General features: G+C 39.8%; 1 protein-coding gene across 1 annotated transcript; it reads right to left on the reverse strand.

Annotated features, from left to right (window-relative positions):
- Nucleotides 1–26,477: 26,477 nt before the first annotated feature.
- On the reverse strand, nucleotides 26,478–101,666 carry ARMC3 (armadillo repeat containing 3). The gene is made up of 19 exons (XM_063303527.1): nucleotides 101,553–101,666; nucleotides 84,929–84,977; nucleotides 71,981–72,098; nucleotides 71,155–71,280; nucleotides 69,802–69,870; nucleotides 68,816–68,991; nucleotides 67,036–67,230; nucleotides 64,236–64,419; nucleotides 57,488–57,640; nucleotides 57,272–57,377; nucleotides 43,013–43,262; nucleotides 40,947–41,083; nucleotides 39,625–39,793; nucleotides 36,878–36,978; nucleotides 35,297–35,401; nucleotides 33,112–33,189; nucleotides 30,820–31,017; nucleotides 28,296–28,458; nucleotides 26,478–26,954 (listed from the first exon to the last, which is right to left on the reverse strand). Exons 2-19 carry the CDS (start codon nucleotides 84,974–84,976, stop codon nucleotides 26,745–26,747), a joined length of 2,586 nt encoding a protein of 861 aa, XP_063159597.1. The 5' UTR covers nucleotide 84,977; nucleotides 101,553–101,666; the 3' UTR covers nucleotides 26,478–26,744.
- Nucleotides 101,667–102,431: the final 765 nt, after the last annotated feature.

The following is a 102,431-nucleotide window of genomic DNA, read 5'->3' on the forward strand; positions in this document are numbered from 1 at the left end:
GGGGGAGGCGACACTTTTTACAGTGCCTCCTTGTAAATTGGACCAAGAGTTGGCTTCGCAAACCCGTAGGCACCTGCTCCCCAAGACCAAAGGGCTCGCCTGGATTTCCATAAAGAGGGATGGTGCTAAATTTGAGCGCACAATGAGCAGCAGAAAAAGAGGCCGTTTGAAAGGGACCCAGAAAGGCGTCGAAGATCAATGGCGAGTAAACAAAACCAAACAAAACCTGTGTGAGTGTATTTTGGGGGGTGGGGGAGGTGCCGACTGTGGAGAGAGCGAGACAGCCCAGCGCCGGCCCCGGCGGGGCCTTGTTGGGAAACAACCTGCGCTCGGAGAAGCGCGCCAAAGCTCCCGGCGCAGCAGAGCGAGGGGGCACGGACGCCCACCGGTGGGAAAGCGGCGCGGGCTGCTCTCCGTTAGTGTCGGCTTCGGATTTCAGTTCATGTTTTCTTTCCGCTATGCAGCAGCAGCAGCAGCTCTGATACGCACGGAAAGGAGTCCAAATCCACAAGCGAGTGCAAAAACAACCCGGGACAATGAAAAAGAAACGGCAGCGTGTGAGACCTCGAACGCCAGGACAGCAGGGGAGAATCCCCATCGGCGAGGAAGGAAGGCGTGCCCGTTTCGAGAATTAGGGGTGGCTGTCCTTCCAAGTACAACGGTGGTGGCCTTAAACTTGAATCAGGCCATTGCCTAGGAAACCAGTCTCCGGAACTCACTGCTACAGGGTGCTGTGGTAGATGGTAGAAATAGATACTTATGTGTCGAATATTATATATGCTTGAATAAAGTTTAAGTCTATAATACTGCAGCCATATGCACACTTGTAACAGGACGGTCTCAGTGAGCTTCTGAATGGCTTGATTTTAAGCAGATGAAACTCGGTCATTATTCTTGAACAATATAGACTTTTGCACAACCTTATGCACACCTAATTAGAAATAACGCCATTTAAGCCAATGTGCCTCCCCACCCCTGAAGTCCTGCTGCGCTGCCTCCTTCTGGGAGGGTTGAGCGAAGAATATGAAGAACCAACATCGGAAGTGCATGCCCAGAGGATGTATTCCCAGCATGGCCACCCAAGGCGAGGCGTGAAGGTCATCCCGGCTGCCCAGCTGAAGCACACAGGCAATTATATTGGGCAGCAGTGATATACAGTATGCTGGAGGCAGATGATCACTCTACTGGCAAAGGCATCATTTTGTACTGCGCAGGAGAAGGCAGTAGTAAACCATTCCTGTATTTACCAAGAAAACCACATGAATAGATAATAAATCTGTCTATGTGGTCACTTAGAATTGATAGCAACTTGATAGCAACTATCAATCAAATCAGTGAGGCTGCTGAAAAAGGAGAAGGCCATGAATTATCTAGCAGGTCTATACAGGTAAGGGTATCACTTGGCTTTGATGACCAACATACCAATTGGCAAAAGGGACACAGTGGCTGAGGGCACATATTGCATTACAATAATCACACTGATGGTTTGCTGAACAAGCCACAATTGCCTGGATCCATAAATTAGGCTAGGCCGGGAATCATTGCTTGCAACCACAATGGCTGAGTTTACACATATATACTGCTAAACCTTAAACTACAGTTTACGAAACACAGAGATGGAGTTCACCTATTGTATTAAGCAACTATATATGTAACATGATGAATTAGCCAGATCTGTGAATCAAACCACCCTTTTTGACTGCTGGAACTGGAAGATCAGTCATAGGAGATGAAGCAAAATTTGCAGCAACAGCACCAGTTATTTAGTACACTACTTCATGGACGTAAACCTGGTCTGTGAGAAATGCAATTAATTAAAATGCCACACAAGAAATATGAGAGAGATTGGTTAGCACGTATCACTTATCTGGAGTTCTTCCATCAGTCATTTGAATATCCGGAGTATAGTTCTGGTAGCAAAATATTTTCACTCTAGGACAATACATGTCTAGTATTGGATATAGAAAATCCTACATTGCCCTCCAATGCATAAATTTGCCTCTGGTGAGCAAATGCAAACTGTGTTTCTACCTTGCACATTTAAAAGAGCTCCATAGTTCAGAATCACCATGCACAGTGATGCTGAAGTTTGGCTCCTATCTTTTCTGCAATGACACTTAGAGCAGAGCACAAATGTGCAGTTTGCCTGTCACTCCCTACTGACTGTCTAGACTAACCTAGGGAGATACTGAATTAATGGAATGAATGTGTCTCCAAAGTCAGCTGCACCGCACATAACACAGCCCTTCCTTTTTGTAAACAGTATATCCCAGGGTTTGTCAATCTTAGCAACTCTAAGATGTGTGGACTTCAGCTCTCAGAATTCCCCAGCCAGTTGAAGTCCACACAGCCTGAGGTTGCCAAGGTTGAGAAAAACAGGGTTAAGGCCTCAGGCTAGAAACTGAGAGACCATGAGTTCTAATTCTGCCTTTGATCAAAAGCCAGCTGGGTAACCTTCAGCTCTGGGAGTTGAAGTCCACACATCTTAAAGCTGCTAAGCTTGAGAAGCCCTGGGATCCCCAGTTAGAATGCCATGACAGCTGGAATTTCCCCAGGTCCAATCTGCAATGCAGCATATGGGTGAGTATGTGGGAGCAGGGAATGGAGGTTATGTTACGGGTGGATGGATTTATAAGCTGCTTTCCAAGGGAGGTAGGAGGCTACAGGCAGGTCTGATGTGCAGGGTCACCATCAATGGAATTAAGAGGGAAAGCTGACCTAATGGAAGTACGTCCGTAAGTAATTTACAGCAAGGCTGGCTGGGGAATTCTGGGAGTTGAAGTCCACACATCTTAAAGCTGCCAAGGTTGAGAAACACTGGTGTACTGTACAGGGCTGCAGCCTAAACCAATTTATATTCTATCAATTTAGTTTAAGTGAATTATAGACTGGGCTCATGCTGATCTGTCTCATGCCTGCAACCCTTTTCCCGGGCCACAGGTATGCGATTTGCTATTCTATATACCCCATCTTGCTGCATCATACTGACAGTCATCTCACAGGCTCTATCAATATGCTCGCCAAGGGTCTTGAGGATAGCAGAAATTACTCCCTGCCACCTGTCTCTGATTGCTAGGATGGGTAGCACTACAGTGGATTTACTGCTGATTGGTTCTCCTTTGTCCTCTCATGCTGTTGTTTGGGTGGGGCTGCACCTGCTCATGTAGCAACAGGCCTCCGGTACTAGGGCAAGCCCTCTGAGCTGGCATATGAAGCTGCAGGGAAGGGGTGTGAATCCAGTGCCCTCTTTGTATGCTGCCAGTGCGCTCTGGATGCTGCACAGGACTGTACAGCTTGTGCCCTAATTTATTATCCCTCTGCTGTGTATTTCTCACACTGAGCTTCCCTGCCCTCTTGGAATGCTGCCATGGTAGTTTGGCATCATTTGATCAGATGGTTGCCATGTTTCTTTTTACTTAAGAGTAAGCAGTTCCCACAGGAAAGGTTATAAGCTACATCCATCCAAGGTTGATGAGCCTGGAGTGCAACCTTCACCTCTTTTCAAACTGATATTTAATATTTCATACTTTATAGTGAAATGTTTAAAAGACTGAATATGCTTAGGATTAAATATAAATATTCAAAGGAGTAGCAGACAGGTTTTTCAAACTATTTGATATGGGGCTGAAGACAGGTGACTTGATTCAGATTGGGACTGCTGCCAGGACTAACAGAGATTCAAATTTATAAGCAAGAATCAGGACAAGTCAATTAAATTTCTGCAGTGCTAACTGTGCTTTAGCCCAGATGCTGTACTTATAGCCACAGAGCATATGATTGGCTATTAGACTCAGTTTTAACGTAAGATGTATAGTGGCTGAGTGTTGGGTTGGGAGTCCTCAGTAGATGATGGAGCTTACAGAGTGACTTTGGACATGCAACTATTTATCAGCTCCATTTAATGCCATGCATTGTGAGGATAAAATGAGAACAGGTAGTCCTCATGTAGTGACCCCAAATGGGACAGGCAACTCAGTCGTTAAGTGAAGTGGTTGCTAAGTGAAACTGCAACTGTGCTTATGATTTTTCTTCAGCTTTCCTTTGCTTTACAGACCTGTGAAGGTTGTAAATGTGAGGACTAGTTGCACAGTTACTTTTCATCACTGTTGTAACTGCAGTCATTGTCCAAAGTAAAGGTAAAGGTTTCCCTTGACGTAAAGTCCAGTCGTATCCTACTCTAGGGGGCGGTGCTCATCTCCGTTTCAAAGCCTTAGAGCCGGCGTTGTCCGTAGACACTTCCGGGTCATGTGGCCAGCATGATGACACGGAACGCCGTTACCTTCCCGCCGAAGCGGTACCTATTGATCTACTCACATTTGCATGTTTTCGAACTGCTAGGTGAGCAGGAGCTGGGACGAGCAATGGGAGCTCACCCTGCCGTGCGGTTTCGAACCACCGACCTTCCGATCAGCAGCTCAGCGGTTTAACCCGCAGCGCCACCGCGTCCCTCAAAGTCATTGTCCAAGGCAGTCATTAAATGAGGACTACCTGTAGAGACTTCCCATCTGAGTCACCTGATTTCCCAGCAGAAAGTGAAATATAAATTACTTGCATCAATCAGTGGCAACTGTCTTCTATTTTAGAGTAGAAGTACAAGAACTTTTTAAGTGCAGAGAAGAATCTGTTTGGCTCTGTTGAAACCCTGCAAAGTTCCTAAGAGTGATCAATCACAGAAATCTACAACTGTCAACAAATAATAATAAACAAAGCCTTCTGAAGCAGGTTATCAGAACGGCATCCCACTGAGCAGTTGCACAACTGGATTGTTAAATGTTTACAATTATTAGGGTCATTTGACCAGCTGTGAGTGCTAAATGCGGTTCTTTTTTATATTCTTTAAGCAGTTGGTATTATGAGCAACTTGCCTTTGTACCACAGACAATTATATCTTTGTTAGTTTACTATGATACACTGAAACAGTTCTAACACAGAGCATCTTTATCATTATTAGGGTGCAAGATTTCTGTTATTGTTTGCAATCCCTGATAAGAATGCTTTTATTGAGCTTTTCTGTTTTTTCTTGCTCAGAATTGTTTACACTAGCGTGGTTCACACAGCGTGCTAGCATAAAAGGTGGTTTACTTCCTCTGGGTTAGCATGAGGTATGAATCCAGCCATTATGGCTTGTAAATTATGATTTATGGAGCAGGGTTATATGTGAGCCAATCCATAATATTTTTCTTTAACACCCCCCCTCCCCGATGTTTTAGCATGGTATGTCAACTCAATGAATGAGAACAGATCCCTAGAGCTTCAGAGGGGAATTTTTAAATGTAAGCTACTTTAAGTTCCTGGATGAAATGTGAGATAGAAATCTAACAGAGAAAACCAAATAAATCTGCTCGGTAAATTCCTGTTCCACTGTCATCAGAGTTTGACTTCATTGGTTGAAATTTGCACAGAGATATGATTTAAGAGACAAGAACTAGAATTATATAATTCTATTTTTCTTCTTTGAACTAACTGGGATAGCCTGATTCCTTTCTCCTCAGAAGATTATCTGTCAGGCAATTTGTACAATAGACATTATCTTCACAGAGTTTCTAAAATCAAAGTACCTAGGACCAATTTTACTACAGAATATCCAAATTAGGTCTGTTAAGGCAAATGTTCTATCAATTAAAAAAAATCAATCTAATTCAGATCAAATTTTTGGAATGGGCCAGATTACAGCTGCGTCAATTTGGATCATTAACATGCACATGTTCATGGTAGAAAGCATCCAAACTGCTCTGAATTAATTTGGACACATTCAATTTGATGGATCAAATTCAATCTGATGAATCAAATTGATCTGTGAATTTGATTTGTCACATTGATTTGTGATTCTAAATTTGCTCAAATCAATTTGGAGTGTGGCATATTTGCATAGTCCTGCTACGTAGATGCCCCATTACTGTACTACAAATGTTGGCCAGAACAAGAACTTGTTGAGGGCTAAACCTATTCTCTGGTGCCATCTTGTGTTAAATTCATCAACATTCTTCCTGCTGAGCCTGATGTGAAACCTCAGCTACCCTGCTGTACTTCACACTTCATATGGTAACACTGTGTACTTGCACAGAACTTGGAGAATTTCAAATACACCTGGTAGAAGTTCTTAACCGATGTCCCAGTTTTGTTCCAGCCTGCACGCGAGGGTCCCATGTTGGTGATTTTCATTTGATATATTTGACATACGTTTTGGGAAAGTTGGTTTGTACACTGGAGAATATTTAATGTACAAATATATCTCATATATATATGAGCCCATTTATGTTAAGATTGATATAGAACTTTTCAATTCTTTCAAGCCTCTTGTAATATTTTATCCTTACAGGAATCTTGTAGATAAAATCAAAGCAAACTATGTGTGTGAGAGAGTTGCCAAATACAAAATTGTGTTATTTTAAAAACATTTAACCCCACTTTTTACTTTTGATTAAGGGAATTTATACTAATGTAATAAAATCAAACTATACATTACTATCATGCCATAAGAACAGAAGGATTATAGTTTAGCCTTACACTCTATGCTATGTTTGCAGGAGTCCCAGAATTTAATCTGCTTTATGAGATGGCAGGTACCTTTGCCCGTATGAATGAACAAAAAAACAGTTTGTATTAACTGAAAAGTTTACATCAGGTGTTGAAACTTCAGGTATCAATTAGATAAGGGTAAGGGAGATTGAAAGCTGAGGTGCCACAACTAAAAAGATTCTGTTCTTCAGCAACATCCCCTCACCAACACAGGGAGCATATTCCAATCTCAGCTTCCAGCTGAAATATTGATTTTCCATAGCTGTAAATTCTCCCAAGCCACTCACAGCTTTACTAGTTAAACTTAGTATTCGTGTTCTCCCAGAGACAAATTTGCATTTAGTTCTTTCAGTATTAGGAAGTTATACTCATTTTTTAAATACACTTCCCCTCCTTTAGCTTGCTTTTAAAATACCAAGGGGGAGAAATAGCATCTCACATTAAACCTGTATGCCGCCCAGAGTCATTGGGAGTTGGATGGCATACAAGTTTAATAATCAAAATAGTAATTAAAAAAATTAGCCTCATAGCAGTGGACTAATTTCCCTACATAAATTCCTGGAAATTAGATTCTGATTTTCTTTATTCTTAACCACAATTGCTGTGAATAAAAGGCAGAAATTAGGATAAATAGTGGTTGAATACATTCAGATTGCTATGTTGTGTCTTAAGTCCCTTTTTTGCTGCCTGGCACCATCCTAGATCCCTTGGAAGACACACCATGCTTGTTGGCACTGTTTCCACTCTCCAGCCACTCTACCCAGCTCTAAGTATCAAGCTGATACCAGTTAGCTGGTCCAGGCAAAGAATGCCAAATATACAAGGCTTTCCCTGTGAATACACTGAAAAAAGCATGTACAGTACTAATTCACCTGGTATTTAGGTACCCCTAACTAGCAATACGTCACTCACACAAACCTTCCCTTCTTATTCCCGTCTTCCAAATCACACTGACCAGCGTCTTGTGCTTCTGAACTGGACACAGCCCTCCAGTCAAGGGCCTGAAGCCCACAGTGCCTTTCAACCTGTTAAGAGCCATCTATAGGCAAGGTCAGATGATCAAATAAGAGATGGAGATGCAAGCTGGATCACAATTAAATTGCCACCTGCTAGGCTGCTTTAATCTGCACCCCTAAAGTCCAATTGTTTGCAGAAGTGGCTGGCAAAGGAACAAATGAGCATCGCCTCTAAAGGCAGGAAGCACTGGGGTCATTGTGCTCAGGCCGTACTGGGCTAGCTTCTATGCAACCCATTTTAATTATTACTGGTACTTTCCACGACAATTGTTAATGTACTAGTGTCTTAATCGTGCTGTCAGGTGCATCAGTGTTGTTAGCCTATATGTGAGCAACTGAGGCTGAAATTTAATAATGTATATTATAGAGGCACTAAAGGTGGCTAAAACCATTGAAAAAAGGAATGTAAGCCTATTGTCTAGGGCAGGAGAGTGGCTGGATGCATACCTGGATGTCTGAAGAGGGGAGGCAAATAGTTAAATATGTGTAGCATGCAAATACCGCAACTTACGTATTTATACTAGACACCAGATCCAAGACTGTAATGGTGGCATTTGTCTGATGACATTACTCGCCTTTGGCATCATTGCAATTTGCTGCAGACCCAGCTGGATACACAGCTTTGGACCATAAATGTGATTTGTCAATTCCCATTTTTAGGCTACTCTCACTGAGTTGTTGAATGCCATGAAAGCTATGAGATGGCATAGAAACTTGGAAATACTAGGAAAGTGATGGGCATCATCCTTCAGAAAAAATGAAACATCATTAAGACCCACCGCTTTTGTCCAGTAGGTTTAAACAACAGCTCAATTCCCTCCAGTTAAAATCAGTGGAATCTCAGAAATATTTGATGTTGATGGAAGTGTGGCACTGCTCTTTGTATGATATTTTCTTCCTCTGAGAATACTCAGAACTTTTCAATTCAGCTCTGCATGTCACTCAAATGACAGGAACATAAGGAGAAAAGAAATAAAATACTGCATAGGGAATAATAACTAATTTTTCCAGTCTGAAAACATTTGCAGTAAACCAACCAACCAGCCAAGCCTGTTTGCTGATTTTCTGCAAGGACTCCTTACATTTTTATCCTGTCTTCTTTCCTGGGAGATCAGGCTGACTGTTGCTTCTTATCACATCAGTGGGGTTCATGGACTCCAACTGAGCCAGAAGTGGTTGTACTTTGTGGTCCAGGAGCCACCCTAGGGAGAAGTAGGGATAGAGGCATGGAAGGTGGGCTACGCTGGGCACACAGAGAGGCTGACGTTTTCAATTTGAGAGAGAGCCAGAGAGCCTTCTCCATTTTAAACAAGCATGTTTTAGGGCCTCAAGTCCAGTTTTCATGTATTTCTTGCCATCAAAATTTGACAGCACAGAGGGAGTTCTGAGGCAAAAAAAAAAAGATTGTAGGGTTTGCATTCAGCCCTGCAGTCGCCGCTTGCACAATTCTGCGCTAATCATGGCTTGCTAAATAAGCCACAGTTCCCACTTTATTCAGAAAGCTAAATTATCACCCACAGTTTAGAGACTACAATGGCTGGATTCACAAAGCAAACTAAACCAAATTGTAACATCACAGCTTAACTCCATACATGAATCCAGGCAAGGATATGAACCTTGGATTTCCCATTCCAACTTCAATGAGTGTTCCATCAGCAATGAAAGGCAACTGAAGACATACTGGAGCCTGACCCTGAAAACCCAAGTGCTGTTTTCCAAAATTTTGCACCAGGTCCATGATTTTCATAAGACTTGCAGGCAGCTCCAGATAACGTGACTCACCGCTTGTGACGGCAGCTGGAGTCTCAGGAGGGGAACTTGATGTTTTACATCTCCATGAGGCTCAGTTGTTCCTAGAACAGAAAGCATTCTGTATCCTCATGCCCCAAACACATGCACTACAAAAAGTGTTTTCTCCTAATATGGAGTTACCCTCCTAAAATTCTATTTACATGTTTTTTGAACTACCTTGAAGATGCACACAAAAGACATCTGTGTTTGAGTTTTCAATTTATGCATTTTATTTCCATGCAATGAATTACTGCATCTACTAGTGAGAGGGTAATTATCAACAAAACCAACCCTTCTGAAGAGAACATCCTTTGTGTTTCCATTGGATTCAATGGAAGCATGCCTAGGTGAAAGAGCTCTGTGTGCATATAAAGAGTGCTCCCAGCAATCCACAGGAAACCAGCTACATCAAAGGATTGTATTCCAACATGGATTAAATACAAGATAATTTGCATCAATAGCTTGGCATTGGCTGTATGCATGCTAATTCATTAGCTGCAGTATATGTGCGATAAACAGACACATTAAAAGCTGGCACCAGGTTCTCGATCTATTTTCAAGGTAGCCCTATGGAGTAAAAGAGATCTGAACATTAAAGCACTATCAATTCACAAGATGTAAGCTTCACTAGCTTGAGATTGGTTTAATGTTAATGAAACACTTTTGATGCAGAATATCTGCCCAGATGGCATGAGACCGTTGCTGAACACATGACCCAGATGGGCATCACAGTGCAAAAGAAGAAGTGATTTTACTGCAGCTTTAGCTTCTTGAACTAAAGCATATCTGCATAAATTATACAAACAGATTTCATAGCCAAAGGGGCCAATTAAGCCAGCAATTGGCATATAACTAATACCATTTCCCATTAACACTATCAACTCCATGAGAACCTCAGTATTTTTGAGCCTCTAAATATATCAGGAATGAAATGGGAGAATTCCTCACCTCCTGTGAAGCCATCTTCAATTGAAATAAGAGGTTTTCCTTTATCAAAAATTGTTTCACTTAAGGAAACCGCTTTATAATCAATTCCTAACACGAAGCCGAAGAGAAAATCATGTTCCATCAGAAGCTCATTGTTAAATTAAGCACATTTGAAAATCAGAAAGTCTACTGAGGCTTCTGGTACTGCTGATCCTAGATGAACCCATATGGAAGTTTGTTAAATTTCCCATTCATTTTTGTAAAGTTGATATTACTGTCTCTAATTTTAAGCAATTAGACTACATGCACATGTGGGTCAATCCTATTTCATATCTGAAAAAAAAGTCCTATTGCATTAACAGGAATTTAGAAATAAAATACATAGAGGACTGTAGCCTTCATTTATTATTATTATGCAGTCCAAGACTGATTCCAGACATTTGTACATAAGGGCTCATTTCAAAACCTGCTGAGACCACTTTCAAAGAATTAAAATGGTTGGAAATGAAGAGTGTGTCCAAATGACAGTTCCTAGGTGAAATGCATCAATTATATTTAAGCACCTTCCAAATTGTTTTAAGACCTGCAGGAGAACCTGTTTACAAATAACTCCTGTGCCACTTATCCTAGTAAATTATCAAGATATTAGAACTGCTTTCATCTGTTCCATGTATCCTAGACTTCTGAAAAAAACAACAACTCTGTCTTGGAATCATGCTTTGTTTCTGAGCTAATTTAGGATGGAAAGTTAAATATTAATGGTGTTAAAACAGATCAAGGAGAACCTTGACTACTTAATGTATCCTTGCCTGTTTCAGAAAAAATTAATCTAGAGAAAGCTGATTAGGATTGTAAAATGAACCACAGAAAAGAATCAGAACCTCCCCTGTCATAGTGGTTGGTATGATCTTGGACTCACTTCCATTTCTTCCCCAATCCACATGGGAACTAAAATTAAGAAACATATCACAGAACTTCCTCTAGCATGAACAGTGACCTCTATGGGCTTCTTTAGTGTCATGAGGGTTTATTATGTTGGGTTACATTCAGAGGTTTTTTTTAAAGTCTGAAGTCTAACACAATCCTAGCATACAAGAAAGTCACAATGAATCAGTAAAGATTATTCCCAATTAATAAATATTGGATTTAACTTGTTTCTAAATCCTACATTATAGCTTAGCTCAGTGTTTCTCAACCTCAGCAACTTTAAGATGTGTGGACTTCAACTCCTTGAATCCCCCAGCACTGGCTTAGCTGACTGTACTTTACAGTACCCATCAATAGGCATTTACTTAAGCACCTGTATCAGTGTTGCCTAAAAGTTATAAACGCTGGCTTACTGTTTAAAAGGAAAGATTTAATTAAACAGAACCTTCCTTTCTCATAATTTTTAGTAGCAAACTAAAGTTTTTATTTTGGAGTGTTCAAATTTATCACTGCGGAAGCATAATGAAAGAATACTTTTAATGTATCTTACGCAAGAATTTTGTGGGAATTTTGTGGGAAGCATTGTAGAACCTCTGCTCTACAGTGTCATCTAGTGGTAATTGAATTGCTGACAATTGTGATTACACTATTAAAAACTTGACCAGTTTATTCTTACACTGAAAGTTAAAAAAAAAGGCTTTTCTTTCAAGCAGATAGATGTATGCAAATGTCCTCCAATCAATTAACAAGCTATTTCTACTTCCAAATTTTAAAATAAAAAGGTTTTGGGAAGGGAGCATTCAATACCTGTAAGTCTCATTTACATTAAAGGGAGCGATTTATTCTATTCTTCAGTGTCCCACTGAGCATTATGAACTTTAGACAATCCTGTGATTATTCAGAAGAAACTGCAACAGAAATCAATTGGATTTATCCTGATGAATAAGCATTGAACCATAGCAACTCTGATTGGATTATACGCTGAACTGGTGCCCTTATGTCACAGAACAAACTACAAATAAAAATACCAGCAGCAGCAGCAGCTACATGTGTTTCTCACTTAAAAACAAAGACAGGCATACATTTTTAGTAATGGTGAGTTAGCAAAATAAAAGCGTATTATATTGTTCCATGGCTATTCTCTTCAAGCCTTTTCAGTTCTAATACTGGGATAGTGCTAAGAGAAAACTACTCAGAGCAATGAAACACAGCTAGAAGGGCGATTAAAGCAAACAACAGGGACCTGTCCCTCACCTCTTTTATTCATGAATGGGGCAGACACATAGATGGCTGCCCCATGATGTCTCATTTGCCCCAATTTCTCATCCCTTAAAGCAATTTTTCTCAGCCTTGGCAACTTGAAGATGTGTGGACTTCAACTCCCAGAATCCCCCAGCCAGTATGCTCCTCACTGCTGCTCAAAAGCATTGTTGGATTAGAAACAATATAACCAGCTTCCCTTTCTTCACTGACTCTGCCTGTCTTTGAATGAATACTTGTTTATCCACCAAGTTCTCAACTCTGCCTACTTTATACTTACAATAAAAATTCCTTGTCAATTTTCTGCCTGAAAATTCTTCTTCCACCAAGAATTATAAATCATCCACCATGATTTATTTAAAATGCTTAGATTTTCTCATAGGAAAATGTTCACTGCCACCCACTGTTGCTGTTCAGATTTCTATTTGTCCTTTGGAACAGCTCACCAGAGCATCCACAGTGCTGAACCATTCCCCAAACACATGCGTTAGGTTATCCCATAATACGCATCATCGTTTCAATATATGCTATTTGCTTTGACTTCTTTTTGTATGTTGTCTTAAATGCAGCAGGGACAATTTGAAAAAATGTGACCCTTGGTTATAATTTTATGACTGGATTTATTATGAACATTCCATTAAAAATTTAAGATTTGCTATCAGTAAAAATTGAGGGTCATATTGGACCCTCCTAATCCTAATCCTTGGTTATGATTGCAGTTGTGTGCAATAAACTATAGACCCTGGGACCATTTCAGAGTTGAAAGTGTTTCTTTGATCTGGCATTTAGTTCAATAATAAAACCATTATTTAACTGAAGTATATCAACCTTACTGTAAGGATGGAAAACCCAGAGACAATGGTTAATTGCAACTGGGTGCTCCAACCTTACACAGGGTTAATGAAAAAGGAGGGATGAAAGATAAAAGAGAGATGGGGGGGGGGGGGAGAAGCAGAAGCCCATGAAACAAAAAGCAATGAACACCTCTGAAACGTATTTCACAGGTCAAAAACATTGTCTGCACATAAATAATCCATTTGCTGGGTTTGCATAATGCAATGAATCACAAATTAACCAAATGATCCAGGTTTGTGCAACATGCTAAATCACATAAAAACTAGCCAAGATTAAAGCTAGGAAGCTTACTGTGTTATGTGAATGTAATTGCTTGGCTTTTATCTGAGTTGGTTAAATGTGTCTTGGGAATCCAGCCTGGTGTATGGGAACTCCTGAAATAGGACGAAGAAGTGCCAAAGTGATAACATAAAAACTTACAATTAGATTCCTATCTGAAGGGCAAGGTATTGCAACACACACAGTAGTACATCCCAAGGTGATTGTTGAGACTCCATTAAAAAGCTTCAAACATGTATATTAGCACACACTTCACTTTTTTGCATAGCCAAATGCCCACCAAGCTTGCATCTGAGAACCTCCACTGCTGATTGAAGGAAGATGCAACTAACATGAGCTTATGCCTTTCTCACTCCTATTCTTAACGTGGGGGGGGGGAGGGAGGGCTGAACAAAAGGGCATAATCCCATGCATAAACAGCCCTCAATGTTTATTTTTATAGCGCCCATTGCAACTTTTGCTTAAACTAACAAAAACTCAGAAATCTGTCAGTCATGTGTAGCTTCGCCTTAAAAAAATGACCTAACATCAGGGAATGATGTTCATAATGAGGTTTGCTTAGTTTGAGCTTAATAAGATGCATGACTAGCTATTGTTTCCTGTAACGTGTGTGTGTGTGTGCGCGTGTGTGTGCATGAACCATGTGCAAGACAAGTTTTTTCCTTTGTTGGGGCTGTGCAAACTATTTGCAAGGAGCACTTCCAAAGGCCTGTAGTACAAGAGAAGCATACAACAGCTACATCCTCTGATGGCCCTGGTGTAGCTGTTTTAAAAGTTTCCTTCATTGTCTCCACCTGTTTGTGCATGCACAGGCTCCTTGTTTTGCTGCAAGTCCCAGCAATACTTATGGACTGTGGGTGCACATGCATACAGTGACCAACAGAGAGAACCTGCACAACAATTGTGACAAGCCTTCCGAAGAACACAGCTGCTTTAATGCTTCAGAGAGGGGTGTTTGTTCCAGGAATAAATCTTTTCAAATGCTTTGCATGCCCTAGTCCAGTGTTTTCTCAACCTCAGTAACTATAAGATGCGTGGACTTCAAGTCCCAGAATTCCCCAGCCAGCATGCTGAATTTAAGGTCCTGAATTTAATCCTGGCTTCTCTAGCTACAGTTGGAGCAACTCTGGTCTGAAACCCAGGACAGTCACTTCCTGTTAGGGTTGGTATTTGACTGCACACTGTGGCTTGACAAAGCAGAAGGCAGCTACCTACATTCGAAAGACTGTCCACACTTGCCAATAAAAACTGCTGCATCCCTCGCACTGGATATCTTTCACATAAAAATTCCAGACATCAGATTTGGGATATTCTGTGCGTCCATCACTTGAATTCAGCCTTGCTCTAAAATACTGCCTGAAGCACAGAGCCATGCTCCCCCCACCAGACTTTGGAATTCAAAAGCACCATCACACAGGTACCTTTAAAAAAAGGTAACGTTTCCTTCAAATCACGCTGAATTCTTGGTGACTTCAGGGACACACACCCATGTACCTTTTTCTGGAACAACATGAGTGGTTTATAATTGTCTTTGTTGGGAATGTTCCTTTATTTAACTGCCCAGAGTAACCTACAGTCTTTCTCCATGGTGGCAACTTGAAGATGTGTGGACTTCAACTCCCAGAATTCCCCATGGTTGGCTGGGGAATTCTGGGAGTTGAAGTCCACACATCTTCAAGCCACCAACGTGGAGAAAGACCGGCCTAGAGCCCTGGGATTTTAAGGTGTATTAACTGTCCCCAACCAGCTCTGACCCTGCTTAACTTCGTGCTTCTACCTAGACAGCCCAGGAAATCCTGCTGTGCTCACCCCTCTGCAGCGACTTCTGTACGGGGTCAACTTGCCAGTATTTTCAGACTGAAGGGACCGAGTCCCCACAGGCAGGCGCGCGCCCAGCCACTTTGCAGCTCTCCTCAAAGAGACAGCATTGGCGACAATGTTTACTGCGTTCTGCGCAAATTTGGGATCTTGGCCGGAGGCTCAAGCAAGAGCGCTTACGAAATCCGACGAGTCTGCTGGGCCCCAGGCCGTGCAAGGCGCCACGGGTGCTTAGCTAGCTTTCCCGGTCCCTCCGTTCCGCCCCGCTTTGCTCGGGCAGCGAGTAGCTACCGGGCCGTCGGTGTGAGCCGCCCTAGATTCCGCAGCGCCTGCAGGCAGGAGCCAACGTGAAGCGGAAAGCCTGCGGAGCCTCCACGCAGAGCGGCCGGTCCCCACCAGGTGCTGAGGTCTCTGACGCGGCCAAGCGCCAGCTGAGGCGGAGAAGACCCTCCCGCTCGCCCCTAGGCTCCGCCCTGCTCGTTCTGTCCCGTCTCGCCTCCATCTCTCGTTCCCAAGCGGCGCAGAGAGATAAGAGAAGATTCAGAGTCAAGCGGCCAAACTACCGCTCAGGCGCCAAGGCTTCCGGGGTTTTCAGCGGTTGGCAGGAAGGTATTCAACAGGCCGAGCTCTCCGCTTCTCCCCGCAGTCCTTTTCCAGTTGAATGCCTGGGGGCTCCGAGGTTACGCGCGCCCTCGCCCACCGCCACGTGTTGGGTGGGCGTCTTTTTTTTACACGTTCATGAGTCTGGGAAGGGAAATCGAGTCCCTCTCCCGCTTCCCCGCTTAAATCCTGATGCTCTCTCTAGTCCAGGTTAGAATGAATAGGTAGGTTATTATTTTATATTCGCTTTGGAGAGCTGCGAAATGGAAAGACAAGTTTTTATCTGTTTTTCTTAGTGGAAAAGAACGTATGCCGGTATTTTCCGCGGGGATTGCATTGGATTTTCGAGGTTCGCCGGCCCAACTCTCTGAAAGCAAAATGGATTAATTTTTTCCAGTGTAATCTGCCCCCCCACCCCGTTTGGTAATTTATTACAGTAGTAATCTCATTGTGCGGAGGGAGGAAGATAATGATTCGAAGCTCTACCTACTCCCTGCTTTGAAAATAGAAGCTGGGAGACGATTGCAAACACTTGCATAGGAAAATGAATAAATATTTCTTCCTTTGTTAAAAGAGAACCTGTAAAACTGGGTTAAGGGGGAAAATACTCCTTTGAGAGGCTGCAGGTCATGAGGACCTGATGCTCATGTAATTCCGCCCAGAAGTTCTTAGTTCCAGGTGCAACCTGAACTATTTTGGCACACAAAGCATTTCTTGAGTACAAATATTTTGACTTAGTCATATACTATATTAATAATTAATAATAATTATTAATAATGGTGATTATTAATAATCACCATGTATTTTGAAATAAACTAGATCACCAGAGGTGGCATCTTGAAGCTTTTTTAAAAAAATTCAGAACTAGATGTTGTCTTAAGCTAGGAATTTGGTGGTTTTTTGAGCCAAGCACATGGCAGATTCATCATGGCAGATTCTTGCAGGTAAGTGCATCCGCATATCAGGGTTTTTTTCAGGCACATTTCATAATAGTACTACTATTATTAAGTATACTGGGAATCAGTGTTAATACATTTAAAAAACAAAAATATCAGTAACCATATTTTATAGGAGTACATTATATGAGTAGTGAATTATGAACATAGCTTTTATCCAGACATTTTCTCATTTAATGTTTTAACCTACTTGAAAAAAAATAAATTTAGTGTAGTTACGTCAGTTAGCATTTGACATAAATCACTTGCGCACTAAGAATAGGTGCTAAGTTCAGGGGAAGCCGAGGGCATTCAGGAGATCAAATTATAAAAGTCATTAATTGCTGTCTATTCTTGAGACACAGTTCATGAAAACTATGCAAAGGAAAAGGTTCAGTACTAAATTTGATTAATGATTAAATCTGTTGGCTTCAGCACTCAGAGGGAGCATGCTGTTAATTACGGATGGTGCACTGATTTTCATAGTATGGAGTATGGCAGAAGGTGGACTGAACTGATATTGTTTCCAACAGTTACTGAGGAGAGACACTGATTTAGCAAAACATGAAACAGGAAATGTGCATGAACTGCTAGGTGTAAAGCAAGCCAAAGAACTGTATGAATATTGTCATGTTAATATAGGTTTAAAAAAATAGAGTATTTGTTGACCGTGATATAGTGGTATTGTGTGTTTGTCATGATCTTTAGATCAGTGTAATTGCTTCAAACCATAAACAGAATAACAAAGGGACTCAAGAACAGCAATTATTGTACTGCAAACACAGATCAAAACCCAATACTCAAGTATTGTACTTCAGGATCATACCAATAAAGAAGAGGTATCGGTGGAAAGTGAGAGCTTAATGTACTGCTTCTCAATCTTCCTGCAGTTGTGGACCACTCGATAATCATTCAGAAAATGTGGAGAACCACAATTAAACAAATGCTCCCTCCTCTTAAGAGCCTCGTGTGGCTCAGAGTGGTAGGCGGCAGAAACTTTCCCCATGACCCGAGTTCGATCCCAGCAGAAGCTGGATTCTCTAGCCGGCTCAGGTCGACTCAGCCTTCCATCCTTCCGAGGTCGGTGAAATGAGCACCCAGCTTGCTGGAGAAGGTGACAAGTGGGGAAGGCCACGGTAAACCACCCTGCTAGAGTCTGCTGAGAAAACGTTGTGAAAGCGGAGTCCCCCCAAAGGGTCAGACATGACTCGGTGCTTGCACAGGGGACCTTTCACACCATCCCTCCTCTTACAATTTCATCTTTAAGAGCGTGGGAGCTCACATTTTTGGATAAAACAATGACTACAGTTGCATTTGTATATGCATTCCTTCCCACCATCTCCATTTTAAAAAGCCTTTTTAAATTTTGTACCAAAAAATTAAAATTATTTACCACCCAAATTATTTCATGTAATTTAGGCCATAATGACACTGACTCTTAGCACAAATCTGTCAGTAAAGAATGTTGTGCACGAGAAATCTTTTGAGAATTTGAGGGGCTGGAGGTGAGTGGGTGAAACTTTATTTTAAGGTACGTGTTTTTCTATTCACGATTTTCTGGGTTACTTATGCAAGAACGGTCTACCTGACTCAGCATGTACAGACTCACAGTCTATAATGGCGCTTCAGACCTGCTTGCTAATGTCAGTTTTCTGTATGTTGCTGTTTGTATTAACACTTGTAGCCTCAATGAACCAATTTAGAGCTGCGGATCCACTTTTACAAATCATCTGGCTGGCAGTGAACACAGGAAGATGGAGGCTGAGGTAGCAAATGGTTCTGGCCGGTTGACAGAACCTGTGAACATGGAGGGGCTTCGATGAATCACAGGCTTTGATTAATCATGATGGATCTACACGGACCTCAGATTCTCAGAATGACTGGCTTAGAACAAGGAGGGCTAGAGAACTTCCACTATTTAAGAAAGGACGGAATGCAGCCATATGCTCTGCCTCATGCCTTTGTAAAAATTACTACAGCAGATAAGGGCTATATTGTGCAGGCACCCCTTCCAACTATGAATTCTGAACTTCTGTGGAGGTACATATGGAACTGAGAAATTGTGTTATAGGACAAAAGTGGATTTTATGTAACAAATGAAATAAATGAATATTTATTATGCTAGATAATGGATCTATTGTCTGCAAAGGGTATTTCTTGCATAGTTTATGAGGAAGAAAAATATGTCTTGACTTGGTGGAAAGGAAAGCAGCTGAATTTCCAGGATTTTTACTTCTGGGTTGCAGCAGCAGCACTGCACGTGGGTGAATGTTTAAAAGAGTATGTGATGGATGGCAATACTTTTTTCCTGATTTAACCACAGTTTCATTGGAAGGTCTGATAGATATTTCTGTCAGCGGATGCTGAGTTTTATCGTCTACATCAGGCAGATAGGCATCACCTTTGACAAAATCCGCTTCCAGATTACAGACAAAAGAAACATTCAGTTCTGCCTGCTTCCTAATGATTTTCCTGAAATTAATATTATTTTTCTTTCCTACCTGCACTAACACCTGGCATATTTAGGCAGCTGCTTATAACTCAATAATGTACAGTATGTATTCTTATACTTGATTTCTAGGACATTCACTTCTGCATTTGTTTGTGAGGCAAACCAGACAATGATGAAGACTACCACCACCACCACCTTTCTATTTATCATCACACCAAAGAAAATATTCCCCATTTTAACAATCAACTTCTGCAGGGTGGGAACCCAACATACTTCCAGTCCCCCTAAGGTTTCCTAAAACAGCCAAGTCTTAGTGGCTTTCCTCAGTACAGGCAGGAAGTTTCTTTCTTTGTTTCTGTAATGATTATTTGCATCTTTAAGACAGGAAACAGTGCTGATCTAAGTAACAGAAAATACATCAGTATGTACTGTTCAGACATGCTGTAGCTATATGAAGGAAAACTCAGTTGGGACTGGCAGTGATGAACTGGTTTCATGCCTGATGGTTCAGGTTCAAAGAGAGAAGTGGCAGTGGCCAAAAACTGGACTGAAACGTAGGGAGCAGACATCAGAAATAAACTAGTCCAGAAGGACAAACTAGCCTAGGTCTTGTCAACTGGCTGTAGCCATCTCATTAGTCAGGGTATTTTCTGCTGAATTTGGTCCACTGGCAGTGGTATAGAACTGCTAGTCACCAGACCAAATTTAATCATTTCACTGTCCAAATAAAGCTGCCATAAGCAGAGTTGTGTATATTCTGCAGTCTCATCACACACATAATTGAGTGTTCTAAGAACCATGCCTTTTATTATTTCAAAAGAGTGTTCCCTATCCTTAAAACTTCCCTAAATCTCAAAAGTAGTTAATGGGAAAAATGGTCTTTAGCTCCCTCAAGATGCCCAGTGGAAAAGTTTGGAAATCCCTGATTTGGTCTAGTATACCTATTAAAAGGGTAAACATCTACTCTTGATGACTTCATGGATACGTTCATCTAGTTTTCTTGGCAATAGCAGGAAGTGGTTTGCCAAAGCCCTGTTCTGGGATTTTATTCATTCATTCCCAGTATAACCTATAGCCCTGGGATTTTTTGGGTCCCCCACCCAAATACTAACTAGGTCTAATCCTGTTTAGCTTTTTGAGATTAGAAGGTTGATTAGATGCTGAATTGTTCCCAAAATTAAGCAAAATTGCACTTCCACAAAAGGTGAAAACAAGCTTGATCAACAGCACATTTCCAGCAAGAGTTTTCTTCCAAACTTTTTATTCTGTGAAGAACTGTGCTATCTTAAAAACAATCTACTGAGCTGCTGTAAACTACAAGCAGCACTGCACCGGGCTGTTGCACGATTATCCTCTCCCTCGAAAACTGAGGGGCTCAAACTGTAAACCACACAGTGAATAGAGAACTATTTGTCCACAGGACCTTCTCTCTAGATTATTTGAATAGATTTATCACCCTGAACTAAGCCCGGGCCATCTGTTATGTCCTCTAATTACAAATGCAGAAAGAGGTAATTCACAACAGCATCATAAAAAAGTAAAATATAAATGATTTAAGGGCAAGCGTATGCCATGTTTCATGTACCAATCAGGGCCAAATGACTCGTCCTTGTGACAGCTTGACTTCCTTGTTAAAAGATCCAGTTTCTTGCAGACAGCGAATTGACCTGGAATATTTCCCGTAGCTAGCTCTGCTTTTATGTCATACATGGTAAATGTAGGCTGAAGTACTGCATTTTTTCTAATGTTCCTGATTTATTAGTGAAGTTCAAGCTCTTGCAATACTTCTCTCCTTTGGGCATGTCTTTCTAAAACAACTATCTGTGCAAAAGGGAGGGGAGGATTAATGGTTTAAGCCTAACATGAATTTTTAGTGCTCAATTTTCAAATTGTTTGGAAGTGACAGTATTTGATCAAATAAAGACCCCCAATATTCTAGTAATGCCTATTTGCTGTGAGTTGATTCGGGTTCATACGAAATTCATAATCCCATTGCTCTTCTTTGTTTCTCCTGAGATTCTTTATTTAAAACATTGATGAATCTAGGGAGCTCAATCTTAGAGAATAAACATTTCATGATATATTCAAACCCTCATTTTTTAGATTAGATCTTCCCATTATTTCTTTTGCACTTCTGTGTACAGCTGGGTTACCAAAGAATGTACATTAAATGCTAATCAGTCAGAAGCAAGTAAGGCAGTTTGCTGCCCATAGGAGACTCCTATACTTGGAGCGTGTTAAACAGGATGAAGTATCTCTGGCATCCAGAGGCAGTAACATTTTAATTTCCAACAGGATTGTCCCCTATACATTATGATTGATGAAAAATTATAGAAATTGAACATCATCACATAGGTTCTCCAGTTTAAAGGAAATCTAGGTGTCTCTTTTAAGATTAGATTTGGCAAGTCTAATCTTGCCTCTGGAATTCCTTTCTAGAGATTTTTGAAAGTCTAGATCTAAATGATTTCCAATTAAGTCTATTTTTATTTGAAATGGTTCTGGATGGTCAAGCATAAGGGAAGATTGGACATCAGTTAACTTTATTATATGAGTTTATGTGCATTTATGGCCCACTTCTCTGCTGGCCTTGGGATTCAAGAAATCGGATGGCCTATTGGTATAGAAAGAAGTTTGAGGAAATCAAAATACCATACGGATGATGAAGGATGCTTGCAGTAATTATAGCTGATAATCAATTTATTATCTGCACTCTTAGAGAATATCTACAGTACATGGAGTCTTCACTCCACTCTAGAATTCACTCTGTGTCTATGTGATCTCACATTAGGAACTGTTTAGCAGCTGAGCCAATTATTTCCAGCTCACCTATGTTTTATTTGTAACTGCAAGGAAAGTAATATTTTGTTTGAAATACTGCAAAATGAGTTTTCTTCATTTCTTGGAACTCTGGCTTCACCATATCTTCAAATTCCCAGGCTTTAACTGTCCTTCCAGGCCTCTCAAGGGGAGATGTGGCTTAATGGCTTTAAAGCTTTCTCTTGTAGGAAATATTTTTTTTTTTTTGCAAATAATCAGACATATCCCCATAACAGGAAGAAGGAAGGGAATGGTATGGTAGGGTGCAAGAATTTTTTCCCCCATTTGTGTGGAGTGGAAGTGATGAGATTTTTGTTATTTCAAGAGATGATAACTCAGGATGGAGCAGTGATCAAATGATCATTTGCTCTTTGCAATTTAATTATGAACATGTTTTATAATTATTGTGTATAGTGCTTCAGGGGTGTATGACTGATAGAGCAGTTTGAGAAAGTTCTGGATATAGATTATCATCAGAGCTGTGCAAAGCATCCAGAATAGGTGCATTGCAATGCAAAGGAGTGTGAATGAAGCATCCTTTTTGAATCATTAAAGCAACTGTTGTCTTTTGTAGGCTCATGTGGCTGTTTCAGAAGCTGTTTCTAGTTGCCTCTGCATGTTGGAGCCTTGTTGCTTTAACAGTGAAGAAAGGTGCTTAATTTGCATTCTCACATATTATGAAGCACTTCTTTTGAATGTTTTCCACACTCAAAATAAGCATGTTTAGGAACATGATTACTCAGATCTGTAAAGGGAAAGTTTAGATCAGAGATGCATAATCTGGAGAAGCATCAGGGTCACATGATCCTCCCCTTCTCCCCCACCCCAAAAAGAGCTGTTATCCCCAGAGAAGAAAGAATCCTTCTAACTCCCCTCTTCTTGCTATATTTGATAGTCCAGTATTAGTAGTAGTCCTTTAAGTTCTTGGGCTCCATAATTTCTCAAGACCTGAAATGGATGCTCAACATCAGAACTATCATCCAAAAGGCACAACAAAGGATGTTCTTCGCATCCTGGATCTAAACTGTTTCAACTTCTACCATCAGGACGGCACTGCAGAGTACTGTATGTCAAAACATCTAGACATTGAAACAGTTTTTTTCCTCGTGCCATTGCTCTGTTGAACTCCTAATTAATGTAGCCTGATATAATGATTGACAATGACTGCTGGGATGTGACCAGTAACGCTCTGTTGGATGTGAACACATGTCGGACAACAGATGCAGTATGCTGTCCATAAATTCTCCTTTTAAATATGAGTGTGTGTTGGTTGATAGCTGTAGTGTTACTTCCTTCCATTTTTCTTTCTTTCTTGATTGTATGGTTTTAGTAAATAACATTGTTGCTTTATTATTATTTTTGATGTCGCGTAGCTATGTTGAGAGCTCTTCCACCGAAGTCAAATTCCTTGTACGTTTGATCATACTTGGCCAATAAAGGATTGTATTTGTATTTGTATTGTACTGAAAAAAAATTCAGTACATTACTTGAAAGGGATATACTACCTATACTGAATTTTAGTTAAATACAAAATAAATAAAATCCTGGCTTCAATCGATACTTTTTGGAGTGTGTCTTCCTAAAACATTCAGAGAAAGTTGTACATCCCTGGTTTGGAAGGTTCCATCACAGAAGTGAAGCTGAGAACAGAAAATGTTTCCAGGCATGAAAACCAGCTAGAAAGATTACCAAGGCATACTAAGTAAACTTGCTGAAGCTTGAAATTACAATTCATGTTTAGTAGATTCTTAATGTACAGTATATTTTTTCGAACCTACATGATGGCAGCCAAACTTTGCAAATACTCAGGGATAAGTAACTCAATTCCCTAGCCTGGCAAGTCCACTAATTGGGTGATGTTAATTACAGCACTGCACTTCTGTCTCAGCAATATTGCATTTCATCTCCTTGCATAATCACAGTATATTGCCCATCAGGTGGAAGGTAAGTTAGAAGGTAGCACGAGAAAATATGACATGTAGTCATATTAAAATGTAACCTGGATTCCTAACAACATTAGGCAGTATCTGTTGTGATAAGCGAATGCCTTGCGCTATAGCCAACATTTTCTGCTGCAATTATTTGTTTATTTTTATATTCTGTAACCCTTACCAACACCTGGCATTTTATATCAGTTAAAAACAATATAGACATTAAAATAATAATATAAGGGCAAAAATGCAATAAGTGTAAATAAGTGCAGTAGTGCCATTCCCCAATCCTCAGATGCTGTCAGTAGTTTCTGGAAGGCCAGCATTAAGCGTGCTAGCCTAACTAAGAGGCAGGCCTTTCCCAAGTAAGGGACACGCAACTGAAGATAATTCCCTGTGGCCTCCACCACCTTCACCCTAAGGGACCTCAGGTTCATCAAAATATTTTGATACAGTGGACCTATCAGGTGGATCAGACTGGCCATTTCTATATGGAAAATGATCCTGTAGGTATCCAGCCCTCAGGCCATCCAAGCTTGTTAAGTTAAAACCAGCACCTTGAATTGCACTTGGGAACTTACTGGCAACTGATGCAGCAGTCAAAAAGTACATGTCATGTGATATGGTGACAGATTTGCCAATATGCCACCTGCTGCATTTTGAACCAGCTGGAGTTTCAGGATGGACTTCAAAGTAGCCCCATGTGGTTGGATCCGGTAATATAAGTGGATGGTGACAGTGTGTGGGTCACTGTTGCCAACTTTCCCATTCCAGAAAGTGCCACAACTACTGCAGGGCATGGCCTCCACCTGCCTACCTAGCACTCACTGTGAGTCCAAGAGGGCTTCCAAGAGCACAGTCTTGCCCCTTGTCTATTCCTTTGCCTGTTCTTTGCCTAAGAAACTGCACTTCTGAGGTCACTTCCTTCTGCCTTTCTTCCCAGGCTCACATGCACTCTGACTCTTCTGGTGGGATGTAATCAGCTCTCTGCTTTGCCAACTGTAGAGTGTATTACCCATAACTAAACCTCCTTTTTTGTTACAGTTATAAAACCTATTCCACTAGTCATTGCTCTGGTCAAATCCCCACTTTCAGGACCCCTCACACGCACACAGAACATTCAGCTCCCAACGTGTTCAGCACTTTACTTGGGTTCAGCTTCCGCCTCTTTTGTTCCATCCAAACACAAATCACGCACTCCTACACCAACACTGTAACAATACTTGCCAAAACAAAAGCATGCAAAAGCAGTGCCAGTAATTGGAAGATTTAACAAGCTAATGAATATGGAAGTACATTCAGAAAGCATTCCATTTGTTCCCTGTGCTTCTGCACTCCTTTCTACTGGATGGTTTGATGAAGCAGGCTGACATAAACAGCACGCAATTGTATCAGGAGAGCGTGGGTGCCATGGTTGTGCCTGTGTACGTGCATACCAAATGGCACTGGTGCGCTGGAAGGCTTCTGGAAGTGCAGTGCTGATCACCACCACTTGGATGGGGTGGGAAAGTTCTCTAGTTTGTTTGCATCATATCACTCATTTCCTAGTTCTGAAAAAGGAAAAATCAAAGTCTGTTAATTGCTTGCATTTTCTGAGTTCCTTTGGTTTAATTTGGGGAGAAAATCGTGTTTATTTTTAGCCTTTAGCATGGAAGTCAGGGACTCCCTGAATCCCTTATGATAAGGCACAATAAGCCACGTAGCTCCACTTCCCAATTCAAAAAGCTGTGAAATGGCATGGGGCAGTCCCATCTCTCTTTTGTTATTGCCCCCACACCCAAAGCTGATGATGGTGGCACAGCTTCCTGCCATTTTGAGGTGAAAAAACATTTAAAAGCTATACACTCTAAAATAGTATTAACATAGACAGAAGAAAAGACAAATTCCCACCAAAAAGCCCCCTACTCCTAAAAAAAAAATATTTTGCATCATCACCCCTCCCGCTATCCAGAATAGTTCAGTGTAGCCCAATGTTTCTCAACCTTGGCAACTTTCAGATGTGTGGACTTCGTCTCCCAGAATTCCCCAGCCACCATGGCTGGCTGGGGAATTCTGGGAGATGAAGTCCACACATCTGAAAGTTGCCAGGGTTGAGAAACACTGGTGTAGCCTATGGCCATCAAAATGTTGCCCGCTATAAAATGTTCAGATCCTGAGCTGGAAAACCTGGAACACTGTAGCAAGGAAAATGTAGGATGGTCTACTCTAAAGTCTAAGAAGGTTACATAACATTTGGAACCCTGTTCAGGAACAGTTCCTTTAGAAAATGAGGATACACTGCAGCATTTTGCGGTAGCTCTCACTTTAGTATGTTTGTAAATTTGAACAACTATTTGCTTCTCTGCAGTTTTTAACTTTGCAGGTATAACATTATTTTTATTTTATTCAACATGTCTTTTTAAAAATGTGGAACACAAATATAACCCGTTTTGTGTCTCTCAGAACCAATTTTCTCTCCAACTCTCAATTTCTAGGAAGAAATTCAAAAAGGCCCATCTAGACTCCCAACTTTGAAAATAAGCCCTACAAGCCCATCTGTAGGATGTTAATAAGACAAATTGAAATGCTAATAAGCACAGAAATACATACACACAGAAGTTTCAAAGAAAAATAATCAAATCCGTCGATAACGATCCGCCTCTGGACTTCCTTCTTTCATGAGATAGCCTGGCTGATACATGAGATCCACAATGTATACTTGAGGGGGAAGCAGAAGTCCAGGTATTCCCAAAGGAGAATCATCAACCAATTTCACCTCATTCCATGCTCTAGTGTACTCGCCACGGTATAGGCTGCAAGCGACAGCAATTCTGTCTGCCAGAACCTATGGAAGAAAACAATGAGAACACACTTTAGTTTTGTTCCATTTGTGAACTGGCATTCTGCCAGAGCTACAAGATATGGGCTGCAAAAATCTGAAGGACCACTAAAGGGCACTGAAAAGCAAGAGTTTTCTATATCCCTTTGCTGCCACCTAGAGGTCCTCAAGATTGTTGCAGCCCTAAATTTCATGCTGCGATCAACGAGACTCATAATTTAAAATAATGCTTTATAATTTAGTGTGCCAATGGATATAAGAGGAAGTCTAGGGAAGGAAGAGGAAAACAAGCCAACTGATTACTATTTAATGAAGAAATATTGGGATCAATAAGGAGCCAAACAGCGGTTGGTTTCAGCCAGTCCACAGAAAGGTCTTGTATTCTCATCCCACCTAAGAATTCATTGGAAGGATGGCTACAGATGGAAAGATTGTTCATTTTATTTTCCCTGCCAGACACAACTGCCTTGGTCCTTGACACATTACTTTTCAGATCATACTCCTCACTGCATCACATAGTGATTCATACAATGAAAAGCATCTGATTTCTTGGCCAACATGGCATCATCTGCATACAAGAGTACATGTATGTTCAAGTCTCCAAAACATCTCTAATGCAGTAAGTATTCCTTATATATTTATCCATAAATACAAGGGTTGAATCAAAAGTAATGCCTCCAATGTTACAAGTTGCCAACAGATGGCAGTACTGATGCAATAGAAGTTCTGACAGGTTCTTTACCATCTGTTCTTTTACTTCAGCTGGAAGTTGCTATGAGAAAAGGTTGTGTTGCTATTGCCTTACTGGTTTTCAGGATTCTCACAGCATTTATTACTTCCTTTTCATCAAACATATATAGCATTTATTCAGTTCCATTGTTTGACATATCAATATCATTATCAATGTACTGTAACTATCAAGTCTTACTCAGTATTGTTATCTCCGCATTAGAGAAAAGGAAATGAGACTATGAAAGTATGTCTGGTCTTTCCATGGATTTTAAAATGTGCTCTTTGTTTTAAGTCACAGCAGTGCTTGACTTTTCACTCCTAGTAATTTTTCCAATTATTTTCAGTGTTGCATTGTATTTGCTTTGCCTGCATCTCTCTGCTAAAGATTTGAAATGGAGCTTATAAAGCAGAGTACAGAACTAAAATGCGTATCTTTAGTTGGAAATCAATACTAAATATGCACAAAAATATTGCACACAAGGAAAAATTGACTACTACAAAGGCAAGTTTACACTGAATCCAATGGAACATTAGCATATGCTGCATATTCATTAAAATTAAAAGTATGCAGTTACAACAGCACATTTGATTAGCTACATAGCTAATTTGTTTTACCTTGAAAAGCAAAGCCCTGTGGAAGAAGGTCCCTTTGCTGATCTTCCCAACAGGCACCACATTGCATTTAAGCTCAAATTCAATTTCACTTATATGAAGCTCCCAGCTGAATTCATGTAGATTGTCTCTTTCAATGGGACCACCCAACCTATCTGCAACAAAGCTGTTTTCAAACCAAACAATGTAAATTAAACTCACTCTTGTCATACTATTTACCTGGGCTAAGCAATAATTCTGCTTCTTCCCAAATATTTGCACAGAGTTTATGGTGGATCCTTTCATTAGGTCATGATTTATTTGTGGGTTCCTGGGGGCAACTATTTGATGGCAAGAGATTCTAGGATTACATAAATCTTGATGTGATCTAGCAAGACAATTTGATGTTCTAAGGGATTCCATCCTTTGGGAATGTGGGTTTGGTATCCATACTGTCAAGTTTAAATGACGGGTAAAAAATATTTGTTAACTGGGCTATAGCCCTGGGATCTTACAATTGTAACTGAGATCTGTATGGTGTATTTTGTTTTAGTTTACAGCTTGGTATTTTAACTATAAAATAGCAATACTATACCCAGTTTAATTTTATTATGTACACTGCTCTGGGCTACAGAGGAAAGGTGGCATATAAATAACCTAGATAAATATATAACCCCGTAATGCAGCAAACTTTCTCACCATTCTAATCTTGATTGTCTAAGAAGGAAGCAAGAGGACTAGAAAATTTAAACATGTACTTTTTCCAGTAGCATTTTCCTACACTCTTATTGCATATGTGTGTGTATGCATATATGTTTGTGCATGGATGTGTATATAACACACAGAGACATACACATATTCATGCATGCAAATAGAGGGCTTATCTCAGCATGTTCCAACCCACTTCTGAGATCTTCAAACTATGTATCACCGCATCCCGGGGTTGAGGGAGAAGACTGCCACCGTGCCCTCCCCCACCCCGCCGGCTCCCTGCCGCCACAGGGGAGTCACGCAGAAGCAGCTTCCATGCTATTCTTGATTCTTGGTACACAAGGTCACAGTATCCTGTCTGGCAAATAAAAATACATTACATTCATCATAGCCTATTATTGTTATTGTTCTAGGAGCATGCTGAAGATTTGGTGACAGATGAAAATACTAATTGTCTGTGTGATACTCTAGGCCAGGTAGACCAAACAGTACAGGTTATTTTTGGAAATAATTCCAATGTTTAATATCAAAAGATTCAGTTTATTAGGTTGGTTGGCAAGTAGCCCACTTTGTTCAAATATTCCTTATCAAGCCACCTGTGAGAAAAAAGCTGTTTTTGTTGCCTTTATTTCTATTAAATAGCAGGGTCACGTTTAGAAGAAAAATCTAGCAATTTGATCCAAGGTGCAGTTATGCTGCCGTGAGACATGCAGCTCTTGGCTCAGAGTGGACATCAGACACTAATCAAAGCTGTCACACCGGTACTCCAAGATAGGTTGGCAGCGAGCATCTTAATGATCAGCAAGCCCAGTTTGGCATACCTGTCCTAACAGGCAGGAATCACGCTGAGACGAGGAATAGGTCTCTAGTGTTTATTACTGCTACATAAGACCGAAAATCCTAACAAACTGAAGAAGCGTGGGAAAACCCAGACAGATAAATCCCAAAAGTTAAGGCAGGTCTGATCTGTGTCTCTTTGAATGGCTGCTTAATTCCTCAGTACTACGCATGCGTTTTCCCCCCTGGATAGGGGCCACCTCCTGCTCGCCATCAGTACTCATGACAATACCAGCCTGTTCCACAAGTGAGTAGATGGCAGGAGCAGGATGGAATTTAATGAGGAAAATGATGCAAAACTGGAATCTAGAAGCTCCATGTGGTCTTGTCAGCATCCCTTCTGCAGACCCCCCAGGCTGTCCTCTGAATATTCAGGGCCAAACATTTTGGACCTCCCTTTTTTGCATTTTTGGAATTGGAAAGGGTTAAGGGATAAAAAGAATGCTTTAAGTCTTGTCTTAAACTGCACATGGACTCCAAGATGGCAGCCATAGCTACATGACTGAAAGCCTGCCCATTCTGTTTACGTGTTTCCTGTGTAAAAAGGGGGCAAAACTTCAATCACCTGGTCACAAATGAAGGCTGCCCCTGCCCCCAAGAATGCCCTTGACCCAATGAGTCTGTTCCCTGTGCACGCCTGGAGTGCAACCCTCAACATACTATGCAAAATCTGGAGTGGCCCTTGAGTTGATGGAAATTGCACACTTTAGGCCTAATATTCCATAAAAACCTTTTTCCCTGAAGCCCTTTAGAGAGTTCTTGCTTCATTCCTTTTATTTGAGTGAGTCACTTTGAAAACCAATTTAAATAATTTTCTGCCGCATCATGGCTTCTATAACTAAACCTACCCTAAATTATCTCCCAACAGATTAGTAGCCATATCACATGTGTAGAAAGGATGCAAAATGGAAGACAATGGAAACTCCAATCAACAGATAGCCTAAACAAATTATTTAAAGATTTCCTTTGTATTGATAGCACATGCATTTGGGATACTCACTGTGCAAGAGCTACAACCTGCTCTCTGGTGGTTGGTAGTGGCAGAATTGTTCTGGAAATCTCAGTAATATAATCAAACAAGATGGGGTCAAAAGGGGGGAGCCATAAAGCTTTTCCTGGGAGTTCAACTATTTTAGGCATGGATGCCTCCAGGTCCTCTTCTTTTGGTTTTTCTTCTTCTTTTTTCCCTTTCCCCTTCCTTTTGTAAAAAGGCAACACCAATGATTAGGAACACCTTTGTTTCCAAAGTTTTTATTTTAATCAGCATAGAAACGACAGGGGCTGATTCAGAAAACAACAACAACATGAGATTCTCATACCAAGGTACGTATCACAAGAAATGTTTCTGTCATGTTAAAATTTTCCAGCACTTTTCAACAATATCTCTTCTAACTTCATGTTCAAATGAATGTTTTTGTGTTTCCTCCTACACTTTCTCATAGAAAAGCAACCCCAAACAAACCAGCCCAAAAGGTTTTAGCTAGCAACCCTAAGATATATTTCCTACCACCAATAGTGCAGTTGTCAGTGGGGATAAGTCTTTTTCAGCAACTCCCAGATTATGATCCAGGGGTTTCTTAATGATCCCCAGATGAAAGGCTTTCAATGCATATATTAGGAAATGCATATTTTGTGAAAAAATTCAGGTTGAAAAAAGGAATCATCCCCTTTGCTGGTAATGATTGTGTTGTGTTTTGGCAGTGCTTAAGTGGTTATCCCACCAGAACATAACATTTTTATGGTAACAGCAGAACAAGTATTATAATAAACTAACTGAACTGGAACCTGCATAAATCCAGTCATTTAAGGACAATAAAGCTCTAGTGAATAAAAAGGGCTTTCCCTTTAAAAAGCTGAAAATACAAGAACAAGCAAGCAAGCAAAAAAGCAGTAAACAAAAATACAAATGCAACAATGAGAGAATCAACAAAGCTCATTAATCGAATCGAAAGCAAGCTGCTCCAAAACTATTATAGCGCATGACCAGTTTATATCTGTGTGTCTCTGCCCATCCTAGATATACAAAGTTAGCTCTGAGGAAGGCTGAAAAAGTGCTTCCTCCCATATATTATACCTGAGCCCCGAGGTCATCATTTGGAATCTTATTCTGACATATGACTGATGGCAACTCAGGAATAGGTCTTTTCAGCAATAACCTTACAGCTACAAAACACCCTTCTAGAAAAGTCTGCCTAATGCTTATTCTTTGACCTTCTCACTGACAGATACAGACGTTTTAACATCAGTTCTGTTCTTTTAATGTCCTGCTGCTGCTAAGCTATTCTGTGTTTTTACATAGCATTATCTCTTTGATATTTTTAGTTACTTCTGTACTGAACTGTTTTGATTAACAGTTGTTTTGTTTTGTGCTTTTCTTAGGTGTCACCCTGAGAGCTTTTACTGGAAACTGCTGGAAATACAAGGCCACCAGTCTACTATATGCTAAATCAAGTATAAATGAAATGGTATCATGGAGACACAGTATAGTTACCCACTTGAAACAGTTTGGAATAACTAATAGCTGCACATATTTCTGAGTGGTTTGGAATTGCTAGGTTTAACTGAATTGAATTGTCAGAGATTGCCATGCACAAGTCACCATTGCTTTGGTTCCATTTAGGTGCCTTGCAGTAATTTTAAAATGTTAAACTTTTAAGCACTTAACAAAGGGTCTGAATACTCTGCACTTATTACTGAAGTAATTTATTTAGTAAAATTGGCTACTGACAAAAAAAAAAGCTCTGAGAATGTTCAGAAGTGAAACATTTCAATTACATCCTGTGACATGATGAATGTGCAGAGAAATCCACTAAGAAAAAGTATTGGCTGCTGCTCAGTCTGCATAACATGGATGGGCTGTTTGCTGTAATTAATACTCTTCTCTAAGGTGGAAGCTCATTTATCCATTTAAGGAGAAAAAGGCTTCCTGTTGATTTGAGCAACAAAAGGCAGAGTTGTGACAACCTTCAAAAGATGACTCTGCCAGGCTATAAAGAGGATGTCTGAGCTATATTTTATATCTTATAGTGGAAAGCAGTACTATGCTGACAAACCTTCCAGACCATAAAAGCTACTTTAGTCTATTATCCATGTCTCTGCAAGGTTGCTGCCATGAACTCAAAATTAGCAGTTATTACATGCAGCCCACGTAACTGAAGTAATATTCTACTCTTTCCATCTTTACCGCTCCTCCGTTTCTCTCTCCTCCTTCTACTTCCTAGTGCCTGTTTTTAGATTGTAGGCCCTTGGGCTAAACTCTTTACATTTGAGCTTGAAACAAGAATACCAATACCTTGATCCTTTCTCTCTAAAGGCTCCTTTACTGATTGAAGAAGATCGTCCTGGAGACTCTGGTTTTTCATCCACTGAGCTATCAAAATTACAAAATAATTGCCAATTTCTCTTTGATTTCTGTAAGCCATAGGAATTCTTAAGGGATTGAGAGGATAATGAAAGCATTATTAAGAATCCTCAGGTGCCTTCCAAGTGAAACCAAGAGGCAAAATGATTCACTGTGGAAGAATCCTTCCCTCGCACTCCAAATCAAATACAGTACTAAAAATTTCTGTTCCATGCTAGTTTAATTCTTCCTGCTCCCATGTTTTATAGCTACTTGGCTATGCAACTACTTTTAAAATTATTTGAATCAGTTCACTCATAGCTGCAATCAACAGGCACCTCATAAATAGCTGCTTTTTAAGGCACATTGCCATATTTTTTATCGTAGCACATTATGGAATCCAATGGAGCATTCAACACATTAAGTTGACCCATTCTGGATGAACCCAGCAATTGTAGTTTGTAAAGATGATTTATGGTTTTTAGTGTCTTATATAAAACCAACTGTGATTTATTGAATACAAACCATGGCTTAATGCAGTATGTGGACTTAGCCACTTTTCTTCTATCTTTTTTGCAGTCAAATAAAAAAAAAAAGCTTGCATCTCCAAACATGGCTGATGGAAGAGAAATATCCATCACCCTCAAAAGACCCATGGCTGCAACTGTCCTTGCTGGAGAGGTGGATAGAGCCTCTCAACAGTGCTTTGGTAGAATGCAAATTCCTCTCCCGTGATGGGAGGAAAGGTTTGGATCTTACCAAATCATCTTATCCAGACAGTTGTGTCACATGAACTGCTGTATATGGGATACAGAGGGATATACTTTAAAAAAAGTGCAGGAGCAGAAAGGCAGGTTTCTACTTTACTCAGAGCTTACGGTAAAAAAAATAAATGAGTCACCAACGCTACAGTCTACTGGAAGCACTTCTGTATCCTCTGTGTGTCCACAACAGCACTAGTTTCATTTTTTGTTTTTAGCAAAAGCATTAGCAAAGAATAAATCCTTATTTACATCAATTGTATCAGAATAAGTTAGCTGCCTTTTGATCACATTGAAATGTGTGACAAGTTATTTTTGAACCCTCTACTGTAAATATCTATAAAGGCCCACTGAATCTGATGGGGCATCTATCAGATCTTGGAAAAATCTGCATAGAATTGCACTGGGAACTACCGTAAGTCTAGCAATCTAGTCTGGATCCAACCCACTTAATCTTCTGGGCATTTATTAAAAAGCCATCCACTATGCAATAACAAGCTAGCTTTATAGAAGCGGAAGGAAGGGAGGGAAGCACCCATTCAATAGAGATCAAATGTGAATGGTAATAAGGCATATGTGTATATAAGTGTGTGTGTGTGTATAGACAGATGCATACATGCATAGTCTAACAATGGCAAATACATGTCATTCCATGCTTGAATCAGGAAATATATGTGACTATTGGTATTGTCATAGTCTTTTAGCATATTTATATTATTGTATATAAATCATATTTTGTAACAGCCTTTAAGTGATTATACAGTAAAAAGACACAAGGGCTGTCTCTAGTATAGTCAAAATCAGAGAAGGGGATGCTGCAGGTATCAAGTATCCATTGGTGAGTTAGATGCTCTGTAATATTGACCCTTCTAACTAAATAAAAATACATAAAACACAATGTGGATTGGTAGATCTCATGTATGCTTTGGAGAAGGGTTTCTTCTTCTTAGTATTATTTTTGAATGAATGCATTTTCCAGATAATAACAGTCTGGATAATTTACTGACTCTGGAAAATTTATTAGCCTTATTAATATTTTCAGTTCTTTTCTAGACATGGAATACAATATATGTGGCCCTGTTTGATACAGGGTGAGAACAAATATTCCAAAAACTCATGTTTATCAATTACTTAAAAACCTCAAAAGACTATGAAGCAGGACACAATGGAATTTGTCTTAATCAGTCAGCACGGCAAAGTGGCCTGTTACTGATGCCACCATGATGGATAGGGTGAATGGGATCCTTCTTAATTCAAATGCTGATAAAAGAAGTGGTTTGGTTTTTCCAAAAAGATATCTAATTTATACATTTTTCAAACCTACAATTCATCAACCCTAGAAGGAAAAGAGCAATTACAAAAACTTAAATACTTACTTATTTCTGCTATGTTTCCTGAGACTACTGACAGACGCCCCAGTTCGAGTGGCGATGGTCTCTTGTGGCTTCTCGTCGACTGGAAGTGCTAAGGATTCACTGTAACTGGAAAGGATGTTATGGTTCCACAAACTATTATAGCAGGCAAATGGGCATCTTGTTCATGTCTCACAATAAAACATATCTGCACATTTAATTCTTTTTCAATGGTGATGAAAGATGCGCTTAGCCTAAGAAAATTCAAAGAGGTTGTTTTGATACGTATAAAAATACCTTAGTTATGGAAGCTGGGACTGAGGAATTAGTAAGTGTGAGATTTTAGAGTGGAAATTTTATATGAGATTAAGAAACAATTTGGTATTTCATTTCGTGTACATAGACATTATCCCTCTTTATATACACGTGTCTATGTTGGGTGAGCTTAATTTCCTCCTACCACTTCTATCTGTTTGTGTACTTAGGTCCACTTTGTGCATGGATATTCTCTTCTTTTGATATAGGTGCATGCTGCAACCTAAATTGTGAGAGTTGAGAAGCTGAAGATTTCCTAAGGCTGTCATATAAATGATTCTGCTTGCAAACTGGTGTTGACTGAAACAAAAAAGTTTAAATATACTGTGTAGAGAACCATGTAACTAGAAACTGTGAATACTGAAGATTTAGTATATTCCAGTAGATGTATCCTTTCCCCCATACCACAAGATAAGGTTGTGTCAAATGCATGTTTTAAAAAGCTGAATCTCAAGGCTTTAAGTTTATGAGAAGAAATATTCATAATTTAGTGTTAATGTAATTCTGTTCTTTAATAGTCCAGTGGAATAGGGTGATCAGGGTTAAAGTCTCTGGTCAGCTATGAAGTTTCTTGTGTGAACTTAGGCCAATCATCGGCTCTCCATCTACCCACCTGAAAGATTTGTTGTAAGATTAAAATAACTTAATCTATACACTGCCTTTAGAGTAAGGAACAAATACAAAGATAAGAAAACTTCTTAGTGGAAAGAGAACGTGCTTTGGAACAAGAAGTTCCAGGGTATTTCATAAACAATGAAAAATCTCTGCCTGAGACCTTAGAGAATTGGACTGGCTGGCTTCAGATGAAGTCAGTTATTAAAGTCTCTATAATGACCTTATTCTGTCACTATGAGCTCTTATGTAACTCAAACAAAATCATCCACATGAAGAACAGGGGTAGAAGCAAGACTGGGGAAACCCTGAAATCGAAAAAAAGATACCAATAAATGTATTAAAAATAAACTCAGAAAACAATTTAATGAGGACAGAATTAGTTAAATGGACACAGGTTGCCAAAAAAGAAACCCCCATCCAGGTGGGGTGGGGGTGGGAGGAATGGCATAGAGCATCTAATTTGTTCATCATCTCTAGCTACCATGGCCAGCTGCCAGGGATGCTGTGATCCAAAAGGTCTGAACAGTGCCAAGCAGCTGAAGGAGAACGGAGCAGCCTGAAAGAGGGCAAGGCTGAACAACCAGGACATGAACAGGGCTGTTCTGCACTGTTTTATACAATAGATATCCTCAGATTCATTCAGCATATAGGTAAGAGAAGCATTAGCTGACTTACTGTTCTGGTAGTTTAGCATTTATTAAAATCACAGCACGATGATCATTAAGCTCCTGAGCACAGAGTTCCTCCAGCGGCAACAGTTTTTCACCAGGTTTCACCTGTAAGAAATTTTCAATAAGGTAAGATACACAATAAAATCAATTGTCTGCCACCTCTAGGAAGCTCACAAAAAGTTACTGGGAACTCTTGCTGATAATGCTAAATATTAATTTAATGCTAAGCACATAAGAAGAAGGTTCCTGCACTAAATACCTAAAACAAAATTCAGTTTCATTTAGCATATCCCTAATTTATTGTTATATACAAACTAGGAATTTTGATTTAAAGAGTTTATTAAACAAACAAATAAAACTCAAGAGTTTGCAACTGATTTATTTAGCAACTGACAAGAGTTTGTTTTAAATCACAAATCCTGGTCTTTACATAACAAGACAGATATCTATTAGAGCCAGTCTAAAGTTTCTTTTAAACCACAAATTTTTATTATTGCACATCATAAAAAGCCAGATATCTGCAAAACTACTTTTGAATTTTACATGAGAATATTCTAACATTAAACTACTAAAAAAACCAACCTGTTAAAATATTCTTTTAACATTGTTTAGGTTTTGAATGATCTTTTGCTCTTTTTGAAAAGTCACAAAATTAGTATGTTTATAAGCATCAGCAATAAAATATACAATAATGTTTTTATGGCTTCAAACTCCTATGTTCATCATTGAGCAAACAAAAAGCCATATAACATGGCATGTGCCTGTACAATAAAAATCAAAGCATGGAACAAAGAATAATAAAAAAACGATTTCTGAAGTGTTTCTATCTTAAAAAATAAAGCAACATTTACATGTTATACATATAACATGAATATATATGAATATTTTAAAAAGTCCAACTGAGAAAAGTGAAACAAAGTAAATTATTACTGCAAAATTACATTGTAATTTCTGCTCCCGCCAAGATCCTCATCAGGATTACAATAGCTAGGGGACTTCCGGGGGAGGTATGGTGAACTGCTCTGTGAAAGCGGAGCTGTTATGGAGATCGATGGCGAGGAAGGAGGGGATCCCTTCCAGGGGGAAAAATGCACACACAGTGTAGAAAGCCTTGGGCACCAGGCCAAGAGGATCAAACAGGACCTGCCTTAGAGTTTCTGGAGCTTTCCCCTTAGAGTTTGCTAGTTCTGCTCAGTTTTGGCAAGATTCTGTTATAGGGTAGAAACAATAAAGACTAGAGCTTCATTCCTGACTTAGCGTTATTTCTTCACCTCATTCCTGACAGAGCCAATGACTGCAGCAAAGACTAAGGAACTAGTGAGTAGACCAGTCCCTGGGAACCTCTCCGGATAAGGAGAGGACAGGAGATTGCCCATATGTGCTCCAGATGGCTGCTCCTTGTGAGGAGACCACAGGACAGTGGTTTTCCACGGGTCTGAGTGCTGGGAGACAACAGGATCAGCCATCCTGCTTGCAACCACAACTGAGACTTTTAAAGGACACAAAGTTCGCAAAACTCACTTTCTAATCACTTTCAGAAATTGCCTATTAACTATTCTAAAGCTATTAGAGACCTTCAGATCAACAGGTTTGAAAAGTCTTCATCAGGTGAGTTTATCTTCAACTCCGAACATAATAAAAATTAATTACAAGCTTAAAAACTTAAAGAATTTGAAATAAATGGCAAAATGCTAAATAAGATTTTGATCTAGGAAACTTATAAACAGATTAAGGGTCCAGATAAATTTGGAATATTGGCTTTTACTGTAAAACTTTGGAATTAACTATTAAAAAATAAACAACTTCTCATGGGAAACAGACTTATTTCAGTTATCCTGGTAATTGCAAGTCATAACAAAAGATAAGTGATGATTTTAGGAACTGGACACTAGAGGGGATAAAGATTTTAAGCAGAAGAAAAAAATACAAAGCCTGATGTCAGTTAATACTGGGACTTACTGAATGATACAAAACATTTTAACATTGGAAATATTAAAGGAGATCTTTGAAGAATGAAGCCAAAAGTTGTAACTACAATATCAACACTGTCAATAATGATGTCTGCTTCTATGGATAGACTGTGCCTAAAAGATGTTAATGAAGAAATGACAGATGTGGAACAAATTTTATTTGATAAGATAAAGTACAGAATGTGGAAGTACAAATGATATTACCACCTTTCCCCAGACATACAGTTGACCCAAATCCTACAGGCCTTTAGGAAGGTGGCTAAGACCTGGCTCTTCCACAGGCTTTGGGTGTGGTTGAGTGGAGTCCCCAGTGGATGAGTTGCAGAAGTGTTCAGTTCTGTTTGCTCTTTTATTGCTTTGTATGTTTTAATGCATTATGTTATTTAATATTATTTCATGTTTCTGTCTTTTGTACACTGTCGACAGTCACAGAGTTTAAGTTGGCTAGCCATATAAATGCATAAATATTTGTACTGCGTTTAAAAATAACAGCTTACTCAGGTTTGGATATATATATATAAAAAAAGTATTTTTGTAACTACACTAGTTACAAGAGGGGGTAAGTCTGAGTCCTACTTGTCACAGGAATAAATGATGGTTTGTCATTTTATCCTCACATGGCACAGACAGTGGAAAGCAGAAGACAATGAGTTGTTTCTTGCTATGACCTCCTATGCCCTAGTGCTGTAAACCAACGACAGGAGTCCATATCTCTGTCTGAGTAGGAAGATATGCAGCAGTTCTCTGAAGATTTGTTAATGAATACTTAAAGCAAGTTCACCTGGCCATAATCATAGAACCCATCCAAAATTACGTTAGTGGATGCTAAAAACCCCATTTGACTGTATTTCTGGGGAAGATTGTGATCAAGTATCTTTTCCAATGCTGCTTCACTGAAGTTATTTTTGCGGCCAATAGAGAGATTAATTTCATCAAGAATATCTAAAGCGCTGTAGAAAAGAAACAAAAGAAAGGGGAAGAGTTACAAAAAGTATTGTGTCAGTTCATCAGAATATTTTTCCTACCATGTTTTATTGTTAATTATTAATCATTGTTTTACAAATGATTATACAGGAATTAAACACACCTGACTTCAGATATGTATTTACCAATCTTCTTTGGTTCTCCAGAGACCAGGCTCACAGAATGAAAAAGCAGAATGGGGCAAGAGCAGGGATGAGTAAATTTACCTGGTGGTAAAAGTCTTCAAAAGTCAAAATCTGTCAAAATCACAAAGCCAGCAATCTTGTGCAAAATCTTGACTTCCCTGTTCTCATAAGATTTTGCAGACTTGTGTGAAATCTCAGCAATTTTAATTATATTTTATTGGGGATACCAACTGGAAGTAAGGCAAGCACCCTGGTTCTGTGAGGCTGTTTCTGACCTATGTGCAAGCCTATGCTTGGCTAATCATTTTTTGCCATTGTCTAATTACTTGATCAACATTTTCTCTCCGACACTATTTACATGCATGTTAAGCAATTTAGTATTCACCTCCATCCTACATCAGCTTCCCTTAATCTGATGCCATCCAGATGTGTCAGTCCACAATTCCAATCACTCTAATGAACATGGCCAAGCATAATCATCTGCCAAGAGTATTCATTATTTATTATAATTTGTATTTATGAGAGGTCTACAAAACAATATGTATCAGTGTGTTCCAATTATTCTACAATAAAACAAATAACATGCAAAATCTAAAAATACAAAAATTTGTAAAAAAAGGCCAACACAACTGGAGTAAAGATGCAAAAGAAAAAGGCAGCATGAAAAAATATAGTTACAATAAATAATATTAATAGCCTTTAAATAAAAAAGTAGATGCTTATATTGTCAAAAGTAAACCCTCCAGACACAAGAGGAAAACTATTATCAGGTTCCTTTTACAAAAGGGACTGTAGCAAAAATGCTGAAGTTACTGTTGGGCGGGTGTGTGTGTGTGATGGAATGGAATGGAGTATCTGGTACAATATGTACCTGGTTAGTCCCTAAATAGGGATACTCCATATTACAGTGTGAAGACAAGATGGATAAGTCAGCATTAAAACAATGATCTGATCCCAGCACCACCAGCAACACCACCTTGGTATCTCAACTCACCCCAGCCTGGTCAGTTCAGCTGCTGTTAACTCATCGCTTGCACAAACCATAACAGCCCAACAAGCATTTCTTCGGACTTCATCATTCTTAGAATGCAGAAGCTTAACAAGCGGTTCAAGACCACCAGAATTTCGTAACTAAAAGGCAACATTTATATACATTGGTTGGCAAGGGCTGCACTCAACCCAAGGAGCAAGACTGCTGCCAAGAATGCTTACTCAATTAGGACTGAGCAATTAAGGCTGTACTTATAGTGAAATAGCACTAGAGATTTCCTTTCTAGCCAAGGTAAGGTAAATTCTGCAAAGAGGAGCAGAAGGACTTGGCTTTTTCCACAGGGACAGGGATAGAAGGTTTGAAGTACCCACTAGTGAGGCTGAATGTTAGAAAATTGTTTGATCTTTTTCTTCCAGTATGGCCACTGGAATTTTGTTTTAATTATTATATTGTTTTCATCCTTGTTCCACTCTTGTACAGGTAGCCCTCGTTTAGCGACCACAATTGGGACCGGCAATTCAGTCATTAAGCAAAGCAGTCACTAAGTGAAACTGCAACTGTGCTTACGATCTTACTTCAGCTCTCCTTTGCTTTACAGACCTGAGAAGATCGTAAATGCGAGGATTAGCCGTAAAGTTACTTTATCATTACTGTTGTAACTGTGAACGGTCGCTGTCCAAGGCAGTCGCTGAACTACCTGTAAAGTCAAAGAAACAGCTGGAACACTGGCAATTGCTGAAGACCATGCCGTGTTATGGGGGATACTGTTAATTACTGGACCTTCCTAGCTCTCCTGCTTTGCACTCCATTATTGGTTCCTATTCACATTCCATTTCTGAACAAGCAAGGAAGGAACTGATGAGGGGTAGCAGTTAACTTTCTGTGAAGTGGTGCAGAAGCACTCTTCCCCGAGGGAGAAGCATATGAATGGTTAACATCAGAGAGTAAGAGGGGAGTAACTAACTTCCTTCCCTCTGGAAGGAAGCCCAACAAGAATATATCGCACTATGATAGTGCCTTCCCTAATATCTGAAACTGGCATCAGGTCTATCCATCAATAAAGAATGTTATTGAAGCTTTTCCAAATTAATTAGACACAATTTCTAATAACAAACTTACATGCTTATTTACAAGCGGATGGATCTGTGAGTAGGTGCATCAGCTGGAACAGAGCGACTGTGTTAGATGTTGGCCAATTTAAAATTGTGTTTGGAGAGCTAACAGAGGTGCCATGTTGCCAATCCCTAAGCCCAAATATATGCAAACAGCTTTAAATGACTAGCAACACTGAGTTTCAGAGTAAGGTCTCACCTTGTACTGCGATTTGATAGGGCTGTGCAAAGCGTTCAAAAGGGGTGCTTTGCAAAGGAGGTTGCGTGAGGGAAGCATCCCTCCGCAAAATATTAAAGCAGCCATGTCTGTGGCTGCTTTCCATTGCTGGCAGCCGCAGTGGAAGTACTACCTGTGCGTGCACACACATGAGCAGACAGCTGGAGAATGGCTTGGAAGCAGCCACCCGACTTCCAAACGAGGCAGCCAACCACAACAAGATGTTGCAGGATGGGGAATTTTGCTTGTGCTAACAAGCTTCACAAAGCATCTCTTCAAAATGCTTTGCACAGTCCTATGATTTAATGAAGTTGTAAATGGAGAACCTGGAGACCCGGCATTTTTCTACTTGGGAAATACGAACTTTACAACAAAATAATTACTGTAGTTTGTGCTGAATACATCATTTTTTTTTTCACCATGCACAGTGAACCAGGCTAAAATTTCCCTTCAGAATTTACATATACTATAGCTAAGCTAAAGCTGACCTTACTTACTTTTTTTCTGATCCACAGTGCAATTTTTAAAACCTGCTTGTCCTCTGAAATTTTTCAAATCTGGCTGAGAAGCCAGAACGTAACTCGCATGAATACGAGCATAGCAGACTGCTCGTTGTGAACTGACTGATATATTAGAGAACCAAAACTTTGACCTTTACTTGGAAATACAGCAAAATATGCTGATCCCAGAAAGCTGCAGGATTTGTTTTTCCCAATATAGAGGACACACACGTGCCTTACCTCAGTTCTGGCCTCAGCATCACAGCCTATAGCAGCCACAGCAAGAGCTGCTCTGCTCTGCACGATGCTGTTAGTGGAATTCAGTGGTTCTACAATGGCAGTCATAAAACCATGGCTTTGGATGGTGAGACGTAATGGCTCCTGTGTGGCCAGGTTTGTGAGAACAGAGGCAGCACTAGCCACAGCGCCATCTCTTTTACAGCTCAGAACACTGATCAGTGGTTCGATGGCTTCAGCTTCAGCAACAGCACTAGGAAGAGGGGAAAGGGAACAACCACAAAGATGCATTAACCTTCCCCAGGCAGCTTACAGCAATTAAATCACACATGCTGAAAATGCAGCAATAAAACGTCAATAAAATCCAAACACTTCCAATGAAAATATAATGAAAAATAACGAAACTTCCAAATTCCACTAGTTAAAACATCCAGTCCCAGTAGTATTAAAATCAGATTCAGTTACAGTTAAATCCAGACTGCAACAATAATATCCCGTTCAGGGGAAGCCTTGAGAAAATGAATAGGTCTTGAGGGTGTTCTTCAAATGAAGAAGTGGTGGGACCTGATAGCAGCCCCTTTCCCATAGGCTCAACCACCTGCTAAGCACAATGAATTCTGGCTGAGCATGATGTGCCAATAAGGTCACTGAATAAACCATGGCTTATTTTAAGGCAGTAAACTGCACAGTATCATGGTTTATTTTGATTTACTGACTGCAGTTGCAACATACTGCCTAAATACTGATGCATGATTTGGTTGTGGCTTCTAGGTTTTGGAGCCCTGCTCAGCGCTCTGACCAGTTTGTAGAGATGCAGAGTCTAAGCAGCAAGAAAGGAAGGGAAAACAAATCAGGAATTGAACAAATAAGCTCTAATATGATGTGTGAAAGATTTAAATCTTACCATGTTTAAGGGCCACTGAATTTAATGACACTAATTATTAAATAGATAATAGCTTTATAGAATAATCATATTCTTATGCACGTTTACTCAAAAATAAGTCCGACAGGATTCAGTGGAGTTTTTCCACAGATAAGTGTTTATAACACTCCAGCCTTAAATCAGAGCATATATTATACCAAATGTTTTTATTTAACTATGATTGCTTTTAAAAACAAAAATAGCTTGTGAAGGAAACCCAGGTCATTCATTGGACTCATTCATTTATTCACTGAATTAGTATTTCATCTTTCTTCCAGGAAGATAAGACACGGTAAATCATACTCCTTCCTCCAATTTACTCCTTCCCTCAACAACCCTGTGAAGTTGGCCAGCCTAAAAGAGATTGACTGAGTTTCTATGGCTGAGGGTGGACTTGAACTTGGATCTCCTCCGATCTAGACCAACTCCTTAAATACTATACTACATGGCCCAGGTTTACCCTTTGGTTCCTCTTCTCATCTGTAATGGAGAACTTTCCACAAAGTGTTGGAGAAAAGACTACATGTCCTTAAAAATGTTCACACTCTCCCTTCTCCTCCTCTTCTCCTCTCATCACAATTTGGCTATCTATAATTAGATTATGGACAGAATTTTACTTTTGCTCCTTTTTCACTGTGAGCGTCTTTAATCTGAGCACACTTCTTATCAGCCTTCATAATATATTTTATAAAAAATGTAAGGCAGGTGCTCAACCATCACTGCATCATCATTTTATAGTAGACTCATCTGTTTGTTAAACAAAACTTGTCAGAGGTGTTAACATAAGGAAATAAACAGATGGGAATCTCAATTATTCATAGAATCTTCCACTTATATCACCATCCTCTATGTTACATTTTGTTCAACATACTTCCTAACTGGATATGTTTAGACATACAGTCCTACAGTGCAGTCCTGCTCAGAAGTCTCAATGAGCAAATGGAGCTTGTTCCCCAGTTGGGGGATATAAATTTGCAAATTTAATGTCCTTTACCATAAATAAAAAATGGAACAAAGTAGCAATTGATATTCTCTGCTCATGGTTCTAAGCAATTGATTACATTTCTTTTATTAGTCATATCCAACTCAGTTTCTTCCCAAGAGTCTTCCATCCAGTTTATAGAATCTAGCCCAGTGCTCTCAAGCTTGGCCACTTGAAGATGGGTGGACTTCAACACCCAGAATTCCCCAGCCAGCAACTCTGGGAGTTGAAGTCCACCCATCTTCAAGCGGCCAAGCTTGAGAAACACTGGGCTAACCAATAAGCTTCAATCTTGGAAAAACATTCCACACCTTTTGAACCAATCACAGAGCTACTGTTAGTTATAGCTCCACCATTCCAAGGCATGGGACTCTGATGTGGAAAAGTAGCACAGAAGTGAGATGTCAGAATCCTCCCTTCCATGTTTGGAAAAAGTGCCTCAGCTCTGAAAAATTATACAGGAGTTGGTGAGCCAAAAATCACAGGAGGGGTATATTCATCTTCATATATTTTCAGAAATTTTTTTGATGATACCTATGCTTTCAGAGAGGTGTATCCTGTTGATATTGAGCTTAAAGGTTTTCAGTGTTCGATAGTTAGTGTTTTATTTTCATGTGCATATTAATATTGTGTGGTTATTTTATTGCAAACCTGTGATGAAACACTTCCTTCTGCACTGCACAAGAATTTGGGTCTTAGTTCTCAAAAACAGAATGAAATTGTCAGCAGTAAATACTTAAAAACTGCTAATACTACTGATAGCTGAATATTCATTCATGTTTTACTCAGGCTTTTCTAGAGGATAAGAAGTTGCAGAAATAAACAATCCAAATTTATACCCACCAATCTTTCTCTTTTTGGATTCAAATCTGATTATTTGAATCCAACATTTTGTTTTATAGTGTATTCCATAATACACATAATGAAGTGTATGCCATTCCAAAATCTATTTAATTACATCCAGTTTTATGCCACCTATTCTCAGCATTTTCATTGAGTTCGATGGGACTTATATTTACTGTACAATAAACTCAAGTGAATGCAGTCAGATTTACAATCTATTGAAACATTGCGGCCAAAATCTCAGAGAAATAACAATAAATTTCCTAACAAAGAGTAAATTAAAATATAGAAGCAAATGCAATTGTCAATGTAAGAATTCTAAAAAATCCAGTGAACTGATAACTTTTAACCTTGTCCTAATGAAGTTTTCTTTCTTAGATTATAGAGGGAACAAGCACAAAAAACACATAAACAAAATATCTATCTCAGAGTCAGTCTTTAGGCTTCAACAAGGCATCTCCCTTGATTCCATCTATTCAAACAATAGAAATTTAAAAGTAGCAGGAAGTAACAAATGTCTCTCAGTCCAACCCAGTTTAAGATAACAAAGAAAAAAAAATAAAGTACCACTCCTATCTTAAAAAGAAAAGATTTTCTAGATTGAGTGTGGATGGTAGGTAAAATTAACTTATGGTAGAAATTAAGTGGTAGCCATAGTGACTTCAGGAGCCATATTTTGATAAACTAACCCTAAAGTCATAGGAAGCAACGTTTCACCTAGCTTAGTCTCTACGATGACTGCCAATTAATCTTTGTGGTTTAAATAAGAGTCTTATATACATCTATTTGGAGATATCAGGAACCCTGTAAGTTCTGCACCAATACCTGTATCTGATGCAAAGAGATTTCATAATTTAAAGACTGATTTAATTACCTGGAAATGTAGTTTAGGGTTAGGATATAGGACTCTTTCTTCTTTGTGACCTTTCTGTAATCCCACACATGGGACTGATTATATTCTGGCCAGCATAGCAGGAGCTTTCAGGAGCTTTCTTCTTGCAGAAAGGGATGCTACTGCTATTCTTGCTAAAAAGGTTGTGATCAATTCTATTGGCTGTCACTAGGGGTCACTGTTATGTCATATTAACACAACAAAGACTATGTTTTATTTAAGGATAATTATGAGAAGATTCAGTGAAACATTTATAAATTAGGCAAATAATAAAGAAAAATGTCGATTTTTGCATAAACATTGCTGTATATAAATTTTTATGTGTTACTCTTGAAAGGCTGTAGTAACACTCAATTTTGGTGTCTTTCAACAATCAGGATACCCATAGTTGTGGCTAAGAGAGAAGTGCTGAAATTGTTCTTTGGGGACTGCATTTGGCCAACTATACTAACAACATTTTTTCTAAAACTTCCAGTGATATTTGTGATCTTTCCAATGAATGTACAACAAATACCTGCATTTTGAATGCAGTGTCACTTGGGTAGCCTTCCAACCATTTTTCTTTTTTTGGTCCAACAAAATTAAATTGAAAAACCATAGCTAATGTATACTGATTTTATTCAACCTAATTACCAAGTAAACCTCATTCCTCAGGAGGAATATCAACACAACTCTCCTGTAACAAACTGTCAGACCATTTTCGTTCTTCTGATAATCTGATATCCTAAATCAATTGTCTTTAGTAATATTACATTTGCAAACAGCTAGAGATTTCCAAGAAGTTATTGCAATGTGGAGATTCTAGCTGTTGCATGGATAAGAATGCAGTTACTCAGATAACATGACATCAAATCATACTGTTATTTCATTTATTTCAAAATGCATTCTACTATGTCTTGTTTGCAATTTGAAACTCAACCCAGTCGATTCTACCCAACAAACAGTCCTTGCTAAACTTACCTTCAGTTACACTCAGCTCTAGGTAACTTTCCCAATAATGTTTCCCGGATGTACAGTTGATATTTTGAAAATGGAAAAATTAGATTGACTCCCATAAATTAGTAATGCGGTCATACTGAACATGACACACAAATCAGTTTAACAGTGCTGCCTAATAATTCCAAATTCAATTACTGTAAAACATACATATTTTTAAAAAGAATGTGTGTGCTCATTTAGGTATTCCAACAGAAGAGAATATCTGTAGTTTAGGGTTGAAGTGTGGAGTCCTTGGTGCTCTCTGAGCTTGGTTGTTTGTTGGCAGACATTTCATTACCCAATAGGTAACATCAGTGTGATACCAGGTCTCGCACTGGTATTACCTAATTAGGTAATGAAACGTCTGCAAGCAAACAACCAAGCTAAGAGAGCACCAAGAACTCATTTAGGTATTGCTGTATGGAAAAAAACCCTGCCAATTTCCCAACATATCCTTCCCCAATACCTTATTCTTCCAGCCCTATTATACTCTCTCCCTGAAATATATTTGGAGCTACCGCCTTTACTTTCTTCATATCCCTTTTCTGTGAAGCCTTTATCTTCATTCCCTAGTCTTTAAGCCCCCCTGTAAGAATCCAGAATGTAGAAACCAGCCTTTCCTGATCTAGCAACTTCCATGGGCCTTTAGCCCTTCTTTCCCAAGGACATGCTGACCAGAAATTTTGAAAGTTCCACTCCAATCTGGGTGGGAAAAGTTGGTATAAAATATAGAGGTTTTGGTTACTATTCCTCACTGGCTGCCTGGGTCTCTACCTTAGTCAAGAAAAACTGTACACTGGGACACAACCTTTCAGGCAAGTAACTACTTGAGATCAATTACTTCTTACTAAGTCTTTCATGATAAAAGTTTCCCTAAATTGTTTTCAATTAAGTTTAAAAAAACAAGTAACCTCCCCCCTCAAAATAGCAAACCAAGCAAATTCTATTCTATTTGAATAACTCCTGTGTAGTGAAGAATGGACTATGGTGATCTGTTGCTAAGAATAATTAATATTTCTAAAGTTCGTTTTAAACTGTTACATTCCTCTAAACTTCTTTGCACAGCAGCTGTTTATGCTGATAGTCTTGGGCTTCGGCCAATATAAGATTGATAAGGCAACATCATCTTACATTTAGAAGCTTATGTCTGACATGTATTCTATAGCGGTAGAAGGAAATACATCAATTACATCAAGTAACATGTTTTCAGAAGAATTGTATAATGGCCAATAGATGGCAGTAATGCTGTAAATTAGATGCCAAACCATGAAGAGAGTGTTGCCCATTTAATCACTGATCAGAACCTATTTTGAACACCAGGCATGATTTTGATTATTTCCTAATTAGATTGATGGGAAATGGCCTATCACTGGCTCCCTCTTGGCTAGCTTTCAGGAAAGCAGCTAAGACGATGCATTGAAAATGACATTTGTTGGGCTGCTGTTATCTTTGGTATATTTACTTTTATTTCTATTTTTACTGTTTTATTATTGTTAATTTTATGTCTGGTTTTGTTGGCAGTGCTAGAAAGCATTTGGCCCAGGAAAGATCAGAAAAGTCACACACCAGGCATTTCTATAAAAATAATTTTATTTACAGAAAACAAACATATTTAAAAGCTGTTTGCTGAGAGGAGAGATTTCTCTCAGCTGCATATTCTCTGCAAGCCTACACAGAAGGGAAACTGAAACTAAAACAAGTTCAGGCAAGTTCCTCCCTTAGGCAATGCAACCACTGACACGTGAAAAGGGGACAATTAAATTCAACCTCTTCACCTGGCCAAAATCATTAGTTACCATAGTAACCTTAATCTGCAGTAGAAAACATTAACAGGTTTTAAGTTTGTTTTTGTTTGTTTTGCTTTTCAGCTGTTCTGATGGACTGCTGTTTTTATTGCTCTTGCTCTATTTTATAGGCTGCCTTGAATTTGACTGTGAGCCACCCAGAATCTTTGGATGGAGATGACATATAAATGTTTTATTAAATACAATAAACAAGGCATTGAATGAACCTCACCCCCACCCCGCCAGCCTCGTTTAACAGGTCACAAGAAGTGCCAGTTAAATTGGGATGGATGGTGCCAAACAGCTGAGCTCATGCTGACCTTCCCACCTTTCAGAAAATCTGTTTTCCGCTTTGGAAATGGAAGCTCTGGCACATACTCTTAAGCAGAAACTTAGGCTATGTAAATGAACAATATTGTTGCACCAGCAGCCATTATATTGGCCAGGAAAATTCCCTAATCAAAATCACCACAAAGTAGGGAAAATGTTATCAGTTGGGCTTCCACAATCTGGTAGTTTCCAAATGTGCTGATCATAGTGGTTGAGGGCATATATACATATCTGGGGATACATTTACTGTATGCTGTGATTTTTAGATTTTAGGTCAGTTTATGCTAATTTATATTATTTAGTGCATGTAAGCATATGATTTGGTCCAATGATTTAAGATTTATAAAGAAGATTAAAAAGGAAATTATATTTTACTTAGTGTGTAGTACAAAATCAGAAGAATAAATTCAGAAGAAATCAGAAAAGAGCAGTAGCAAACCACTTCCATACTGCTGCCACAAAAACTATATGAATAGGTTTATAACATCACCAAAAGTTGAACTTGGAGCAAAAGGACCAATAATGTCAGAGTGTACAATTTCCAAAGGTCTAGTTGTAACTCTGTCACTGTGCTTACTCACAGGAGCTTTTAGTGTTTTGTGCTCTTTGCAAACTACACAGTCTAAGTATTTGTCACAAGTATTTAGGTCAGCACACAGCTGTGGCATTTGTGCCATATACTTGAAATTAGCATGACCAAATCTCCTATGCATCAGGTGTACACACTGGTCATGATACGGAGTGTTGCCAACTGCAGCCTTGCAGCTTGGCTTCCTTGCATTTTGCACAATGTACAAGGAGTCTTTTAACATACCAGTAGCACACAATTTCCCATTTTTACGTATCTCACAACCATTTTTCTTAAATGTTATGATATACCCTGTTGCAGCCAATTGTGCCACAGATAAAAGGTTTGACTGTAAATTTGGCACATACAACACACCTTTTACAGTTTCTCCCAAGCAGGATAAATACAAGTCACCTTGTCCCATAATTTTGGTCACAGACCCATCAGCCAAAGATACACTTTGTCTTTCAGTTTTAGACAGTGACACAAAAGAGCTTTTACAATTACATAAATGACAATTGGCCCCAGAATCTAGCACCCATACATCAGAATTACCCTTCTCAGGAACCTGTGCAATCTGGGTTGTCTGAAGAGCCTTCTTCTGTGTTGCCCTTGTGTTCTTCTTCTCTGTCTTTCTACTCTTGGGTCTCAAGGCACAGTCTTTCTGCAAATGTCCAGCTGAACCACAAGTGAAGCATCGCTGGCTGGCTAGTGCTGTGGCCTCAGCTTCTTTTCCTTTCTTTTCCCTTGTTTTCTGGTACTGCAGCTTTCCAGAAGAGATGGGGGGGGGGAATCTTTCCTCTCTCTTCTCCCATTCAGTGAGTAAGCGCTGTGTAATATACGATGGGGTGAGGTCTGCTTCAGGCATAGCCTCCAGGGTACAAATCAGCGTGTCCCACGTTTCATTCAGTGAGGACAGCAGGATATAGGATTTTGTGAGAGGTGTAAATTCCATTCCTCTCTCCTGCAACTCAACAAACAGCTGCTGAATATGATGCAGGTGCTCAGGAAGGCTATCTCCTTCTGCAAGGTAGGCTTTGTACAGCTTTTCTATCAGGGTAACTTTATTCCCTGCTGTTGCCTTTACATACAAGTCTTTCAAAGCGTCCCAAAGTTGCTTTGCAGACTGCATACCTCGCATGTGGACTAGCTGATTGTCCTCAACTCCCAGGATAATGGTGGTTCTAGCCCGCTCATCCTGTCTAAGCCATTCAGCACTGGGATTTGAGGGGGTTTGCTCATCAATTGGCAGCCAAAGATTCTCTCTGCGAAGATACATTTCCATCTTCAAGGCCCAATTCAAATAGTTGGTCTCTGATAGGCACTCAAGAGGCATTGCTGAAGGCTGGAAGGTAGCCATGGCTTCTTCCTTCTTTTGCAAGTCACCTCAGCTGGCTTCTTTGTCCTGTAGATGGGCAGTTGCTGGAAAATCTCCAGGCAGCTCCAAAGAAAAATCTTCACAGGTCTTTGCTACCTGCCTTTAAAAATGTGCATGAGGTGTGGAGCTGATCTCTCTGCTCTCTCTGGGGTTTTACTGGGCTGCTTTACTGGGCCCATAACCTGTCAGAGTAGGCTAGGAAGCGGTTGGCCCAGGAGATCAGAAAAATCACACACCAGGCATTTCTATAAAAATTTATTTACAGAAAGCACAAAAACATATTTACAAGCTTGTGCATGCACACACGCTCTCAGAAAGGAGCAAGCTGCTTACTCGGCTGCAAGGCTAAAAACTTAAACAAAAGTCCTGCAAGCTGCCTTCCTCTCAGGCTATTAACTATTAACACCTAAACTGAGGACAATTAAATTCAACCTCTTCACCCAGCCAATGCTTAAGGAAGTACTTAATTACTATGGTAGCCAAGAGCAGAAAAAGAATACCAACAGAATTCAATTCAGAGATCTTCATTTTTTTAAATAACAGAATTTATTTATTTATTTATTTGGAACACTTTTATGACTCTTCAGTCATTTTTATCTTAGCATCACATTTCCAAACGAAAAATGAATCATTTTACATGTAATGCACTAAATGATTATAAGATAATACTGGCCTCAAGAGTTTTGGCAAAATTACAGTCAGTATGACAGCTTTCAATTAGTTGAATGAAAGAAGCTGATCACATTAACCTGCTTTTGTCTCTGTGGTAGAGCAAGAACTAGAAATCAGCATATACAAATTGTGCTAGATATGTAAACAAAATTGGCTTTTTCACAATTTCATATTCTTTTAGATCATGGAGCACACACATATAAACACGTTCCTAGATTTAAAATGATAACCTGTTCCTGACTTCAAGATTTTAGTAATTAGCAACTTCCAAGGAAGAAATGGGAGACTGAAGACAGCTCTGAAAAAAGTGGAGCTGACAACCTCAGCGGAAAGAAGAGATGGCAAGTAGACCAGTTCTTCGTACTTCCTCTCCAGACAAGGAGAGGACTTGAGATCACCCAGAAATGCTCCAGGGAGCTGTTCCTCATGAGGAAACTGCAAGACAGCCGTCTCTGGCAGGTTTAGAGCTCTGGGAGATGGGGGAATAGCCATCTTGCTCAAACTGCGGTCAGCATCTTCAGAAAGGACACTAAGTTTGCATACTTCCTTTTCTAATCACTTTCGGAAATTGCTTGTTAACTGCTCTTCAGCTATTAGGAACCTTTGGATTGAAAAGTTTTACAGCACTGGGTGAGTTTCCTTCAATCCTTAGCGAAAGAAGTTTTAACTACAAGTTTAAGAACTTCATTTTTTTTTTTTTTGAATAAACAGCAAAAGGGTGATTAAAACTTTGATTTTAGAAAGTTACAAATGGACTAAGGGTCCAAATACATTTGAAATAAGATTTTGGAATTAATTATAAGAATCTGTTCAAAATCTTGCAGGATGATGCTGTCAAGGTAATGCATGCTATATGCCAGCAAATTTGGAAAACACAAGAATGGCCATCAGATTGGAAAACATCAACTTATATCCCCATACCAAAAAAGGGAAACACTAAAGAATGTTCAAACTATCAAACAGTGGCACTCATTTGACATGCCAGTAAGGTAATGCTCAAGATCCTGCAAGGTAGACTTCAGCAATTCATGGAGCAAGAATTGCCAGATGTACAAGCTGGGTTTAGAAAAGGCAGAGGAACTAGGGACCAAATTACCAATATCCGCTGGATAATGGAAAAAGCCAGGGAGTTTCAGAAAAACATCTATTTCTGTTTTATTGACTATTCTAAAGCCTTTGACTGTGTGGACCATAACAAATTGTGGCAAGTTCTTAGTGGTATGGGGATACCAAGTCATCTTGTCTACCTCCTGAAGAATCTGTATAACGACCAAGTAGCAACAGTAAGAACAGACCACGGAACAACGGACTGGTTTAAGATTGGGAAAGGAGTACGGCAGGGCTGTATACTCTCACCCTACCTATTCAACTTGTATGCAGAACACATCATGCGACAAGCTGGGCTTGAGGAATCCAAGGCTGGAGTTAAAATCTCTGGAAGAAACATTAACAATCTCAGATATGCAGATGATACCACTTTGATGGCTGAAAGCGAAGAGGAACTGAGGAGCCTTATGATGAAGGTGAAAGAAGAAAGTGCAAAAGCTGGCTTGCAGCTAAACCTCAAAAAAACCAAGATTATGGCAACCAGCTTGATTGATAACTGGCAAATAGAGGGAGAAAATGTAGAAGCAGTGAAAGACTTTGTATTCCTAGGTGCAAAGATTACTGCAGATGCTGACTGCAGTCAGGAAATCAGAAGACGCTTAATCCTTGGGAGAAGAGCAATGACAAATCTCGATAAAATAGTTAAGAGCAGAGACATCACATTGACAACAAAGGTCCGCATAGTTAAAGCAATGGTGTTCCCCATAGTAACATATGGCTGTGAGAGCTGGACCATAAGGAAGGCTGAGAGAAGGAAGATCGATGCTTTTGAACTGTGGTGTTGGAGGAAAATTCTGAGAGTGCCTTGGACTGCAAGAAGATCCAACCAGTCCATCCTCCAGGAAATCAAGCCAGACTGCTCACTTGAGGGAATGATATTAAAGGCAAAACTGAAATACTTTGGCCACATAATGAGAAGACAGGACACCCTGGAGAAGATGCTGATGCTAGGGAGAGTGGAAGGCAAAAGGAAGAGGGGCCGACCAAGGGCAAGATGGATGGATGATATTCTAGAGGTGACGGACTCGTCCCTGGGGGAGCTGGGGGTGTTGACGACCGACAGGAAGCTCTGGCGTGGGCTGGTCCATGAAGTCACGAAGAGTCGGAAGCGACTAAACGAATAAACAACAATAAGAATCCTTCCCATGGGAAAATGCTTTTGTTTTGAATTTTTTTAAAAAAAACATAAGATAACATTTTAAAAATTTGACACTAGAGGGAACTAAAGATTACAATTAAAAGAGAACACTCAAACTTGACTTACAATTACAGAATGAAGCAAAATACTTTAACATTGGACATACTGAAGGATATTTTTGAACAATGGACCCAGAAATTAATTTTAAGAGTGTCTGCCTCTATAGTGCCTGTCTCTGTGTCTTCTCTGTTATGGAAGAGGAACAAGTTTTACCTGATAAGATTGAAACTGATTTGAAAGTGGATTTAAAAATGACAGGCTACAAGAATGGCATGGAAAAATACATTACACTGGACACACTGGCTGATGTATTAATCATTAAAACGGATATACAAACAACAAACCAAGAAAGGGACCTAGAAAATTTTCCTATACTGGATTTACAAAAGAGGCTTGTAAAAGTTTTGAAGAATTTTGTGAGAAGGGGCAAAGAAAAAATGAAAAGAAATCAAGTTCTATGATATTATTTGAAGGGACTAAAGATTAAGATTGTTAGAAGTAAAAGGAATATAAAGCTGGTTTATGATCAAGGTTAAAATAGGTATGTTATCATCTCTGGTAATCCTTAATGGACTTTTGCTGACATCAGGACTGAAATGATGCAGCTTTATGGATTTGTTTCTAGATAAGAGATAGGATATGGGAAGAAGAGATAATTTGCTGTATTGTAAGAGAAGCTGATAAGTTACTAAAATTGTTTATACTTGTGATGAAGGTGGGAAATCACTTTATATATTTCTTTTTCTTTAATCTATTCTTACTTTTCTTATCTATTTTTTCCCTTTTTTCTTTCTTTTCTGCATCTTCTACTCTTTCTTTTTATTCTATTTTTTTGGTATGTATTAGTTTTTACTGTTGTAATAATCTTTAATAAAATTACTATAAAAAGATTCTAGTAATTAGCAATCACTGGAGCTAAGCACCACATTTGTCCCTTTCTCAAATCTGATTACAAAAGAAGTAGAAGCTACATGGAATCACCCTCTAGAGAGTTGCTTACATAGGTGAATCCTCAAAAGGTTGTATCAATCAAGTTTACAATAATTTCTAACAGAGCAGAGCAATTCTAGCAAGGCTGGGCCCTAGAGGCACATGGCTGGTTGAAATGCTAGCTACAACTGACATTATAAGAAAGGATTATCAGAGAACATCTAGTTTACGTTTTCAGAGAATGGATGAGCAGGTAGGATAACGTCTACACAAATTGAAAAATATTTCAACTAAATATTTAGTTGAATTAATGTGTTAAATTAATGTCAGTGGCTATTAGAGTGAGTAATTTATGGCATAAAATATGCTGGATACATTGTATCTTTACCACCTCATGGAATAGCTACAAGCCAATAGCTTTTTCCATGTTATTTATTATTTGCAATAGATCAAGAAAGCTTTTGCAAATTGCAACCCTTACATCCTTTGAAAGTTTGACTATTTGCTCATTGAGTTTGTCCATTTAAGTCACATGTGATTTTCTTACTGAGTGGACACAGCCCTTGTAAACTTAGTGTGGATGAAAATAAATGGGAGAGAAAAATGTCTGCATTTATGCATATGTGAGTCTGCATCCTGACAACTTGTTTTCGTGAAGTTTCCTGCTTAAGCCTACAAATGTTTGCCACTTACAGTGAGATGAAGGAATGCATCTGAAACAAGTACCAGACATAAATCCTGATTGTCCAATCAATAGTTGTTTGTTTCCTGATAAAATTCTCCAATTGCCAGTCAAAAAGTCTGATTATGTTTAATCAACCAAACAGAAACTTAAAATTTTCCCTACTTTCCTTTCTTTGGTATAGAATGGTGAAATAGTTTACCACAGTGTAATTAGAGAAGCTTCAAAGTTTTGAAGAAACAACTAAGTTGGGATTGAACTTAATTCCTTAAGCGCATTTTACAAAGATAAATTTACAGAAGTATATTCATCACAGAGGACACTGATATATACCTAATATAAATTTAGTTGATTGAATAAATATCTGCATTGCAGCCAAATTTCTTTGATGACAGAATATACTAATAACATTTTCTTCCTTGGGCAAACATTATATTTAGATATTTTGTTTTCAACTAGATCCAACCATTCACTTCCTTTTAGCACATATTCTTAGCTGCATGCTCTTTAAACCTCTTTGGTGAGCCTAAACTCTATGTGGACTGGACTATTGGCATTTAAATTCTGGAGCTTCTAGCTAGTGTTAAAACAATAATATCTATACGTATTCATAACTATAATAGAAAAGGGAGATTCCAAAGTAACCCATCTTCAGCAGAATGTAAAACATTTCTAGGGATCTGTTTTGTTTCTCTTGCTTAGCTTTTCAAGCTTTCCAAATATGCAAGAGTGCAAATTTTCCAGAGAAAAACACACCCAGACCCTAACTAGAATCACAATACCAAGGTTGCATATTAATAGTAAAGAAAATGAAAAAAAAACCATGCATGCAACCATGCTTAATCAATCAAATGGCACAGAGATGGCATGTGAAGTGAAATAAAAGTAACAAAGCACTGTGCCAAATTTCCTACCAATTGGGTAAACTGGATAAAAGGAAAAATACATATTTCCTGATTAAAGTGGCCAACAATCCCCTCTTCATCCTGATCTTACCTTACATTGGCAAGATGGGCGGTTGTCAGATTAACCAGAGCTGTCGCAGCAGCTTCTTTTACCTCTTCATTTTCGCTGCTTAGCAACTGAACAAGCTGGGGAATTCCTAGGAGAGGGGAAATGTATACATGCAGTTTTAAATTAACCAGGGAAATACTGTAAATTGGTAAATATTTTCCTCTAGATCATAATTCCATTGTCACCATAACTATTTACCTAGAGCTCCGATGGTTTGTTTGCTAGCCAAATTCTCACACATAACAGAGATGGCTTGAGAAGCAGCTATTTTTGTTCCTTCATTATCTGTTCCCAATAGGGTGACAAGACATTTTTCAACTTCTTGTTCATTCAGGATTTTTCTGTTTTCAGCTGTTTATAAACAACAAGAAGTCATCAGCAATACCAACATTCAGTTGAATAAGATGGCACATCGATAGAAAGCAAGCAAAATATCAATTTCTATGCAGATGCTGTTGCTAGCAAATGTTAACGTTAATATGCTAATGTAGATTTATAAAGTGTCAGCCTTTAAACAGATTTGAGCATGGTGAGGTCTGCAGAAATAAAGGGATCTTTATAAGCCAAAGATGTGTTTCTAATCAGTAGCTCTAAGCAAGTGGGTTTATAGTATTAGAGATTATGTTCACTTTAAATAAAACATGCATCTGCACCCTTAAGATCTATTCTCGCTAGGGTACAATGCTTCCACTCAATTAGTGCTAATAGGAGCCATGTAGATGGAAATTAAAAGGTCATCCTTCCAGTAGAGATACTGTGCTAATCAAATTAATGCACAGGCTAATACACCGGAAGACTGGTTAAAAACGTGTTTTATTCCTCTTTCACCGATTCCTCTACTCTCCATGCAAGTCCGGACCAACAGAAAGAAAAAAAAAGGTTGTTAATGTGTCCAGTTCTATCACCTGAGGCTAAGCATCTATGTGAATGCAGAATACTTTGATATTACTGTACTGATATATAAATCTTGAAATATTCAGTGAAGTCAAACTCAGATTTCTGTACTCATTCAGGATCGGTGTGGAGTCTAAATGGTTTGCCACCCACAATTCTTTCGAATGCAACGTTGATGAATAAGACAAATTGCAAAGATTGCCTGCTCCCCACCCCGTATCGTGCACTAATAGAATGTGGATTGACAATGCTACCATTAATGTTATGTATCCTAATTAATACCTAGGAAAGTATTATCGCTTTTAGCTTAGTTTGTGCAGAACAGGAAACATAACCTCAGAAATATTCTGCAATGCAAGATATCACGAGAAATGCAGATTTTTCTGTATCTGTACTGCTCCATTTAATTTAATTTAAGCATATGAATAACCTGAAGCAGATCCGCTGTTCTTCTAAGAAGCAGCTGAAGGTTAAAGTTTAGATTTAACAATTTTAAATTAAAAATATAAATATTATATATTATTAATTTTATTAATCCCAATTCATTGCTAAATCAAAATATAAAACCATAATTATTAAATGGTTTAATAATTTTATGTATTGAATTTAACATATTTAAGCTAAAGGAAGGATACTTTTAAGTATAAAATAATTATCCAATTAATTCTGATGGCATTATTCAATTTCCAATATACAGTAAGAACAAGTAGCTCTTAAAACAATAATCTTTACACCAGCTCTGTTACATTGGTGAGAAAGGTACAAAACAGGGCATTATGGGCTGTAAGCACACTTTGGTTCTTCTAAATTATTGATACATTGTTTTAATTTATAGTTCAACTGAATTCTCAGGACATCTCAATGGTTTTGTTCTCATCTGTTCCTTTATTTCTTAACCTTTGATGGCATGTCTCAAAGTTCTCTGTCCTTCAGCATTCCCAGTCTTTAATTGGTACTTGTGAAGACACACTAACTTAGCAGTTTGGCGATATGGAGAAATACAGATTAATTCTGGAACTGATTTTTTTTTAATGAGACCTTTTCTTTAGCTTAAAATATTTCTTCACACATTATAATAATAAAAAATCAATATATTTTTCATTAGATGCCTGTCTATTTCATTTGCTTAGATAACTTTACCTCCCAAGCAGGTTAATAGGGAGTTTTGGTGGGAGTTTGTTTTACATAAGATTGCTGAACAAAAGAAAGCAGAAATGAGGCTTGCCACAGCAGCCATGTGTGACAGCAAGCACTCTAGAGATGGCATTAATTGGGATTACAGATTGGCTTGACTCATAATGGACTTTGCCTCTGGCTTGATGCTTGCCAAACTTGTGTGTAATCCCTGGAAGTGGTCTCTAGGGGGGTCTCCATTCTTCAATCATTTGATTTTGATATAGCAAGTTATACAGTATGTTTCTTGGTATCTGGAACAAAAGTGTGTATTATATTCTCATTCTTCTAGCACAGAGCAGTTATGATAAAAGGATACTTGAAATATTTGCTATGTTTTGATTCTGAAATTTGAACACAAGGAAATAAGCTTAACTTTCTCCAAGCTTAATAAAGTAAGTTAATAGGATTAAGAGAAAATTAAAACCACTAGAAAAACTAAGATTTTAGTGATGTTAAGGTGACAGCACAATATTGTTTCCGTGGAATGAGACTGAAATTCCCCCAGAGTTTAAATCCAGTTGAATGTAGAACAAATTATTTATCAAATGGGTAAAACTTGGCTGGATACCATTTAGTAATGGTAATAGTAATACAGCAAGTACTATAGTATGATAATAATATAGGATGGCAAAATCTCTTCAATGCATAACAAATGAAAATGGATACCTGCTTAATAGTTTCATTCAATATATAGTCAAAAGCACTCTGAACCGATTCAAATTCATTCTCAGAGTAATTAATTTATCCTCATATTAAGAATTACTGTCTGAGGGCTTCTATTCTTTTTACACATTAATAGTGACTACATTCTGGTCTGGTAACACTAAACACTGATTCTCCAAAATGTTGCCTGTAGTTGTTAGTGGGGAAATGGTAATAAAAGTCAAGATTGTGGCTTTGATCATGGAGCTGTGACCACCACCTTGACTTTTTTGACCCCCATACCCCATTCTTGATGCCCACCATGCTTCAGGACTCAACTGATTTTATTTTATGTTTCAGATTCTTTTAACTAAGTACCATGCTATAAAGCTACTTGTGTTTCTGGGCCTCAAAGATTTACTTTGAGGAGCTAAATAGCATCCTACAAAATTAGAGAGGGTGGTGGGGAGCAATCTCATCAGTCTGCCTTCAGGTAAATCAGTGTGTTTATTTTAGTGGCCACGTACACTATGATAGCCATTTTACAAAACCACCCATAACATTGCAGACTGACTCAAAATTGTTGGAGCCTGCATTCAGTCATAGTTTAATATTAAATCTCTAAGCAAGAAGTCAACATGAGACTCAGAATTCAGCTCCCCACTTGGTCTCCTCCACAGAAAGAAGGGAAAAAAACTATTTAAAACCAACTCTTATTAAACAAGCCAATTTCATTATGTATTATTCAAAGATGGACTATTAAAAAATGGAGCAGCTTAGTTAAAAACACATCCTCTGCTTCATGCAACAGTGTCAGATTTCCTAGAATGTGAGACCAAAGCCTCTTGGCTGCATAAAAAGAAAGCATCCAGTGGGCCTTACAGCAGCGTCTTCTTGCTAATACACAAAGCACCTGAGATCCAAGGTCTGTTTGAGGCCTCAACATGTTTCTTTTGTTGTGACTTCTGGAGCCTTCTTCTACCACAATTGCTGAAAATTGGTAGTATGTTCCTTCCATTTTGAGGCAGGAAACACATGACAACTGTAGAGTAAATCCTAAAGTAAACCTAACATAGTAGAATAAACCAAAATCCCTCCCTAAGTCTCTGCATCTATACAATATAAATGGGCCTGATTGTTTTGCACTATCATCCAGCTTTTTGTGACCTTTGCTGTTAAGGTTGTCCACCCCTGCGTTATCATGGTTTAGTATTATGTGTAAGCATGACAGCCATACATTCCACGCTGTGCTTGTTTACTTGAATAGCTTGCCTTTATCAATTTAAAGACTAAACTGGAGTTTGGTTGCAGATATATTACAAAAGCATAATTGTCTAGTGGTATTCCATTGTAGTTCAAAATATTCCTCAGCAACTGAATGTTGAAGTGGCACTCCTGTACAGCATGGCACCGGAGCGTTCAGAGGCCTGTAGTGATCGCATTTAGGCTACTGAGTAATTGAATTGACCATTCCATACTCAGTGATTTAAATGGTAAAGATCCTGGGGAGGGAGCTGAATTTGAATGTTGATTCCAATAACTACTGACAGTAAGGCAACCCCAAATGATAAAAAGGAGAGTTTTGAACAGAAATCAACTGACCCATAAACAAAAGCCACATGAGTACAGCTTTGCTAAAAATGTACTCAGAATGAAAGTGAAATTACCAGATCCAAACAAGTAATGAAAAGATAAAATAAATGGTATGTACAGCCTGATCCTAAACATATTATCTGGAAGTAAGCTACATGATTTTCAATTGTACTTACTTTCAAATAAGCTTCCTTAGGATTGCAACATAAAGTTTTCCTATGGGCAGAAAGGTGGGGTATAAATGATGATGATGAATGGTCACTTCCATAAATCTATCCTATATATTTTAATTATAATGATCTTTTAAGGGCTTACTATACAATCTAATTTGTAATTGGGAAGACAAAACAATACTGTAGAAATATCCACAACACTGCTGCCTTACATCCAAGCAAACAAGTAAACGTGGTTAAACAAGACAGCAAAAATAATTCTACATATATTAAAACAAAAATTACAAGGCATTTTTAAAGATCAAATGGTAAAGATTTGGCCATACAGTCACACCAAGACTCTCTCCTTCTCTCTCGCACCTGTTCTAACAGCACACAGCCTCAGACAGACAGTGCCAACTGAAAGCCTAATGAAATAATGTTTGATCATGTTTCTCAATCAACGTTCATCAAATTGAAAGTAGTTCAATCGAGAGGGCTTTCCTTGGAAAATGCACTGGCAAAATAGCATCAAAGTCCTGAACTTTCTGTTGGGCTTAGCCGTTACATATAGTAAAAAGATACAGGCTGAAATCTTGAATTCATTTATTATATAATAACTTCTTCTGGGAATATTCTTCCAAAAAATACATTTGTATACTTAGCTTCTTTAATCCCCATTTTTGTGGTAAAAACTGAAACTTAAAATATAAACCAGATTGAAGACCTACTTGGGTAGTGCTGTCTCCCAGAAATAAAGAGATATCCGTGACAAATCTTCATTAACAAGTAGTAGAATAAAATAACAATAAACATATATTGTCCCATTAATATCAGCTTTAATTGGACTACAGTTTCATTAGTTCCTAAAAATAAATCTAGAATTCAACCCCGCTACCAAACAGAGGAGGGGGCAGAGAAAAAGAAGTAAAATGCACAGAACAAGGTTTCCTGCATTAGAAATTGTGTACTACAAATATACATAAATTAAAATAGTAATGTGAGAGGTGCTAGAAATAACTAATAACCAAGAGATGGTTGAAATAAGAACTGTCTAAGTCTGTCACAGCTTATGTCATCAGAATCCCTTGAGAGACTAAGAATCCTATTACAGACAATAAGAAGTACATTATTCTCTATATTATTACATTTTGCTATATGGCACTGCTGTGCTTCAACTGCAGCTTGACAAATCACAATATAGATGCAACTCTGAGACATATTTAAACAGCATTGTCATGCTGAGTGCAAGCTACTTCCATCCAGCCTGCTTGTTTCAAAATTCCATGGTGAATTCAGGAGCAGTGAACTGGTCAAATAAAGAATTACAAAATGGATCATTACAAAAGGATAAAATGAAGTGGTTAATTCATTGGGGACATTAATCTATAAGTCATTTTAAGACAAGTCATATCTTAGAAAGAAAATGTCTGTGTCTTAACTTATTCAGATTAGATAATGATGGGAAAGAATTAATCTTGGGAAGGAAAACTATTTCCTATGAGAAAATGCAGAAACACACTTCATATCTTGAGATCAGCTGTTTAATTAAATAACAATTTCTTTTGTGAGAGGTGTTTCTTACCTACACATTGTGTTTACAAACAAATGAACGCACCACATTCTATCAAGTAAGTAGCTGCTACAGCATTTTACATTTTAATGAAGAATGCCTGTGTGCTTGTCTGTGTGCGTGTGCACAAAGAAATACAGGGAGAGAGAAGGTTTGCAGTAAAGCTCAGTGGTTGGTTTGAGATATATTCAAGATGGGCCATATCATCCTAAATTTTCCCATTCTGAAGTAAGCCCCATTGAGTGAATATGCTGTAAAACAGCAATGGTATGCACATTTACTTGAATTTACTTCCAGGGGAGGGGAGGGGAGGAAAGGTCAGTGCTTTTATAAAACTATGGAATATTTCTCCATGCTTCTTATATCAATCTGGCTATTTAAATATATTCCATCTATATGCAGAGCAAAGATAACATCTTGGTGAGGTTACTCTGTGGTTTACTCCATAATATTCAAAGATAAAAGTTATTTAGTTAGCTTGCTTCCAAGAAATAAAGACAAAGGATCTTTAATACAAGAGGAAGCACCCACCTTATCATTAGGAAGAGTGAGATAGTTCTCTAAGACAACTGGTTTGGTGCATTATGAACTTTGACTCCAAGAAGGGAAATTGGGAGAATCTTCCCGTTGCAGGTGCCAGAATAACTTATCTAGTGTTGGGTGTTACATCATTTGCTTCCTGACTTATGGAATGGGAATCTCAGGCAGCAAAACTACCTTGTGCTCACCTGGGATGACTGCATTATAGAGCTAATAAGATGTGGGATATGGCATGATTGACTCCTTATTTCAGGAGACTGTGGACAAACTTATGAGATCTAATAATTACATCTAACCATAAAAAGGAACCATTAACTGGTCACTCATATCCTCGAAAGGCTTTTCCTAAGACATAGGAATTTCAACAATGACATACGATCATAGGCTGCTTTAGCAATAGCTTTTGCGGCATTCTTCTGGAAATCAGTTAGTGTGGAAACTTCAGTAAAGGCCAGTAATTTTCTGAGCCCTCCTGTCTCCTGAATCAGTTGCATAGTATCCACATCCTCAAGACAATTTGCCACAACTCCAAGAGCTTCTACATGTAGATCATTAAATTCCTATAAGTTAAAAAGATGCAGATATCAAGTCAGCATTGTAAGAGGGTTTAAAACTATGATTTTTACTGTTTTCTGACCCTATATTATAGTAAACCATATTTCCATAATGCAGCTATCACTATTTGCATATATAGAGACACTGGTCTTGTAAACAAATGTGGCTTGACAGGACACCTTGGTTGCAGCAAAACATCTGACAAACTCTCCCATAGTATCTTTCCTGATAGCACAGTAAAATCTTGCATGCCAGTTGCCAAGAGAGGGATCAGTGGCGGCTTATTAATGTTTCAGTATTAATCTGGAGGGAGCTCTTTAGTGTGTTGGAAGTCCTGGCAAATCCAGCATGCCTCATTAGCATATGGATGGTTGTTCTAGGATGCAAACTCTCCATGCTACTGAGGAAGCTGTTTGTTGCCACTCTCACTTCCTCTGTCTCTCTTCCTCTTCCTTCCACCGGGAGCAAAGCATGCAGCATGCTTTGCCTCCCGCTCCATCTTGGGCCATGTGGTCAGTCTAAGAAAAGAAATTTCTGTCCATATTCTACACACAGCTCTGAGCAGCTGTAGAGCTAAGAGATCACTAAGTATAGGTAAAGAACAGAAGAAACAAGGAACTTCATTTTCCACCAAAGATGAATGTAACTGGACCAAAGAATAAAGTCACTAAGACTTTTTTTTTTAAACTTTACTTTGAACCTACTCTGTCTAAGCGTGTAATTCTTTATGCTTGGGAGGGCCGAGTGTGTAAGATTAATAACCTGTGTTTCTCTGACATGCTCATTACAGCCATTTAAGATAATATTCTTTTTCTGTGCACAGCTCTTCCATTGTGTTAAACTCTACTCCATTATGTGGTCCTAGTTGTCCACTAATTGGCTTCATAGTGAAGGGCCAGAAGACATTTTCTTGAGTGCTATATTGATGGACTATTTTATACATGATCTGGACAATGTTGTTTATCAAATTTGCAGATGACATAAAGATGGAAGGGTCAGTTACCAGCATAAAAAACTGAGTGAAAATTTGAAAGATTCTGACAGACTAGAATCCTAGTCTAAATCCAGTTAGATGAATTTTTCAAGCCTGAAATATAAATTCTTCCATTGATATCCTCCCCCACCCCAAATTTCAGAAGTTAGGGAGATTTATTTTAAAAGTAATTTCTTAACAGGGTCTGTTTCTAGATTACAAACCGAATGGGAGCCAGCTATATTGTGGGGCTGTTAAAAAGACAAATACAAGGCATCCAAATCATAGGAAGTAATAATTCTGCATTAGTCAGGGCACATTCATAACAATGTGCCCTATTCTGGATGTCATAGTTTAAGGAGGACACTGACTAAGTGGAGCACATTAGAAAGAAGGGAAACTAGGAAAGGGAGGAACCATGAAAAAGTTCTGTGAGGACTGATTTAAAAAGCTGATATGATTAGTGTGGCAAAGTGGATTAAGGGGAGATATATGATCTATTCTCTGTAGCAGCACTTGCCCTCTGGAACAAGGTTCCCCTTGAGATCCAGATGACCCCTATTCTGCTGCTGTTTAGAAGTACTGTGAAGACCTTGTTCTTCACCAGTCCTTCACTGAGGGAGAGCGAGACTCATTGCTTCATCATGCTTGCCATCTTTTATTTTTATGTTTTATTGATTTTATTGTAATTTCTTTGTTTGATTGTTGTGAGCTACCCAGAGTTGTTGAGAATCAGACGGCATACAAAATTATTATTATTTCTATAAGACTGTTATGCTGAAGATGGAACAGAATTGTTCTTTGCTGTTCAAGAGGACACAACTAAGATCAATGGATCAAGTTGCATAGAAGCAGATTTTGGGTTATTATTAGGAAAAGTTCTCCAAATATTTGACAGTGAAACAGACTGCTACAGGACATAGTGGATTCTCATTTGTAAATAAGTTAAAGATGAACTGTGAGATGATCTATCAAGATTGTTGTGATGGCACTTTGCATTACAGATTCTATCTTGAACAGGGGCTTGGGCTAGATGATCATTAAGGTCCAATGCTATAGTTTCATCTATACATAACATTAGGCCAAATTATGGTTTGTTGACCAAGTTCCCATATAATTCTAATGAGTAGAGTCACACATACAAATAAACTACACAGTGTTTTTGTGTATGTGTAAATCCATCAAATAAAATAATAGCTAAAAAGTTAATCGTCACATTGAGAAGATATCCCAAATGTATGGATCTAACACTGATGTCTGCACAAACTGTTCACTCTAGAGATCCCCTCTAGCTTGAAGAAATCAAGAAAACATCACTATTCCATATTATTAGGAAGCACTCATTTTGTCTGAAAAAATCTGATTGTATCTATTTCATGCATTTTATAATTAGTTTAGTTGACAATATTCCTTTAACAACTAAAGAAATAAAATCTTTGTCAAACTCAAAACTCTTCTTTAATTAACAAAGAAACAACCCCAAACTGCCTTTTTAACATAAGTACTGTCATTAAATGCATATTTCCTCATGTGTAAGAGAAGTGAGAATAACTTCCACATTAAGTACTGTACCTTCTCACATGCAAATTTCTTCAGTTTGACTTGATTAACTGACTAAAATTCATATGCTTGATTTCTTCAAGGATACCTTAGTTTCCAGTATCTTGAAAAGATGATCTAATCCTTGATTTTCTCTTAGCATCACTCTTGTTTCTCTGTCAATGGTAATGATACCTAAAGTTTTGAGTGCTAACAACTGAATAACTGGGTAGTCAGACTTTAGAAGTTCCAACAAAGGAGGAATTACATTTAGTTCACGTACTGCAGCACGGCTCTGAAAATCCTATATTTAAATATGAAATAAAAATAATGTGATTGGGAAAAAAAAATATAAAGCACAATATAATTATGATTGTTGCAAAATGAATGAATTAGCTTAAATACAGTTTAAAGAAATGTTTTCAACACATCAAGCATTACGCTCCATATGTCACAAATTATACATTACACAGAACAAAACTCAGCAATTCTAGCTTACATATCATTTAATATCCATGATCAATTTTACTTGACAAACTGAGAAAATTTCTAGTATATTGATACAAGAGGGATCAAACAAATGAATTTGACAAATTCATCTTAGTATGTATCTTCATATCTCTATTTCCTTGTTATTTTTAAATAACTTAATGTTAAAAACTGCCTTGCTGAGTATTTAAACTTTTTCTCACTGTGCAACATTAAAATAGTAAAAGTTACTAGTTTTAAGTTAAAGAATACCACCCTGTGCATTTTTCTATACAATTTCACTTATCAGTTAAACAAGCACCAGGTGCAGTTGTCCTGATACACCTTACAATAAAAATAGATAGCAAAAGAATGGAAACAGCAAAATGTGATTCAGAATAAAGACATGCTCTGGTACCCTAGAAAAGATTGAACTGTGAATTGAATTCATTACAGAGTTGATTCACTTATAACTTGGTCCACAAGCCAGTTCAATTGGAGTACTTGGATTTAAGCCAATTTGGTACCATTTAAATCAGGAGAGCCAAAGTAACTTAAATCCCAGTGTTTCAGCTTCACTGGATTGTAGATTGGGCTATTAAACTTTGAAAAGAGCTCTCCTACAAATCAACTATTTTTTTGCTAACCAGCATATGGTGACATTAACACTGATTGTGAAAGTAACCAATTACAATAACCTTCTTCCCCTTCTGAAAAGAAGCTGTCAAAAGCATTTACTAAGATTTTAAAAGGTGCAAAATCATGAAGTTAGGCAAGAATAATGCAAAAATAATACTTCTTATTCCAACCTCTCCAAAAATTGGACATTTTTATAACCTTTTATGGAACATTTTTCCAGACAATGGATTTTATGCATTCTTCTATTGAAAATGATTTCCTTTATAGACATGTAAATGGAGCTTGTTCCAACTTATGCTAAACACATTTAATTGGCAAATTTAACCAGAATCAGTGAGACTCGCCATTACGTAAATCACCTAATTCAGTGCAAGAGACATCTGACATCCAGCCCTTGCCAATAGAAAGAGTAAAACTTTTGCAAGCAGATTTAGATCTGTGTGCACAGCGATAGCATTGATCATATTTTAGCAAAGATGGAAAACAGCGAAACATGGGTGTTTCTCAGTGTTTCTTATAAACCCTCTTATCTTCCTCCTAAACAACATGTGATCAGCAGTGTTATAGACTACAATCATGACTACCAGCTCTGTTAACTGGAAGGGGGGAATTCATCAAGCAAAGCAGTCAAGGCATAGCAATCAGGGCCAACATTATGAGGTATGGGGAGGATGATGCATTTGTAAATGAGATGGCAGGAAAAGTGGGGTAAATTGCAGTGTGAACTAAACACGAATCAGTATCTAATATCTTTGTAATGCAAGATGAAGGGAATTCATCACCTGCACTAGATTATAGATGCATTCAACACAATTCTTCTTAACATCAGGATCAGGACTTCCTAGCAGTCGAATAAGAGGTTCTAATCCACCTTGCTCAAATATTTGAACTTTGCTATTATAATCAACTGCCATATGTACCAGACAAAGGCTAGCAAACTCATGGACGACAACATCTTCTACAAAACATTAAAAAAGGACTGTGATCAGACATTATTCAGCAACAAACATGCACGTTCTATAAGCAAAATGTTGTTACACTCAGTTAAAATCAGATCCTAATTCATTCTCAAACTATTCTCAAGATTTTAAAAATGAACAAGTAAACATATTTAAAATTATCCAAAAGATTACAGTCCTACAAATCATGTTGCCAAATGAGAGGGACATCCACATCCACAAGGGGAGGGAGGGGTTCTATTTTCATTTTTGTATTTTTAGACTCGATGGCTATTGTTGTTATGGACTCTTATACCATCGATGTTATGTTGGTTTTATATTCTATGTAAGCCGCTGAGAGTCTTTCAATTGCGGCGGGACAGAAATGTGAAAAACAAACCAAGAAATAAATTGAAAAGTCAAGATGGTGGCCATTCCCGTATGTAGGAATGACCTTGGGAGACAGGAGGAAAGACAACCATCATGCAAAAGGTATCTCAGCCCACAGAAAGAAAAGGGATGTGGGACACATCTCAGAAGGGGCCCTCCCTAGTTTTCTGGAAAGTAAAAGTAAAGGAGGGGAGAAGGGCTTTCAGAGTTGGAAGATTCTGTTACTGTAACCTTTCAATAAAGGTAGTGTTAGTACTCATGGTTGATGCTTCTTGTCCGGACTACCTCAAAGGGCTGACACCATGTGACTGAAGCCCCACCCTTTTTAATGTGTGTTGCAGCACCCGCAAAAAACGGGGGGCATTAATCATGCAATTGCAGCTGCTACATTGACTTTTTTCACCTCCCCAGCAAATTAGAAAAGAGATGCTGCAAGTTACCTTCTGCTGCCAGACGAGCAATGAATGCACTTGTGACATCAAGCTGCCTTAGTGATTTTTTCACATCATCTATAATGAAAGAAATAAAGCAATATATTCTGTTAATTGAAGGAATACAGTGTGCAGTCAGGACTGATAATAAAGACATAATACTATTGTTTAATCCTGTAGAGGAGATGTGATATTAAAGGATTAGTCTGGAAGAACAACAGAAATGGAGTATGCTTCACTTACAGTTGACAGGGAAAATATATTACAGGAAATTAGGGAAACTAAAAAAGCATGCAATTTCCAAAAGAGAATTATATATCTTTTGTTTGCCAAGCATCAGACATACAATAATATTCCATCAAAGAATGAAGGACAATTACTAATTTTGGCAGCATTACTGCAAAAGCTTTCATATTGATGCCTGTTTAAATAGCAGTTTTTGAATGGCTTGCAGATTTATTTAAAAATAATCAATGTAATTTTTCTTCAGCAGATACCGGCCCATTTATGAAAACAATATTGAAATACAGTGCCTTAGTTTCAGTAATAATTTCACAAGTTATGAAAGACTTGTTAAGAATTCAGTATACAGTATTGGAAATTCTTCATCAAATCCATATTTTTAAGCCAATATGATATGACACTTTTCCTTATGTTCTCACTGTGTGCACACTTCCTACTATTCTCCTGGCTCTGCTACATATTCATACATGGGCATAAATGTGGTATCCTAATGTAAAATGGTAAATCTCAACTTGGGGTCTCACCCTGCCAAACTGAAGATTTTCTGAGCTACTGAAAGGCAAACATCTTTGTCTACTTTCACTTTAGTGCCATTTATGTCCTGGAAGCTTGATTATTTTGCCAGACTGCCAAAAGTTGCTGCTTAATTGTAATTTTTACAACTTTAATAAATACAAGGGAAATAAGTAATACAATTACTTTTAATTTTAATTAAAGCTTAACCAAATCAAGTTCAGTTTTCACCCTGCTCTCACCTACTTCAACTTGACTCTGCCTACTTCTTGGAGTGAAGCTCTTGACAGGGCTCTCAAAGGCCAATGTGGCTTTTGGTCTGAAAAAGTTGTACAGCCCTGACTTACTTGATAGTAAGTTCCTCAGGCCTTGTACAATTTTGTTCTCTTTATAGACCTTCTTTACAGTTTTTTTCTCTTTTCAGAGCCAAAGTTATTCCATTACTATGACGACAGAGCAGTTCAAGGAACTCAGTTAACTATTTCTATGGTGGCTTAAGCAAGAACGTTAGACATACAACAATTCCATATTTTACATCAATTCAATATGCTGTTTAACAATTTAACATTGCTTAATACTGCTCAGGTTTCTAAGGGAAACTCTTACTATGAGATGCCATGATCCCCACTACCATGGTAGCATTTCTGCGAACAGTGGGATCTTCATGTGTAACTAATTTAAATAAAGGTTCTAGGGCTCCAAGTTCAAGAAGCATCAGCTTGTTTTCTTCACCTAAAAAGCAATTGTTAATTACATTTAACTTCAAATGTCCATAATAATAGTCACAATAATACAGTAAGCTCTCAATTTAACAGACCAATGGGGGCAAGAGGAGTCCATAAAAGCAGAAAGTCCATTAAACCTGAACGGGTTTTACACATGTCTTTTAGATATTTTATACGTTTTATGTAGGTGTAAAGTGGCATATAGGATTTTGTACACATACAGAAGCATTTAGTGTATGAATAGATTTTGTCCATTGCAACTCAGTTTGTCCACTAAACTGAGATCCATTAAAATGAAGATTTACTGTAACAGTAGTAGTAACTGTAGAAGAAAAAATAATAATAGGGAAGGATTAACTATCTTGAAACAGAAAAATATTACACGTGTCTGTCAAGGTCACAGTTTTTTTCTCTGCAGTGGTCTGACAGCTGCCTAGCTTAGGCATATAAATAATAATAATAATAATAATAATAATAATAATAATAATAATAATAATAATAATCTGATTTGACCTTCCTTGCTGCTCCTTATCTGGAAGAGTTGCTTATAAGTCAGAAGCTTCCATGAGTTACAGGTTTTTTATATTACTCTACATAACACTATATAATATCTGGCACACTGTTGGCACTTAAAAATTAAACTGAAATAGGAATGATTCATATAAGTATTTAGTAAAGAATTGGTAGAACACAATAAAAGAACAAACCTTTTGATGCAAATTTATACAGAGCTTCACATGCTTTATATAGAACTTCCTCTTCAGGGGAATTGAGCATCAGTACCACTGTTGCAGCTTTCTTGCTTTCAACTGACAAAGGATCAAACTAGAAAACCAACAGTAAGAATATGAACAAGTATAAATCATATATATCTTTAAAGTTCAGTGTCATTGCTATTTACTGATAAATGTAATATAATGTTCTATAATGTGTTTTATGTTGAAATTTTATTATATATTTATTGTTTTATATTGTAAACTGCCCAGAGATCCTTCGCTCAGAGATGGGCGGTGACAAATTTGATTAATAAATAAATAAGGCAATCATTGGACAAAATATATCTTTGAAATTACAGTATTGTAAAAAAAATGACTTACATGAAGGATTTAATAGTTTGTAACTTTAATGGCAATTTAGAAGGCTTATAAGAAGATGCCATCTACCTTTCCCTTTTCCTTATTCTTCACAAAATGGGATCTTGAGGCGAGAACCCTAACAGAAGTCTGAAATACATGCTTGCAGAAGCCTACTGAAATTTGGTTGAAGATCCACATGGCCCTTGGCCATAGATAGCCTACCTCTAGAACACGGATGAGTAGGAGATGAACAATGGTTATATTGATAAATGGATGGATGGAATTCAAACTTGCTCTTCACTAATTCAGCATCTGGTTCTAGGAATCTCTTGACAGACTGCCTTCTTTTCCCTACTCATAGGAAGTCCACTGACTTCTGATTCACAGTCACATACAACAGATTGTGGAAACTGATATGATATACATAGATCAGTAAACCTGAAAAAGGGATGGCATAATGAAATGGCCTCTATGAAACATTATTGACTTTGGATAGATTTTGACATCAGTGAGTTTTTAAATGAAGCAACATTTGTTGCTGATATCTGGCTATAGGCAACAAACCTAGCAAGAAAGCACATACAGATTTGATCAAATATCAGAAATTCAATTATAAAATAAAATGTGCATAGACAATTTATACTGAAATACATTATAATGTATTTTACTCAAATAATTCTCTGCATCCTACATAAAAGGGTCAGGAAAGCCATGGATAATAGCACTGTAAATAGCACTGTAAATGATTCAATTACAGTGAGCTCTGCTCAGTATACAGGTGTAGTCAAAAACAGGCTACTAGAGATGCAAAAAGTCTGAAGAAGAAAGGAAGAGAAATAGTACAGGAAAAATGCAATTGTATTGCAAAACCCTGCAGTGCACTTTCATGTATAATCCATGGACCTGGTCAGATCAACTCAAAAAGAACGTTACTATCAAGTGGGAAAAAAGATATCAAGCATGACAACTGAGATGACAGAAATTCTCAGAAGTTTTCATTTGAAAACTCCTATTTGTGCAAGTAATAATAGCCTCAAAGGCAGCATAAGGAATAATGGAATCAGATGGATAGGCTGCACAGGCTATACAATTTTCTTTTTTTTTAATGATACAAAGTTCAGATATGCTACCTAAGTGAATCATAGTGTCATAGAGTTGGAAGGAGCTATTTAGGCCATCAAGTCCAACCCCCTGTTCAGTGCAGAAATCCAAATTAAGCAACCTCAACAAATGGCTGTGGAGCCACCACTTAAATACATCTAGGAAAGGAAAGCTCACAATCTCCTTTGGTACTTGACTCCTTTGTTGACCCACTCTTACTGTTAGGAAGTACTGCCTTTGTGTATCTATGACCATTATTCCATACCCTGTGCACTGGGACAATAGAAAATAGGTTTGACCTACTTCTGTGATACGTACCTTCGGTAGTCTTATCTCAGGGCTAAACTTCCCCCATTTTCTTGCTGTTTCCTTGTTAGAATTAGCTTCAGTCTCCCAGTCACCATTACTGCCTTTCTCTAGACCTATTCCAATTTGTACCCAATGTGCCCAGAATTGGACACAGAACTCAAGGTATGGGTCTGACTGATGCAGAATGTAGTAGATCTATTATATACCATGATCCAGAAAATAGAGTTATTTTGATTTAGCCTGAAATTGCATTTATCTTGGCTCCAACTAATGTAGACCTTGTATTTGTCCCAGAGAAGATGGGTTGGGATCTGGATCTGGAGGGCGTTTCCACCAGCTCTTTGCCATAGTCAGATCATTTCTGACTAGGTATATATAGGGTTGAAGACAAAAGAAATATAGAGGTCAACAATAAATAAATATATTAGAGATATAGAAATCTATGAAACTATGGTAAAATTGGACTTTAAAGAATATAGAATAGTGCTTATAGAAAATAAATAATTAAACTATATAATAGTTTTAGTGGTAAGATATTAGTTTCTGAAATAGTTGAAAACATTCACAGTATAATGTACAATTCCTTTTTCTTTGTAAGCTTTCTTTGTTTTGTAAGTCTTGCCCAGCCATTGAAGGGAAATACAAAAAAAACGATCAACTGTCCAATTTTCCAATGCTTTGTGTCAATCTGATTATTTGTGGTTCAAAAAAGAACACGCAATAGCCAATAATTCTTTTCTCAGCCTAGACTATGAAGCTGAAAAACATCTACCAACCCACACTTGTCATGCGCTGCCTACCTCTGAGTAACGTTCAGACACTGGTTTGCAAAGCAGGCTCTGGTTTATTTCAGGGTAGGTACAACGTTGGTAGAAAAAAGCTGAGAGTGACAGGAGCGCGCCGGTGCGGGGTTTAAATACCCCGCGCCGGTCAGCGCCCCCTCGCTCTCGGTCACGTCACCCCCCTTTGTCCCATGCGTTGCCCTGCCATTGGTTGAGGGTTTCCAGGATCGCCCATCCTCAGGTTTTCATTCTTCTGCTGATTGCTTTCAGCTGGGCGATCCCCGTTGTATTGCCGCTGATGGCTTGGGTGGCTCCGTGATCCGTTTATCTATTGTTTGTTAGCCGTTAGTCGTTGTGGGTTGATGGCTACTTAACTTGTACCCCTTCACCTATTTCCTTGTCATTGTCATGAGTGCCATTGCGCTGATGACTTTAGCTCAACGGCACTCATGACATACTGCCCCCTTTCCGAATAGTGTTCTCCCCCGGGTTTCTGGGTTTTCCCCATGGAGCTGTCAAAATGCCACTTTTTTTTTTTTTTTTTTTTTTTTTTTTTTTTTAAAGTTCCCGCCGGAGTAGTTGTCGCCCCTCCCTTTGCTCCTCCCTCTACCACGTGCCTTCCCAGGGTGTGTCCATGGTGCGCATGCTCGGGTTCTGACCTGGCGTGCGCATGCTCCAGCCACACCCTGTTTGTTTGGCTCAGTTCGGCGAGGCGAGAGGCGTGGCTGGTCGGGTGCTTCTCAGCTCCAGGTAGGGCCCTTCTTTTCTTATTTAGAGTGCGTCGCCTTTGTTGTGTCTCTTGGGCGTTGCCCCCAGGTTGCCCTGTTGACTTGCTTGCCACTCCCCCGCGGCCGGGGGGCGGGGGGAGGGTGCTGGCGATCGTTTGTCACCACCCCGTGGGCCCGGGGCGGGGGGAGTGAGTCCCGGGGGGGGGAAGGTCCACCCAAGTCGCGGGCTTGGGGGGGGCCCTTTCCCTTGGGGCACGGGAGGCGGGGGGAGGCCTGCGGGGGGGGGTTTGGTTTTGCTGACCTTGGTTGCGGTTTGTCGGGGTATGCCCGGTGAAATGCTCTGGTCAGGTCAGGCGCGTTAACGTTATGCGCCGCCACCCATTCAGGGTGGGGGAAGTGTTTCCACCTGACCAGGTAGTGTAGGGTTCCTCGTTGTTTGCGGGAGTCGAGGATGTCCCTTATCTCGAAGTGGTGTTGCCCGTCGATCATAAGCGGTGCGGGCTGTGGCGTGCTTGGGTGCCATCGGGAGGTGGTTGCCGGTTTTAGGAGGCTGGTGTGGAACACCGGGTGGAGCCTCCGGAGGTTGTGTGGCAGGTCCAGGCGTATTGCTACCGGGTTCACTATTTGCGTGACTCGGAACGGCCCGATGTACTTAGGCCCCAGTTTTTTCGAGGGTTGGGTTGACTTTAGGAACTTGGTGGAGAGATAGGCCATATCCCCCGCCTGGAACGTCGGTTGTAGGCGCCGGTGCTTGTCGGCCTGCTCTTTGTAAGCAGCCTGTGCCTCCTTTAGCGCCGCCGTGATTACTGGCCATGCTTCCGCGATCTTCCGTCCCCAGTCGCTGGCGTCCACCTGGGGTTCCGGGGGTTGAGGTAGCTCCGGGATGGGGACGAAGTCGCGCCCCGAGACTACTTCGAACGGGGTTTTCCCCGTGCTCGTGTGGACGGCGTTATTGTATGCGACTTCGGCGAACGGGAGCAGTTCAGCCCAGTCGTCTTGGTGGTAGTTCGTATATGATCGTATAAATTGCTCTAAGGTGGCATTAAGAACCTCAGTGGCTCCGTCCGTCTGCGGATGCCAAGCCGTAGACAGGGCCTGTTGGGTCCCCGTCAGCTTCAGGAAGGCCCGCCAGAATTTGGAGGTGAACTGTGTGCCCCTGTCGGTCACCACACGTGCGGGACATCCGTGTAGCCTGTACACGTGGATGAGGAAGAGTTTGGCTAGTTGTTGCGAGGATGGGACCGACGTGCAGGGGATGAAGTGGGCCTGCTTTGAGAAGTAGTCCTTCACCACCCAAATGGCCGTTTTCTTCTGGCTGGGTGGGAGGTCCACTATAAAATCCATAGAGATTTCCTCCCATGGGCGGGAGGGTTCTGCCACCCGTTGCAGTAGCCCCGCGGGTTTGCCTGGTGCCCGTTTGGCCCTAGCGCACGTTGGGCAGGACGCCACGTAGGTTTTTACGTCTCGCCTGAGCGCGGGCCACCAGAATTGGCGCCGCGTTAGGTGTAGGGTCTTGAGGAACCCAAAGTGTCCCGCTTGCTTGGCGTCGTGTGACCTATGCAAGATCGCCTGGCGTTGCGAGTCCGGGACGTAGATTCTGCCTTCCCCCCATGCCAGGTCTTGCGCCATTGTTACCTTGTCGGGGTTTGCCAGGAACCAGGGGTCGGTTTTGAGGGCGGCGGCGAGGTCCGTGCGCATTCCCCCTGGTAGTTGCGGTTGCCTTCTTTCCGTCGCCGGTTGTCCCGCCGTCGGCTGCGCCGTAGCGTCGAGCTGCCTCCGTGCGCCGCTTCGGGTGGTCACGGCCATCCCCAGTTGCGAGGCGGATAGGACCGTCCCAATGGTGTCTGGGGCGGGCTCTTCGTCTTGGGGCAGCCGGGAGAGGGCGTCGGCCAGAAAGTTCTTCTTTCCCGGCATGAACTTCAGCTGGAAATCAAAGCGGCTGAAGAATTGGGCCCATCGGACCTGTTTTGGGCTAAGGCGTCTAGGCGTTCGTAGGGCCTCGAGGTTCCGGTGGTCCGTCCAGACCTCGAATGGTTGGGTGGCTCCCTCGAGTAGGTGACGCCATGTCTCTAGTGCCGATTTCACCGCGAAGGCTTCTTTCTCCCAGACGTGCCATCGCCTCTCTGTCTCGGAGAACTTCCTTGACAGGTAGGCGCATGGTTTCAGGAGCCCCGTGGAGTCTTTTTGTAGCAGGATGGCTCCCAGGGAGAAGTCTGAGGCGTCGGCTTGGACCACGAACGGCCGTTCTGGGTCCGGGTGCGCGAGGATTGGCTCCGTCGTGAACAGCGCTTTCAGCTTGTCGAATGCGGTCTGGCACGCGGGAGTCCAATTCAGCACTGTGCCTGGGTTCTTGGCGCGTCGGGTGTCCCCCACCCCTTTGGTTTTGAGGAGGTCCGTTAAGGGGAGGGCTATCTCAGCGAACCCCCGGGCGAAGGACCTGTAGAAATTCGCGAATCCCAGGAAGCTCTGTAGTTGCCGTCTGTTGCGGGGCCGCTCCCAGTTTAGCACCGCTTCGACTTTTGCGGGGTCCATTTCGATGCCGTCCCCGGAGATTCGATACCCCAAATAGTCTAGGCGCTCTTTGTGAAACTCGCACTTTGTGGGCTTTGCATAGAGCTGCGCCCTTCTGAGCTTGTCGAGGACTTGCCTGACTAAGGTTACGTGTTCCTCGTATGTTTTTGTGTAAATGAGGACGTCGTCGATGTAGACCAGGACCCCTTTAAACAGATGTTCATGCAGTACCTCATTGATGAGCTGCATGAACACCCCAGGGGCCCCCGCGAGTCCGAAGGGCAGTACCTTGTACTGGAACGCGCCTAGGGGGCAGTTAAACGCCGTCTTCCATTCGTCCCCCTCCCTGATTCGGATGCGATAGTACGCCTCGCGCAGGTCCAATTTGGAAAAGACTTTGCCCGTGGACAGGTGGGCGAGCATGTCCTTCACTAGGGGTAAGGGGTATTTGTTGGACAGGGAAGCCGCGTTTAGGCCCCGGTAGTCGGTACAGAGCCGTAGGGTCCCGTCTTTCTTCTCCCGGAATAAGACGGGGGCTCCGACCGGTGAGCACGCTGGCTCTATGAATCCCCTGTCTAGGTTTTTATCGATGAACTCCCGGAGGGTTGCCATCTCCTTCGGGGTCATCGAATAGATCTTTGGTCTAGGTAGGGGGACGTCGGGCAGTAGGTCGATCCGGCAATCCGTCTTGCGGTGGGGGGGTAGTTGGTCTGCCTCTGCCTCTCCGAAGACCTCGGAGAAGTCGGCGTATTGTTCCGGTAGGTCTGCTGTGGTAGCGGCGTTGTCTTGTGTGGTCGCCTCCGCTCGTCCTACCGTGGGGTTGCTTTCGCCAGCTGGTACTGGTGCTCGATACTCGCCGTCGCCGAATGTGAAGGTGCGGGTCGCCCAGTTGATCCGCGGGTTGTTTTTCGCGAGCCATGGCATCCCCAGGACTGCAATGGGCCGTCCGATGGGCGTGACTACGAACGACGTGCGCTCGGTGTGAGTGCCCATTTGCAGGGTGACCGGCTCGGTTTGTAGCGTGGCTGGTTTCCCTCCCGCTGTAGAGCCGTCCAGCTGGTGGAATGCCAGCGGCGTGGGGAGGGGGAAGCAGCGGAGGTCGAGTTTGGCGACTAGGTCGGGGTGGATGAGGTTTTTTGAGCACCCCGAGTCCACTAGTGCCGCGGCCGTGGTGGCTCCGTTGCCGGCAGAGAGTTGAATTGCTGCCAATATTACGGAGCTTTTGTCGTTTCGTTGAGGTGGTCCGCGTTGCTGTCCCACCGCCTGCCTCGCCACGCGTCTCAGAGCAAGCGGGGAGCATTTCCCGCCGGCTGGTCGGGGTCGGTATTGTCCTCTTCCCCCCAGTAAGTGTCCCAGCCCTCTTCCGGTGTCGCTGTGGCCACGGTCATTCGGCGGTGAGGGGGCGGCCCCGGGTTGGGTGGTTTGGGGCTAATTTTCGGGGCGGGCTTGGGCGCGCTGGTCGGCGGTCGGTTGGCGAAGCAATCCGCCGTCTTGTGCCCTAATTTGCCACACCTCCCGCAGGGCTCCCGGTTGAACTTCTTTTTTGGGTATATGGGGCCGGCCATCCCCCCGTGTGGTGCGGGTACCTTTTTCCCGACATAGTTTGTGTCTTCCGTGGTTGTCATCAGGAAGGTGCGGTGCGCGTGTTCGGCTTTTCCCGCGAGGTGGATCCACCCGTGTAACGTTTCTGGGTCGTCGCGGTAGAGGGCCCATTGGAGAACGTCGCGGTTGAGCCCCCTTTTGAAGATTTCCAGCAGGGTGGTCTCAGACCAGTCGCAGACCTTTCCCGCGAGGGCTTTGAACTCCAGGGCGTAGTCAGGGACCGTGCGTGTGCCCTGTTTAAGTCTCTGGAGTGCGCTTTTCGCCCGTACTTTAGCTAGGGGGTCTTCGAAGTAGGTTTTCATCTCTTTGATGAAAGCAGGGAAGGTGGCGAGGGCGGGGGAGCTGGACTCGTACAGTTGGACGTACCAGTCCGCCGCCCTGTCTTGGAGTTTGATCGCCACGGCGGCGATCTTGTCGGCCTCGGAGTCATAGGAGTGTCCGTGCCTCCCCATGAACTCCCTAGCGTTGGTCACGAAAAACGAGAGTTTTGAGGGGGTCCCATCGAAGAAGATGGGGAAGTCCTTTGGGGCCCGGGCGTTTTGTGCGGCCCCGCCTCTCGCTTCCCGGGGTGTGGTGTCGGCCGCCTGTGCCGTCTGCTGGCTCTCCGCTGGCCCGTGTGTGTTCGGTGCTTCGCTCGGGGTGTGGGCTTGTGCGGGGACGTCGTTGGGTGGCGCGGGGGGCATGAGCGCCTGGAGCATGGTCCGGAGTTCCGTCAGCTGAGCCCGCATGGCCGCGAGTTCAGCTCGTGCCTCCTCGTCCACAGCCCGCGCCGCCGCTGGGGCCGGTTCCGTTGGCGCGTCCTCGGGGGTGGGTTGCCGGTGGGGTTCATCGTCCCTCCGCCGCGGGTCCGCTTCCTCCTCCGTCTGATGGGTGTCTCCGTCGTCCTCCTCCGTGTCGAGCATCGTGGGGCTGTCGCTCCACGCCCGTTGCTGGGGTGCGATGTGGGGCGCGGGGTCCTCCGCTGGTTTCGGAAGTCGTGCTGCTCCCTCCCGCGGTCGGGTTGCCTCCGTCGCCATCTCCCCTTGGGGTTGGAGCTGAGGCTCGGGTCGGGTGGGGTGGGCGTCCATGGCTCCGGGAGTCCGCGGTGCCTCTGGCCTCGGTCGGTCCTCCTCTGTCTCTTGCCGCGCGGCTCGCCCTCCTTGCCCGCGTCGTTCCGGCCTCATCTTGCTGGTCTTCTCGCCGTCTACTCCTCCCGCGGCTCGTTGTCGTCCGGTGGGGCTCGGCGAGGCTGAGTTTATGACTCTCAGCTTTATGTCATGCGCTGCCTACCTCTGAGTAACGTTCAGACACTGGTTTGCAAAGCAGGCTCTGGTTTATTTCAGGGTAGGGACAACGTTGGTAGAAAAAAGCTGAGAGTGACAGGAGCGCGCCGGTGCGGGGTTTAAATACCCCGCGCCGGTCAGCGCCCCCTCGCTCTCGGTCACGTCACCCCCCTTTGTCCCATGCGTTGCCCTGCCATTGGTTGAGGGTTTCCAGGATCGCCCATCCTCAGGTTTTCATTCTTCTGCTGATTGCTTTCAGCTGGGCGATCCCCGTTGTATTGCCGCTGATGGCTTGGGTGGCTCCGTGATCCGTTTATCTATTGTTTGTTAGCCGTTAGTCGTTGTGGGTTGATGGCTACTTAACTTGTACCCCTTCACCTATTTCCTTGTCATTGTCATGAGTGCCATTGCGCTGATGACTTTAGCTCAACGGCACTCATGACAACACTGAACCAGAATAGAAGATTATGGTCCATAAGAGCATTGGTCATTCTTGCCAATGTCCTTTGTCAGGACCCAGATGGAAGTAGTTGCAGGGCCTGGGGATTGGAGACACTGTTTTACACCAATTCAACTCCTTCCTCAGTGGTGCTCCTCTGTGGGGTGCCACAAAGATTAGTATTCTCCCCCTTTTATTTAACATCTACATGAAGCTGTTGGGGGATGAGTCTAGCAGTTCAGGGTCCAGTATCAATGTGCTGATAACACCCAATTGTACATCACAACCCTGGGCCTCACTGGAGATGATATCAAAGTCTTGTCTCGATGTCTGAAGGCTGTGAAGGTCTGGAGGGGACTCAAGCCTGGAAGTGTTGCTTGTCCATGAATGGTCTCCTGCTGGAGGTCTGCCTGTCTTCAAAATTATCAGCCTTTCATTATCTGCATGACACACTAAACCATATTATGATTGACTAATGCACCAACTAAACCCAGATCATGGGCAGAATTCTACCATAAGCTGTAACTATAACTTGCTTTCTACATATGTCATGATGTCTCTTAGACAAAAAGGACAGAACTGTGAGGTTTGAGCCTGGTTCTGACTCTGAAAATGAAACTTATCCGCAGTCAGAAGGGGAAAACAAAACTTTACAGGAAGGACTTGAAGAATCAAAACCAAGAAGTGACTCAGCAGAGTGGGAGAAATCGCAGAAACTCCAGAGGGAGATTTGAAGCCTCCAATCAGTGCATGAGAGAGGAGAGCAGAGAAGCATGCAAAAGAGGAAGAAGCCCAATTGGCTGCTAAAGGAAAACAGCACGAAAAGGACCGAATAAAGAGGCAGGCATGCCAAGAGCAAGCGGCCGGAGACAACTGATCCTTCAAGCTCACAGCACCTGCAGAAGAGTCCTTACCAGCATCAGAAGCCTTGCCTGTAGCCAGCATGGAACCAGCGCCAGTGCCTTCTGCCATCGCGGACCTGCTTCCTGCACAAGTTGCTCCAGTCAAGCCTCTCCTTGCCATCCTGCTGAGCACAGCCTCACATCCAGCTCCAACCCTCACTGTGTCGTTCCAGCACGATCCGGGTGTGCCTCCAGATCTCAGCCTTGCCCAGACACTTCAGTCCAGTCCAGCCTTGCCTCCAGATCTCAGCCTTCCCTAGATGCTCCAGTCCAGTCCAGCCTTGTCTCCAGATTCAAGCCTTGCTTAGATGCTCCAGTCCAGTCCAACCTTGCCTCCAGAGCTGAGCCTTGCCTAGACTCTCCAGTCCAGTCCAGCCTTGCCTCCAAAGCTGAGCCTTGCCTCCAGAGCCGAGCCTTGCCTAGATGCTCCAGTCCAGTCCAGCCTTGCCTTCCAAGCCAAGCCTCGCCTAGACACTCCAGTCCAGTCTTGTCTCCAGATCTGAGCCTCGCAAAATGTTCCAGCGCAGTCCACTCGTCTCCAGATCCAAGTCTTGCCTAGATGCTCCAGCCCAGCCTTGTCTAGCCTCCGTGTACCAGCTTGATCCAGCCTGCATGCCAGGGCGCAAATCTGAGTGTCCAGCCTCTCCTTTGCCATGCACTTTAGCTCCTTCTAGTCTTGCAGCTCCAATCAGAGGATTGGCCGAGTTCTGCCTCGCTGTCTTGCCGTGGTCTGACCCTGCAGTGTTGCCTGAGTGTCCCTTGCCACCTGGGTGGACTTGATTGATTTATACAGTCTAATCTATTGCAAGAACTTTTGCTATTTTAAATAGTTAATTCAATAAAGAATTTTATTAGTAAATCTGCCTGGCTCTCTCATAGTCTGAACAGGACAAGAACTTGCATCACAATGGCACAACACATGCTTCATCATTCTGACAAAGCCTTCAGATTCAACAGAAACAGATTCAAATGCACCTGATATGATGCATTTATTAGGTCTTTTAATTACAAACTAATATGGGCACTTCAAAACTTTAAAACAAGTGTTACCTAATAATGTATTTAAAAAGCTGGATGATACTTAGAAATAATATGAATAAGATAGAACATTTCAATGCCTTTCAAACTTACAGATGTTATGATACTTCTGAATACCCCATTTGGGTAATCAATTGAAATGATGTATGTAGTTGACCAGTGACCCAAAGGATATAGGGAAAAATCTTCAGTATTTACTAATAGATATATTGTAATCCTCCATGCTACAAGCATTTGATTTTCAAGATGGCTCCACATAGCTGCATGTCTGAACACTGGGTATTTAAATATAGTTGAAAAATGGAAAGGAAGAAAAAAATTAAATCTTAATACTGATTGTATGAATAACAAACAAGACAGTAATGTAAAATGCATAGTAAGCTTGCGTAGTTTTTTCTTCCCCCAGTGAAAAAAGAGCAATGTACCATCAGGTGGCTTGTTACTGAAGTTTAAGAATATACTGATTTTGTATAAAAATTTAAAATTGTTTATACCTCAGCATGTTATGTGAACTAGCCAGTTTGGGCTTATCCAATAAATCATTTTTAATACAATAAAGGCTTAGAACAAGGTGTAAACTGAGCCAAACAGCCATGTTTCCAGCCAAGCATCTCTTACTATCAATTAAATGCTATTCCACATTTTCTTCATTAATGTGTTTTTGGTGAAGCAGCAATGGGAAAACAAAGGAAATCTAAAAATGGAAGACAACAATATCTGAATATATAAAATTATGGTGAAATTCTTGAATAGAGAAACACTAAAAGCCCCAGACATATTTTGAGTAGAACTCTGCCTCTACTTAGGATTTTGTTTTTCTTCTGTATCCACACTTGCTTCTCATTCTTTTTTTCTTCTTGGATGCCAACAGATAGTCCAATTCAGCCATATTGGGATTTTGTCCATGAAGTAGAGCTGGATGGACCTGAACAGCTAACCTTGGGTTCAGACAAAAGTGATGAACTACCAGTTGGTATTCTTTGAAGAGGAAAACCAAGAAACTCCATTGCAAGGCACAGTACAAGACAGTCGTGCAGAAAAAGGATCAGATATGTGAGGGAATCCCTAATAAATCTCTACAGATGAAGTGAGAACATTTAAATCCTGCTTCCTCTTTCCATTAATACTACAAGGGACGTCCATAAAGAATCAGTATCTTCTACTGTTAATCCTAGCAATTTAGCAAAGCTATTGCCATGAGCACTGATGGCGAGCAGGAGGGGGCCCCTATCCAGGGGGGAAAACGCATGCGTAGTAGCAAGGAATTGAGCAGTCATTCAAAGAGACACAGAACAGACCCACCTTGACTTTTGGGGTTTATCTGTATGAGTTTTCTCACACTTCTTCAGTTTGTTAGGATTTTCTATCTAATGTAGCAGTAATAAAACACTAGAGACTTATTCCTCATCTCAGCATGGTTCCTGCCTGTTAGGACAGCTATCTATACAACATCACTACAAAACCTATACAGGTAACAAATCTTTTGAGAGGCTATTCTAGAACGTATCACCAAATTTATAAAGAAAAAACATTTACAGGATGAAAATCAGACCTTCCATAAATTAGCAGCTGGGCAACAGATGGTAAAAATGTAAATTCCCATAACAGAAAAAGAAATCTTTTATGGACAGAGTTCTTTGTTTTAAAAGACAAAATAATGTGGAAGACCAGCCTTCCTCAACTTGATGCCCTGCCTTACAAATGGAATACAATATTCTTCATAAAATCAATGTGATTTGGTCCTGCTCTTTATACACAAAGCCTAAGTGAAGAAGGAATGTGATTATCTTTATATGACATTTTTAGAAACCAAAGGGAAGTAAGTAGGAGTAAAAGACTGAAGAAGAGCAAACCTGGAGGTTACAATTGTGCAACATTTTTATGAGTACTATTTTATAAACTTACCACATCCTTGGGAGGAGGCTCAACTTCCTTTTTTACCTTTTTACCCATTCTAAAAACAAACAGAACAGCAGGAATAGACCGTGAATATTCAATAAAGTACATTTTATATGAAATTTCATCTAATTCACATTGTTTGATAAAAAGGTTGTTATAAAGATGTTAAATAATTCCTAGATTAACAAGATCTGTTTAGTTCAAGTTCGGAAATAGTATTTTACTAGTGGGTATTCTATACACATTTTTAAAAACCCAAAGAGTTCCTCTTCTACACTAGGATATCTTATGTCTTGAGCTAAGTTCAATTCCTGGTGAATATAGAGCAATATGAAAGTGTTTTGTAATTGCTCTCTTCCAGAATTTTTTTTTTAACTTTCCAATTTAGTCTACAACCCAGCAATTTTCTGGTGATCTCTATTTCAAATAATAACCAGGTCTGATTCTACCTAGCTTTCAAGAACAGCCAGAGCTGCCGCCACCTCTGACCATGACTAAGCAGGTCTGAATATTTTTTTTGCTTATTTTATTTTGGTTTCATTATTAGATTTATTTCAGTAAATATGTGCATGCTTTATTATGTATAGGCATATGTGAATTCAGAGAAATTTACCTGCATTTTTAGCATCAACATGAACACATGACTTTTAAGCAATATCTTGGTAATCACAGCCCAAGGCAAAGCTAAAAAGGCAAACGTCCTAAAAATTATGATACACACAGTCCTGCAAATCATTTAATATGGCCCTTTGGATCTGTTCCTTATTGCTGCAAAGGAGCTGCAATCACTTTGAGGTTTGGTGTGTTACTTCAGGGTGTCTATGCTGGTCATTGACCAAAATACAGACTGACTGACTGATGGACTTTTCAAGGTGTCCTGACATAGCATTGATTGAAATAACAACAGTTTTCACTTCATATCTTGCCCATAGTTAAGTAGCTATAATTTCCTGAGTTTGCTCACACAGTTAAATTTATCAGTTAGATGTGAGAAAAAGGAATATTCTGCTTCTGAAAATGATGGATTTATGTAACTCTAAGAGTTGGAAATTAGAAGAACAATTATGTAAAGAGCACTTATTTTAAAATTGTCCAATTGATTCTCCAGTCTGCCAACCTTTTGCTCCCATTCATATCTGCTTTAAGAGAGCATCTAACCCATCAACCTGAACTGCTTGGACATTTTGCTTATGTAAGATGTATCTGTGTAAGTTCGGTAGTGCTAGAAAATAATTTTTTTACCTTGTGATTTTGTTTAGAAGATTGAATCGTATCCTTTCTAAATATGCTCCATTGCTAAATCATAGTCAAAGAATTTCCTCAAAACTTTCAAATTTAATAACAATTAAATGCATTAACCTCTGTAGAGCAAGCATTAATATACTAGGTTGTTGTCTCATCTCAGAAATGCAGGAAATAGAAAGGGGGAAATATTAATTAAAAGTTAAAAAGTTAAAAACATTTAATAAAAATATAAAATTTATATAACTCTAGCCCAATGCCAGGCCACATTGATGGCAGAGGTGTTTCCGATCAATAAGTCACTCTGTGTGCATGTTGGTCCCAAAGGGCACTGCAAAAGATGGGTAGTTGTTTGAATATTGCCGCATTCGCAGCAAATATATTGCCCTAAGCTGTTGTGAAGCAGTAAGACTAACATGCTTTTGATTTTACTTACAACTGCAGTGTCCTTAACTGATGATCCAAATAAATCCCCTTGCCTACCTCCTGGCCACCCTATTCTTCTTACTTAATATTTGCTTTGTCCTCCCAAACCTGACATAACACTGAAATGTTTCATTTACTGGCAAATTAAACTTGGACATTTTATACTACTGTAGAGTACCTTTTCTCCTAATCATACAAATGTACATACAAGTTGAAAAATTAAGGAGGAACAACATTTACACCTTTAGTTATGCTAATTTCTAAGTAATGGCATTTGTCACCCTCTTGGCAAACAACTCAGGAACAATCAATACTGACAGGCTCACAGATACTCCTGACCCAACCCTTGGGGGAAAAAAACAGGTCTTTACAGCCTTATGGAAACCAGGCAAAGTCAGGGCCATCCAGATCTCAGGGAGTATACTATTGCATAAGACAGGCATAGCAATACAGAAGGCACATCTCCTGGATCCCATAAGACAACACTGTTTAAAAGACAGGATCTAGAGGATGCCAGTCCTACTGGACTGTATCAGATAGGCAGGAGATAGGTGGTCCTGCAAATAATAAGCCCTTTAACAAGAAGTGCTTTGAAGATCATAACCAGCATGTTGAATTGCACCCAGAAGCCCACTGGCAACCAGTGTAACTCATAAAGTAGTGGTGTTACATGGGCATACCAAAGTGTAGCCATAACTACTTATGCTGCTGCTTTCTGGAGTCTTCAAGGGCAATCCCATGTAGAGTATATTGCAGTAATCCAGAAGAGAGGTGACCAAGGTATGAGTGATTATGAGTAAGACCTCCCAGTCCAGGAATGGGTGAAACTGGTGCACAAGATGGATTTGTGTGAAGGCCCTCCAAGCCGTGGTTGCCACCTGCTCTTCAAGCAGTAGTCATCAGCCTACAAAAACCACCAGGTTGTGTACTGGATCTGTTTGGAGAAGTACAATCCCATTCAGAACTAGAGATAGAAAATCTCCAGATCCAGGAGGCTTCAAAATCCATAGCCACTCAGTCTTGATATTGTTTAAGCCAACATGCATACCTTGACCCATCGTGATGGATGACTTCACCCAGCAGCCTCATGTAGATATTAAACAGGAGGATGGAAATAAATGCACCATCCCAATCTCTATCCTGCCATGGGCCATCCACAACCATGATCAATGTCTTCTCAATAATCTGCCCAGGCCTAAAACCCAAACGATTCAAATAATTGTTTTCCCACCAAGCTCTCTGAAGCTGCTGTCTGACCACTTTCTCCACAACCTTCTCCAAAAAGAGAAGGTTGGAAACTGGACTGGAAATTATCCAACCCCATTGGATCCAGGGATTTCCTCTTGAGAAGAGTTCAGACCACTGCCTCTTTAAGCGCAAATGAAATCACTCCCTCACTGAAGGATGAATGCACCATCACCTGAACCTCTTGGGAGCCCTTGACCAACCAGCAGAGATATGGATTTTATAAACAGGTACTTCCACTCACAGTTCCAAGAATCCTATTCACTTCATCAGGACCAGCAGACTCAAACTCTTTCCAGAGTTACATGGGAAGACCATACCTTGGCTAACTCAACAGTACCTGCACAGCTGCAGCTCAAAGTGAATGCAAGAGATTTTATCCAATAGATACTTCAAAAAATCCTTACAGCAGTCCTTCAAATGATCTTCTGACCCAAACCTCCCTAGGGTGAATGGCTTACCTTAAATAGGGTCACTGGACAGCAATCTGTGCATGCAATAACAATGGAAAAATACCTCAGGTTTTGGGGTTTTTTTCCCTTCAGCTCTAATCACCATGGTGTAATCCTTAATAAAGACTCTTACCCAAGTTTGGTTAGACTTGCTCTTCATCTTCCTTCAGCAGCACTCCAGGCATGCCCCCAATGTCTCACACCCAGGTGGAAAACAAATTAATTTCATCTTAGTCATCTCCCGTCTAAGAGAACCATCTCCAATCCTTTAAAACCACTAAACATAAAACATGCAGGCCCAACTTCATCTGGTACTGTTGATGTAAATAACATAGAAAGTACTGCCAGCAGTGGGAGCAGACAGTTGAAAGTTCACTTCCAATGGTGCAGCATGAAGAGAGCAAGATGGCCACTGCCCAAGGTGATGGACTCTGCAGAAGCTCCAGGACTTAAACTAGCATCCAACTTGGCCACTGATCCTGACCCTGCTACCACTGCTGTTCCCTCACAGTGCCCATTTGCTCCAGCACACTGGCACACTGAAGCTGAGCATGCCCAGGTCACTACCACCAGCACCATCAAGCCATGAGAAGAAGAAATTGCTGCCAACAAGAGAGAACCATTTGCCACTGTTCTGCAGCCCAACACCAAGCAGCTGATTGGTGGTGCCAGGCAAGCACATGCCAACACTTAACAGCTGATCAGTGTTGTTGTTCCTGCTGCTAAACAGCTGAGCTTCAGACCTCAATTCCAACCCTAACTCTGAATTGAGCTCCAGCACCTTTAGGTCTCAAATACATCTAGGAGCTCCCAGCAGAACAATTCCAAATCAATCACTCCAGAGGCACCAATCATTATGGTATCTACTGCTACTGCTGAGATGGAATGTCTAACAGGCCCTGGGAACATAGGGGAGGAAACAGGATTTTTGCCAAAGAGACACCTCAGCCGAGGGGAGGGGGGAAGAATGAGAAAGAGACTCTGACAAACTCTGTCTTAATTACAGTAGATATAAATTGATCTGGACAATTGCTTCAGCAGACTTTCAGTATTCTGTACTTTACCCTACTAGCAATAAAGATCTTTACAGAAAGGCAAATGGTTCTTGTTTCCTGAATTTGCCTGCCTCTAAAGGGTCAGACATGACTCAGTGCTTGCACAGAGGACCTTTCACCTTTTCAAGGGCTTGACAGCTGCTGACAAGGTTCCCAAAAACTGCTGGCAGATCCAGCAATACCAGAAAACACCCAGCACCATCGGCCAGCATCAGCACTATCCACCAATTCTATGCAACATTCAAAACCAACCGCACTCCAGTGCCTGCCCCAAATTCCGAGCTTGTTTGGTATGATTACAGACAGAAAAAAATAAAAGAATGAATGCTAAAACTCAAATTATACTCTTGAAGCTAGATTTAAACTACTATATCTGAGCTGCAGAAATTCATGTGACCACTAGATGGAAATAAAGAGATACAGAAAATTGTAACTCTTTGTTGCCATTTAATGTGTTGATATATATATATATATGAATTGATTCAATAAAACCAACAAATAACAACTATCAAAAAAAGAGGACCACATGGGTAATCCCTTAATGTACCTCAGGGTTTCCCAGCCTTTTTTGGACCACTAGATGGCAGCAAAACAATATAGAAAACTCTTAACCCTTTACTGACATCTAGTGGCCATCTGGCTTTTTTTTGCAGCCCAGGGTAACTCTAAACTAAATATGATGTACCATTCACCTGCTATTTACTTAAATGTTATGTCAGGGAGTCCAAAACAGCTAGTAACTATTCTCTCTTAATTGATTTAATTTCCAATACCAGAGCCAGCCTAAAAGGGAAGTGCCTAAAGTAAGAAAAAGAGTAATGGTTAATGTTAAGTGGATGACCAACTGAAATACAGAAGTAATGCAGCAACTGTGATTTTCTTATCAAGACTAGCTGGAATGGAAACAGCTAAAAAAGAGATTATTTATCATCACTGAGCCATCAGAGTAGCTTTGCCTTCTCCCTTCTGCATACCCTCTACAGCTTGAGAGAATGGCTCTTGGATTAGCATGAAGTCAAAATCTGATGAAGCTGACTTCTCAGAAGATTTAACAGCAGTCCTGGTTTTCTTCTTTTGCTCTGTTATAATTTTGGTTTCACTTCTGAATGAATCTCACAAATTAATACTAGACTGTTAATACTGAGCAACAGAATTATCTATATAGTTTTTTTCTCAAGTCAAATGTTGATAATCAGTTATGTCCAGTTTGCATTTCTCACTTTCAGAATAATATTTTTTTTGTCCACAGGAAACTACCAGGCTGTGTGTAAACCAAGGCAAGCTGATGTGAATCAGTCTATGTTCATTTAAAAAAATAAGCATTTTGCTGGATCCAGAGTTTTGTTCAGAAAAAAACTGGCCACTTTCCTTATCTTTCCTCAATTTCTAAAAACACAGATAGAAGGAAAAAAATTCTAAAGCTCAAGGAACAGCAGTTAGCAAACTTAAAAGTGAAAGCACTGCCAGATGTGTAACTTTTCTTTCTCAAGGAATCAGAGGTCAGTTCTGAGGGCAATTACCTCCTCTGGAGAAGAGACAGTAAAATAAGGATGTAACATGAGCTACTCAGCTGTTATATATTGCTCCATTCACTTAGGAAGCCAACATAGCCTTCCCCGGTATTGATTTCAGCTCTCCCTTTAGGATCTTTGATTGCTTTCAATCTTCTTCAGGAGTATGGAAAATTATTTGGCAAAGTAGTAACAAGCACCACAAAGTAACTGGTTTCATCTTTTTTTCTTTTTGGCTTGTTACTTATTTCTCAGCTAGATCTAATTGTATGAGCTGCTTAAATCTATTATAGTGTTTTATTAAACTTGTTCTTATTCATTGCATTTTTAACCTCTCGGTTCAGTTCAGTTTCCTTACAAAGAAGTCAATGAAGAATTATATATCTGTGGTTTAAGGTTCATATGTTTGTATACACTGAGATATACACACATACAAGTTGCATGTAAGATGAGGAATACACAGAATTAACAATCCAGAAATCCTGTTTCTATCAGATCTCTCAAGGAGTCCACAACATTTTAGGAAGCCTTCTTTCAAAGGTCTCTGCTTCTTTCTCATCCCAGAAAACACTCTTAAGCATATCCATCTCATTTGTCCCTTCCTGTTGACTTCTGCCAGGAAGAAAAACAGTCATCCCAGTTCCTATTGCAAAAACACTACCAGAATGTTCCTGGCCATAAGCTTCATTCTTGAATCACTGAAACATAATCACAGCTATTAAGTGTTCTCATTAGTTCTCAAAAATACAGAATAGGAAGAAATCCTTAGAAGTAATTAACACTAATCCTCAATATCCATTATGACATTCCTTCAGTAGTTTCTGGTGCAGGATTGCTTTAAACATAGCTAGATTTGCTGCCAACATATGCCTTAGCATATGCCTTTGCTGCCAACATATGTTAAGACTAGCATGGGAAAATCACATCAAAAAGCTCCAATTCATTGTTAACTTAAATATTCAATTTGGCAGCATCTAAAGGAGAGTTAAGAAAAAGACAAGATGGTGCTCACAACTGCGCAGTCAAAGCCCTGACCCTTTGCACAACATCAGTGCACATACAAAAGCGACATGGTTTCAGCACAGACAAGCAATGAATTATATATGGTCTAACAAAAGGCCAAGGATTAAATTCAAGAACTTGACTCAAAGGACAAAGTGGCCTAGCAACTCCAAATTTCAGATTGTATTATCATATCAGTTGCCTAACATGGATTTCAGAGTAGATATTTCCTTAAGGTTTCATCATCTTAATGGAAAGGGCAGATCTTCCTTAGAGGCTGCATAGATATATTTCAGTTGATATACACAGAAACAAACATTTTTTCAAGAAACAGTATAAAGCAATTTATTGAATGCTTGGAATAAATATAGGAAAAGAGTAAGTCCAAACTTCTCCCCTCTCACTTCCTTACTCAATACCTACTTTTATGACAAAGAAAAAACTAAGAAATTTGCTCAGTGGAGAGAGAACAATCTGTTTAGATTACAAGATTTTATTATTAATAGGAGAAAATTAAGATCTCTCAAGTCTTTTGCTACACACTGCTCCTCCACACTCAGTTGGTTCCAATACTGACCAATAAGCAGCACAGCAAGAGAATTAAGGAAACAAGGGGAATATTGGAAAATTTGACTGAATTGGAAAATCTTATAAGTCATCATACTGAACATTTACTGACCACAATTTGTAATATATTAGTGAACTACAATTCAGAATATGAACAAGCCAAAGACTGTATAATTAAATGGATACAAAATTTGAATACAGTTATAGAGATGGAACAGTGGGAGTTTCAATGGAAAAAGAATATTTACCTTGAATATTATACTTAGAGGGAACTGGCATAAGATGTTTTATCACTGGTACATTGCTCTAGTCATGATTGCTAAAACAAGTAACTCCTGTCCACTGAAATTCTGGAAATGCAATGAACACATTGGATCTTTCTTCCATATGTGGTGGCAATGTTGTAAAATTCAACTGCATTGGAAATTAATTTATTGTAGAATAGAACAAATTTTGAAATTTGTAATCCAATTTTAATCTGAGTTATTTTCATTTTTTATTTTATTATTTTTAATCCATTCAATCGTGTCCGATTCTCAGAGACTGCCTGGACAAGTTCCTGAATTTTCTTGGCAAGATTTTTCTGAAGTGGTTTGCCATTGCCTCCTTCTTGGGGCTGAGAGAAAGTGACTGGCCCAGGGTCACCCAGCTGGCTTTGTGCCTAAGGCTGCATTAGAACTCATGGTCTCCCAGTTTCTAGCCTGGTGCTTCAACCACTATACCAGATTGGCTTTCTAACCTTCACTAAACCATACGTTTCCTCAAAATACATTAAACTGGCATTATTTATTTATTTTATCAGTTTTATATTAATAGCTGCAAGGATTTTATATGTTCTTTATCTGAACAGATCTGTGACCCCGCCCCCCCAGGAAGAATGGATAATTACACTTTGGGAATATGCCTCAGTGTCTAGAATAACTTCATATATAGAAGTAAATCTGATGAACAATTTCTGGACTATAATTTTATATATGGAATTGTGCCACATCCCAAATTTGGGTTCATATTTTAACCTGACATAAAGTCTACACATTATTTACAGCAATTGAGAATGTATTGTTTATTATTTGTAGTTTTTCTTTTTCCTCTTATTGATTTTAATTGTGCTTGTCAAATATTTTTACAGCTAAATGGAGACATGTCCTGACTAGAAATTGGGCATGAAATATCTGTAGCACTCTAATTTATTAATGATATATTAGAATATATTAGCTATATGATACTTTAGATTTGCTGGTTATTCTGTATTTGTTACTTATGCAGCTGTATTTTATTGCTTATATTAGGTTTTTTTCCTTTTTCCTATATGTTCTATATCCTTTAAAATTTGTATTTGTATCAGTATTTCTTTTCCTTTTTTATTTGAAATTATATATATATATTTAAAGGCAGGGTTTCAATCTTGATTTTTTTTTAATCTCCATTTGACAGATGCCCATGGTGGGGGGGGAAGAGGGAGGGAGCACTCTGTATACCAATTTTTGCTTCTAAATGAAAGCTGGAATATAAATCAAATGCATAAATAAATAGTATAAAAATATTGGCTTTGTATTATCATGAATAATCCAAAGATCTCAAGCCTGTTCCTAAGCTGAAATCTGGGAACCCAATTCTGGGTAAACTGTAATTTTTTTACTCTGCTTCATACAATATTAAATACAGTAATTACTCCTTTATGATATAAAAATTAATGAAAGCAAAGGGGGGACAAACTGTATCCTAAACTCTTCAGTCACAGAAACCGTAATAAAAAATACGGAAGACTATTCTAGTGCTACTTGAGGACAATGCAAGCTGTGTCAAACAATCTAAATGGAAACATGATGTGTAAGATTTCAAATATCTTCCTGCAATGAACAATAAAATTCCTCCTTCCACAAGAAAGAGAGACTTTAGGAAATAAATTGCTTTAATATAAATCTCAAAGAAACAGAACATAGCAGCTATTCAGTCAGTTAAAGAAGTGCCAGTATAATACTGTGAGATCAAATCTTGTTTTCTGTCTCTAAACTTAAAAAGATACGTGTGTTCTAAATGAGCTGTTCACTCACATCAGGAACAAACAAAATGAAACAATCTATTTCAGATATAGTTTAGTTCAGGTTGGGCAAGCTTTTAGCAGAGGGTCCCAAAAGGTGAAGAGTGATATGACCTGTCACGAAAGAGGATAGAATTTTGGTATAATTGTGTTTTGATAGATTTTATGTATGTTAAATCTATCTGATAACTTAGGGACAGTGTTCTTGATGTATTTCCACCAAAAATTAGTCGAAAATTACAATTCTCTTGTTCAGCATCTGCCGTGGAATTCTAATAGTAGTGAAACTTCTAGTGCGGCAAAAAAGGGCTGGTAGGCTGCTTGTACCAAGTGGGCTGTTCATCTGTCAGCTGAGCTGGTTTAAAAACTGATAGGCATTAAACAGGAAAGACTATTATGTTAGGGTGGTTGTTGTTGTTGTTGTTGTTTTGGCACAACCACAAAGTCAGACAATCTGCAATTATAAATTTGATACCAATCAATCACTTAAGACATGCAAATATTTTGTTACAGATCTCCCTTGCAAGCTTTCCTGCTCTGTCCTGCTTATCACTGGAGGAGTTCAGCGGGCCTGACTCTTAAAACAATAAAAGTGTCTCTCCTAAAGAGTTATATGACTATCAAAGGTTTCTAAAGTACAGAGAATTAAAACAAGAAGAAATCAAGAGGAGAACATAAATTCGGAGCAATCAATTATGGAAAAGAATTTAAGGCCCATCAAATTTCTATCAAAAGCATTAAAAGGATTGGAATCACAATGTAGGACAGTCACATATGTTCTTTAGCTCCTGCCAAGCACCTCCAACTTTTAAAAGTTTCTTTAATTTAATTAATTAAAAGAAAAAAGAAATTGGGAACTAGCACACAACAAACCAAAGGTCCAGCCTCAAGCATAACCTGCTTGAGATTATGAAGCAATGCCTTTAGATGCGATACATAGATCCAAGAGGTATTATTAAAGAATAAATGATGAACAAATCTTGGGCAGCCCAAGGTTTTTGCAGGGGTTCTTTTCTGTCTTCTAGTATATAAAATGTTTTATGATTATATGTACCTTCAGTGACAACAACCCTAATTTTGTGAAAGGGCCACAACATACTCTTAGAACTCTGAAGGTACCTGCTAACCCACAAAGGTTGGAGACTTCTTCTCCTGCTCTTCACTGACTAGACCTTATATTAATTACCAAAGTGTCAGAGAGTATGAAAAATAGTGAAACATAGTGAAGAAAATACTTGTTTGGTCTGGATATGGAGATGACTTGTCAACCCTAACTGACTAGGCACTACCAATGACCTAATGAGAATCATTACACAAAGATTTCAGCACTTATTACAGCTGTCCTCCCTTTTCTTCTCTGTTTTCTCCCCTATGGTCTAACTTAGATGTTAATCCATTAGGGAAAAGATATGTCTTTTGGTATTGCTCTGTAAAGGATACAAAAAAAATTACACTTGGTCTTTGAGTGGCGTATCATGGGCTGCACTGGAAAAGTAGATGTGGTCTGGGCAAAAATTAGTGTTGGCTTATTTTTGCATTTGATCACTCTCTGGATATTTAACAATTATTCTCTTTTGTTGGGGATCTGGGGGCTACATCTAAGACTTCTGACAAGAGCATGCAGCCTTCAGACCTCTGGTTGCATATACCTGCTGTATAAAATGCCAAAAACAATAATGGCATTTTATAGACACACACTTGGTCATATATACTCCCATAACACATATATTTATATATCTAATACTCAAGAACATATTCAGATAAAAGGACAAGATCAAAGTTCTTCCTAACAAACAGAATATTCTGGCAAGTGTATTCTAGTAATCAAAATAATTTGTGTCCTTGTTTTAGGCCACAGTGCAGTTGTCTAAAACACCTTTGCATGCAAAATATCCCAGGTTAAATCTTTCCCAGTATTTCTGATGACAAGGTACATAAACTTTCGTCATGATCTGATGCTTAGAAAGCATCAACACTGCTGAGTCAGCCTATAATGAGCAGCATAAAACAACTATATATGCTTTATTTGATAATTTTGTTATTTTTATTCCAGTTCCATATTTACTACTTTTTCTTTTTTTCTGTAGTTTTTTTTGTTTTTTTGTAGTTTTTATCTTTGCCTTAAACTTAATAAAACTTTTATCAAAAAAAAATGGTCTTAGAGTTTTTCTGCAAATGTGGCATCCCCGCATTAGTAGTGCAGATTCTTGTGCCTTAGTCTGCACTACTAATATGTTCATCCAATTCTAACCCTTTTAAAAGCTGGTCTCCTGTCTTTTGGGATCCCTTTAAAAGCCTCAAGGGAGAAAGTTGACAGCATGAAACTCTAGCTATGCTGACCTCAACTGATTTATTATGAACTGGGAAAACGTACACTTCAGAAAGGCATTACTTTCTTAATCCCTTGAAATCCTCCTACATAAGTCAGTATCTTCCTGCTTCTTTCACCACACAGTATTGGCTAAGTTGCTGTTCTTCAAACCAAGACTCATTATGCTGCTAAGCAGCAATGTTCTTAGAGAGACAAAAGCCTTAACTATGGCTGACTGTTATTTTGGCAGGGAGAACATTAATATGGGAAAGGTAAACATACATGTAAATTTTTTAAAAATCAATCTAAGATACCAACCAAAAAAGAAAAAAAAACCCCAAAGCAACTCCATTATTATATATTGTGGTAATCACAATTGACCTAAGCTTATATAGCCACTTATTGGGTGGGTTCACACACTGCACTAAGCCCCAGTTTGTTAAACCAAATATAATGGAATGGTTTGTACATAGTAAGTTACAAACCAGAATGCCTGGCCTCATACAGTACAATTTTTTATGATTTCAGTTGCATAATATACGAATGCAAGAATTCTTCATTTGTTGTTTTAAATGTAAGATTATGTAAGATGAGAGAAATAAGTAATTCATTGGAAGAAAGGTAGAATATTAATACAAATTGTTAGTAGTCTATTACCAAAAACGTAAAAGTCGTAGTAAGTATCATAGTAAGATGATAATTAGAACCAACTAAAATGTTACAAAGTAGTCAGCAATTTTTGAGTTCTCTAGATCTTTCTTCAGCCTAGTTATTAAACAAAGGGAGACAGAAGAGAAAGCAGGAAAGTATGGTAAAGGTCCAAAGTTTGAATCAGTTTTAAAATGGAGTCCTAAAAAGTCCTAAAACTAGATAAAGAGAACCCAATTAAACAAATGAGTCAAAACATTATTCTTGTTCATTGCTTTACTGACGAAAATGAGCCAAAGCTACATATTTGTGTGTGGCAAATGTATGCAAACCTCTAGGATTATCAGTTCATTTGAAGGGGAAATTAGAGTCAGGTGTTTCAATCAATGGGATGATAACCAGGTGTGAGTGTGGGAGGTCCTGCCTTCTTTAAAGAACAGAATTCTGGATATTCACTATCAAAGTCTGATCTTCACAACACAGGTATGTGGAAGTGGGTCATGGTTTGAACAAAGGAGATTTCTGAGGATCTCCAAATAAACAGTTCTTGATGCTCACCAGGCTGGAGAAGGTTATAAAACTATTTCTAAAGAGTTTGGACTCTACCAGTCCACTATCAGACAGATTGTGTACAAATGGAGACAATTCAACACCATTGTTACCCTCCCCAGGAGTGGTCAACCAACCAAGATCATATCAAGAGCAAGGCATGTAATATGCTGGGAGGTCTCAAAGAAGCCCAGGGTAATGTCTAAGGAATTAAAGGTCTCTCTTGCATTGGCAAGTGCCAGTGTTCATGAGACCACCAGCCGGAGAACACTAAACAACCATGGTGTGCATGGCAGGGTTGCAAAGAGAAAGCCACTACTCTCCAAAAGAACATTGCTGCCCATCTAGTTTGTGAAAGGCCACATGGATAAGCCAGAAGGCTATTGAAAGAATGTTCTGTGGACAGATGAGACCAAAATAGAATCAAAAGTGTTATGTTTGGCAAAAGGCAAATACTGTATTCCACCATAAGAACCTTATCCCATCTGTGAAACGTGGTGGTGGCAGTATCATGGTTTGGGCCTGCTTTACTGCCTCTGGACCAGGATGGCTTGCCAATGTTGATGGAACTATGAATTTTTAATTCTACCAGCAAATTCTACAGGAAAATGTCAGCATATCTGTCCATGAACTGAAGCTCAAGAGAAAGTGGGTCATGCAGCAAGAAAACCACCCAAACCACATGAGTCATATGCCCAAAGAATGGTTAAAGCAGAAGAAAGTTAATAGTTTGGAATGGCCAAGTCAGTCCTGATCTTAATCCTATAAAAATGTTATGGAAGGACCTGAAGTGAGCAGTTCATGCGAGGAAGCCCACCAACATCCCTGAATTGAACCTGTTCTGTAAGGAGGAATGGGCTAAAATTCCTCCAAGGTGATGTGCAGGACTGATCAATAGTTATCGGAAATGTATAGTTGCAGTTATTGTTGCCCAAGCTGGGCACACCAGTTACTGAAAGCAAACGTTTGCATACTTTTGCCACACACAGTATGTTATCTTTGGATTATTTTCCTTAATAAACCAATGAACAAGTATAATATTTTTGACTCATTTGTTTAGTTGGGTTTTCTTTAACTAGTTTTAGGACTTGTGTGGAGAACATGTAGCTCATATTTATGCAGGAATATTGAAAATTCAAAAGTTTACAAACTTTTAAGCACTACTGTGTAAATATGCTGAAGAACTTGAAAGCTTACTTGTGACTTTGATATTTTACGTCACCCTATTAAAGGCAGCACATGAGCAATGGCACCTGGGCTTAAAATTTATTATTTTTATTTATTTATTTTACAAATTTATTCACCGCTCATCTCACCCCTACGGGGGGACTCTGGGCAGCTTACAATAAAATAGGATTAAAACCATTACATTACAAAATACCATAAAAGTACAAATATAATAAAATCTACATGGCGAAAATATCTTAATCAGTCCTTGAGTGTAATAGGCCCCTCATAATCGTTTTACCGTGCTAGCCATCCCCAGATGTAATTATTCCCCCTTCCATTCCAAGCTTGCAGATAGAACCAGGTCTTTAAACTTTTGCAAAAGTCCAGGAGCGAGGGGGCCTGTCTCACCTCTGGGGGAAGGATGTTCCAAAGGGCAGGAGCTACAGCAGAGAAGGCACGCTTCCAAGACCCCGCTAGATGGAATTCTTTTATAGATGGGGTCCATAACATGCCCTCCCTGCATGACCGGATGGGGTGGGTCAATGTAATAGAGATGAGACGGTCCCTCAGATATCCTGGTCCCATGCCATGTAGGGCTTTAAAAGTGATGACCAACACCTTGAATTGGACCCGGAAGCAAACTGGGACCCAGTGCAGCTCACGCAACAAAGGTGTTATGTGTGCAAATCTTGGGTGCCCAAGATTGTCTGCGCGGCCGCATTCTGGACCAGCTGTAGCTTCCGGATATTCTTCAAGGGTAGCCCCATGTTGAGCACATTACAGTAGTTTATATGGGAGATGACCAGGGCATGAGTGACTGTTTGGAGGGCCTCTCGGTCCAGGAAAGGGCGTAACTGGCACACAACACGAAGTTGCGCAAAGGCCCTCCTGGCCACAACTGCCACCTGCTCTTCGAAAAAATAAGCAGAGTCAGGCCTAGTTTGTATTTGGATGGAAGGCCAGAAGAGAATACCAGGACATAAACTAGACTGGGAAGTTGAAAAACATCCTAGAAGCAATGGTGAATAAGAAACATTTTTGAATAGGGAGGGGAGGGGAACGGGTAGAGAAAGTGGAACAAACCCCACTTTCTGTATGAACTTCCCTTTATTCCTACTGTAGGAACCAGTCTTCAGAAGTTATCTGACAATACAGAGAATTAGACTTTTTAGGATTAGGATATGTGTCACTTTTGAAATCTAAAATCAGAGCCTTGGGTTCACAGTTCCCTCATGCTTAAATTGGCAGTTTTATAAATTAAAAACTATTATTCAACAGATACGAGCCAAATTAGATATGGCTAGGATTGGTCATTGTTGTATACTTATTGTAATGCTAAAGTTGGACTGCACAAAACAAAACTTGTTGTAGTGATTTGCGGCATCTTAAAAGATTAAAATTAAAAATTAAAATTGCCATATTTATTATTGGATGGCCTTTAGTGATCTATGGGCTTTTGTGAATCACCGCTCACTTCATCAGATGGAGTATAGCACTCACAGAGAACAGCATACACTGTACACACAGCTGCTTTTGGAAGGTGATAAACAAACCCACAAAAAGTGATTTTGACAAAATGGACCCATAAAAAGGAAATGAGAATTCACCCAGGATTTAGGATACAGGTTTATCAAGGATGGGAGAAAAAATTATAACTCTTGGAATAAAATAATAATACAAATGGTACATTTTAAATTGTAGATTTAAATATCTCACACTGGATTGCATATATGTGTATTCCCTAACAATACTGGCACAAACTACTACCACCATTGCAGCAATAAAATGCTTAATTACTAAATATGTAATCCTTGTAATTTATAACTAAGCTTGTTTACTTATTTACTTACTTACAGGATTTATATGGCCACCTATCACATATAATGATTCTAGGCAGCTCACAACAATCCATGAACTGGTAAACATAAAAACATTTTTAAAAGTTTAGTCATCAGAACTTCAGCATTTAGTTGCATTGCTAAAAAGTTGAGCTTAATTTAAAAAAAATAAATAAAAGTTGTACAAAAGCTAAGAGCTTAGTGGCAAATGTGTTTTTAGAAGAGGACCTTCTTTTTCTTTTTCCCACATCTAAGTTTTCAATATATTTTCAATATTTATGGTTTTTCAGTGTTTTTAGGGCAGCCATTTTTTCGTTTGTTCTGCAACAGCTGGATAGTAAAGAGACCGCATACAGTTTAAACAATTATTTTCTGAGAAGAGACAATACGTGACAGACAAAATACGGCGCAAAGGTTTCTTTACTTACAATTTGTTGACCTGCTTACTTTATTAGTTGTATAATGAAATACCAGTAAAATGTATTGTCTAAAACGTATCACAGACTTAAGATAAGGAAATCTAACTAAAACTAATACAGGCAACCACACACATCCTTCGCACAGAGACATTACCCAGGGACTTTCCTTCCTTCAGACGGCTTTTCAACTCAGTCTGTCCCCAGAAAGTTTCAGTCGCACAGGGAGATCTGTATCTGAGCTTCTAGGCCGAGAGACACGTTCCCAAGACCTCCCAACACTTGTCTCTTACTCTCTTGCAAAGGCGTCTCGCTTTGCTTGTTGCTAGGTTACGCTACCTTAAGGCGCATGCGTAACAGGAGCTTCTATTGCGCTGAACTACTGTATAGAACAGAGTTTCGCCAGAGGGCACAACATCACCGTCACAGATCATAGATTTCTACTTATAGACTCACACAAAGTTTAGAGTTTCCGGGTCACATTAGGCATTTCTTCTCTCTCTGAGGAGCAGAATTAAAAAGTCTCATACAAAACACATTGAAGAGCAATTCAGATTTTAGAAGACAGATGGCTAGATTAACCTCCCCCCTCCACAATCAAGTCGTCCTGTATGTATTTTTCAGTTCAGCCTTATTGCTTGAGTATGTGCTGACCTAAATTTTAAACCTGTAGAGCAGTGTTTTTCCAACTTGGCAACTTCAAAATGGGTGGACTTCAATCCCAAAATTCCCCAGCCAGCATGACCGACGTTCTCAGTCTCATCCTATTAACTGACATATGATCGCTCTATTTCATAGACCTTGTCTGAGCAGGGAAGATAGGCAGGCTCTGGCGTGCTTGGATAGAGAAGGCCAGGCAGACCGCTTCCACCCTGCTGCCAAAAGATCTACACGGACGGGTCCCTCAAGTCACCGGTCGCACTCGAGTTCTAGGAGGTGCTACTAAGTTTTTATGTACCTCTATGCTTCCGTTGTATAATTGCTGGCGCTTGCGCGGCTACTCCTAGTGACTGTGTTGGCAGTTGTTAGGTGCTAC

This window comes from Candoia aspera, chromosome 4 (assembly GCF_035149785.1).
Source record: "Candoia aspera isolate rCanAsp1 chromosome 4, rCanAsp1.hap2, whole genome shotgun sequence".
Taxonomy (NCBI): Eukaryota; Metazoa; Chordata; class Lepidosauria; order Squamata; family Boidae; genus Candoia; species Candoia aspera.

Bases quoted from the DNA above. Each gene is read 5' to 3' on its own strand.
- ARMC3 (XM_063303527.1), bottom strand. From the start codon at position 84,976: ATGGGTAAAAAGGTAAAAAAGGAAGTTGAGCCTCCTCCCAAGGATGTG. The intron at 67,231-68,815 runs GTGATGAATTCC...ATTTAAATATAG, and splicing joins GCATCTATAATCTAGTGCAG to GATTTTCAGAGCCGTGCTGC. The intron at 57,378-57,487 runs GTAAATAGTTAT...CCCCTCTCCTAG, and splicing joins ACAAACCATCGGAGCTCTAG to GAATTCCCCAGCTTGTTCAG.